This window comes from Bombina bombina, chromosome 8 (genome assembly GCF_027579735.1).
Source record: "Bombina bombina isolate aBomBom1 chromosome 8, aBomBom1.pri, whole genome shotgun sequence".
Classification (NCBI taxonomy): domain Eukaryota; kingdom Metazoa; phylum Chordata; class Amphibia; order Anura; family Bombinatoridae; genus Bombina; species Bombina bombina.
The window spans coordinates 217,287,592-217,431,770 of NC_069506.1; the positions used below are offsets into that span (position 1 = coordinate 217,287,592).

The window sequence follows — 144,179 nt, forward strand, 5'->3', positions numbered from 1 at the left end:
TTACCGCAAAACTCGTAATCTAGGTGTGTATTTTTTAATTTGTAATGGCACAGAGCCATTTGTCAAATAAGTTAGGAGGCAGCCTGTGCACGTCTGTCAGGTCATAGTGTCGGCATCAGGTTAAGAGCTGGAATGAGGCGAGCCGTTCTGAGGAGGCACAGACGTTTATCTAGCTGACAGGAAAATGTACTATCTATGGACTACAACATACCACAGACTGGTAACAAGCCTTCCTACACGTCACCAATATGAAAAAGCCCCAAAGCTTAACCTCTCTCACTACACTAATGCAGAGCTAATTCTTCCAGCCTGTCAGTGGTGTGCAGCAAAGAGGTTACTTTACCTTTCTTTCATCTCTCGGCTCCCACAACACGGCAACAGCTGTCATACTCCACTCACCTCTGGTAGTTCTGTGAGGAAGGTCTGTGGACAGAGCGGCTGCCAATCAAGCTGCAGTTCTCACAAGGGCCCGGTATTTATAAATCTAAGCTCCTGTTTGCACTGCAGAGTCTGAGATTTGGGAAAGGTTAACCAACGCAGATTTAGAGGGGTCAGGAACCTTACCAGCAGAAATAGGTTTAGATTCCCTCTTAAGCTTACCCGCAGTAGGCAGAGCAGATAAAGCTGCAGACACCGCAGAATTTATCAGAGCAGCAAAATCTCCTGGCAAATAAACACTCCCAGGAGGCTGAAAAGAACCACAGGGCACTGTATGTGAAACCACTAAGGCTTGGGACTTTGTGGAGAAAGCTGTGGCATATCCTGAACAGCATTATCCTGAGAGACAATTGGCTCAGAAGGAAGTAATTTATCTTTAACTTTTAGAGTCTTAGCTAAACATGAGGAACAAAATTATAGGCAAAACAATTTGGGAATCTAAACATAACAAACATTTATCCAGAGTCCATAGCTGAAATGGTCCCCAATAATAAGTGAAATAAAAAGGAGCCGTTATGTCACTTTAAGAAAATCTCAAAAACTTGCAAAGTATGTTAAACAAAATATTTAAGCTAATTTAAATCAAGTCCCTCACACCTCTATATCTCATATTAGCGGAGATCTTACCGCGTGCGTTTCTGTCAGACCAGATAAAACTAAAATTTATGCTTACCTGAAAAATTTATTTATTTCCGGATATAGTGAGTCCAAGGGATCATCAATTACTGTTGGGAATATCACTCCTGGTGAGCAGGAGGAGACAAAAAGCCCCACAGCAAAGCTGTTAAGTATCACCTCCCTTCCCACAATCCCCAGTCATTCGACCGAAGGAAAAAGGAGAGAAAGGAAGTAACACAAGGTGTAGAGGTGTCTGAGGTTTAGATAAAAATATCTGTCATAAAATAAGGGGTGGGGCCGTGGACTCACCATATCCGGAAAGAAATACATTTATCAGGTAAGCATAATTTTTGTTTTCTTTCCTAAGATATGGTGAGTCCACAGGATCATTAATTACTGTTGGGAATCAATACCCAAGCCAGAGTATCCAAGCAAAGTTTGCACTCTACAGAAGTCATAGACTCTTGGTCCATATTGCAAGTAAATTTCACACACACAAAACAAAACAAAATTATTTTGATACTGTACTTACTTTAAGATTGATTCCCAAAGAAAACAAAATCCCTTGACAACTATATATAGGACAGACCTTGACAACTATATAAATTACCTCAAGTGCAAATTTTCAAACCCCAAAATTGACTTTTAGGAATTAAACAACAAAACCTCTTATACAGCCTCTACACCTCAGCGATAAGCTGAGGCGCCTACCTGCTCCTCTCTGCGACACTAGTCTGAATGCGAGACAGATGACATAAACGGAGCAGCTCCGGACTCCTAGAGATATCTGTTGAAGCCGCTACACGGGAAGCTACTATAAGCTGCGTCTCTAAGTAAAAGCGTGCGCCTAATAGACCCTGCCGACGAGTGAAGAATCCGCCTCTCCTGTGTCGTCAGAGGCGATCCCGTAGGCCATACTAATTCTCATACAAACGGCTATAGTTTCCCACAAAGAGAAAAATAACTAGCGTATTCTGAGTCCTCATAAAATAACATAACACACTGAGCCACCAATGATTCTTAAATACTTAACACATCATGTAACTTAACTAATCAAATCTCTAATTTTAACGTCACACAGTGCCTGCTTCTTGCCCTTATGCATTCTGTACCTCAGGAATGTAAAAGTCCCTTATAAGGTGCAGTCTAAAAACTGCTGTAGTGCCAGAGTACTTTCAATAAGAAACTAAAAATGGCACTTACCTGCACCCTTGACTGTCCGGCAGGAAGACAGCTCACCTGGCATGAGAGGAAGCCACTCCTCACAGAGACCTGTGGAAAAAAGAAAGGACAGAGTAAACCTACTCTGGCTTTCTATGTGAGGGCAGCAATTTGTTAGGAAATGTTCCTAACTGCTTGTAAGCTACCACAGCCCTACTGAAGAGACTAATGTGGTGACCAGCTAGACCCAGTCTTGTCAGGAAAGATCAGAGCAAACCTGCTCAGGCTTTCAAAATAATAAAATCTTATTAAGAAATAACAGACACCAAAACTTCACCTTCTCTTTACACTGAAGGCAAAGAGAATGACTGGGGATTGTGGGAAGGGAGGTTTGCTGTGGTGCTCTTTGCCTCCTCCTGCTGGCCATGAGTGATATTCCCAACAGTAATAGATGATCCCGTGGACTCACCATATCTTAGGAAAGAAATACTAACAACAGAGCTTAAAACACCTCCTATCGTAGTCCCAGATCTCAGCACTATTAGTTCCGAATCTCAAAAAAAGTCTCAGACTCCATAGCGATATTATGTTAAAGACTCTAATCCTTAAGCCAGTCTCTCTAATAAAAAGGGGAAAAATTAACCCCTTAATGTTTCATTAAATCAGTGTCTGCCAGACTTTAACCCTTAAAGGTCCCATATGATGATCCACTAGAGGAATTAACCTCCAAAGTGCAATCCTTTAGTACCTAGAAGGCAGATGCACTTACCTGTGGCTCCAGCTTCAGGGCAGGAACAGCTTCTCCACTCTCTATAAGGGACCTAAAGAATAACAAAGAGCAGAGTAACCAACCCTGGCTTTCTATGAAGGGGTAGCAATAATGTTAGAAATAAAGCAAAGTGCACCTCGCCTCTTTCTAACTGCTAACAGCCACCATTACTCTTACTAAAGAGATTAACATGGATACAGAATAGCCCCTAATCCTTGCTTGCAGGGAAAAGTACCCATAAAAGGATTAAATATCTTCAGACACCATCTTCGCACAGCCTCCATTGACAAAGGCAAAGAGAATGACTATGGATTATGGGTAAGGGAAGATACACTTAAAAGATTTGCTGGGGTGCTCTTTGCCTCCTCTGCTGGTCAGGAGTTGAATATCCTTACTAAACTGCTCCAAACCTTCGCTCCGCGCCGCCTTCACTGTGGATGAAGATGATGGACCCGCCTGGAAGATTTTCTCCGCCGGACTTCTGAAACCGTGAGTACCAATTTGGGGCTTTAATGTTGTTGTTTTTTTGTTTTTTTTAGGGGGGGTTGTTTTTTTAGTTGAGGTTTTTTTTGGGCAATTTGCAAAAGAGCTGAATGGCCTTTTAAGGGCAGTAAAAAATAGCTGAATGCCCTTTTAAGGGCAATGCCCATACAAATACCCCTTTAGGGACAATGGGTAGTTTAGGTTTATTAGTGTTAGTTATTTTTTATTTTGGGGGTTTGGAGGGTGGGTGGTTTTACTGTTGGGGGGACTTTGTTTATTTGTAATGTAAAAGAGCTGATTTCTTTAGGGCAATTCCCTACAAAAAGCCCTTTCAATGGCTATTGGTAGTTTATTCTTAGATTGGGGGTGTTTCTATTTTGTGGGGGCTTTTTTATTTTGATAGGGATTAGGTTTTTTTTTGGATAGTGTTTATTATTTTTTGTAATGTTAGCCTTTTTATTTTCTGTAATGTTAGATTAATGTAATGTATTTTTTTTATTATTATTGTAATGTATTTTTTTGTATGTAATTAAGGGGTTAATTTAGGGGGTGTTAGGTTAAGAGGCTTAGTCATTAAATTAGGTTTAATGCGTTGTAGGGGGGGTTGGTGGATAAGGGGTTAATAGATGTATTAGGTAGTTTGCGATGTTGTGGTTGGCGGATTTAGGGGTTAATAATTTTATTGTTGTTTTTTTTTCTTAATACTTCGTGCGGACAGTTATTTTTATTACTTATTGCTGACAGTTAGGTGGGGGTTTTTTTATACTTATTGCAGGCGTTTTTTTTTTTTTTTTTAAACATATTGCAGGTTTTTTTTGTAATGCTCCGTTTGCCTTCGCTGCATCCCGGTAGATTCCTGCGGTGGATTCTTTCACCACCCTGACACTTTTGGAATCCACCAGGATCCTTTGAGGATGGGTGCGAAACTGCCAACGGCGACGGACGCGTTACAAAAGCAATTATAGTATAGATGGTGCTATTGAGGAGTGGGGAAGTTACATGGAAACGGAGGAGTCTGATTAACCTTAATACACGTTATGTTTCTTTAATACTATAAGTCATAGCAACACTTAAACCAGGATGACATGGAAACTAAAAACTGGGATATTGTGCAAATTAAACAGTATCCCCAGACCACTTGGTCAACAAGAACTAATAAGAGGCCCTGTTGGCAGAAATGTAATGCTGGAAATGAGAATATGGGAAGTTGTATAGAGAATGACGGCAAATGGCTTATATTATTATATTAACAGCCAGAGGCAGAACTTTTTTTTTTCTTTCTGCTATAATTTTCTTTAGTGAAAATGTTTCTGCAGGTTATTTTTAAATAAAATTAAATTTAAATTAGGTTACACAAAAGCACCAGCTCAATTGCAATGTGTTAATTAATTAGAGAATAAAGCATCAACCAATTAGCTGCTTTCCAGCGCTCCTGACTGCTTTCTTCAAACAGCTCTTCACTCTGGCTGCACTATGTTGAGAAAAACATACACAGTGAAGCCAGAGCAAAGTGCAGCCTGAAGAGAACAGCCTGATGTGGAGCAGTGCTGTAAAGCAAAAGTGCTAACAGTTCCTGCATGTGTCCCATTCTTTCTGCGGACATGCTGCATTTTCTGCGATGACATCTCAAATCCCAGCATGTTCTGCCTTGAGGATTTAACAGTGATCATTTCACCCTAGGATGGGGTAAAGAAAAATAAATGATTGTTTTGAGATATTATGTATGAATAGATACATATGCATTAATGTATGATAAATGAAACTTGTGTGTGCTTGGGCTTTAATAGGGTGTTTGCATGCACTGTGAGGTAAAACATATTGCACAAAAAAGTTATAAGGGCTCAAAGATATGAGGTCTCAGGTGTTAGCAACAAAATGTAGGCATACATACACATGTCTAAATATGGATATGCATGTATAGATAATTATTTATATGTGTGTACATATGTATTTGTATGTGTTTATATGTATTTACAGACATATATACACACAAATACATATGTATATATATATATATATATATATATATATAAGTGCATTGGAGCCTTTTGCAGTTAAGTAGATGAAAACATGAAAAAGCATATTTATGCAATATTCATGTTTAATAAAGTGTTACACTGTATTTACTGTAAATATTTGACATTCCAATGTTCTGCTCATAGCAAGATATGTTCTATGTATTTTAAAATAGATATTCCTATAAATATCTGTATATATATATATATATATATATATATATATATATATATATATATATATATATATATATGCCTATATATAATCATACATATATATATAATCAATCAAGATAAGGATAAGCACTCACTGGATTTAAATTCAATAATTATTTATTGGTAGTGACGTTTCGGGGCATTCACCCCTTCCTCAGGTCTGAGGAAGGGGTGAATCCCCCGAAACGTCACTACCAATAAATAATTATTGAATTTAAATCCAGTGAGTGCTTATCCTTATCTTGATTGAATATCCTGCTAAGCACCCTGGTCTCTGTTTGGGTTGGCGAGTGAGAGTGCACTTACTTGGAGTCTATATATATATATATATATATATATATATATAGGTATAGATATTTATTGTACCAAAATATGTATTTATGACTAAATAGAACGTATTCTGCTATATGAAGAACATTACAATGTGAAATATTCATATTTTCATGTTGGGTTAGCGCACTTGAGAATATGTAATCAGGTTTGCGTGCGAATAGGGCGTTTTTTCAACTTTTTTTCCCTCCATTTACTTCTATGCAGGAATAAGTTAACGTGAATGCAATATTCAAAGTTCAGCTTTTTACACGCATCGGGTTAGTGTGCAAACAGAAACCCTTTTACTTTCAACTTGTGATACATTCGCTACCTGACGCGCGCAAGAAGCTTACGTTTAGCTGAGTTATGGCGCGAGCGGGAGCATTAAATAATGCTCCACTTGTAATTGGGACCTTAATCTGGCTACCGTACCTTTAGTACTGCAATCCAGCTTCTTCTGGGCAGATGTTATCAATGAGATCTTTTTCATCTGTACCCTCTTTGCCATTATAGACTTCTGAGTCTCACTCACTAGGTTACGACCTGGAAATAACACTTGATTGTGCAGCTTTCTAAAAATCTTCTCAGCTACTTCCAGAACAGGAACGTTCATTCTACTTGAAGAAGGCATGTGGGATTCCTTATCACTGTGTAAAAAAATGGTAATAGGATGGATATCTGTGCCCTGGGAACCTGGTGTGGAATTTTGTCTTTCCTCACTCAGCAGTACGTTATTTACATGTTCTCTGTCGCGAAGGAGATTTTGCTCCTTGCAGTTTAAGAATGCTACCTCTTCATTTACATTTACTTCTGTATCTGCCGCACAAAGATGTGTGTGGATATTGTCCCCCTGTACTGTGTTCTCCTTTTCTATCTGAGAAGTATTGTTCTGGCAATCATTTTCTGCAATGTCCTTCTCATTTGCCTTACTCAGAAGTCTTTCAATATCAATCGATTTCACTTCTCTATTAAACATGCCCAAGTGCTGACTCAGGCGGCTCTTGGTGATGATAACAGGATTTGAGTTGTATGTAACCTTAAATGCAGATGAAGGAGGAACCCTCAAACTATGTTGTAAGCCCTGAATTTGAGAAAAAATTCCATTTGAGCCCTTTTTTGCATTTTCAACCTGTAGTTTCTTACACCTAGCCTCGTCACGCTGCTTCTTGGTTTTTCGCTTCTTGAGCTTTGCAGTTTTGCTAATGCTGCACTGGTGAATATTCCTCAGGTCTATTTTGCCACTTATGATTTTAGATTCTGATCCTGCAGAACTAGAAGATGGACAGTGAGGATTTAAGCAAGACATGCTGCTTTTGCTGCTACTCATTGTTCAAGTCAGTAAGGCTGGCTATCAGGTGGGATGCTGACAAAGGTATCCTACAACAACAAAAAATGTAATTAGCAAGCAGAAAGAGAACATTTAGTGATAGCAATTCAAATAAATGCAAAGGAAATTTGAAGTGCAAATTGTGGATGTATCAAATGAGTCAGCACGTACTCCGTCCGCCCCCTCCCTGCACACATTAAGGTTGCTTACATTCAGCTTGTGATTATATGATGATACTTAAAAGGGACATACAAGATATGAAATTATATTTAATGCACTTCATTAATAACTTTTTAAGTGCATGCAACCTTCAGGTGATATAGCAGTAGGGTACTTGCATGTACATGTTCCACCCAAGTGCAAGTGATATCAAGCAACACATCAACGTTGTTAATTTCAAATGTGATATTTATGGCTCTTTGAGGATACCAAATGCAGTCAATTATACATGGCCTTATCTTCTTAATATCCTAAAATGCATTTTCACTTCACTTCCCAGTCCCTACTTGCACACCTATTTATTTAGAAGCTCGAATATACCAAAATGTAACTAAATAAAAATCTTATCAATGCAAAATGATATAAATAAACTACCAGTTCTGCCTATAAGCTTATCAGGCATGTTTTTTAATGTCTAAGTTGCCATTTTTTTTTATTCAGTCTTGGATATCGTCTGGTATTAGGGTACTATAAAATGCCTTATGGTTTCACAAGGCTCTAAATCATCATTTTGTTTCAACAATTGATATCTGATTAGTGTTTATCAGAATCATTAGTCAGTCTGAATATTGTTCACACTAAAGTTAGATACATTTATTATGCATCAAAACAAAAATTGCCTTTCTGAATAATTTTAAATTATTTAAACAAACTGTCAAACATCTGCTACAATGAAATGCAAATGAATAACCTCAATTATGCATTTTTTATTAAAAATATAACACAATAACTAATGCAGGCAGAAAAAAAACTTTAGCCAAAATAGTTGGGCAATGTAGTCATCTTCTATGCCGCAAGAAAGAAATATGTATTTGCAGGGGATGAGCATTCTGGAAATTTTGATAGCTAATGCAAAACAGAATTTATGCTTACCTGATAAATTACTTTCTCCAACGGTGTGTCCGGTCCACGGCGTCATCCTTACTTGTGGGAATATCTCTTCCCCAACAGGAAATGGCAAAGAGTCCCAGCAAAGCTGGCCATATAGTCCCTCCTAATCTCTGCCCACCCCAGTCATTCGACCGACGGACAGGAGGAAAAATATAGGAGAAACCATATGGTACCGTGGTGACTGTAGTTAGAGAAAATAATTCATCAGACCTGATTAAAAAACCAGGGCGGGCCGTGGACCGGACACACCGTTGGAGAAAGTAATTTATCAGGTAAGCATAAATTCTGTTTTCTTCAACATTGGTGTGTCCGGTCCACGGCGTCATCCTTACTTGTGGGAACCAATAACAAAGCTTTAGGACACGGATGAAGGGAGGGAGCAAATCAGGTTACCTAAACGGAAGGCACCACGGCTTGCAAAACCTTTCTCCCAAAAATAGCCTCCGAAGAAGCAAAAGTATCAAATTTGTAAAATTTGGCAAAGGTGTGCAGTGAAGACCAAGTCGCTGCCTTACATATCTGATCAACAGAAGCCTCGTTCTTGAAGGCCCATGTGGAAGCCACAGCCCTAGTGGAGTGAGCTGTGATTCTTTCAGGAGGCTGCCGTCCGGCAGTCTCGTAAGCCAATCGGATGATGCTTTTAAGCCAAAAGGAAAGAGGTAGAAGTCGCTTTTTGACCTCTCCTTTTACCAGAATAAACGACAAACAGAGAAGATGTTTGTCTGAAATCTTTTGTAGCTTCTAAGTGGAACATTAGAGCACGGACTACATCTAAGTAGTGTAGCAAACGTTCCTTCTTTGAAACTGGTTTCGGACACAAAGAAGGTACAACTATCTCCTGGTTAATATTCTTGTTGGAAACAACCTTTGGAAGAAAACCAGGATTAGTACGCAAAACAACCTTATCTGAATGGAACAGCAGATAGGGCGGAGTACACTGCAGAGCAGATAACTCTGAAACTCTTCTAGCAGAAGAAATAGCAACCAAAAGCAAAACTTTCCAAGATAATAACTTAATATCTATGGAATGTAGAGGTTCAAACGGAACCCCTTGAAGAACTGAGAGAACTAGATTTAGACTCCACGGAGGTGTCAAAGGTCTGTAAACAGGCTTGATCCTGACCAGAGCCTGAACAAATGCTTGAACATCTGGCACAGCTGCCAGTCATTTGTGTAGTAAGACAGATAAAGCAGAAATCTGTCCCTTTAGAGAACTCGCAGATAATCCTTTATCCAAACCTTCCTGCAGAAAGGAAAGAATCTTAGGAATTTTTATCTTATTCCATGGGAATCCCTTGGATTCACACCAACAGATATATCTTTTCCATATTTTATGGTAAATCTTTCTAGTTACCGGTTTTCTGGCCTGAACCAGAGTATCTATCACAGAATCTGAAAACACACGCTTTGATAGAATCAAGCGTTCAATCTCCAAGCCGTCAGCTGGAGTGAGACCAGATTTGGATGTTCGAATGGACCCTGAACAAGAAGGTCCTGTCTCAAAGGTAGCTTCCATGGTGGAACCAATGACATATTCACCAGGTCTGCATACCAAGTCCTGCGTGGCCACGCAGGAGCTATCAAGATCACCGAGGCCCTCTCCTGTTTGATCCTGGCTACCAGCCTGGGAATGAGAGGAAACGGTGGGAACACATAAGCTAGGTTGCAAGTCCAAGGTGCTACTAGTGCATCCACTAGAGTCGCCTTGGGATCCCTGGATCTGGACCCGTAACAAGGAACCTTGAAGTTCTTACGAGACGCCATCAGATCCATGTCTGGAATGCCCCATAATTGAGTCAACTGGGCAAAGATCTCCGGGTGGAGTTCCCACTCCCCCGGATGGAAAGTCTGACGACTCAGATAATCCGCTTCCCAGTTTTCCACACCTGGGATGTGGATCGCAGATAGATGGCAGGAGTGATCCTCCGCCCATTGTATTATTTTGGTCACTTCTTTCATCGCCAGGGAACTCCTTGTTCCCCCCTGATGATTGATATACGCAACAGTCGTCATGTTGTCTGATTGGAATCTTATGAATCTGGCCTTTGCAAGCTGAGGCCAAGCCCTGAGAGCATTGAATATCGCTCTTAGTTCCAAAATGTTTATCGGGAGAAGAGACTCTTCCCGAGACCATAGTCCCTGAGCCTTCAGGGATTCCCAGACCGCGCCCCAGCCAACTAGACTGGCGTCGGTCGTGACAATGACCAACTCTGGTCTGCGGAAGCTCATTCCCTGGGATAGATGGTCCAGGGTCAGCCACCAACGGAGTGACTCTCTGGTCTTCTGACTTGAATCACTTGAGACAAGTCTGTATAGTCCCCATTCCACTGTTTGAGCATGCACAGTTGTAATGGTCTTAGATGAATTCGTGCAAAAGGAACTATGTCCATTGCTACAACCATCAACCCTACCACTTCCATGCACTGAGCTATGGAAGGACGTGGAACAGAGTGAAGAACTTGACAAGCGCTTAGAAGTTTTGACTTTCTGACATCTGTCAGAAAAATCCTCATTTCTAAGGAATCTATTATTGTTCCCAAGAAGGGAACTCTTGTTGACGGAGACAGAGAACTCTTTTCTATGTTCACCTTCCATCCGTGAGATCTGAGAAAGGCCAGATGTCTGTATGAGCCTTTGCTTTTGAAAGGGACGACGCTTGTATTAGAATGTCGTCCAAGTACGGTACTACTGCAATGCCCCTTGGTCTTAGAACCGCTAGAAGGGACCCGAGTACCTTTGTGAAAATCCTTGGAGCAGTGGCTAACCCGAATGGGAGGGCCACAAACTGGTAATGTTTGTCCAGAAAGGCGAACCTTAGGAACTGATGATGTTCTTTGTGGATAGGAATATGTGGGTACGCATCCTTTAGATCCACGGTAGTCATAAATTGACCTTCCTGTATAGTGGGTAGAATCGTTCGAATGGTTTCCATTTTGAACGATGGTACCCTGAGAAATTTGTTTAGGATCTTTAAATCCAGAATTGGTCTGAAGGTTCCCTCTTTTTTGGGAACGAACAGATTTGAGTAAAATCCCATTCCTTGTTCCGTCATTGGAACAGGGTGTATCACTCCCATCTTTAACAGGTCTTCTACACAATGTAAGAACGCCTGTCTCTTTATTTAGTTTAAGGATAAGTGAGACGTGTGGAACCTTCCCCTTGGGGGTAGTTCCTTGAATTCCAGAAGATAGCCCTGAGAAACTATTTCTAGTGCCCAGGGATCCTGAACATCTCTTGCCCAAGCCTGAGCAAAGAGAGAGAGTCTGCCCCCTACTAGATCCGGTCCCGGATCGGGGGCTACTCCTTCATGCTGTTTTGTTAGCAGCAGCAGGCTTCTTGGCCTGCTTACCCTTGTTCCAGCCTTGCATAGGTTTCCAGGCTGGTTTGGGCTGTGAGGCATTACCCTCTTGCTTAGAGGATGCAGAATTAGAGGCCGGTCCGTTCCTGAAATTGCGAAAGGAACGAAAATTAGACTTATTCTTGGCCTTGAAAGGCCTATCTTGTGGAAGGGCGTGGCCCTTTCCCCCAGTAATGTCTGAGATAATCTCTTTCAATTCTGGCCCAAAGAGAGTTTTACCTTTGAAAGGGATGTTAAGCAATTTTGTCTTGGATGATACATCCGCTGACCAAGACTTTAGCCAAAGCGCTCTGCGCGCCACAATTGCAAACCCTGAATTTTTCGCCGCTAATCTAGCTAATTGCAAAGCGGCATCTAAAATAAAAGAGTTAGCCAACTTAAGTGTGTGAACTCTGTCCATAACCTCCTCATATGGAGTCTCTCTACTGAGCGACTTTTCTAGTTCCTCGAACCAGAACCACGCTGCTGTAGTGACAGGAACAATGCACGAAATGGGTTGTAGAAGGTAACCCTGCTGTACAAAAATCTTTTTAAGCAAACCTTCCAATTTTTTATCCATAGGATCTTTGAAAGCACAACTATCCTCGATAGGGATAGTAGTGCGCTTGTTTAGAGTAGAAACTGCCCCCTCGACCTTAGGGACTGTCTGCCATAAGTCCTTTCTGGGGTCGACCATAGGAAATAATTTCTTAAATATAGGTGGGGGAACAAAAGGTATGCCGGGCTTCTCCCACTCCTTATTCACTATGTCCGCCACCCGCTTGGGTATAGGAAAAGCGTCGGGGTGCACCGGAACCTCTAGAAACTTGTCCATCTTGCATAATTTCTCTGGAATGACCAAATTGTCACAATCATCCAGAGTAGATAACACCTCCTTAAGCAGTGCGCGGAGATGTTCTAATTTAAATTTAAATGTCACAACATCAGGTTCAGCTTGTTGAGAAATTTTTCCTGAATCTGAAATTTCCCCATCTGACAAAACCTCCCTCATGGCCACTTCAGATTGGTGTGAGGGTATGACAGAACAATTATCATCAGCGCCCTCCTGCTCTTCAGTGTTTAAAACAGAGCAATCGCGCTTTCTCTGATATGCAGGCATTTTGGATAAAATATTTGCTATGGAGCCGTCAATTCTTGCATGGTAATAAGCATTGGCGCGCTAGATGTACTAGGGGCCTCCTGCGTGGGCAAAACTGGTGTAGACACAGTAGGGGATGATGTAGTATCATGTCTACTCCCCTCATCTGAGGAATCATCTTGGGCAATTTCATTATCTGTGGCAGTACTGTCCTTACTTTGTTTGGACGCTATGGCACAATTATCACACAATTTTGAGTGGGGAGACACATTGGCTTTCACACATATAGAACATAGCTTATCCGAAGGCACAGACATGTTAAACAGGCTTAAACTTGTCAATAAAGCACAAAAAAACATTTTAAAACAAAACCGTTACGGTCTCTTTAAATTTTAAACAGAGCACACTTTATTACTGAATATGTGAAAAAATATGAAGGAATTGTTCAAAATTTACCAAAATTTCACCACAGTGTCTTAAAGCCTTAAGAGTATTGCATACCAATTTTTTTTTAACCCTTAAAATAACGGAACCGGAGCCGTTTACAAATTTAACCCCTATACAGTCCCAGCTACAGCCTTTGCTGTGACTTTACCAAGCCCAGAGGGGAATACGATACCAAATGACGCCTTCCAGAAACTTTTCCAACAACTTTCTGGTCCTCACACATGCATCTGCATGTCTTGCTCTCAAAAACAACTGCGCAGTAATGGCGCGAAAATGAGGCTCAGCCTACAACTGGGAAGGCCCTCCCTGACTGGAAAAGGTGTCTAACACAGTGCCTGCCGTTAAAAAACGTTCCCCAAGTTTATAAGTGTGAATTATCAGCATAAACATGAATAAAATGTCCAAATAAAGCAATCGATTTAGCCCATAAAAGTGTCTACCAGTTTTATAGCCCATATTAAGCCTGTTATTCTGTTTGAAACTAAGAAAATGGCTTACCGGTCCCCATGAGGGGAAATTACAGCCTTCCAGCATTACACAGTCTTGTTAGAAATATGGCTAGTCATACCTTAAGCAGAAAAGTCTGCTAACTGTTTCCCCCAACTGAAGTTACTTCATCTCAACAGTCCTATGTGGAAACAGCAATCGATTTTAGTTACTGTCTGCTAAAATCATCTTCCTCTCACAAACAGAAATCTTCATCCTTTTCTGTTTCAGAGTAAATAGTACATACCAGCACTATTTTAAAATAACAAACTCTTGATAGTAGAATAAAAAACTACAACTAAACACCACATACTCTTAACCATCTCCGTGGAGATTTTGCCTGTGCAACGGCAAAGAGAATGACTGGGGTGGGCGGAGCCTAGGAGGGACTATATGGCCAGCTTTGCTGGGACTCTCTGCCATTTCCTGTTGGGGAAGAGATATTCCCACAAGTAAGGATGACGCCGTGGACCGGACACACCAATGTTGGAGAAAAGATCCACTATCTCCTTGCGCTTTATAGAAATTTGGATAAACAGACTGAAATGGGATAACTCCTGGACCAGGAGGTTAATGCCAAGTTGCATACTCTTACTAGTCTCTGACATCTTCAAGTCTTCAGAGGGCACTGTCAGTGGAATGGCCCAGTGTAACACTTTAAAGGTATTAGGGTGTTTTTGACTACCATGCGGAAAAGATGAGACAGGTTCATTTATTTTCTAATACCCTGAAATTCTGTTGGTAGCTGTGTTTCACATTATATACAAAAAGGAAAAGAAGTCTAATATCCTTGGAGCTTCAGATTGCAGTCATGTGACTCACATACAAATTAGTCTGAACTGGAGTCACAAATAGTACATATGGTATTGTGGTAGTTATGCAAAAAGTAACAAATATGCACTTTAAACTCCACAGCTTCTAAATGAAATGATGTTGTAGTACACCGTAAAACAGTGTGATTTAGAATATTCTATCAGCAAAGGGATTCAATTATTGTTAATAAATTGTATTTGTAAAGCACCTCCCATCTCTATAGCACTGCACATATGAGAAGGGTTACATAACAATGATTCATGGTGAAAAAGGAAAAATATATAACCATAAATGGTGACAACAGTAAGGTAAACCCAATATAAGAGTTGACCGCAATCAGCTGAGGCCTTTTCGACTCTTTGTCTGGCCAAAAATGTCACTTTTTGATTCCACGTGATCACAATAGTGACTTTTCGGCTATTTCCCACACCCGTGTTTTCGACTCCTCCCTATTTTTACTATGGGAGATAAGGAGGCCCATTTATCAAGCTCAGTTTGTGGGCCCGTGTTTCTGGCGAGTCTTCAGACTCGCCAGAAACAGCAGTTATGAAGCATAACCCTGTCCGCCTGCTCTGAGCAGGCGAACAGTAATCGCCACAATTCAACCCAATCGAGTACGATCGGGTTGATTGACACCTCCCTGCTGGCGGCCCATTGGCCACGAGTCTGCAGGGGGCGGCGTTGCACCAGCAGCTCTTGTGAGCTGCAGGTACAATGCTGAATACGGATAGCGTATTGCTCTCTGCATTCAGCGAGGTCTGTCGGACTTGATCCGCACTGTCGGATCAGGTCCGACAGACCTTTAATAAATAGGCCTCTAAAAGTTCAAAAAAGTTCAGTCATTTTCAAGAGACTTTTCAACACATTTTTTGAGACCTGTTTTGACTCTTCAAATTTGACCCTGAAACAGCATTTTTTTACATCTTTGTAAGTATTCCAAGACTAGCTGGAATCATTCAATTGTATTAGACATGTGCAAGATACTGTGAAATGGCCATGGGTGAAATGTTATTGGTGTATTAGCATACATGATCTAGAATCATTAAAGGTCTATTCCATGCTATTGTAGTATTTCAGCAGTGGCCAGGGCACACATTTACATATGTATAAATGTGGAGTATAGGATATGCTGTAAAGCCAAGGGGATATACATGAAAAGTGAGACCAAGACCACAACATAGACAAATGGTGTATAGCAGTCACTTTTTACTAAGTTTGTTTCTACACCCCTAATATTTTTGAATGTATATCCGTATACAATATAGATTTGATCACAAAATGTAACGCTTTATGTGTTTCCAATGTTTGTCAAAATTTGAATACTGCAATCATGGGAAAAATTGATTATAAATAGATATATATAATACTGTTAACAATGAATTCAATATAACATAGGAACATAATCAATAATAGAGAGCAGATAATATTACCTGTTATACGATGTCTATTTTCAAATCACAAACTCAATGCAGCAACTCCAAAATTTAAAGCTTACTAATGTCTGTTAAATACTATTTACAATAAGTCACTGATTAAGTTTGTGGTTTGAAACTAGACATCCGAATAACAGCAATAAATAAGGTTTAGAGATAAGAAGTAATAAATCCTTATACTTCTTACATTGTTAACAAGACATAATTCTGTGTGAGTAGGACGATCGATTGAACTTTCAGAACCGCATGCGTTGTTCCAGTAACTTTATATGGGTACTTGTGGTATCAAAGGTACCATCTGCGCATGCCCGAATGTCCGTAACTAAGTGCGCGTGCGCCTGGTGACAAAATGGGCTTATAATGATATGCGCTAAAACAAATTTTGATTGGCACATAATAGGGGATTTGGCTTCAGTTACGTCAGAGTCGCAATATAAAAACATAAATTATGCTTACCTGATAATTTCATTTCCTTCTGTATGAGGAGAGTCCATGACATCATTCCTTACTGTTGGGAAAACTGAACCTTGACACCAGGAGGAGGCAAAGACACACCAGCCAAAGGCTTAAATACTCCCCCTACTTTCCTCATATCCCAGTCATTCTGCCAAGGGAACAAGGAACAGTAGGAGAAATATCAGGGTATAAATGATGCCGGAACAGAAAACAAAATTTTGGTCCGCCCATCGCAGTATACGGGTGAAGGCAGTGGACTCTCCTCATACAGAAGGAAATTAAATTATCAGGTAAGCATAATTTATGTTTGCCTTCTTAATATGAAGAGAGTCCACGGCATCATTCCTTACTGTTGGGAAAACTATACCCAAGCTCTAGAGGACACTGAATGATAACAGGAGGGCACCACAGCCTGCAAAACCTTTCTCCCAAAAGCTGCTTCAGCCGAAGCAAAAACATCAAATTTCTAGAATTTTGAAAAAGTATGTAAGGAGGACCAGGTAGCCGCCTTACAAATCTGATCCATAGATGCCTCGTTTTTAAAGGCCCAAGAGGAAGCCACCTCTCTAGTGGAATGAGCCATAATCCTCTGAGGAGGTCTAAGTCCCGCTGACTCGTAAACTAAGCGTATAACACTCCTCAACCAAAAGCATAAGGAAGTCGAAGAGGCTTTCAGACCCTTACGCTTCCCAGAGTAGATAACAAAACAAGGAAGATGTTTGTCTAAAATCCTTAGTAGCTTGAAGATAAAACTTCAAAGCTCGAACAACATCCAGATTATGAAGTCAACGTTCCTTCGAAGAAGAAGGATTAGGACACAAGGAAGGAACCACAATCTCCTGACTGATGTTACAATCAGACACCACCTTAGGAAGAAAACCCAAGCGGGTACGAAGGACAGCCTTATCAGTGTAGAACACTAGATAGGAAGGCTCACATTGCAAGACAGTCATTTCAGACGCAATAGCCAATGGAAAAAGAACTTTCCAGGACAACAATTTAATGTCAATCGAATGCATAGGCTCACACGAAGCCCGTTGCAAAAACTTAAAGGGGCAGTCTACACCAGAATTTTTATTGTTTTAAAACATAGATAATGCCTTTATTACCCATTCCCCAGTTTTGCATAACCAACACAGTTATATTAATACACTTTTAACCTCTGTGATTATCTTGTATCTAAGCCTCTGCAAACTGCCCCTTTATTTTGTTCTTTTGACAGACTTGCAGTTTATCCAATCAGTGCCTGCTCCCAGATAACTTCACGTGCACGAGCACAGTGTTATCTATATGAAATACATGAACTAACACCCTCTAGTGGTGAAAAACTGTTAAAATGCATTCTGAAAAGAGGTGGCCTTTAAGGTCTAAGAAATTAGCATATGAACATCCTAGGTTAAAGGATTACTTTCTGTTATAATTTTTAAGACAAACAACTAACATATTAAAGTTAATAAACATTAATTAAAACCTACTGACCTATATTTTATCCAAAATGAAGTTTCATAACGTTATAAAAGTTATATATTTTATTCCCCGATGATGTCACGTTATCCTGCCCACTATTTTCAGCACTGTGTGTTCAAAATACTTAAACCAATGAAATTGTGTTTAAAGCGCCATTTTGAAACCTAGGTATTGTAAACGGATTGGTACAGAGCAAAGGATACCCACGGAGTGGATTTGGAAAACAATTAAATTTGCAGACAAGATTTCTGATATACGGTAGAGATATGTTAATGAAATGCTATTGATAAAAAGCGTATTTGGGGTAGTTAGTTAGTAACAGGCATAGAAAATATTTACTTACAGAGGCCCTTTAAGCTTTCAACTAAGAATACCAAGAGAACAAAGCAAAATTGGTGATAAAAGTAAATTGGAAAATTGTTTAAAATGACATGCTCTATCTGAATCATGAAAGTTTATTTTGGCCTAGACTGTCCCTTTAAGTACAAGATTCAAACTCCAAGGTGGAGCGTTAGATCTAAACACAGGTCTGATCCTGATCAGAGCCTTAAGGAAGGATTGCACGTCAGGAAGCTCTGCAAGCCTCTTGGGAAGCAAAACAGAAAGGACCGAAATCTGTCCCCTCAGGGAACTGGCAGAAAGGCCCCTCTCGAGACCCTCCTGGAGAAAGGAAAGAATCCTGGCAGCCTTCACACCAGAACAAGTAAGCTCTCCACAACTTATGGTAGATGCAACGAGTAACAGGCTTACGAGCCTGAATGAGAGTGTCAATAACCTGCTCAGAGAAACCTCTCTTGGCTAAGACTAAGCGTTCAATCCCCACGCAGTTAGCCTCAGAGAATCTAGATTTTGATAAACAAAGGGACCCTGTTCTAGCAGATCCCTGCGACAAGGTAACCTCCATGGAGGAGATGAGGACATCCCCACCAGGTCCACAAACTACATCCTTTGCGGCCACGATGGAGCAATCATCACTGATGCTTGCCCCTGCTTGATGCGGAACACTACACAAGGGAGAAGTGGTAACAGTGGAAAAAATGTAAATTGGATTGAACCTCCAATGCACTGCTAATGCATCTATTAGCTCCGCCTGAGGATCCCTGGACCGCAACCCATATCTGGGTAGCTTGTAATTGAGCCCAGGACGCCATGAGATCTATCATCGGCATCTTCCACCTGTTGCAAATGTCCGCAAACACCTCGGGATGGAGACCATCCCCCCGGATGAAGGGATTGTCTGCTGAGGAAATCCGCTTCCCAGTTGTCCACACCCGGTATGTGGATCGCTGACAGTAAGCAGCTGTGGGCCTCCGCCCATTCCAGAATCTGAAATACTTCCCTCATTACTAGGGAGCTCCTCGTTCCCCCCTGATGGTTGATGTAAGTCACTGCGGTTATATTGTTTGATTGGAATCTGATAAACTGGGACGAACCCAGAAGAGGCCAAGCCTTCAGAGCATTGAAGATCGCTCAAAGTTCCAAAATGTTGATCGGGAGGAGGGATTCCTCGAGTCCACAGGCCCTGTGCCTTTCTGGCACCCCAAACAGCTCCCCATCCTGATAGACTTGCGTCCGTAGTCACAATCTCCCAGGATGGTCTCAAGAAGGATGTCCCTTGGGACAAGTGATCTGGACAGAGCCACCAGGAGAGCGATTCTCTTGACCGGTTGTCCAGAGAAATCTGTTGAAACAGATCCGAATGATCGCAGTTCAACTGTCTCAGCATGCACAGCTGAAGTGGTCTGAGATGGAATCTGGCAAAAGGAATGATGTCCATGCTGGACACCATGAGACCAATCACCTCCATACACCGAGCCATAGAGGGCCTTAAGGTGGTCTGGAGGACAAGACAAGCAGAAGTTAGCTTGTAACGTCTCTGGTCTGTAAGGAATATCCTCATGGATATGGATTCTATTACAGTACCCAGGAATTCCACCCTGGTACTGGGAGTAAGAGAACTCTTTTCTAAGTTTATCTTCCATCCATGAGTTTGAAGAAGAAATAGAAGATCTTTCGAATGGTCCTCTGCCAGACGACAGGATGGAGCTTGAACCATAATATCGTCCAAGTATGGCGCTACTGCTATACCTTTGGTTCTGGCCACTGCAAGCAGTGCCCCTAGAACCTTCGTAAAAAACCTTCGTAGCTAGACCAAACATCAGTGTAATAAACTGGAGGTGCTGGTCCAGCAAAGCAAACCTTAGGAACTTGAAGTGTTACTTGTGTATTGGAATGTAAAGGTAAGCATCCTTCAGATCTATCGTGGTCACAAATTGTCCTTCCTGACCTAATGAAAGGATAGACCTTATTGTCTCCATCTTGAACGAGGAGACAGATAGGAACTTGTTTAAGCACTTTAGGTCCAGAATTGGGCGGAAGGTTCCCTCCTTCTTTGGGACCACAAAAAGGTTTAAATGGTATTCCAGGCCTCTTTCTGCAAGAGGGACCGGTACAATGACTCCCAGGGAGGAGATATTCCTCACGCACCCCAGAAAAGCTTCTCGCTTTTCTGGCCTTAAAGACAGGTTTGACAAGAGGAATCTGTTGGATGAGATTTGAAACCTATCTTGTATCCCTGAGCGATAACCTCCAGGACCCACATGTCTTGCACATCCTCAAACCAAGCGTCCAAAAAGAGTGATAGTCTGCCCCCTACAAGATCCAGATCAGGGGCCACCCCTTCATGTCGACTTTGTCTCGGCAGGCTTCTTGTTTTGCTTGGATTTATTCCAGGACTGGGACGGCTTCCAAGTCCCCTTGGATTGCTCGGGCTTTGTGGAAGACTGCTGATGGGATTTATCCGAACAAAAATTAGCACATTGTCCTTAAGGTTTGTTGTTCTTATCCTGCGATAAAAAGGCACCTTTGCCTCCAGTAACCATGAAGATAATCGAGTCCATGCCTGGGCCAAAAAGACGTCTTGACTTAGAAGTCATGTCCACAGACCAGGACATTAGCCAGAGTGCTCTACGGACTTAAACAGAAAAACCTGAAGCCTTAGCATTCAGGCGAATAATCTGCATATTTGCATCACAAATAAAAGAATAAGCCACAGTTAAAGCCTTAATTCTTTCCTGGATCACGTCGAGGGGACCTTCCACCTCAATCAACTAAGGAGTCGCACCAGTAGGTAGCCGCTCCAGCAACTGCAGCAACAGCCGCTGCCCGTTGAAATAAATATCCCGTATGTTGAAACATCTTTCTTAACAGAGTTTCTATTTTCTTAATCATGGGCTCTTTAAACGACGAACTATCCTCAAGCTGGATAGTAGTGCGCTTAGCAAGCGTGGAGATAGCGCCATCCACCTTGGGGATGGAACCCCACAACTCCAATTGAGAGTCCGAAACCGGAAATACATTTTTAAAGGAAGAAGGGGAAAATGAAGAACCAATTAATTCTTAATAATGTTTGCCATCTTTACGGGAACCTGGAAAGTCTGTGGTACAACCCTGTACTCGTAGACCTTATCTAATTTAGGAATCAAAGGTTCTTCAGGCAATTTAGGCTCTGGAACCTCTAAAAGAAAAAAAAACTTCCTTTAACAGAAAGCGTAAATGTAAAGTCTGGTTCCTCCGCAGCTGGAGGCTTAGAGGCAGCAGACTGATACGTCAGAGGATGCTCTTTCTGGGTCAGAGGCATCTTCATCAACGGATAATCTTGTATCAGATAAATCCAATAAGCTATTAAGATGACCCCTGGGAAGGATAGCAATATTTGACCTTTCGCTTGCGCTTAGCAGGGCGAGGTAAAGCACTAAAGGCCGCAGACACTGCCATTTGTAACTGCTCAGTAAAGTCTGGCGGTAAAAGGGACCCTCCAGATGGAGTATTAGGAGTGCTACAGGAAGCTGCATGTGTATTGGGAGATGACTGTAGGGTGCGCACCTCGCGGGACGGAGACTCTTCAGAGGGCGGCGGCTCATTGGTACTAAACATATTAACTTTCTTTGACATGATTACATTATCAAGGCATGTGGAACATAATTGAGCAGGTGGGTATACCACGGCCTCCTCACAATATAGACAGGTATTAGACTAAGGAAAAGAGGGAGTACCCTCTAAAGCATCAGAATCCTCCATAGCTTGCGCTTATAAAGCAGACTATTCAATAAAAAGATAGAACGGCACCTTTATACCTCCAATGGCTGGGGCACTCACCACCTCCTATGACCCAGGCCAAACAGAGAAACCGCTCCTTCTCCGGTAAACCGCACGGTCAGGAAAGAGGAAATCAGTGTGACCACACCCGGTCACATGGTGCGCAATGCAGGACCGCCCCTGCTATAAGAAAAAGAGCGCCAAGCCTTTCAGGCTGTGCAGCTTACAAAAACAAAGAAAAACCTGTACATTCCAACATATGCCTGAGCCTCATCTCACACATGTCGCAGCATAATCATAATAAAATAAATTATGTGATTAATCCCCCCTGTTCAATAATCCCCCTCCGGAGATATCAACCCTTGATTCCATACAGATAAAATGAGCCACACTGTGACCCTGTCTTCTTGCGTTATCATATGTGTATAAAAATTGAAATTATCTTACCAGAATCTATGCCGTTGAAGAGAAACACAGCCTCTCAAGTTTGACAGTCTTGTAGCATCGCTCCTGACATGGACTTGAGTAATGGAAGCAGGCAGTGAAATTCATCAACACTGATTGCTTAAGAGCTGTTAATACGAGTCTGGATAGATTCACAAAAAGACTCTCCTTGCATCTCCAGACTCTAACATTTGTCAATGCTCTCACTGAGAGGCTGACAAGACTACTTTAAACTCCAGTCCCATTTCGAAGGGCAGATACCCTTCATAAGGAACTACTCCATATCTTCTGACACTTCTCTGCAACCCTCCTGTGACGAAGGGCAAAAAATGACTGGGATATGAGGGAAGTAGGGGTAGTATTTAAAGGGACAGTAAACTTTGAAAAATAAAATGTAATTTCGAATTTATTTAACTAGTTATATTATGTAAGCTATAAAAAAATAAAATTATTAATTATATCATTTTTTTATAATTCCCATTACTATGTATGAGCAGTTAGGCATGCGGCATCAGTCCTCCTCCCTAATCTGCACATTATTAGGGCGATTTCTGAATTGTTGTGCGGCCCTCATGATGACGCAATCATGCCTCCATTACCTCCTACCTAAGCTTGCACACTGTCCGCTTTATTTCTGTACCATAGCGCAACAGATTCCCGGAGCATGCGCAACAGTTCCCTTCCGCAGCTCTGTAAACCTCTGGAGACTGACGTGCCCGCTCATAGCGTCTAGTTATAGCACGATCGATATTGCTATAATTGGATAGACCGTAATTTTAAATTAAAGAGAAAAAAAAGCAGCAAACTCGTGGGTGGTCTGTTGACACTCCCCTGTAGTAAAGTTTAATACAATTTTTATGGATATAATATAAGTTTATACACAATTTAATAAAATTGTTTGTAAGTAATACATAGGGAATGTTTAAAATTGTAACGTTTTTCTCTGGGTTTACAGTCCCTTTAAGCCTTTGGCTGGGGTGTCTGCCTCCTCCAGGTGGCCAGGATCAGTATTCCCAACAGTAAGGAATGATGCCGTGGACTCTCCTCATATTAAGAAGGAAATATAATTGTATTACATTTAGAAAGATTGTTTTGTGTATTAGTAGGTAATTGATGAAATATAACCGTTTTGATGATCTAATTGCGCATAGAAATGAAAAGTTTTGGAATCCTTTAAGTCCAAACATGGTCATGACATGCATTTTACAGCGCTTGCGTCTACATTACCTATAACAGGTACTAGGGAAATGTTTCTGTTGAAAAGGCATTTACAGCTGCAGGCTTTTAACGCACAGATCCATTAGAAAATCTCCCTGACCAAAAGCAAAACAACATTTAAGGAGCAAATCATTGATAGATTGTGATCAACCCGATAACTGTGCAATTTTATTATGTGACAAAAATTCTCAGAAAAAAAGAAAACATAATAGTGAAGTCTCGTTGAATAATGTAAACAATATGCTTCCAGGTAAGAACTTTGTTCTCACAATTTACCTTACTGTTTTAGAGAATATACTGTATTAAACAATTTGGGATTGTAATATAAAATGTTAAACTGTATATATTAAAATAACTTTGCAATGTATTTTTATTATTTACAACCCCCCATTTTCCTGTAGTTAATTGTTTCAATTGTGGGCTTTCCATTTCCTGTAAGAACTGAAGTGCACACTCCATATCTAACACTGCTATGTTCTAAACAGTCATTGGTTGCACACCGTAGTGAACTATTTATAACTGCCTCTGATTGGCCTCAACAGAGAAGGAAACCTAGGTTACAACTTGGCAGACTGCATTGTTTTATGGAGACTAAAACTTAACATTTATTGTTTCAATATTTAAAAAAACATAATTTTAAAAATACATCTGTTTGTTAATTGCAGGCTAATCTTTGCTTTGAATACATCATTTTGCCTACCATTAATTTAGGGCTAGATTACAAGTGAAGCACAAAATATCGCTTTGTAATACCAGCGCACACATTGCACGGAAGCTTAGTGCTCACAAGAGCGCACTTCCATAGGGGCATATTTATCAAGCTCCATATGGAGACTGCTAAAGATCGCTGCTACATAACCTGTCCACCTGCTCTGAGCCGGCGGACAGAAATTGACAGAAATCAACCCGATCAAATACGATCGGGTTGATTGACACCGCCTACTAGTGGCCGATTGGCCGCGAATCTGCCGGGGGCGGTATTGCACCAGCAGTTCGCAAGAACTGCTGGTGCAATGATAAATGCAGAGAGCGTATGCTGTCGGCATTTATCGATGTGCAGCGGACATGATCCGCTATATATCGGATCATGTCCGCTCGCAATATAATAAAAAGACCCCATAGTCTTCAATGGGAGCCTCGTTCTCTTGCCATGAGACAGCATGAGAGCGTAGCGCAGCAAATGGGGTAAGTCGTGCAGCGATGGACAGCAGATATAAATATAACTAACACCTAAAAACTGCTTTGTGTAGTTTGTTTTTATTTATTTTTAAATGCTACTTTTTTTTTTAATAAAAAACTACATTATGCTTTATTTTGGGGGCAAATGAGGGATATTTTAAAAATTAACCAGAGGTTAACTCTTTTACTTGCATGCTTGTAGCACTAAGAGCAGGTGATTATATCAAGGGAATAAACGTAGCTTACATTCTACAAGCGGATGCTATCACAAGTATTAGCCGCAAAGAGGAGCAGTGTAAACAGCTGACACCTGGAAGGTATACTCCCTGTGACGAAACTCACGAGGAAGTCACGTGAGTGAGTACGGTGGGTCGAGGAGAAACGATAACAGTAGCGTAAGTAAAACGGACTCCAAAGAAGAAGCCGATTACATTGGTGAATACTATGGTGATAAACAAGTACCTAGATATAACATTGTTTTGGTAACTATGAGATGTGCAAATAACGCACAAATCTGTGACAACCGAAGAAATAAACAAAGGCTATTTAAATTGCTGTTTGAATAAGGGCTGCTATTACTCCTCTGATTCTATGGTGGTACACTATAAGCATTGAACTTAAGGCAGAGACGTGGCTGCTGATTCGCACAAACACGGAAGTCGTCTGGAGTGCTTTTTAAAAAAATACCATTCTTATAAATTATAATAACGCTCACTGCCACTAAAAACATCCCCACACCATGATGCTACCACCATGCTTCACTATTAGGATGGTATTGTGCAGGTGATGACCAGTGCCTGGTTTCCTTTAGACATGATGCTTGGAATTTAGGCTAAACAGTTCAATCTTAGTTTCATCAGACAGTAGAATATTGTTTCTCACAGTCTGAGAGTCCTTTAGGTGCTTTTTTTTTTATAAATTGTAAGTGGAATTTCCTGTATCTTGCACTTATGAAAGGCTTTTGTCTGGCCACTCTGCCATAAATACGTTGAGTGTTGCAGTGATGGTTTTCTTTCTTCAAGTTTCTCCCATCTCCACACATGATCTCTTGAGCTCAAAAAGAAAGGTTCTTGGTCGCCTGTCTTACCAAAGCCCTTCTCCCCTAATTGTCCAGCTTTAGGTAGAGTCCTGGTTGTTCAAAACATATTCTATTCCAAACTCTATGCTTAGTTTTTGCTCTGATATGCTTTTTTAGCTGTGAGACTTTATATAGACAGTTGGGTGCCTTTCCAAATTATGTCCAATCAATTGGATTTGCCACAGGTGGATTCCATTTAAGGTGTAGAAACATCTCAAAGATGATCCAAAGAAATGGGGTGCACCTGAGCAAAATTTTATGCGTCAGAGCAAAGGGTCTGAATATTTATGTCAATGTGATTTGTAACAAATTTTCAGTTATCAAAAAACAGAAATGTATGCTTACCCGATAAATTATTTTCTTTCCTGGCATAGAGAGTCCATAAATCTATTCTAATTACTAGTAGGAAATCAACTCCTAGCCACCAGGAGGAGGCAAAGAACACCCCAGCAAAGCTGTAAGTATCACTCCCACTTCCGCACTTCCGATAAACCCCTAGTCATTCAGCTGAGGGAATACAGAAAGAGAAGAGACCAAAAGGGTATAGAGCTGCCTGAAGTTTAGAAAAGGACAAAAAGCCGTTTCAAAATTTAAATAAGGGCAGGTCGTGGACTCTCCATGCCAGGAAAGAAAATAATTTATCAGGTAAGCATAAATTTTGTTTTCTTTTTAACGGCATGGAGAGTCCACAAATGCATTCAAATTTACTAGTGGGAACCAATACCCAAGCTAGAGGACACAGAATGGAAGAGAGGAAGAACAAGACAGGCAGACCTAAACAGAAGGCACCACTGCTTGATGAACTATCCTCCTTAAAGAAGCCTGAGCAGAGGCAAAAACATAGAATTTGTAGAATTTCAAAAAAGTATGCAACGAGGACCAAGTGGCCGCCTTGCAGACTTGTTCCACTGAAGTCTAATTTTTAAAGGCCCAGGAAGAAGAGACAGTCCTAGTGGAATGAGCCGTAATCCTCTCAGGAGGCTGTTGTCCATCTGTCTCATAAGCCAACCGAATAACACTTCTCAACCAGAAAGAAAGAGTAGTAGAAGTGGTTTTCTGGCCCTTACATTTACCAGAAAACACAACAAAAAGGGCAGTAGATTGCCGAAAATCCCTAGTAGCCTGCAGATAGAACTTTAAAGCACGCACTCGTCAAGGTTATGTAACAGACGTTCCTTATGAGAAGGATTAGGAAAGAACAAAGGAACAACAATCTCCTGATTGATATTGCGGTCCGAAACCACCTAAGGAAGAAATCCCAATTTGGTACGAAGGACCGATAAGGGGGGTAACACTATAGAGCCGAAAGCTCCGACACTCTACGAGCAGAAGAAATAGCCAGAAGAAACAAAACTTATCAGATCGAAATCAGCCAGTAGTCTTGTTATCCCGGCGTCAAGCCGGAATGATAGGGAATATCCCAGAGCAGAGAAAGTAAGTAAGATGATGAGAGCGGCACTCACCACAGGCAAGACCGTCCCTAATATCAACGGCAGAACAGTCCAAGGCAAATCACTGGAATGGTCAGACAGGCAGGATTCTGCAATAGTAAAGCAGTCCAAGGGCAAACCACTAGAATGGTGAGGCTGGCAGGAAGGGTTTGGCCACGGTAAAGCAGTCGAAGGGCACGCCACTAGAATGATCAGGCAGGCAGTGTTCGGCAACAAAGAGGCAATCCAGAACAACAGGGGTTAATAAGCAGAGTAGTTAGACAAGCAGAGTTCAGCAGCAGTATATCAATCCAGGAATTTAGGGGTTAAACAAGCAGATTAATCAGACAGGCAGGGTTCAGCAGCAATACATCAGTCCAGTAATTTAGGGGTTAAACAGGTAGAGTAGTCAGACAGGCAGAGTTCATCAGCAGCAGCATATCAATCCAGCAATTCAGGGGTATAGCAGCCAGAGTAGTCAGACAGGCAGGGTTCAAAAACATTAAGGCAATAAGTATAAACAATCCATCACACCCAGGGGCACACAAAGTAACACCTATACTTGGGCAGTGATAGATCGTTTGAAATGAGCTTACATAGGCGCAGAACTCGCGCCACAAACGTCCGGACCGGCATCAGGAGAGAGGAGTGTACGGCAAGGACGTCAGCGCCGCAAGCATCTGGACCCGACAACGAGCAGGGAAGGAGATGCTGCGCCCCTAGCGACGCCTAGAGTGGCGCGGCGTAACAATAACTTGATATCAACAGAGTGCATAGGCTCAAACGGAGCCTGCTGCAGAACCCTAAGCACAAGATTAAGGCTTCAAGGAGGAGTAACAGGTTTAAACACAGGCCTGATTCTGACCAAGGCCTGAACAAAAGTTTGAACATCAGTCAAGTCTGCCAGACGTTTATGCAAAAGAATAGACTGCGCAAAGATCTGACCCTTCAGAATACTAACTGACAAGCCCTTCTCCATGCCCTCCTGAAGAAAGAACAGAATGTGGGGTACCCTCACCTGACTCCAAGAAAAACCCCTAGATTCGTACCAGAAAAGGTTTTTACGCGACATATACCATACCCTATGGTAAATCTTGCAAGTTACCGGCTTATGAGCCTGAATCATGGTTTTCAATAACCTTCTCTGAAAAACCTTGTCTAGACAAGACTAGGCGTTCAATCTCCAAGCAGTCAGCTTCAGAGAATCTAGGTTTGGATGCAAGAAAGGACCTTGAAGTAGAAGGTCCTTCATCAGAAGCAATTTCCACGGGGGAAAAGGACGACACCTTCATCAAATCCGCAAACCAAATTCTGCTAGGCCAAGCTGGAGCGATTAGACTCACCGAAGCCTGCTCCTGTTTGATAGGGCTATCACCCAAGGAAGCAGGGCAAACGGAGGAAACTAGACCAAAGTCCCAAGGGACCGCCAGAGCTGCTTGTGGATCTCTTGATCCGTACTTTGGAAGTTTGGCGTTTAGAAGAGACGCCATCAGATACAACTCCGGAACTTCCCACCTGAGAGTTATCATTGAGAATTCTTCCGGATGAAGGACCCACTCCCCTGGATGAAAAGTTAGCCCACTCAGATAATCCGCTTCCCAGTTGTCCACCCCTGGGATGTAGATGGCAGAAATGTGACAATTGTGAGACTTCGCCCACTAAAGAATGCGAGTCACCTCCTTCATAGCTAAGGAACTCTGTGTTCCAACCTGGTGGTTGATATACGCCACCGAGGTAATGTCTGATTGAAATCTGATAAACTGGACCGAACTCAGTTGAGGCCAAGCTATCAATGCATTGAAGATTGACCTCAATTCCAGGAAATTTATTGGGAAGATCGACTCCTCCTGAGTCCAAATTCCCTGAGCTCTTAGGGAACCCCAAACTGCACCCCAGCACGAAGGCTGGCGTTCATAGTCACAATCTCCCAAGAGGGTCTCAGGAACCATGTGCCCTGGGAGAGCCACCAGGACAGGAAATCCCTCGTCCAGGTGTCCAAAACTATTCTCTAAAAGAGGTCAGAGTGGTCTTTGTTCCATTGTCTGAGCATACATAACTGTAGAGGGCTCAGATGGAAACGAGCAAAAGAAATAAATGTCCATGGAAGCCACCATTAGACAAATGACTTCCATACACAGGGCCACTGAGGAACGGACAGTTTGGATTTTCTGGCCTCCGTTAAGAAAATTTTCATGGAGATCAAGTCTTTATTCATCCCCAAAAAAACACACCCTGGTATCCGGTACCAAGGAACTCTTTTCCAGATTCATCATCCACCCGTGAGAGCGGAGAATCAACAACAGAGAATCCATATGAGATCTTGCTAAATGAAAAGATGGCGCCTGAACCAAGATATCGTCCAGGTAAGGTGCCATTGAGGGGCCATAGCTAGGCCGAAAGGAAGGGCTACAAATTGGAAGTGTTTGTCCACAAAGACAAATTGCAGGTATTGGAAATTTTTCTTGTGAATTGGAAAATGAGATACGCGTCCTTCAGGTCGATGGTAGTCATGATCTGACCCTCCTGAACTAAAGGGAGTAGGGCTGCAACTAAGATTATTTTCATAATCGATTAATCGGCCGATTATTTTTTCGATTAATCGACTACTCGGATAAAAAGTATCAATAATTGTTTCCTACATTTTAAATAAAATCCACATACTGAGTGTTACAAATATAAACTTCATACTAAAACTTTACATTAACACATCTGTTTGTCCAATTTTTAAGCAGCAGAGTGTTTTACAATTAAGTTAAACAAAACCGCAAACTGTTTGAAAAGAGTTAGAACTAGAAACAAGTAGACTATCACTGTTTTTAACATTCCGTTATTCATTCTTTCAGAAACTTTGCATTGAAATGCAAAAATCTTGACATTTTCCAGGCTAAGGCTGGTTCTCTGTTTGCAGCTATATTTCCTGCAGCAGTGAAGAGGAACTCAGATGGTGTTGAGGTGCTTGAGATGCATAAGTAGGGTTTTGCCAATTTTGCCAAAATGGGATTTATTTATTTTTTTTTGGTTTTAAATAGGTTTTTATTGAAAAAATTTCAATTTACAAGACAACAATGCAGAAATTTAAAATATACATATACATGTATTACAAGATCTATGTTTCAATTACAGTTTGAGTTGATATATTCTTCCCAGATAAACCTTATTGAAGAAGTAGGCTTCTTACTGATGTAGTATAAAATAGTGGTATTTTTCGAGAGATGTTGCTAATGTTACTGAAGAGACCCAATTGAAGGTATAACTGTATTCTTCCAAAATTTAGGTATTAACTGTCTGGCGCAGTTTAACATTAAGCCAAGCAGCTTGGACCTAAGTCTACATGTCAGTTTAGTAGGCCTACCGAAGAGGCATGTTAATGGGTCATTAGGGATTTCAAAATGTAACACCTTAGTTACTTCTGCTATAATGACTTTCCAATTGTTGCTAATCATAGGGCTCATCCACCATTGTCAGGGATTTATCTCTTTTCCTACTGTGCCTTTAAGAATGTCAACTCACTACCCCTATTTAAGGCTCCTCCCAACAGAACTCATTGCTTGGTAATTTGTTGCTCAGTGTGAAGCTGCTTCAGAAGAGACCTAGCCGTTTATACTACTTTGTATTCTCAACTTATTGCTCTCCTTGAGTATCTGCCTATTTGAATCAACTTGCAGATTCTCTTTTGTGCTTGAAGATTTGTTCCGTTTGTTCACTAAGAGATTTCTCAGTCTCTCTCCTGTAGTGAGGTTGTTCCCCTGCAGCGTGTGACGTCACGCTCCTCATTCTCCCGCCGCGGATCTCTGCCAGGCTCTCTGCGATACTCCTAGGACTTGTTGCTGTGTGGTAACTGTATCGCTATGTGCTAATATCATCTACAATATTTCTAGTCTATATATATTGCATTCTATGAACTGTGTGTATTGCTGCAACCTCATTTCTCTTTCACTTGCTATATATTGTGGAACGCTCATTTGCTGGATTTCCATATTCGCTTCTGATATCAAATATGCACTAAACCTTTTTACTGCTATTTACCAAGTTACAAACAAATAACTGTGACAAAGATTATTACAAAGTACCATTATTCATTATCGGACTGCATAAGCATATTTCAAACTTTACGCAATTAACCTCTATTGTGCTTGAAATGAACTGTTTGCTCTAACTTAAACTATATCTGTTTCCTCAAGTTTACCACAGCTTATATTACTCTGATTGAACAACTCTGCAAAGTATTAATATTCATTATCAAAGTATGGTTTACAAAATGACCAGAGGTTGACTTATTCACTTATCAAAGTACTGTGTTAATTTCAGTGTGTTTGTTAAAGCCTGCTGCATAAACTATTTCCATTGCAACTCTGTTTGAATTAAGGCACCTGCACTAATTAACTCTTTCACTACTGCTGCAGTCAATCCTATAAGACTTACTCTCTTTTCTGCTTTAAGCATTTATTGTTGCGTGAAGGTTCCGGTTTCACTCAGCAACCCTGCTGTAGTGACCCTCAGATCAATGAGCATATCAGGGTTCCCTTAAGTTAAATCTGTGGGAATCCGAGGTAAGGTGTGAGACTGAGTGGTCCTGCATAAAGCAGGGGCTGTAATTGTAGTGTTCTCTAAAAACAACTAAACATATCCTTACAACCATATATGGTATGCTGTACCTATTTGTCCACATCCTCTCCAGCAGATATTTGTGGAATTTGGGAATATGTGTGCTAACCTATGTGGAGTATAGTACCATCTACTTAATATTTTCATGTTAGTTTCCTTAAAACTTATAGAAGAAGCCGAAGAGGACATTTGTGCAATAATTTTCAACCAATCCTTTTCTATAATTTTTATTCCCATTTCTTCCTCCCATTTTTGCGTATATGATGGTATTTTGCGTGAGTGGTAATGTAAGATAAGTTGGTTATTTGGATTTGGATAGGTTACGTCTAATATAATCTTTTTGGTAGCATAAATGTTCAAAGGGTGTTAAGTTTCTATTTATATTACCCTTCTCAGGGTGTGATGTGATGATGTGGCTTAATTGGAGGTACTTGTACCAAGAATCAAAGTGGGATATACCCATTTCTTGCAGTTGTTTTAGGGCGTAGCTTACCTTCAGATAGAACATTGTAATAAGGGAGTAACAAGTGTATTGTACTACATTGATCCTGACTAAAAGTCTGTTGGGGATTAAAGGTTGTGCTGAATAAGATTGGGGTTAATGGGGACGGGGTCGTAGATATAGTTGGCATTTTTTTTTTACCAATTTTTCCCAGATTCTAAGGGTTTCGGTGGTTGTGCTAGGTGCATTTTTTATTTGCTTTTGTGGTTTAATAGTAGACCAGCACAAACTTCCAAGGTTGTATGATTTAGTCCAATGAAGTTATCCTCCTAATGCTTACACCAGTTAATGATCCTAACTAGGTGGGTTGCATATCTGTAATACTCCAGATTAGGTACTCCCAGGCCTCCCCTGTCTTTTGGCATATACATAGTTTTCATTGAGATTCTAGCCATATGTTTGGCCCATATGTAAGTGTTGACTGTTTTCTGTAAGGACTGTAAGTAGCTGTTGGGTACTGGAATAGATAATGCTTGGAGGATATATAATATATTTGGAAGTATTGTTATTTTGACCGAGTTGATGCGCCCCAGCCATGACAATGGTTTTTGTTCCCAACTCTTTATATCTTGTCTGATGTTCTGTAGTAGTGGGGTGTAATTTAGTGAATATAACATCTAAATATTTGATAGATTTGGGTTGGTGTTGATATTTGAATTGCTCTTGTATGTTTTGCCTGACCATGTCAGAGTTATGTAGACTAAGGAATTCAGATTTTGTGGTATTAATTTTAAAGTTTGATACTGCTCTGTATTTAGAGAATTCCAATGATAGGGCGGCTAACGATGTTTTAGGGGAAGTTAGAATGAGCATTATATCATCTGAATATAATGCCATTTTGTATTGGGTCTGTTCTATCATGATTCCTTTTATATCTGGGTTGTTTCTTATGTTTGTAGCTAGTGTTTCCATGGCCAGGACAAATAATAGTGTGGAAAGTGGACATCCCTGTCTTGTTCCTTTGTTGATCCTTATGGAGGCAGAGAGGGAGCTATTTAAATGTAGCCGTGAGGGATTGATATAATGCAAATAATTTTTCAATCAATGATTTCCCGAACCCAAATCTATATAGGGTAGCTCTTAAGAATTGCCAGTTGAGCCTATCAAAGGCCCTCTCTGCGTCAATTGATAGAAAAATTGTGGGGAGTTTTTGCTTGTTAACATAATCTAGGAGGTTGATTATTTTTATGGTGTTATCTCTGGCATCACGACGTAGGGTGAAGCCGGATTGGTTGGTGTGGATTAATGACGTCAGAATTGTATTAATACGGGTCGCTAATATCTTCGCATATAATTTAAATGTCCACATTTAATAGTGAAATGGGCCTAAAATTGGATGGTGTATTTGGGGGTTTCCCTGGCTTAGGGATGACCGTGATATAGGCCTCTACCATGCATTCAGGAATAGGGTCCTTGTCTCCCACTTTATGAAATAAAGTTAACAGGTGTGGTATAAGGATATCTTTAAAGGTTTGATAATACCTAACGGTAAAGCCATCTGGGCCTGGGCTCTTTCCCACATTTAATTCTTTTATCGCTTGGTTTAGTTCAGTGGGCGTGTTGGGGGAGTCTAGAGCCTTTGCTTGTTCTGTACTCAAAGTTGGCAGAGTAGAAGTTTGTAGGTAAGAGTAAATGTTGGATTCTGTTTCTGATTGATCAGTTATTGTGTTTAAATTATAAAGATGTGAGTAGTAGTTTTGGAATTGTTCCAGGACGCCAGGGGTGGTGAGTATTTTTTGTTTTGTGGGGGTGAGGAGTTCATGCACAAAGGATTTAAATTTTCTTTTCTGCAAGGTTCTAACTAATAATTTAACTAGTTTATTTCCTTCGTAAAATAGCTTTTGTTTGAATTTGTGGAATATTGTCTGTTGCTCTTGTGCTAACATTTCTTTTAATTTAAATCTATGGTCTTGTAGCTCTTTAAATATTCCCGGGTCTAATGGATTTTTTTTGTGTTGAAAATCTAGATCGGATATGCTTTTGGTTATATCTATATATTGCTGTTGCGCTATTTATTTATTTTTTATTTCTTGTTTCTTTATTTCTCCAACATAGGTGTGTCCGGTCCACGGCGTCATCCTTACTTGTGGGATATTCTCTTCCCCAACAGGAAATGGCAAAGAGCCCAGCAAAGCTGGTCACATGATCCCTCCTAGGCTCCGCCTACCCCAGTCATTCTCTTTGCCGTTGTACAGGCAACATCTCCACGGAGATGGCTTAGAGTTTTTTAGTGTTTAACTGTAGTTTTTATTATTCAATCAAGAGTTTGTTATTTTAAAATAGTGCTGGTATGTACTATTTACTCAGAAACAGAAAAGAGATGAAGATTTCTGTTTGTATGAGGAAAATGATTTTAGCACCGTAACTAAAATCCATGGCTGTTCCACACAGGACTGTTGAGAGCAATTAACTTCAGTTGGGGGAACAGTGTGCAGTCTCTTACTGCTTGAGGTATGACACATTCTAACAAGACGATGTAATGCTGGAAGCTGTCATTTTCCCTATGGGATCCGGTAAGCCATGTTTATTAAGATAGTAAATAAGGGCTTCACAAGGGCTTATTAAGACTGTAGACTTTTTCTGGGCTAAATCGATTCATTATTAACACATATTTAGCCTTGAGGAATCATTTATTCTGGGTATTTTGATATGATTATATCGGCAGGCACTGTTTTAGACACCTTATTCTTTAGGGGCTTTCCCTAATCATAGTCAGAGCCTCATTTTCGCGCCGGTATGGCGCACTTGTTTTTGAGGACAGCATGGCATGCAGCTGCATGTGTGTGGAGCTCTGATACATAGAAAAGTCTTTCTGAAGGCATCATTTGGTATCGTATTCCCCTTTGGGCTTGGTTGGGTCTCAGCAAAGCAGATTCCAGGGACTGTAAAGGGGTTAAATATAAAAACGGCTCCGGTTCCGTTATTTTAAGGGTTAAAGCTTCCAAATTTGGTGTGCAATACTTTTAAGGCTTTAAGACACTGTGGTGAAATTTTGGTGAATTTTGAACAATTCCTTCATACTTTTTCGCAATTGCAGTAATAAAGTGTGTTTAGTTTATAATTTAAAGTGACAGTAACGGTTTTATTTTAAAACGTTTTTTGTGCTTTGTTATCAAGTTTATGCCTGTTTAACATGTCTGAACTACCAGATAGATTGTGTTCTGACTGTGGGGAAACCAAGGTTCCTTCTCATTTAACTATATGTATTTTATGTCATAAAAAAATTTAGTAAAAATGATGCCCAAGATGATTCCTCAAGTGAGGGGAGTAAGCATGGTACTGCATCATCCCCTCCTTCGTCTACACCAGTCTTGCCCATACAGGAGGCCCCTAGTACATCTAGTGCGCCAATACTCCTTACTATGCAACATTTAACGGCTGTAATGGATAATTCTATCAAAAACATTTTAGCCAATATGCCCACTTATCAGCGAAAGCGCGACTGCTCTGTTTTAGAAAATTCTGTAGAGCATGAGAACGCTGATGATATGGTTTCTGAAGGGCCCCTACACCAGTCTGAGGGGGCCAGGGAGGTTTTGTCTGAGGGAGAAATTTCAGATTCAGGAAACATTTCTCAACAAGCTGAACCTGATGTGATTACTTTTAAATTTAAGTTGGAACATCTCCGCGCTCTGCTTAAGGAGGTGTTATCCAATTTGGATGATTGTGATTATCTGGTCATTCCAGAACCACTATGTAAAATGGAAAAGTTCTTAGAGGCCCCGGGCCCCCCGAAGCTTTTCCTATATCCAAGCGGGTGGCGTACATTGTTAGTAAAGAATGGGACAGGCCCGGTATACCTTTAGTACCTCCCCCCATATTTATAAAATCGTTTTCCTATAGTCGACCCCAGAAAGGACTGATGGCAGACAGTCCCCAAGGTCGAGGGGGCGGTTTCTACTCTACACAAGCGCGCCACTATACCCATAGAAGATAGTTGTGCTTTCCAAGATCCTATGGATAAAAAATTAGAAGGTCTGCTAAAGATGTTTGTTCAGCAAGGTTCCCTTCTACAACCAATTGCATGCATTGTCCCTGTCACTGCAGCCGCGTGTTTCTAGTTTGATGAGCTAGGAAAGGCGATTATTAGTAATTCTTCTTCTTATGAGGAGATTATGGACAGAATTCGTGCTCTTAAATTGGCTAATTCTTTCACCCTAGACGCCACCTTGCAATTGGCTAGGTTAGCGGCGAAAAAATTCTGGGTTTGCTATTGTGGCGCAGAGCGCTTTGGTTAAAATCTTGGGCAGCGGATGCGTCTTCCAAGAACAAATTGCTTGACATTCCTTTCAAGGGGAAAACACTCTTTGGCCCTGACTTGAAAGAGATTATCTCTGATATCACTGGGGGCAAGGGCCACGCCCTTCCTCAGGATAGGTCTTTTCAAGACCAAAAATAAACCTAAGTTTCGTCCCTTTCGCAGAAACGGATCAGCCCCAAGGGCTACGTCCTCTAAGCAGGAAGGTAATACTTCTCAAGCCAATCCAGCCTGGAGACCTATGCAAGGCTGGAACAAAGGAAAGCAGGCCAGGAAACCTGCCACTGCTACCAAGACAGCATGAAATGCGGGCCCCCGATCCGGGACCGGATCTGGTGGGGGGCAGACTCTCTCTCTTCGCTCAGGCTTGGGCAAGAGATGTTCTGGATCCTTGGGCGCTAGAAATAGTCTCCCAAGGTTATTCTCTGGAGTTCAAGGGGCTTCCTCCAAGGGGGAGGTTCCACAGGTCTCAGTTGTCTTCAGACCACATAAGAAGACAGGCATTCTTACATTGGGTAGAAGACCTGCTAAAAATGGGAGTGATTCATCCTGTTCCATTAGGAGAACAAGGGATGGGGTTCTACTCCAATCTGTTCATAGTTCCCAAAAAAGAGGGAACGTTCAGACCAATCTTAGATCTCAAGATCTTGAACAAGTTTCTCAAGGTTCCATCGTTCAAGATGGAAACCATTCGAACACTTCTTCCTTCCATCCAGGAAGGTCAATTCATGACCAAGGTGGATTTCAAGGATGCGTATCTACATATTCCTATCCACAAGGAACATCATCGGTTCCTAAGGTTTGCATTCCTGGACAAGCATTTCCAGTTCGTGGCATTTTCTTTCGGATTAGCCACTGCTCCTAGGATTTTCTCATAGGTACTAGGGTCCCTTCTGGCGGTGCTAAGACCAAGGGGCATTGCTGTAGTACCTTACTTGGACGACATTCTGATTCGAGCGTCGTCCCTTCCTCAAGTAAAGGCTCACACGGACATTGTCCTGGCCTTTCTCAGATCTCACGGATGGAAAGTGTACGTGGAAAAGAGTTCTCTATCTCCATCAACGAGGGTTCCCTTCTTGGGAACTATAATAGACTCCTTAGAAATGAGGATTTTTCTGACAGAAGCCAGAAAAACAAAACTTCTAGACTCTTGTCGGATACTTCATTCCGTTCCTCTTCCTTCCATAGCGCAGTGCATGGAAGTGATAGGTTTGATGGTAGCGGCAATGGACATAGTTCCTTTTGTGCGCATTCATCTAAGACCATTACAACTGTTCATGCTCAGTCAGTGGAATGGGGACTATTCAGACTTGTCTCCGAAGATACAAGTAAATCAGAGGTCCAGAGACTCATTCCGTTGGTGGCTGTCCCTGGACAACCTGTCACAAGGGATGACCTTCCGCAGACCAGAGTGGGTCATTGTCACGACCGACGCCAGTCTGACGGGCTGGGGCGCGGTCTGGGGATCCCTGAAAGCTCAGGGTCTTTGGTCTCGGGTAGAATCTCTTCTACCGATAAATATTCTGGAACTGAGAGCGATATTCAATGCTCTCAAAGCTTGGCCTCAGCTAGCGAGGGCCAAGTTCATACATCAACCATCAGGGGGGAACAAGGAGTTCCCTAGCGATGGAAGAAGTGACCAAAATCATTCTATGGGCGGAGTCTCACTCCTGCCACCTGTCTGCTATCCACATCCCAGGAGTGGAAAATTGGGAAGCGGATTTTCTGAGTCGTCAGACATTGCATCCGGGGGAGTGGGAACTCCATCCGGAAATCTTTGCCCAAGTCACTCAACCGTGGGGCATTCCAGACATGGATCTGATGGCCTCTCGTCAGAACTTCAGAGTTCCTTACTACGGGTACAGATCCAGGGATCCCAAGGCGGCTCTAGTGGATGCACTAGTAGCACCTTGGACCTTCAAACTAGCTTATGTGTTCCCGCCGTTTCCTCTCATCCCCAGGCTGGTAGCCAGGATCAATCAGGAGAGGGCGTCGGTGATTTTGATAGCTCCTGCGTGGCCACGCAGGACTTGGTATGCAGATCTGGTGAATATGTCATCGGCTCCACCATGGAAGCTACCTTTGAGAGACCTTCTTGTTCTAGGTCCGTTCGACCCACTCCAGCTGACTGCTTGGAGATTGAACGCTTGATCTTATCAAAGCGAGGGTTCTCAGATTCTGTTATTAATACTCTTGTTCAGGCCTGAAAGCCTGTAACCAGAAAAATTACCACATAATTTGGTATATCTGTTGGTGTGAATCTGCAGGATTCCCTTGGGACAAGGTTAAGATTCCTAAGAGTCTATCCTTCCTTCGAGAAGGATTGGAAAAAGGATTATCTGCAAGTTCCTTGATGGGACAGATTTCTGCCTTGTCTGTGTTACTTCACAAAAAGCTGGCAGCTGTGCCAGATGTTCTAGCCTTTGTTCAGGCTCTGGTTAGAATCAAGCCTGTTTACAAAATTTTGACTCCTCCTTGGAGTCTCAACCTAGTTCTTTCAGTTCTTCAGGGGGTTCCGTTTGAACCCTTACATTCCGTTGATATTAAGTTATTATCTTGGAAAGTTTTGTTTTTGGTTGCAATTTCTTCTGCTAGAAGAGTTTCAGAATTATCTGCTCTGCAGTGTTCTTCTCCTTATCTGGTGTTCCATGCAGATAAGGTGGTTTTGCGTACTAAACCTGGTTTTCTTCCAAAAGTTGTTTCTACCAAAAACATTAACCAGGAGATAGTTGTGCCTTCTTTGTGTCCTAATCCAGTTTCAAAGAAGGAACGTTTGTTGCACAACTTGGATGTAGTTCGTGCTCTCAAATTTTACTTAGCAGCTACTAAGGATTTCAGACAAACTTTGTCTTTGTTTGTTGTTTATTCTGGTAAACGGAGAGGTCAAAAAGCAACTTCTACCTCTCTCTCCTTCTGGATTAAAAGCATTATCCGATTGGCTTATGAGACTGCCGGACGGCAGCCTCCTGAAAGAATCACAGCTCACTCCACTAGGGCTGTGGCTTCCACATGGGCCTTCAAGAACGAGGCTTCTGTTGATCAGATATGTAAGGCAGCGACTTGGTCTTCACTGCACACTTTTTCTAAATTTTACAAATTTGATACTTTTGCTTCTTCTGAGGCTATTTTTGGGAGAAAGGTTTTGCAAGCCGTGGTGCCTTCCATTTAGGTGACCTGATTTGCTCCCTCCCTTCATCCGTGTCCTAAAGCTTTGGTATTGGTTCCCACAAGTAAGGATGACGCCGTGGACCGGACACACCTATGTTGGAGAAAACAGAATTTATGTTTACCTGATAAATTACTTTCTCCAACGGTGTGTCCGGTCCACGGCCCGCCCTGGTTTTTTTAATCAGGTCTGATAATTTATTTTCTTTAACTACAGTCACCACGGTAACATATGGTTTCTCCTATGCAAATATTCCTCCTTAACGTCGGTCGAATGACTGGGGTAGGCGGAGCCTAGGAGGGATCATGTGACCAGCTTTGCTGGGCTCTTTGCCATTTCCTGTTGGGGAAGAGAATATCCCACAAGTAAGGATGACGCCGTGGACCGGACACACCGTTGGAGAAAGTAATTTATCAGGTAAACATAAATTCTGTTTTTTCCAAAAAAGAAAAGGCATTACAACAAATACAGTGCAAATACATAAAAAGAATAGGGTCACAGCTATTAGGATCACAAAACAAAAGATTCCAACCCAAGTCTGTAAAAAAGTGTTCAAGATATAATAGATCCAGAAGCGTCCGATTCGGGAAGGAAGTGAGTCTCTGTATGACCTATTCCAAGGTAGCATAGGTCTTCAAGCAGTAAGCAACAAGAAAACAATATTTCAAAATTACAAAACTTTCAGGGATTTACAATACGAACATCTCATAAAAAAACATATTATGATATTGTATGGTCAAGATTAACTAGTTAAGTGTCTTAAAACAAAAAAAAGGCAAGCCGGAAGTTCATACTCATATTTATTGGATAAAGTGGTTATGAGTCTCTCCTTTTGTAGAGAAACTGTTCCCATAGGAGCATCATATCTTGGAAGAAATCCATTCGGCCTACTCTAAAATAATAATATCTCTCTAGAATTAGAGTGTTTTTTACTAGTTCTATCCATTGGGTAATAGTAGGTAACAGAGGGCGTTTCCAAAATTTAGGTATGAGCCGCTTGGCTGCGTTTATCAAAATCTGATAGAGTTGTCTCCTAATTTTACACAGAATTTTGGATAATACATTAAATACAATTGTTTCTGGGGAAATTTCAAATTGGACACTTATAATATGACATGCTAGTGAGTGGATTTGGGCCCTAAAGGCCCTCACCCTCTCACACTCCCACCAGATATGGTACATAGTACCCACCTGGCCGCATCCTCTCCAACATCTATCATTGGCACTTTTAAACATGTATTTTAGCCTGCTAGGGGTCAGGTACCATCTAGTAGTGATTTTTAAATTAGTCTCCAAGCCTGCTGCGGAATGAGCCGACTGAGCTGTGGCCTTGAACCATGAAGACCACTGCTTGGCTGAGAAATTGGAATCCATTTCCCTCTCCCATTTAAGGGTATAATTTGGCAGCCCGGGATAATAAGATTTAAGAAGGCACCAATACATTAAATAAATAACTTTTTTTGGGTGTTGTGCTGATGTGCAAAGAGACTCAAACATTGTCAATTGTCTCATCCTATACTTGTTAAACTTGTGCGTGGTCAAGAAGTGTCTCACCTGGTGGTAGTATAACCAAGAGTTAAATGGGTGTAAATCTCTCTCTAACAATGTGTCTCTCGAGACTATTTGCCCCTGCACCAGTAATAGATATATAGGCAAATATTCTGTTAGTAACCGTTCTGAGGTTTCATTAATTAATGCCTTTTTCAGAGTGACAGGGAACTCTCTATTGGGATGTAGAATTGTCAGTGGTGAGTATGTTGTAGTAATTAAACAAAATTTGTTTCTCATTAATAACCAGTCGGACCATGTTTCTTTTAATATTGGGAAAATCTCTAGTGGTTCCCCTGGTGGTTTTTGTGGGGCCCAGCAGATGATACCCAAATGAGGAGTGTCAACCAATTGCGCCTCCAAGTGGACGCAGCTCTTATATGTGTTCCCCCCCTGTCTACACCAGTCTATTACACGGTTTAATGATGAAGCTTGTTTGCATAAAAAAAGATTGGGGACACCCAACCCTCCTCCTTCTCTGTGTGTGTACATTGTGCTTTTCGCTATCCTAGGCGGCCTACGACACCATATGTACGCATCCATGATAGACTGCAATTTACCTATGTATCCTCTGGTGCCAGACAGTGGGAGGGCTTGTATAATGTATAAAGCCTTAGGTAAAAGGGTCATCTTGGCGGCCGCTATTCTGCCTAGCCAGGAGATATTTTTTGGGAGTCATGAGGAGGTCAAACTGGTAAATTCCTCAACTAGTCTTCCATAGTTCAGTTTATGGAGTTCGTCCAAGTTTAAAGCTAGGGATACTCCTAGATATTTTAGAGCATGAGTTTGAATTCTATATGGGTGTGTTTGGTTCAGTCTCAAGATATCATTAGCTGATAAGTTTATTGGGAGTATTTCTGACTTATTATTGTTAATTAAAAAATTGGAGACCTCACCAGAGGCTTTTAATTCTTGTTGTACTACTGGCAAAGATAAGTCTGGTGCCGACAGTGTCATCAAGACATCATCAGCAAACATTGCCATCTTATAGGTCTCTCCTTTAACTGTGATGCCATGTATTTCAGGATTAGTACGATTTTTTTCTGCCAGGGGTTCTAAGGACAGGACAAATAGTAACGGGGACAAAGGACAGCCTTGGCGGGATCCATTTCGGATTTCAAAATGCTCTGAAAGTGTTCCGTTCACTCTAATCTGGGCGGAGGGGTTAGAATATAGGGCTAAAATTTTATTTATAAATTTGTTAGGGAAGTCAAATATTAGGAGGATTGTCTGGAGATAGGTCCAATCTAACCTATCGAATGCTTTTTCAGCGTCCGTAGATAAAAGCACTGATGGAGTTTTTGAATGTTTTCCCTAGCCTCACGCTGTGGGACAAAACCAACTTGGTCATGGTGAATTAAATTTGGGAGGAATCTATTAATTCTAGTAGCTAATATCTTGGCATACATTTTCAGGTCAACATTTAGCAGGGATATAGGCCTAAAATTGTTCGGGGAGGTTGGGGGTTTACCAGGTTTGGGAATGACCGAGATGTGGGCTTGCATCATCGTGTCCGGAAAACAGTTTGAGTCAGAAATGCAGTTAAATAGACCCTGGAGGTGTGGGACAAGCTGTGACTTAAATATTTTAAAATATTTATTTGAGAAGCCGTCTGGGCCAGGGGCCTTGTCCTGCTTCATACCTTTTATAGCATCTAAAATTTCTTCACTGCTAATAGGGGAATTTAAGAAATCTCTTTCACTGGGTGATAGCCTAGGGAGTTTCACATTATGAAGATATTTGTCACATAGTGTTTTATGAGTTTCTGTATGTCTGCTAGGGAACAAGTTATATAACTTATGATAGAATGTTTGAAAAGATTTACCTATAGTTTTTGTGTCTTCTATCGTCTCATCAGAGAATGAATGTATGATTTCAATCTTTGTTTTTTTAAAGCCCTAGCTAATAGTTTACCCGACTTATTGCCCTCTCCATAATATTTCTGTTTTATATATAATTGGTGACGTTGAGACTCTATTTGTAGGTATTGAGACAAGTTCTTACGCTTTGTTTCCAAGTCTGCAAGCAGAGACTGGTCTTTAGAGTTTAGTTTTAAGAGGTAGTCTGCTTCTGAGACTTCTTGCGCTAATTTAGTGTAGGTAATTAAAGATTGTTTATTTCTGAAGGCCTTAATCTTAATAAACTCACCCCTTATAAAGGCTTTATGAGCTTCCCAGATTGTGGTGGGACTAAGTTCTGGGAGGTTATTAAGGGAGAAATACATATCCATTTGTTTGCTTAGTCTGTCTACAATCTGTGGGTCTGATAACAATGAGTCGTCTAATCTCCAAATGAAGGGTTTAATTGGTATTGAGGGCCATAACACGGAACATTCCACTGCAGATGTAAGGATTCCAGTCCTGCTTTTACCTTTTGCCTCAACTCACCTTCCTCACCTGTACTTAAGGCATCACCCCGCCCCAAACAAGTGCTTAGTTGTTGAGTATTGTTTGCTAAAACCAGTGCTCTGTTTCTTATAAGCTACATTCTTATCAAGAGAAGATTTACTTTTACTACTATAACATTTGGATTACAAATACCAGCTGCAGTTTGGTCTCATAAAGGGACTAATAACAACTAGTCTCATTCATCCTGAAGTTTACTATTCCAAGAAGTATTAATTTATTTCAACTCTACATCTCTACAGGAATTGCTACTTAATTTCCAACAGAAGAATTCTACCTACTACCGCTACGGTATTTGTATCAAATCTAATTTACCTTGGAACCCTAAAGTAACGGCTAATTTTCAAATGTCATGTTTTCTCTTGAACTTTTCTAAATTGTCTTTGTCTCTCAGATATTACTACCATTTGCAACGTATGTTTCATGTTAATGATATGAACTTTCTTTGATTCATTCTCATACCGGACAGTAAGGGACTTTACGTGACGTCACACAGCTACACTCATCTCAGCGTGCTATACAGCTCCTTGCAACTCAGCGTGTCTCACAGCTCATATTACACTCACTGGTCTGTGTTCAGATATCCACGCTGCAAGCATTATTCAGTGTGCTGTGTCCCGCAGCAGGACAAGCCCCTGCCAGCACCTGCAGTCTGTGTGTGTCATATCTCTCACGCTTCAGTGCTTATTACAATGAACACTATCTCTCACATTTGGGCTTGAGTTATACCAATGTCAAAAGTTGTTATTAATACTAATAATTATTTTCAGTATCTTATTATTTATATGGTATACCAATAATATATAACCATATAAGGTCTTACTGCCTTTCCTTATAAAAATCACTCTGAGTAAAACAGTCTATGCTGATATAATAGCCTGTACTTCAGTTGTGAAACAAATATAATTTATTTAGACTCTGCAGTTGTGATTCAAATAACCAAGGAACCGGATATAACAACTAAGCCATATATAATGGATCCAGAAGAGCTTCCTCAAATTGTTTATAATTTAACACAAAGAGTTGACCAACTTAGTCAAGCCTTTAGAGAGTTACAATTAGAAAATGAAACTTTAAGAAAAGTAATAAAAGATACTGTCTCTACTAAACAGAGCCTTCCTGACAATCTGTCAGAACCATTTATTGCACCTCCAGAATTTTTCAATGGAGATAGGAATTTATACCGTCAATTTAAAAATGCTTGTCTGCTTAATTTCACCCTTAAACCTAGAACATACCCAAATGATAGGGTTAAAGTCCTTACAATGATAAGCTATTTAAGAGGTGAACCTCGCATTTGGGCAGACACTCTCTTTGAGACAAATAATACAGTTCTCTCATCTTTTTCATCTTTTCTGGATATCATGGATGAATTATACTATGATTCTAACCTACAGTATACTGCTGAGAAAAAGATGAGGAATCTAAAACAAGGTATCAAACCTGTTGAATGTTACATAACAGAATTCAAGCAATATTCTATTGACTCTCAATGGAACGCCATTGCCTTAAAAAACCAGTTCAGGCTTGGACTCTCTGACGCAGTAAAAGATGAATTAGCCCGAACTGAGTTGCCTGAAACATTGGAAGGCCTTATGAAGCTCAGCAGGCAAATTGATAGATTACGTGAAAGATTTGAACGTCAATACCCTGAAATTGTTTACAAGAAGGATAAGGTTCTAAACCATCCCACTTCTAACAGTTCGCATACTGGTTCAACTGGTGCTGAAGCAATGGATATAAGTTTTATTAGAGGACCTCTAACTCCTGAAGAACGCATCAGAAGGAAGACTAGAGGCCTCTGCATGTATTGCGCATCCTCATCTCATACTTTAAAGGATTGCCCCTCTTTGCCACAGAACAAGAAGAGTAAGTACCATACCAATCTTTCTCTCCAGTTAAAGCATAACAACCCTCTTCATTGTTCTCTACTTCTTTCTCTACAGTGGGCAAAAAGCAAGTGACCATTCCAGCCATCTTAGATACAGGAGCACAAGGAAACTATATTGACAGTTCTCTGGTTTCAAAAAATAAAATACCATTGATAAAAAAGTTGTCTCCTATTTTCCTTTGTGTGGTTGATGGCTCTGAGATATCATCAGGGCCCATTACACATCACACCATCCCGCTCTCTGTCACCACATTAAAAACACATCATGAACATCTCACCTTTGATGTAATCACTTCTCCATTATACCCAATAGTACTTGGGCTAGCTTGGTTACAGCTACACAAACCTGATATTAATTGGAAATCCTTAAATGTTCAATTAAATTCTGATTTCTGCCAACAGACTTGTCATAGAACCTTTCTTCACAGTTTATCCTCCACATCAGAAACTCTGATACCAGAAATGTACAAGCAGTTCTCTGAAGTCTTCAGTAAGAAGGAAGCAGACACCCTTCCCCCACACAGAATCTATGACTGCCCTATTGAATTTAAACCTGGAACCACACCACCTATCGGACATTTATACCCACTCTGTCAACCAGAACTGGATCATCTAAAGACTTACCTAGATCAAAATCTAAAGAAAGGGTTTATCCGTCCTTCGGTTTCTCCTGCTGGTGCAGGAATGTTTTTTTGTGCGGAACAAAGACCAATCTCTTCGGCCTATCATTGACTTCAGACAATTGAACAAAATCACCATAAAAAAACAATACCCTCTCCCCCTCATTCCTGAACTCATAGAAAGACTCAGGCATGCTCAGATTTTTACTAAATTAGATTTGAGAGGGGCGTACAATTTAGTGCGTATCCGAGAGGGGGATGAGTGGCTTACCGCTTTTAGAACTAGGTATGGGTTGTTTGAATATCTAGTTATGCCCTTTGGCTTAACCACTTAATGACATTTTCCATGATCTCCTTGACACATGTGTTGTTGCCTACCTAGATGACATTCTAATCTATTCCACAAATCTAGAAGAACATATCAAACATGTTAGTTGGGTTTTAGCAAGACTCCAAGTCCATTGGCTCTACGCCAAATTGGAAAAATGTATTTTTCACACCAACAAAATAGAGTTCCTGGGTTACTCCATCAGCCCAAATGGGATTCAAATGCAAGATAAAGTGGAAGCAGTAAAATCCTGGCCCACACCTTCAACACGGAAAGAACTACAAAAGTTTCTTGGCTTCAGTAACTATTACAGAAAGTTCATTCGCAATTACTCAAAAATTGCGAAACCTCTGACTAAATTAACTAGTGCTAACTGCACTTTCCAGTGGACTAAAGAACAGGATGATGCTTTCAACTTCCTGAAGAAATCCTTTTCATCTGCTCCCATTCTGAAATATCCTGATCCAAACCATCAATATACCCTAGAGGTGGATTCTTCAGATTATGCTCTTGGCGCTGTCCTCTCCCAAAGACAGTCTCCTAAAGAACCACTACACCCAGTTGGGTTCTATTCGAAAATTATGACTTCAGCAGAGATCAACTATTCCATTGGGAACAAGGAACTTCTAGCCATTAAAAGAGCCTTTGAATTCTGGAGACATCTTCTTGAAGGTACCTCACTACCTATAGTGATTTACACTGATCACCGGAATTTGGAATATCTACAAAATAACAAAACTTTATCTGGACGTCAAGTGAGATGGAGTCTCTACTTTAGTCGTTTCAATTTTCAAATCATGTACAGGCCGGGATCAAAAAATGGGAAGGCAGATGCACTCTCTCGACGAGATTCAAGACCTGTACAAGAAGACTCTCCTACTAGCATTCTTCCCCCTACTCGTTTCCTTGCTATCTTATCTCAACAAGATAAGGAATACCAATCTGATCTATCTTCAGAAGACCAAACCCTACTAGATAGCCTAAGCCTCCAGAATGGTTTTTACTTTCATGGTTCTAAACTATATATTCCAGAACGTTTCAGACAGAAAATAATCAAAGAACATCATGACCCCCCACTAATTGGGCATCCAGGTATCAAACGTACTCATGAGCTCATCGCCAGAAGTTACTGGTAGCCATCGATGAAAACCAGTATAAAGGAATATATACAACATTGTACAACCTGTACAGTATCGAAACCAGAAAGGAGACCTCCCTATGGCTATTTGATTTCTCTGGAAGTACCAGATTCTCCTTGGTCTCATTTGGGAATAGATTTTATAGTTGATTTACCACCTAGTTCCGGACAAACTACCATTTTAGTAGTTACAGATCATTTTACTAAAATGGCACATTTTATTCCTTATCACAAGTAACCCACTTCCATTGAAACAGCATACTTATTTCTAAACCACATTGTACAATACCACGGGTTACCCTCCATTTTAACTACTGATAGAGGAACCCAATTCACTTCACGCTTCTGGAAAGCACTCACTAAAGCACTCCAAATCGATCAAAGGTTAAGCACAGCCTTCCACCCTCAGACTAATGGCCAAACTGAGAGACTTAATCAGTGGCTTGAGCAATATCTACGTTGCTATTGCTCATATCATCAAAATAAATGGACTTCTTTTCTCTCTATGGCTGAATTTGCTTATAATAATACCATTAACAGCACTACAAATTACTCTCCCTTTTTCGCCAATTATGGTTTTAACCCAAGATTCACTATCCAAACGACCTCTACACATGATTCACCATCTGTTGATGTGTTGACACAAAACATAGCAGAAAATTTCCTACACTTACGTGATAACATCAAACAAGCTCAGGCTTCTCAGAAGAAATTTTATGATTTACGACGTAGAGCTTCTCCGAAATATTCCATAGGGGACTATGTTTGGTTATCTTCCAAAAACATTAAAATGCACTTACCAAGTAAAAAATTGGCTGGGTTGTTCCTTGGCCCATTCAAAATTCTACACATCATCAATGAAAATGCCGTCCGGCTTGACCTACCCGATTCTTTACCCATCCACCCAACTTTCCATGTATCATTATTGAAACCCTACTTAGGAGATAAGCCTGATGCACCTCTTTTACCCCCTTCTCCTATTCAATTGGGCACTGATGTCTATGAAGTTTATGATCTCTTGGACTCAAGACATTATAATGGAGAATTACAGTATCTGGTCCGATGGAAAGGGTTCGCCCCAGAGGATGACACTTGGGAACCTCATGCACACATTAATGCTCCGAAGCTTATTGCTCGTTTCCATAGACGCTATCCAAGTAGACCTAAATTTCAACCCGTGGTCGGCTTGCTTGAGGGGGGGGGGGGGGATCTGTAAGGATTCCAGTCCTGCTTTTACCTTTTGCCTCAACTCACCTTCCTCACCTGTACTTAAGGCATCACCCCGCCCCAAACAAGTGCTTAGTTGTTGAGTATTGTTTGCTAAAACCAGTCCTCTGATTCTTATAAGCTACATTCTTATCAAAAGAAGATTTACTTTTACTACTATAACATTTGGATTACAAATACCAGCTGCAGTTTGGTCTCATAAAGGGACTAATAACAACTAGTCTCATTCATCCTGAAGTTTACTATTCCAAGAAGTATTAATTTATTTCAACTCTACATCTCTACAGGAATTGCTACTTAATTTCCAACAGAAGAATTCTACCTACTACCGCTACGGTATTTGTATCAAATCTAATTTACCTTGGAACCCTAAAGTAACGGCTTATTTTCAAATGTCATGTTTTCTCTTGAACTTTTCTAAATTGACTTTGTCTCTCAGATATTACTACCATTTGCAACGTATGTTTCATGTTAATGATATGAACTTTCTTTGATTCATTCTCATACCGGACAGTAAGGGACTTTACGTGACGTCACACAGCTACACTCATCTCAGCGTGCTATACAGCTCCTTGCAACTCAGCGTGTCTCACAGCTCATATTACACTCACTGGTCTGTGTTCAGATATCCACGCTGCAAGCATTATTCAGTGTGCTGTGTCCCGCAGCAGGACACGCCCCTGTCAGCACCTGCAGTCTGTGTGTCTCATATCTCTCACGCTTCAGTGCTTATTACAATGAACACTAGCTCTCACATTTGGGCTTGAGTTATACCAATGTCAAAAGTTGTTATTAATACTAATAATTATTTTCAGTATCTTATTATTTATATGGTATACCAATAATATATAACCATATAAGGTCTTACTGCCTTTCCTTATAAAAATCACTCTGAGTAAAACAGTCTATGCTGATATAATAGCCTGTACTTCAGTTGTGAAACAAATATAATTTATTTAGACTCTGCAGTTGTGATTCAAATAACCAAGGAACCTGATAGCAGAATGATCCGACCACGACGTATGTTTTATATAGATATTTTTAACCAAAGATAACGCCAAGTGGTCCACTAATATATAGTCAATGCTAGAATGGCTTCTTTGCGGATTGGAGAAAAAAAGTATAATCTTTAGTGGTCGGATGAAGATACCTCCATTCATCATGGAGTGTCATATATTTCATATCTCTCCACACAAAAGAAAGCATTTTATGATTAGTCTTAGTATTGGGGTTCGAACTGTCTAATTCTGGATCTAGCGTAACATTTAGGTCCCCCGCGACTATAAGAGGGCCCTTATGTATATCCAGGAATTTAACAATGATTTGAGAGATACATTTCTCCTAGATAACATTGGGGGCATAGAGGTTAACTATAGTGACAGGCTTGCCAAACAGCAAACCCATCACTGCCAGGTACCTGCCTTCTTTGTCTTTATCAATTTGTAAGAGTTTAAACTAAATAGATTTGTGGATAAGGAGACTTACTCCATTAGTTTTTTTTTTGTTACATTAGTACTGTGATAGTGTAGGGGTAGTGAGGAAAAGTATTTAGGAATTGAGTGACCTTTAAAAACAGAATTTATGCTTACCTGATAAATTACTTTCTCCAACGGTGTGTCCGGTCCACGGCGTCATCCTTACTTGTGGGAATATCTCTTCCCCAACAGGAAATGGCAAAGAGTCCCAGCAAAGCTGGCCATATAGTCCCTCCTAGGCTCCGCCCACCCCAGTCATTCGACCGACGGACAGGAGGAAAATATATAGGAGAAACCATATGGTACCGTGGTGACTGTAGTTAGAGAAAATAATTCATCAGACCTGATTAAAAAACCAGGGCGGGCCGTGGACCGGACACACCGTTGGAGAAAGTAATTTATCAGGTAAGCATAAATTCTGTTTTCTCCAACATTGGTGTGTCCGGTCCACGGCGTCATCCTTACTTGTGGGAACCAATACCAAAGCTTTAGGACACGGATGAAGGGAGGGAGCAAATCAGGTTACCTAAACGGAAGGCACCACAGCTTGCAAAACCTTTCTCCCAAAAATAGCCTCCGAAGAAGCAAAAGTATCAAATTTGTAAAATTTGGCAAAGGTGTGCAGTGAAGACCAAGTCGCTGCCTTACATATCTGATCAACAGAAGCCTCGTTCTTGAAGGCCCATGTGGAAGCCACAGCCCTAGTGGAGTGAGCTGTGATTCTTTCAGGAGGCTGCCGTCCGGCAGTCTCGTAAGCCAATCGGATGATGCTTTTAAGCCAAAAGGAAAGAGAGGTAGAAGTCGCTTTTTGACCTCTCCTTTTACCAGAATAGACGACAAACAGAGAAGATGTTTGTCTGAAATCTTTTGTAGCTTCTAAGTAGAACTTTAGAGCACGGACTACATCTAAGTTGTGTAGCAAACGTTCCTTCTTTGAAACTGGTTTCGGACACAAAGAAGGTACAACTATCTCCTGGTTAATATTCTTGTTGGAAACAACCTTTGGAAGAAAACCAGGCTTAGTACGCAAAACAACCTTATCTGAATGGAACACCAGATAGGGCGGAGTACACTGCAGAGCAGATAACTCCGAAACTCTTCTAGCAGAAGAAATAGCAACCAAAAACAAAACTTTCCAAGATAATAACTTAATATCTATGGAATGTAGAGGTTCAAACGGAACCCCTTGAAGAACTGAAAGAACTAGATTTAGACTCCAGGGAGGAGTCAAAGGTCTGTAAACAGGCTTGATCCTGACCAGAGCCTGAACAAATGCTTGAACATCTGGCACAGCTGCCAGTCGTTTGTGTAGTAAGACAGATAAAGCAGAAATCTGTCCCTTTAGAGAACTCGCAGATAATCCTTTATCCAAACCTTCCTGCAGAAAGGAAAGAATCTTAGGAATTTTTATCTTATTCCATGGGAATCCCTTGGATTCACACCAACAGATATATCTTTTCCATATCTTATGGTAAATCTTTCTAGTTACCGGTTTTCTGGCCTGAACCAGAGTATCTATCACAGAATCTGAAAACCCACGCTTTGATAGAATCAAGCATTCAATCTCCAAGCCGTCAGCTGGAGGGAGACCAGATTTGGATGTTCGAATGGACCCTGAACAAGAAGGTCCTGTCTCAAAGGTAGCTTCCATGGTGGAACCGATGACATATTCACCAGGTCTGCATACCAAGTCCTGCGTGGCCACGCAGGAGCTATCAAGATCACCAAAGCCCTCTGCTGTTTGATCCTGGCTACCAGCCTGGGAATGAGAGGAAACGGTGGGAACACATAAGCTAGATTGAAAGTCCAAGGTGCTACTAGTGCATCCACTAGAGTCGCCTTGGGATCCCTGGATCTGGACCCGTAACAAGGAACCTTGAAGTTCTGACGAGACGCCATCAGATCCATGTCTGGAATGCCCCATAATTGAGTCAACTGGGCAAAGATCTCCGGGTGGAGTTCCCACTCCCCCGGATGGAAAGTCTGACGACTCAGATAATCCGCTTCCCAGTTTTCCACACCTGGGATGTGGATAGCAGATAGATGGCAGGAGTGATCCTCCGCCCATTGTATTATTTTGGTCACTTCTTTCATCGCTAGGGAACTCCTTGTTCCCCCCTGATGATTGATATACGCAACAGTCGTCATGTTGTCTGATTGGAATCTTATGAATCTGGCCTTTGCAAGCTGAGGCCAAGCCCTGAGAGCATTGAATATCGCTCTTAGTTCCAGAATGTTTATCGGGAGAAGAGACTCTTCCTGAGACCATAGTCCCTGAGCTTTCAGGGATTCCCAGACCGCGCCCCAGCCCACTAGACTGGCGTCGGTCGTGACAATGACCCACTCTGGTCTGCGGAAGCTCATTCCCTTGGATAAGCTATGGAAGGACGTGGAACAGAGTGAAGAACTTGACAAGCGCTTAGAAGCTATGACTTTCTGACATCTGTCAGAAAAATCCTCATTTCTAAGGAATCTATTATTGTTCCCAAGAAGGGAACTCTTGTTGACAGAGACAGAGAACTCTTTTCTATGTTCACCTTCCATCCGTGAGATCTGAGAAAGGCCAGAACGATGTCTGTATGAGCCTTTGCTTTTGAAAGGGACGACGCCTGTATTAGAATGTCGTCCAAGTACGGTACTACTGCAATGCCCCTTGGTCTTAGAACCGCTAGAAGGGACCAGAGTACCTTTGTGAAAATCCTTGGAGCAGTGGCTAACCCGAATGGGAGGGCCACAAACTGGTAATGTTTGTCCAGAAAGGCGAACCTTAGGAACTGATGATGTTCTTTGTGGATAGGAATATGTAGGTACGCATCCTTTAGATCCACGGTAGTGATAAATTGACCTTCCTGGATAGTGGGTAGAATCGTTCGAATGGTTTCCATTTTGAACGATGGTACTCTGAGAAATTTGTTTAGGATCTTTAAATCCAGAATTGGTCTGAAGGTTCCCTCTTTTTTGGGAACTACGAACAGATTTGAGTAAAATCCCATTCCTTGTTCCGTCATTGGAACAGGGTGTATCACTCCCATCTTTAACAGGTCTTCTACACAAAGTAAGAACGCCTGTCTCTTTATTTGGTTTAAGGATAAGAGAGACATGTGGAACCTTCCCCTTGGGGGTAGTTCCTTGAATTCCAGAAGATAACCCTGAGACACTATTTCTAGTGCCCAGTGATCCTGAACATCTCTTGCCCAAGCCTGAGCAAAGAGAGAGAGTCTGCCCCCTACTAGATCCGGTCCCGGATCGGGGGCTACTCCTTCATGCTGTTTTGTTAGCAGCAGCAGGCTTCTTGGCCTGCTTACCCTTGTTCCAGCCTTGCATAGGTTTCCAGGCTGGTTTGGGCTGTGAGGCATTACCCTCTTGCTTAGAGGATGCAGAATTAGAGGCCGGTCCGTTCCTGAAATTGCGAAAGGAACGAAAATTAGACTTATTCTTGGCCTTGAAAGGCCTATCTTGTGGAAGGGCGTGGCCCTTTCCCCCAGTAATGTCTGAGATAATCTCTTTCAATTCTGGCCCAAAGAGAGTTTTACCTTTGAAAGGGATGTTAAGCAATTTTGTCTTGGATGATACATCCGCTGACCAAGACTTTAGCCAAAGCGCTCTGCGCGCCACAATTGCAAACCCTGAATTTTTCGCCGCTAATCTAGCTAATTGCAAAGCGGCATCTAAAATAAAAGAGTTAGCCAACTTAAGTGCGTGAACTCTGTCCATAACCTCCTCATACGGAGTCTCTCTACTGAGCGACTTTTCTAGTTCCTCGAACCAGAACCACGCTGCTGTAGTGACAGGAACAATGCACGAAATGGGTTGTAGAAGGTAACCCTGCTGTACAAAAATCTTTTTAAGCAAACCTTCCAATTTTTTATCCATAGGATCTTTGAAAGCACAACTATCCTCGATAGGGATAGTAGTTCGCTTGTTTAGAGTAGAAACTGCCCCCTCGACCTTAGGGACTGTCTGCCATAAGTCCTTTCTGGGGTCGACCATAGGAAATAATTTCTTAAATATAGGGGGGGGAACAAAAGGTATGCCGGGCTTCTCCCACTCCTTATTCACTATGTCCGCCACCCGCTTGGGTATAGGAAAAGCGTCGGGGTGCACCGGAACCTCTAGAAACTTGTCCATCTTGCACAATTTCTCTGGAATGACCAAGTTGTCACAATCATCCAGAGTAGATAACACCTCCTTAAGCAGTGCGCGGAGATGTTCTAATTTAAATTTAAATGTCACAACATCAGGTTCAGCTTGCTGAGAATTTTTTTCTGAATCTGAAATTTCCCCATCTGACAAAACCTCCCTCATGGCCACTTCAGATTGGTGTGAGGGTATGACAGAACAATTATCATCAGCGCCCTCCTGCTCTTCAGTGTTTAAAACAGAGCAATCACGCTTTCTCTGATATGCAGGCATTTTGGATAAAATATTTGCTATGGAGTTATCCATTACTGACGTCAATTGTTGCATGGTAATAAGCATTGGCGCGTTAGATGTACTAGGGGCCTCCTGCGTGGGCAAAACTGGTGTAGACACAGTAGGGGATGATGTAGTATCATGTCTACTCCCCTCATCTGAGGAATCATCGTGGGCAATTTCATTATCTGTGGCAGTACTGTCCTTACTTTGTTTGGACGCTATGGCACAATTATCACACAATTTTGAGTGGGGAGACACATTGGCTTTCACACATATAGAACATAGCTTATCCGAAGGCACAGACATGTTAAACAGGCTTAAACTTGTCAATAAAGCACAAAAAACGTTTTAAAACAAAACCGTTACTGTCTCTTTAAATTTTAAACAGAGCACACTTTATTACTGAATATGTGAAAAAGTATGAAGGAATTGTTCAAAATTTACCAAAATTTCACCACAGTGTCTTAAAGCCTTAAGAGTATTGCATACCAATTTTCAGAGCCGTTTACAAAAGTAACCCCTATACAGTCCCAGCTACAGCCTTTCCTGTGACTTTACCAAGCCCAGAGGGGAATACGATACCAAATGACGCCTTCTAGAAACTTTTCCAACAACTTTCTGGTCCTCACACATGCATCTGCATGTCTTGCTCTCAAAAACAACTGCGCAGTAATGGCGCGAAAATGAGGCTCAGCCTACAACTGGGAAGGCCCTCCCTGACTGGAAAAGGTGTCTAACACAGTGCCTGCCGTTAAAAAACGTTCCCCAAGATTATAAGCGTGAATTATCAGCATAAACATGAATAAAATGTCCAAATAAAGCAATCGATTTAGCCCATAAAAGTGTCTACCAGTTTTATAGCCCATATTAAGCCTGTTATTCTGTTTGAAACTAAGAAAATGGCTTACCGGTCCCCATGAGGGGAAATGACAGCCTTCCAGCATTACACAGTCTTGTTAGAAATATGTCTAGTCATACCTTAAGCAGAAAAGTCTGCTAACTGTTTCCCCCAACTGAAGTTACTTCATCTCAACAGTCCTATGTGGAAACAGCAATCAATTTTAGTTACTGTCTGCTAAAATCATCTTCCTCTCACAAACAGAAATCTTCATCCTTTTCTGTTTCAGAGTAAATAGTACATACCAGCACTATTTTAAATTAACAAACTCTTGATAGTAGAATAAAAAACTACAACTAAACACCACATACTCTTAACCATCTCCGTGGAGATGTTGCCTGTGCAACGGCAAAGAGAATGACTGGGGTGGGCGAAGCCTAGGAGGGACTATATGGCCAGCTTTGCTGGGACTCTTTGCCATTTCCTGTTGGGGAAGAGATATTCCCACAAGTAAGGATGACGCCGTGGACCGGACACACCAATGTTGGAGAAATGGGTTTTCTGTAACAATAGTATATGGCCCCCTCTCTTGCGTAAATTTCGTAAAGCAATACTCCGTTTATTGGGACAGTTAAGCCCTTTAACATTCTGCGTAAAAATTTGAATTTTTTGTTCTGACAACATTTTCTTAACCATATTTACTTATACTGTGGGTGTGAAAATGACATTAGATCAGCTTCAACTTTGGGTATAAGACAATATTCGCATGTAATCCCTGAACATAACATATTAATATTTAGAAATAGCAATAACACTAAAACATTAGCAAAGTTTAAATATACACAACAGGTGTAACCAATACAAAAGAGGAATAGCATCTCCTCAAGTAGGAGAGACATTCTCCTAATGGGCATTATGAAATATCTTAGAAGCTTAAAATTCCATCTTGTTTATATCAAGTAGAGTGGGTTGCCGCCTCCGCAGGGCCACGCGGGGCTTTCCCATGCGAGTCCCTAGGAGCCGGCAAGGTATATCATGAATTGACATAACAATAATTTACAATTGCGGGTCAAAAGAGGACAGTGTTCCACATGAAGTCTAGAACTCATAATACAACATAACACACATAGAGCAGTATACATCCTGATTAATACAGTCACTGATTTCAGTCTCATTATAGGACAACCAAATACCATATACTTATCTAGTCTTCATACGGTAACCGGGGCTGCTTCCATGTGTACACAGTTTCAAATCCGTGCACATGAGAAGGAAAGAAAAGAGGCTGTATCACACATCAAAGAAAAAACACCTCAGGCTTATCCCGGCATTTCTGAGGCCGAAGGCCCTGGCTTGGATTTACGGAGCTTTTTGGAAGAAACATCACGCCATTCGTCCCTTTGAGGGAGCGGCGGTGGCTGCAAAGATCCTGGAGTGGGCGCTTGAGCCGAGTTTTCCAATAGTGTAGGCAGAGCAATATCCAGCTCTTTGCAGATCTGTTCCACATCGGCCTGTGCATGACACGTCAACTTCTTGCCCTTCCATGTTATTTGAAGGTGAAATGGGTGGCCCCATCTATAGGGGATATTCAATTGTCTCAGTTTGACCGTTAAGGGTCTAAGTTCCCTCCTTTTCAGCAAACGTCCTAGGTGTCAAATCTTCGAATATTTGCAAAGGCTCTGATCTAAATGTAATCGGATGCTTCTGCCTCGCCTTCTTCATTATTTCCTCCTTCATGGGGAAACTAGTGACTTTGACGATTACATCCCTTGGTGGTTGGTCTCCCAAGGGTTTGGCTCTCAGGGCTCTGTGAAAACGATCTAAAGCCACAGTGGCGTCATCACCAGTGTCTAGTAAATATGTGAAAAGTCCTTGTATGTATGACTCGAGGTCTGCTGGGGGTATGGTTTCGGGGATTTCCCTTATCCTGACATTGCTGCGACGGCTCCTGTTCTCAAGGTCGTCGATTTTATTCTCCATTTGGGCCAAGGCGACATCTTGCTGTGCAGTTTTAGCTCTTAGGAAAGTGAGATTAGAACAGGAAAGGTCTGACTGTCCCTCCAGCTTCTCCACCCTGAGCTCAATGTCTGCAATATCTTTTTTTATCTCCGCTATTTCTTCCCGGATGCACTTCTTAACTTGGCAGATTAGTGAAGTAAAATCTTTTTTGGATGGTAAAGAGTCTAGAAGAGCTTTAGGGATAGTGATAGCTGGATTTGAGATGTCAGGTTCTGAGTCTGAAGATGATGATAGAGACCTAGGACTTTTGTCTGCCCCTCTAGATAATACCGGGGTCTGGGTTTCCAGGGCTTTAAAAAAGTTATTTACTGAGGGAGGGGGGCCTTGTTTTTTAGCTGACTTGTCAGGTTTATTCCCTTTTTTAGGCAACATAATGGCTCTGAAAAAATGTTGAGAATCACCTATAGAGCACACCATAGGATGGTAGAAAGGCTGGGAATTATAAGTTGTCTGGAGAGGAGAAGCTATTTATATGTTCTTGGTGTTAGCAATTGTCTCTTTAAAGCTTCCAGCTAGACATGTTTAATAATAAAGACTTAACCCCTTTGTTGCCTGTATTCACCTTGCAAGTGCCACCAGTATTACTTCCAGCTATCTTATATGGTAGTTAACTGCCACCAACCTCCTCTCACGAACTAGGTGGCAGACACACAGTGGGCTCACACAAGAGAATGTTCCGATTACGCTGCCTGTATTACTATGTTTAAGCCAGTCCCCAAGAATGTGCGCTTCACAGCTTTTCTTTTCGCACAGACTACGGCCTCCTGCGCAGGAGATATTCCCCTCAGTGCCCGGTCAGTGTCTAAACACGGTCAGCAGGAACACCTTGATGCCACTCAAGAATAGGGCTTACCCGCACTGCACCAGCAAATCTCTCCACTCCGGGTGACCCCTGCAGATGTTCTCTGTGTCTGACAGCCCCAACAGGTCTCCTGTGCAGCTCCTGGTATTTTGCTGCTTTGCGGTCACTCACGTGGCTTGGCCCGTTACAGATCCTGTCACAACTCACTGAGCCCCGGTCTCAGTCCGTCCCATAGATATCACTGCTGTCTTATTAACCCACAAATGGGGGAGTAGATTGTCAATCCATGTAGTTACAAGGGTACTTTAAAACAGTTTGCCCCTAAGGAAGCACAGAGCTCACAAAAGTGCAGCCATCTCAGTAGAGCGCTGGCTCCGCCCCCTCTGCGCTATTTTTTTTATTCGTACTTTGTGTTTTATAAATTCTCCTCTCATGTAACACTTATGTGCCTCCCATATAGTAAAGTCATTAACCTCTGGGGTAGAGTTTATGTCAAAAAAACTCTGAGTGATTTGGTAAGTGTTTCTTTTAGTTCCTGAGTGTTCAGGAGGGAGTCGTCCAGCTTCAATATACAGGTGTTAGTTCTAGTGTTGGGCCATTTTAGTCTCAGCAACATGGCTGAATGGTCGGACCATGTTGTAGGTTTGATGGAAGAATCAGATATGTATGTAAGACCTGCCTGGTTTATGAAAAAATAATCTAATCGGCTATATGATTTAGTGGGTGGGGAGAAGTGTAGTCCCTTTTATCCCCATGGAAGTATCGCCATGTATCATATAAATTATGGTCTCTTAGTTGTTTCCATAAGAAGTGGGCTGTTTTCTTGGAAGCTCTAGAGTTAGGGTTTGAACAGTCTTTAAGGGGCTGTAACGGGAAGTTAAAATCCCCTCCCAATATAATTATACCTTTAGCAAAATCTAAACATTTCTGAAGTACCTTGCGAAAAAAGGGCACATATTTAATATTTGGGGCATATATATTGAAAAAAGTTACTGGAGTACCATATAATAGAACAAAAATCTGCCTTCCTGATCTTTAGTGGTTTGAATGTGTTGAAATGCGGTACTTTTGTTGACTAATATGCTAACTCCTCTTTTTTTGGATGTGTAGGAGCTGTGAAAGTGATGTATAAATTGGGGCCCAAAATATCTGGGCTCTCTATTCTTACGGAAATGTGTTTCTTGCAAAAGTAGGACGCCGACATGGCGTTTATGCATGTCCAGCATAGCTAGTGAGCATTTCTGAGGTGAATTAAATCCCTTGACATTTTGAGAAATAATTTGTAAGTTATGTGTCATAGTGTGTCTTAGGGAAAAGCACGCAAAATTTTATACATAGTCTAATCATATGTCTATTAACTGTGGTTGCATTGTGCCTTTCTACTCGATCTGGACTTTTGCGATGATAAAACCTAACAAAACAAACAAGTATACTGTAAACATCTGCAGTATAAACATTGAAAACAATTTGAGTACATAAACAAGAATACAATTTTACAATCATAAACATAGGGAGGGGAAACATAGCGGGACCTAATATACGTGGTCTATGACATATTCAGAATAGGTCACTAAAGCTGGAAAACATATTAGGTACATATTAAAATCTTTACTAATTAACAAAAAATAGTTACGTGTCCATGGCTGGTCCTTGTCCTATTTAATGAAGGAAAAGTGCATTAAGAAGATTCAGCATCAGAGTCCTCCTTAGAAAAGGATGAATGTGGGGACCGTGTGGTCCGAGAGTTCTCCGATCCAGGAGTAGGGTTCATAGAGAGCTGTTTTTTCTTTTTAGGTGGTACAGTGTTCCAAGTGTTTTGCTTCTTGTTGGTGGAGGTCGTGGGTTTCGTAGTTTGCGGATCTGAGGTAGCCGGGGGGTCCAGGTCTAGCAGTTTGCAAAATTGGTTTATTTCCGTAGGGTTGTTGCATATCACTTATATTGTCCTTAATAACCAGTAGGTGGAAAGGAAATCCCCACCTATATGGTATTTTCTTATTTCGCAATAGCATAGTTAGGGGAGAAAGTTATTTCCTTCTTTGCAGAGTCCTTATGGCCAAGTCGGCGTAGAATTGCAATACTACCCCCCTGAATTTTACAGGTTGTTTCTTTCGAGATGCTGCCATAAGGCTTTCTTTTTCTAAGAAATTCTTGAATTTGATAATGAAATCCCGTGGGGGAGTGGTGTCGGGCGGCTTCGGTCTCAAGGCCCTGTGGGTTCTGACCCATTGGATATTTGTAGCATTAGGACTGTCCAACAAGTGTGTGAAGAGCGAGGGGAGATAGGCAGGAAAATCTTTAGGCAACACCGATTCCAGCACTCCTCTTATCCTATATTAGCAATTTCTTGTGTGGAGGCAAGAGAGGATAGAATGTGCGTGGGGATCTGAGTCTGATCTTCTTTGGTAGTAGTGTGGGAATCTTGCGAGGCACTAAGTTGTTTTGAAGTCTTACTGGCAGGACTGGTGTGTTCCAGTGTTTTCTGCTCTGAAGGACTAAAGTAAGATGTGACCATCTGACCCTTAGCTGACATGGTGCGGGGTCCTTTAACTGATTTAATATTCTTTTTAGTAGCCATTATGGAGCTGTGGCTTAATATAGTGATATTATAGGCCAAAGTTAGGTATAGAAGTGGGCCCTTTAAGGCAGTTTGTTTCAGAGGGCTAGGTTTTATAAGTGTCTTTGAGTAAGAAAAGTGAATATATTGCTGCTATAGCTGTAAAATCCTGCACCACAATTGGTGATAGAAATATTAAATTGCCTGCACGGTTAGTAATTGTAATCCGCATTTACTTTACCACTGTAAATAGGGCTTTCCTCCATGTGTCTAATTCTGTCCAGCATATGGTGATAGAATTTTATGTGTAACCTCCTGATGATCCATCTACAGCTTAGCGTGTAGGAACTGTTGCAAGGGGGTTATGCTGAGGTGTCTCACATTCTATTAACGTTAGGTCTTAGCTAAAGCCAGTCTTTTGGTTAGTGAGAGACAATTACAAAGCTTACCCAAGCTGTAGTAAAAGCTGTTGTTCGCTTTATTGTGGAGTGATCCGTTTCTATGTATATTGCATGCTGCGTCACACTTTTAGCAGCATGGACACTGCTTCTACTTCCAAGCTCCTAACAATGGCGTTTACATATTCCGGGTTCTTCAAAACGGTGTCGATAGATGCCTGAGGGTATCAGCAGCACATATCAATTGAGCAGGGTACTTGATATAAAGTTTTGTAGACCTAATTTTTATGTTTTAACGGTCCCTGTTGTGGGGCGGCCAAGCTCCGCCCCCCCAATGTGGGATATTTATCTGTGTGAGCTCTTCACTAATGCAAAGTGTTTTCCACATTGGCAAGGGGCCATTCAATAAAGTAAGCCTGGACTTCATTCTAACATAAAAAATATCTTGAATATCTATATGCAATGGTAAATAACCAGCTATAAAGGTTAGAGGAAAATATCTAGTCAGCTCTAAAAATAACAGATATATAATTATAAAGGTTGAATCTGGTACATATCCCAATTTAATAAAAAAAAATTAAAAGTGATAAGGACTAGACATCAATAACAGGACAAAGCCTTACACATTTATTTATAAAGTACATATAATCAGCAATAGCAAGCAATCCGCTAATAAATTGTGCAAACAGATAATAGTGCACATCAATAAAAATAACTCCCACCAATCTAAGTGCTAGGTGTAAATAACAAGCTCGGCACTATATCATGCAAAGCATAGTCCCAAGTCACCTAATTTAATATAAACATTCCAAATGATGGACTATTATATCTGGGTTGCACATAAGCCAGGAGTAGTTGTAAACTTATACTGTCCTGAAAAAGTAAACGTCCTTTAGGCTAAGGGCATAACCATAAAACACAATACCAAGGGCAGGAGCTCATCAGAGTGAAGCAGCTGGTGTTGTGCACAGACCAATTAATTGCAAGCCAACTAATCGATTATGAGATTCGTTGACAACTATTTTCATAATCGATTATGACGATTAGTTGTTGCAGCTCTAAAAGGGAGAATAGAACGGATAGTCTCCATTTTGAAGGACGGTGCCCTGAGAAATTTGAGACACTTGAGGTCCAGAATAGGTCGAAAAGTTCCCTCTTTCTTGGGAACCACAAAGAGGATGGAATAGAATTATTGACCCTGTTCCGCCAGAGGAACTGGTACAATCACTCCTAGAGAAGAGAGATCCTTGACACAGTTTAAGAAAGCCTCTGTCTTTATCTGGTGAGCAGATAATCTTGACAGGAGAAATCTGCCTCTGGGAGGGCAAAATTTGAATCCTATCTTGTATCCCTTGGAGACTACTTCCACTGCCCAAGGATATGGAACATCGCGAATCAAAGTCTGCTGAAAAAAGCAAAGCCTGCCCCCACTTGATCCATGACTGAATCGGGGACGGGCCCTTCATGCTGATTAATTCTCATTAGAAGGCTTATGGGATTGCTTCTGATTCCAAGGCTGGTTAGAACTCCATGAGGTCTTGGTTTGCTCTGGTTTGGAAAAAGAAGAGTATTTATATCCCTTGAAGTTGTGAAAGGAATGAAAATTAGAACATTGGCGACCCTTGGGTCTACCCTTCTTGTCCTGTGGCAGAAAGAGTGCTTTCCACCAGTAACCGTGAAAATGATCTCAGCCAGACCAGGACCAAATAAAGTCTTGCCCTTAAAGGGCAGAGACAGAAGTTTAGACTTAGATGTCACGTCAGCAGACCAAGACTTTAGCCACAGGGCTCTGGGAGATATAATGGCAAAGCCAGAGTAACCAACCCTGTTTTTCTATATAGGGGTAGCATAGATGTTGGAAGTGAAGCAAGGACTACCTCGCCGTCTTTCAACTGCTAAAAGCCACCATGACTCTTACTAAAGAGGATTACATGGACATAGCATAGCCCCAATCGTTGCTTGCATGGAAAATACCCATTAAAGGATTAAATAGCTTCAGATACCATCTTTGCACATCCTCCTGATGTACAAGGCAAAGAATGACTATAGGAAGTGGGAGTGATACTTACAGCTTTGCTGGGGTGCTCTTTGCCTCCTTCTGGTGGCAAGGAGTTTAATTCCCACTAGTAATTAGAATGGATTTGTGGACTCTCCATGCCATTGGAAAGAAAATATGTTTTCTGCTTTGTCATTATGGGGTATGGAGTGTTGATTGATGTGGGGGGAAAAAATAATTGAAACCATTTTAGCATGAAGCTGTAACATAAGATGTGAAAAATGAAGGTATCTGAATACTTTCTGCATGTACTGTACGTACTGTAGTTGGAAACCACATTGAAGAACATAAATTACATTCATAATATTACAAGAAATACATTCATTCATACTGAATGTTCTATTACAAATGAATAGGCTGAAAACTATTCATGGTTTTTCATTAGGAATAAGATTAGTCTTCGTCAATTTATTATTATTATCCCAAGAGCAGGTTAATGTTATCAGATAGTGTTCTATATCTCTTGGTATGAGAACAATAAACATTAGAAATAAAACCGTTCCATTCTACATTATCAAAAAACATTATTTGTTCCACTATGAAATCTGCTTAAAAAAATGTAATTTATATTTGCTCTTGAAAACCCCATTTGGAGGTCACACCGCTGACCAACCTGGATGAATTTTTTTCCCCTTAAAACACTTAGCGATCCGTTAAACCAATTGTGTGCACATTAATAACGCCAGACTTAATTATCACAATCCTACAGTTCAGCCAGTCATCACTGTAGAGTTCCCACGCACGCGCACTGCTGCCTGGCAACCTGGCACATTAGCGTAAACAGTGGACAGCGATGCGAGTAGATAGCAATCATCCACAAGCAGATGTGGGGTGAGGAGCTCCTTTCATGAGCTGTGCCACACAGCAAGCTATTAGAAAAGCAAATAAACTAATAAAAATGACAGGCATAAATGTTTATTGTACATTTTATTAAAAAACATTAATTAAAAAATATTTATTTACATATCTATAACCACAATGGATAACAATGGTATAACATAGTACTTATAGATAGCCCCTGTATTTAGTGTTTACTGACACTTTCATTTTTTTTTTAAAGTCCCTTTACAGGTAACAAGGACCTATATCACATCTGAAGTTGCAATCGGAGACAAACGATAAGGCTACTGGTTCTCTCAGAGAGGAGACACCTTGTGCACTATAGTGTCCCAAACAGTCCCTATGTAATTTGCAAAAAGTAGTAGTCAAACCTTTAAACATCTCAGAAAAAAAAATCTAATGCTCATTTAAAATTCAGAGTAAGTGGCACTGCAATTTTTTTTTAAGAATGCACTTGTTGATTATGCTATCCTACTGCATTTAATGGTCCTTCATTAGAAGGTAGATAGTTTCAGCACTTAGTAAAGTCTAATGAGGGATTTACAGGTATCTCAAAAGCTGTCCAATAGTAAAGTTAAAGGGCCATAATACCCAAATGTTTAAACACTTGAAAGTGATGCAGCATAGCTGTAAAAAGCTGATTAGAAAATATCACCTGAACATCTCTATGTAAAAAAGAAAGATATTTTACCTCAAAAGTTCCTCAGTAGCCACCTCCCATTGTAAAGGATTTCTAAGCAGCATTTTAGTGTGTTTGTCCTGGGACATCTGAAGGGACTAGCATCGTGCACTCTCATATTATTTCACCAAACAGGTAAAGGAAGTTTACTATGAAATCTCATGAGAGTTAAGTGAAATCTCATGAGATCACAGTAAGAGTTCATGACCTCAGCACTGCTGATGCTGATTGGCTGCTGTTCATTTCTTCATTTTTTTTAATTTGTTTACCTGCAGCTGGGAGCAGCTGAGTATAACTTTTTACACAGAACTTACTCTGCTGAGCTGAGGAAATTGTGAGGTAAAATATCTTCCTTTTTTACATAGAGATGCTCAGGTGATATTTTCCTGTCAGCTTTTTACAGTTATGCTGCATCAGTTTCAAGTGATTTAGCATATGAGTATTATGTCCCTTTAAGCCAGAAAGGGTTCAAGACTGCCACCTCTGGTAAAGAGTGGATAGAAAAATGCTTATGACCACTACTTCTCTAAAGTGATTGTAAACTTAAAAGGGACAGTCAACACCCAGGAAAACTTTATCCCATACTTTAGAACCACAAAAAAAGATGCACCTGCACCGCGCATCCCATCTTCAATACCACTAACATAAGTCTAATCATCGAAAGCCCATACAGTTTTCAGCGGTAGATATGGCCGCCAAACTGCTCCCCCTCCTCCGTCCCCTTCTTTTTTAAATTCAATCCTCGTTCACAGGGATGCTGTTCTATTTCTAATGCGCATTATAATTTTAGTCCGCTCGCTATTAGAAATAGAAAGTGTCTCCGTAAACGCGGGTAAAGAATCTAGCTTAGGATTTGATTCTGATTGGTTGAAGACTAAGAAAAAGCCTCCTACGTAACAGTGGGGGGAGTTTGGCGGCCATATCTACCTCTGAAAACTATATGTTCATTTGAAGATTAGACACATAACGTTAGTGGTATTGAAGATGGGATGCGGTGCAGGCTCATTTTTTTTTTGTAGATCTAAGGTATGGGATAACGTTTTCCTGGGTGTTGACTATCCCTTTGAGCTCTAAGCTCAACAATATTAGTACAAAAAAAAGTAAATGAAGGGCACTTCCATTGATTAAAACAGGGACACTAAAATATATAAATAATCACTGTTACATTTTCTTATTTTCGTCATTCCTCCGCCCGCAAAGCATAGTCTATTTAAGTTTAAAATGAAAATCATGCTGTAGCCAATCACAACGCCCCGCCTTTGGCATCCAACAAAGGGGGCGCTTTACGGTTGGCTACAGCGCGATTCGTCATTGTACACTGAAATAGACTATGCATTGCAATGAGAAGGAGCAGCGGAATGTATAACAAAATGAAACTGTGATTATTTATATATTGGAACGGTGATTATTTATATATTTTAGCATTAAACTTTCATGATTCAGATAGAAGCAACAATTTTAAGCAACTTTCTAATTTACTCCTATCATAAAATTTTCTTCGTTCTCTTGGTATCTTTATTTTAAAAAGCTAAAGTGTAAGCTTAGAAGCAGGCCCATTTTTGGTTTAGCACCTGGGTAGCGCCTGCTGATTGGTGTCTAAATGTAGCCATCCAATCAGCAAGTGCTATCCAGGTTCTGAACCAAAAATGGGCCGGCTCCTAAGCTTACTTTCTAGCTTTTATAGAGATAGCAAGAGAACAAAGAAAATTTGATAATGGGAGGAAATTAGAAACATGCTTAAAATTGCATGCTCTATCTGAATCATGCAAGTTAATTGTTGACTAGACTATCCCTTTAATCAATGAAAGTGCCCTTCATTTACTTTTTTTTTTTAATAATATATTTGAGCGTAGAGCTGAGCAAGCCTACATTGCTATGGATCCAAGCCTCTGCAGCTTAATCAATATAGCACATAATGTACTACTTAAAGGGACAAACACAATTTTTTTCTGTAATGATTCAGATAGAGCATGCAATTTTAAGAAACTAATTTACTCCTATTATCAATTTTTCTTCATTCTCTTGCTATCTTTATTTAAAAAGCAGGAATGTAAAGCTTAAAGGGACACTGAACCCAAATTTTGTCTTTCACAATTCAGATAGAGCATGCAATTTTAATCAACTTTCTAATTTACTTCAATTATCAATTTTTCTCTGAGTCTGTTGCTATCTTTATTTAAAAATCAGGAATGTAACGCTTAGGATAAGAAAGCACTATCCAGGGTGCTGAACCTAAAATGGGCTGGCTCCTAAGCTTAAAATTCCTGTTTTTTTAAATATAGATAGCAAGAGAATGAAGAAAAAAATGATAGTAGGAGTAAATTAGAAAGTTGTTAAAAATTGCATGCCCTTTCTGAATCATTAAAGGGACACTGAACTCAAAAAAATGTTTTTGTGATTCAGATAGAGCATGCAATTTTAAGCAACTTTCTAATTTACTCCTATTATAAAAATGTTCTTTATTCTCTTGATATCTTTATTTGAAAAGCAAGAATGTAAGTTTAGATGCCGGCCCATTTTTTGTGAACAACCTGGGTTGTTCTTGCTGATTGGTGGATTAATTTAACTGACCAATAAAGAAAAGCTGTCCAGGGTTCTGAACCAAAAATAGCTTAGATGGCTTTTTCAAATAAAGAGAGAACGAAGAAAAATTGATAATAGGAGTAAATTAGAAAGTTGCTTTAAATTGCATGCTCTTTCTGAATCACAAAAGAAAACATTTGGGTTTAGTATCCCTTTAATTTTAAGTTTTTAAGGCATTTTTTAATGTTTATGTACTGTACTGTATCTGCATGAGGGAGCATGTTAGTGCCCTCCTAATAAGGTCAATAGGTATCTATGACTCATAAATTGATTAATTTAAATGTTTGTATACACATACCCTTATTTGACTCCTAAACAAATATGTGGTTATCTCTATTATCAAGCTGGCTACAATACGTCAGATAAATTTACAAGGCCCTGTTACAGATTTAATTATTCTGAACCCAAGAACAGAAATGTCATACTGGGCCTTGCATCAAAGGGTCTTTGGGCAGAAGCTTGTAGTGTCAGACTCATCAATGGGCATGGCCATCTGATCTGTAGACAAGGGTGTGTTTCTTGGGTTTAGACTGCCCTGCTCTGCTCTTGGTTAAAGGGGAACAGGGGAAGGGGAAGAACAGAGAGCAGATCAGAGTCATGGGGATCATTGCACAAAATCATGGTTGGTTTCTCTGCTAAGGCTACTGCTACCAGTGCAAATAACACATATATAACCAGATCACAACCACACCTCAATTATATGCAAATAAATAATAAAAATATAAACCAGACTTGGCAACTTGAAAGTTTGGAAACGACATTAGCCACCATAAATCCATAATACACATATATCTACATAATAATATACACCTATATATAGTTATTATGTCAAACTAAATGTGCTTAATAGTTCTAGTAATTATAAAACACATAATATATGTACCCATCCAACTTCTCTAACCGTCTTCTGTTTGAATTGGCGGCAACGCATATCTTCCACGTGACTCTCAACACTATGACGATTTTACAATACGTCCTATACGTTTGTATAAAATAATTGTATACAATCCCAGTGTTCCCCGATTTTCACATTGGTTTGTTCTGTGTACGTGATGTGTTAGGAGCTAGACCAGTTCATTATCATTAACGTAGGGGAGCATGAGCCCCCTCTATCAGAAAAAAATGGTTGGATCCGTCTGGAAATCCTTTCTAGCGCCAACCAAATTAGAAAGCAGGAGAAAGAATCGTATCCGGGCTTACAGTCCTGGCGTCCAGACGGGTCTATTGAATATAAAGTGGAGGGGGTGACAACGTCTGAGTTTGCTTAGAGGAGGTAGCTAGATGCTCGAATTTCCCCCTTTTGTTAGTCATGAATGGTATAGGCAGTAAGGGAGGATTCCAGCATTGGAGACACAGGTAAAGAAGGAAAGGTTAGTACTGTGCACGGTATATTAAATACATAATATTGGGTTCTCTAGGGGGTTACCCGTTCGATTGACTATGTATTTAATGTTATAGTTTTTTGTAAAATGCGTTGAATTTAATATTTGTGCGTTCGGTTTTTGTATAACGTTATACATTTAACAGGGCACTATTTTAGTGTGATAAAAAAAAAGCAACTTTGTGATGTGTAATGTATTTTACGGTAAATTTATAATTTTAGCTTTCTCAGTTCTAAATTTAAAGGGCCATTAAACTATAAATAAAAAGTCTACCATGTATATCTTAGAGCATTATTTAAATATGTTACAAATATTTTTATTCACGTGACATAAAGCTGATTATATTGATTTTGAAAGTTATGATTGTGAACAGCTTATGCCAAGATATAGGTCATTCATTGGCTGTTAAAGGCAAATCCCATAGTTTATTTTGTGGTAAGTGGCATGTCTCAAGCGTATAAAAGGGCCACAAAAAACTCCTTGCCACAAGACTTTTTAAAAAATGTTTATTAAACCTTTTCAAATTAAATTCCATTCCTTATTTGCTGTGTGTATAATCATTGTGATGGGTTATTAAAGGGACATTACACTCTAAATGTAATTCCCATAAAATGTTCTGTTATGCATAGCCTTATTGTTTTATTAAAGGGGTAGTTTAGCGTCCCAAATTCAAAAGGTACCTCAGCCTGCAGTGGGGGGGCGCGACCATGGATAGGTTCCCAGCGGCGGTTGCGGTGCCCAGGAACGAGATTGGAACAGAGTGATCAACTCCACATTTACCTAAACATGTTATATTTTTACAGTGGGAATTACTTCAGAAACCTACACATTACCGTGGGAATTACTTCAGTAAGGTTCCCAGTGGCGGGTGCGGCACCCGGGACAGGTATTGGAACAGATCGTTCTTTTCCAATATCGTTCCTGGCCGCCACAACGCTCTGTACCAATATCGTTCCCAGGCACCCTAACCGCCGCTGGGAACCTATCCATGGTCCCCCCCCACGGCGGGATGTGGTACCTTTCAAATTTGGGACAGGACGCTAAACTACACCTTTACCCACTTTAATTATTCATTTCATTATTGCTATAATGTAACTTACCCTTGAAATAATAGTTTTCCCTCCTTCCCTAAAGAAGCTGGAGTGTATTTTGTGGAATACAGCACCCGGCCTTCTTATATGCTGCACAGTGATTGGTTGATGTGTGCAGGAGCTCATTTATATCTATGATTAATTATCTACAGAAGCTAAAATAAACAACATTCAATAAGCTTTTCAAGGCATATGTCCTGGGACTTAAAACCAGTGCTCACTTCTGTAATAAAATAATTGCTTTGAAAGCTTGTAAAACACACGTTTTGTATATAGATCTTTTACAATGCAGAGAAAAAGTTCTGATGCATAAGTAAAAAAAAGTTATCATCCTGTTAAGCACATAGTTAAAAATATGTTCTGGTGCACTACAACGTATTCATGATTCACATATACGCAAGTAAGCAAGAAGTTAACTATAGTGGTTCTTGCTAATATAATATGAAGTTTTCTATTTAGCAGTGATATCAAAAAGAGAAATATAATCTTGTGCTGAAATTGACATAGGTGAAATGCGTTGACAAATAATGCTATCAAAAGTGATTTAATTTCAAAAGGGAGTAAATTTCCATTATCAAAGTATGCAAAGTTTCTAAAGCACCAGCAACTACTGAGCAATGGGAAAGAGTTCATTGTACACGTATATGAGTCTGTGATTGGCTGATGGCTGTAACCTGGTACAGTGGGCTGGCAAAATGTAGTAAAATTTTAAATTTGTCAGAAATAATCCACTGCGCATTTAAAATGCAGAGTAAGTGCTATTGCATTGTATTTTTATTATGCACTTGTTGGTTATGCATTTCTACTCTATATAATGGTAGACATACGCTTTTTAATTTTGGGGGTTATATCAATGTGGCATAAAAATCATATCCATGCATGGTCCCAAATTGATTTAACCAGTTAACAATTGTCATTGTATCTCTACATTCCATATAAAGTAATCCATAGAAGGGAAGGCAGCAATAAAAAAACAAACAAAAAAACACTTTATTATGAAATATTAAAAACAGAGTATAGAATCCATAGTGTAAAATTCAACAAACAGGGGCACAGGTGCCACCTTTTTATGCTGATTTGGGGTTTGTATCAATCTGGCATTAAAATTGCTATCCGTTCCTGGTCACAAATTAACTGGATAGTTACTGAGCGTGTGGGAAAATGATTGACATTATGCCAGTGTGAACACCCTATCCTCATGTGGGAACATGTTTTGAGTTAGTTTTAAAAAAAAAAAAAATCATGGAAAAATTGGTATAAAAAGTATTCTGTACTGGATTGGGGAACGTTTGTTGAAGTTTCTCATTGCACTGTATAAAGTCTTTTATTTTGCAAAGACCCTTGAAAACAGTTAGGATTTCCTTTTGAATTTGAAAATTATTTGTCACTCCTCATAAAACCATTCAAAGAGATCTAACTGATTTGAATAAACCACACAATGGTAACACATGTTGTGTCAAATAGTAACTTCCTGCAGTTGTCATGTAATTTCTCTAGTAGTTGGGTGGCCACTTGGCAACAACATCCAACATTTAACACTTTGAGATGACGATATAAAATGATAAACCATATATGTATAAAAAAAAGTCTGCAATATACTTTCATTATTTATTTTGCCCCCTTTCCTGTAATTCCATTCTGAAATTCTGAGCATTTTAGTTCCTATTAGAAATTGAAGTGTAGAACACTTTTGAATTCCACACAGCCATTGGCTGCACACTCTAGTGACATATTTATAACTGTCCCTAATTGGCCACAGCAGAGCAGGTAACCTAAGTTACAACATAGCAGCTCCCATTGTTTTATAGACACTAAAACTTTACACTTATTTTGTCAATATTTAAACAGCTAATGAAACTTTAAAAAAATACATTTAGCATTTGTTTAGTGTTTAATATCCCTTTTAATATTTAGCGGTTTTGTCTTATTTAGTGTTCGTAAATATTGACATATCACATCATTCAGTTAATAATACTGTTAGGTGACAATTAAAGGACCAATAAATACAACAAAATTTCATAATGCATAATAAGTAGACAATGCAAAAGAACTTAGGGACCGAACGGCCCCTGATTCCGCGCAAATCTTCAGGCCTGCCGGAAACAAAAGTTAAAGGGCCACTGTAAGTAAATATTTTCTATGCCTGTTACTAACTAACTACCCCAAATACGCTTTTTATCAATAGCATTTCATTAACATATCTGTACCGTATATCAGAAATCTTGTCTGCAAATTTAATTGTTTTCCAAGCCCACTCCGTGGGTATCCTTTGCTCTGTACCAATCCGTTTACAATACCTAGGTTTCAAAATGGCGCTTGAAACACAAAGTTATTGGTTTAAGTATTTTGAACATGCAGTGCTGAAAATAGTGGGCAGGATAACGTGACATCATCGGCGAATAAAAGATATAACTTTTAGAACGTTATGAAACTTCGTTTTGGAGAAAATAAAGGTCAGTAGGTTTTAATTAATGTTTATTAACTTTAATATGTTAGTTGTTTAGCTTAAAAATTATAACAGAAAGTAATCCTTTAAGAAGCAGCGGTCTTATGACCGCTTCTCCTTAACTGGTCCACCTGCTCTGAGCAGTGGACAGCAATCAACCCGATCAAATACGATTGGGTTGATTAACACCCCCTGATAGCGGCTGATTGGCCGCAAATCTTCAGGGGGTGGCATTGCACAAGCAGTTCACAAGAACTGCTTGTGCAATGATAAATGCAGACAGTGTATGCTGTCTGCATTCATCAATGTCTGTCGGTCGGACAGACAGATGATAAATTGGCCCCTTACTCTGAGGTGGGTAGTTATAAAGCCGTCTACTTTTCTGCCTTCGCCGGCCCAATACGCCCGCCTAAGCTCGCCTACCTTCGCCGCCACGGGGCGATGAGCAGCGGACTGTGAGAGTTATTCCTCATCTTATCTCGCTGCTCTTCGGTTTTTTTACAGCTTTATTGCTAGCCTGTCACTAAGCACTCACACTAAACTACACTGTTCTACCCCCTATACCGGCGCCCCCGGAGCCTCCAGCAACTCAATAAAGTTACTAACCCCTAAACCGCCGCTCCTAGACCCTGCCGCAACTCTTATAAATGTATTAACCCCTAAACCGCCGCTCCTAGACCCTGCCGCAACTCTGATAAATGTATTAACCCCTAAACCGCCGCTCCCGGACACCGCTGCCACCTACAGTATACCTAGTAACCCCTATCCTGCCCCCCCTATACCGTCGCCCTCTATAATAAAATTATTAACCCCTATCCTGCTAATCCCGCACCTCGCCGCAACTAAATTAATAGTTTAACCCCTAAACCGCTGCTCCCTGAACCCGCCGCAACCTATATTAAACCTATTAACCCCTATCCTGCCGCCCCTACACCATCGTCACCTATAATAAATTTATTAACCCCTATCCTGCCCCCCACTACGCCGCCGCCACTGTAATAAAATTATTAACCCCTAAACCTAAGTCTAACCCTAACGCCCCCCTAACTTAAATATGAATTAAATAAATCTAAATAATATTTCTATTATTAACTAAATTAATCCTATTTAAAACTAAATACTTACCTTTAAAATAAACCCTAGTATAGCTACAATATAAATAATAATTATATTGTAGCTATCTTAGGATTTATTTTTATTTTACAGGCAACTTTCAATTTATTTTAACTAGGTACAATAGCTATTAAATAGTTATTAACTATTTTTAATAGCTTACCTAGCTAAAATAAACTGAAATTTACCTGTAAAATAAATCCTAACCTAAGTTATAATTACACCTAACACTACACTATACTTTAATAAATTATTCCTATTTATAACTAAATACTTACCTGTAAAATAAACCCTAATATAGCTACAATATAAATAATAATTATATTGTAGCTATCTTAGGATTTATATTTATTTTACAGGTAACTTTGTATTTATTTTAGCTAGTTAGAATAGTTATTAAATAGTTATTAACTATTTAATAACTACCTAGCTAAAAGAAATACAAAATTACCTGTAAAATAAATCCTAACCTAAGTTACAATTAAACCTAATACTACACTATCATTAAATTAATTAAATTACCTACAAATAACTACAATTAAATACAATTACATAAACTAACTAAAGTACAAAAAATAAAAAAAGCTAAGTTACAAAAAATAAAAAAATAAGTTACAATCATTTTAAAAATATTACAACAATTTTAAGCTACTTACACCTAATCTAAGCCCCCTAATAAAATAACAAACCCCCCCAAAATAAAAAAATGCCCTACCCTATTCTAAATTAAATAAAGTTCAAAGCTCTTTTACCTTACCAGCCCTTAAAAGGGCCATTTGTGGGGGCATGCCCCAAAAAGTTCAGCTCTTTTGCCTGTAAAAGAAAAATACAACCCCCCCCCCCAACATTAAAACCCACCACCCACATACCCCTAATTTAACCCAAACCCCCCTTACAAAAACCTAACACTAATCCCCTGAAGATCATCCTACCTTGAGTCGTCTTCACTCAGCCGAGCAGCGATGGAACCGAAGTGGACATCTGGAGCGGAAGAAGTTAATCCTCCAAGCGGCGCTGAAGAAATCTTCCATCCGATGAAGTCATCATCCAGGCGGCGCTGAAGAAGTCTTCTATCCGGGCGATGTCATCTTCCAAGCCGGGTCTTGAATCTTCCTCCCGCCGACACGGAACATCCTTCTTCACCGACGGACTACGACGAATGAAGGCTCCTTTAAGGGACGTCATCCAAGATGGCGTCCCCTCAATTCCGATTGGCTGATAGGATTCTATCAGCCAATCGGAATTAAGGTAGGAAAAATCTGATTGGCTGATAGAATCAGCCAATCAGATTGAGCTTGCATTCTATTGGCTGTTCCGATCAGCCAATAGAATGCGAGCTCAATCTGATTGGCTGATTCCATCAGCCAATCAGATTTTTCCTACCTTAATTCCGATTGGCTGATAGAATCCTATCAGCCAATCGGAATTGAGGGGATGCCATCTTGGATGACGTCCCTTAAAGGAGCCTTCATTCGTCGTAGTCCGTCGGTGAAGAAGGATGTTCCGCGTCGGCGGGAGGAAGATTCAAGACCCGGCTTGGAAGATGACATCGCCCGGATAGAAGACCTCTTCAGCGCCTCTTGGAAGATGACATCGCCCGGATCGAAGACTTCTTCAGCGCCGCCTGGATGATGACTTCATCGGATGGAAGATTTCTTCAGCGCCGCTTGGAGGATTAACTTCTTCCGCTCCGGATGTCCACTTCGGTTCCATCGCTGCTCGGCTGAGTGAAGACGACTCAAGGTAGGATGATCTTCAGGGGATTAGTGTTAGGTTTTTGTAAGAGGGGTTTGGGTTAGATTAGGGGTATGTGGGTGGTGGGTTTTAATGTTGGGGGGGGTTGTATTTTTCTTTTACAGGCAAAAGAGCTGAACTTTTTGGGGCATGCCCCCACAAATGGCCCTTTTAAGGGCTGGTAAGGTAAAAGAGCTTTGAACTTTATTTAATTTAGAATAGGGTAGGGCATTTTTTTATTTTGGGGGGGTTTGTTATTTTATTAGGGGGCTTAGATTAGGTGTAAGTAGCTTAAAAATGTTGTAATATTTTTAAAATGATTGTAACTTATTTTTTTATTTTTTTAACTTAGCTTTTTTTATTTTTTGTACTTTAGATAGTTTATGTAATTGTATTTAATTGTAGTTATTTGTAGGTAGTTTATTTAATTAATTTAATGATAGTGTAGTATTAGGTTTAATTGTAACTTAGGTTAGGATTTATTTTACAGGTAATTTTGTATTTCTTTTAGCTAGGTAGTTATTAAATAGTTAATAACTATTTAATAACTATTCTAACTAGCTAAAATAAATACAAAGTTACCTGTAAAATAAATATAAATCCTAAGATAGCTACAATATAATTATTATTTATATTGTAGCTATATTAGGGTTTATTTTAAAGGTAAGTATTTAGTTTTAAATAGGATTAATTTAGTTAATAATAGAAATATTATTTAGATTTATTTAATTAATATTTAAGTTAGGGGGGCGTTAGGGTTAGTGTTAGACTTAGGTTTAGGGGTTAATAATTTTATTACAGTGGCGGCGGCGTAGTGGGGGGCAGGATAGGGGTTAATAAATTTATTATAGGTGGCGACGGTGTAGGGGGGGGGCAGATTAGGGCTTAATAAGTTTAATATAGGTTGCAGCGGTTTAGGGGTTAATACATTTATTATAGTTGCAGTGGGCTCCGGGAGCGGAGGTTTAGGGGTTAATATGTATAGAGTAGCTTGCGGTGGGCTCCGGGAGCGGCGGTTTAGGGGGTAATAACTTTATTTAGTTGCGGCGGTGTAGGGGGGCAGATTAGTGGTGTTTAGACTCGGGGTACATGTTAGGGTGTTAGGTGCAGACAGCTCCCATAGAAATCAATGGGATGTCTGTCAGCAGCGAACTTGTACTTTCGCTATGGTCAGACTCCCATTGATTCCTATGGGATCCGCCGCCTCCAGGGGTGGCGGTTTGAAAACCAGGTACGCTGGGCCGGAAAAGTGCCGAGCGTACCTGCTAGTCATTTGATAACTAGCAAAAGTAGTGATATTGTGCTGCACTTGTGTGCGGAACATCTGGAGTGACGTAAGAATCTATCTGTGTCGGACTGAGTCCGGCGGATCAAACTTTACGTCACAAAATTCTACTTTTGCCGGTCTCGAGCCTTTGATAACTAAGGCGAATCAGCCTCACCACAAATACGCTGCGGAATTCCAGCGTATTTGAGGTTGACGGCTTGATGACTACCCCGCTGAATCTCAAATGAGTAGTACATAAAAAAAATAATTTGACAAATTTAAAAGTAAGTTCCATTATCCTTCCCCTTGCATCATGTGACAGCCATCACCCAATCACAAAATTCATAAACATATTGTGCACACAATGGAAGTGAATTTGAAAATTAAAGTTGTGTGCTCTACCTGAATTATGAAATATTAATTTTGACTTTAGTGTTCCTTTTAAACATTTGTGATTCAGAATGTAAAACTGAAAAACTAAAATTGTATTTAACTTCTATTATCAAATTTATATTTTCTCTTGATATCCTTTGTTAAACCTAAGCTCTTTTGACTAGAGCTAATTCTTTTCTAATTCGGTTAAAGGGACAGTCTCTACTCCAAAATTGTTATTCTTTAAAAATATAGATAAGCCCTTTTATTACCCATTCCCCAGTTTTGCATAACCAACACAGTTATAATAATACACATTTTACCTCTGTAATTACCTTGTATCTATGCCTCTGCAAACTGCCCCCTTATTTCAGTTCTCTTGACAGACTTGCATTTTAGCTTATCGGTGCTCACTCTTAGGAGCTTCACGTGCGTGAGCTCAATGTTATCTATATGAAACACATGAACTAACACCCTCTAGTGGTGAAAACTGTCAAAATGTTTTCAGATTAGAGGCGGCCTTCAAGGTCTAAGAAATTAGCATATGAACCTCCTAGGTTTAGCTTTCAACTAAGAATACCAAGAGAACAAAGCAAAATTGGTGATAAGTCAATTGGAAAGTTGTTTAAAAATACATGCCCTATTTAAATCATGAAAGTTTTCTTGGACTTGACTTTCCCTTTAATATACTTTTTTTTTTTTTTTTTTTTTTAACCTCTGATTACCTTGTATCTAAGCCTCTGCACACTGCTCCCTTGTTTCAGTGCTATTTACAGGCTTGTATTGTCACCAATTAGTGCTGATTCAGGAATAACTTCACAGGAGTGAGCAAAATGTTATCTACAAGGCACACATGAACTAGCATTGCCTAGCTGTGAAAGGCTATATAAATGCACTCAGCTAAGAGACGACCTTTATTGGCTTAGAAACAGGCAGAAATTTAGAGGTTTAAAGGTTACACAGTATGTTAATATAATAATGTTGGTTGTGCAAAGCCGGGGAATGGGTAGTAAAGGCGTTATCTATCTTTTAAACAATAACAATTTTGGTGTTCATCATTTTGGAGTAGACTGTCCCTTTTTAAGGAGTGTGCACATGACTCGTGCTGTCGGTATAGAACATTGCTGTGAACACGTCTGACATATAGAGTGTAGCTGTCAGAGCATGCAGCTTTGCTGTTTTCTTCTAGTATTACTGAAATGTTACTTTCATTTTCTTCAGTTGATTGACAAACACAATATTTTCTTTGTTTTGTGCTTTGTAGGCTTCTGGCTAATATGACTTTTCCTGCTGGAAAATAAGCAGGGGAGATTGTGATGAACCGGCAAAGAGGTTATCTTACTATAGGAAAAAAAACATTTTTGGTATTCTCTGATTGCTACAGGCAAAACAAAAAAAAGTGAAAATGTATGTTTGTTAAAGGAACATCAAAGTCAAAATTGAATTTTCATGATTCAGATAGAGGCCACCGTTTATTAATGTCCCTGCCGAACATGTCCTCATACCATTGTGTATCCCACTTCACTGCCATCTTTAGTGTGATCAATAAAGCGAGAGAAACTATAATCAACCTAGAACCTTCCCAAAAGTCAATGTTGATGTCTTTACTGTGAATATACTGCTCGTGACTAGCCCACTTAATCACGTGCATAGACTCGCGTGTTCTACAGACACATCCCTCCATAGGGAATTGTAAGGCTTGTGCAGTCCGCTCCATGGGAGAAATTAATCGTCCTCAGCTGTTTTCAAACAATCACAACCTGCTGCCGGGTAGCCAACTGACAGCGTTTCTAGACCTGTAAGTAGCAACCGCTCTGTCTGCGTGTCCGCACAGGGTAGTGTGTGTAAAAGTAGCAAGCACAGACTGGTTAAAGGACCAGTAAATACAGAAGATTTACTTGAATTTAAACCATATGGGATTCTAAATCTCAATCTGAATGTCCAGAACATTTTTTTGTTTAGCCAACGATTGGTCTTCACCCCTTTTAGGCAACAAAACCTCTATGGCACACCATTTAAAGGGACACTAAACCCAAATGTTTTCTTTCATGATTCAGATAGTGCATGTAATTTTAAGCAACTTTCTAATTTACTCCTATTATCATGTTTTCTTTGTTCTCTTGCTATCTTTATTTAAAAAGCCAGAATGTGATGCATAGGAGCCAGCCCATTTTTGTTTGAGAACCTGGGTTATGCTTGCTTATTGGTGGGTAAATGTAAACCTCCAATAAGCAAGTGCTATCCACGGTGCTGAACCTAAAATGGGCTGGCTGCTAAGATTTACATTCCTGCTTTTAAAATAAAGATAGCAAGAGAACGAAGACAAATTGATAATAGGAGTAAATTATAAAGTTGCTTAAAATTTGATGCTCTATATGAATCCTGAAAGAAAAAAAATTGGGTTCAGTGTCCCTTTAAACGTATCCAAGTTGCCATTATGTTGCCTAACAAAATGCTGTACCAAAGGGGTGGCATACTTGCTAGTGTTAATTGTAGAGAAATGTTCCCTTATGTTTGGCCGTCGTTTAAACCTATATTGAACTTGAAACTCCTCATTAGTGACTGTTGATCTGAAAGAACTGGTCATTTGGACATGGTTACAAGGCTTACATCTGCTTTTCCTCCTTGATCTGTCCGCAGCTTTTGACACTGTTGACCACGCTCTATTGCTCCAAACCCTCCAATCCTTCGGCATATGTGACATAGCCCTCTCCCTACCTGTCAAACCGTACCTTTAGTGTAGCCTTCTCTGGGGCCTCCTCTGCCCCGTCACCACTTTCTGTCGGAGTACCGCAAGGCTCTGTCCTCGGTCCCCTTCTCTTCTCAATCTACACATCCTCACTAGGTTCCCTAATAAAGTCCCACGGTTTACAATATCATTTGTATGCCGATGATACCCAAATCTACTTCTCTGCACCAGACCTTTCTCCTTCCTTGCTAACCCGTGTCACTAACTGTCATTCTCACATCTCCAACTGGATGTCCTCTCACTACCTCAAGCTAAATCTCTCCAAAACTGAGCTCCTTATTTTCCCCCCTTCTTCTAAACTCTCCACCCCCAATCTCTCTCTAACTGTCAACAACTCCATCATTACCCCTACCCCGCATGCCAGATGTCTCAGGGTCACATTTGACTCAGATCTTTCTTTCACTCCTCACATTCAGTCATTGGCTAAAGCCTGCCGCTTCCACCTTAAAAACATCTCTAAAATTAGACACTTCCTTACACAAGACACAACTAAGATTTTAATCCATTCTCTCCCCCCTCGATTACTGCAACTCTGTCCTCTCTGGTCTCCCCACCTACTGCCTAGCTCCTTTACAATCCATAATGAATGCCTCTGCCAGACTCATCTTCCTTACACGTCGCTCTTCATCTGCTGCACCTCTCTGCCAATCTCGTCACTGGCTTCCTCTTGCCTCTAGGATCAAACACAAAATTCTCATTCTGACATACAAAGCCCTCAACTGCACTGCTCCCCCCTATATCTCAGACCTTGTCTCCAGATACGCTCCCTCCCGTCCCCTTCGCTCTGCTCACGACCTCCTACTCTCCTCCTCTCTTGTTACTTCATCACACTCCCGTTTACAGGACTTCTCCAGACTGGCTCCCATCTTGTGGAACTCTCTGCCTCGCTCCACAAGACTCTCTTCTAGTTTTAAAAGCTTCAAGTGCTCCCTAAAGACTCTACTGTTCAGGGATGCATACAACCTAGCTAACCTTTCTTTATACCAGTTCCTCTCCTCCATTGCTATCCCCTGAACCCCCTTAGCATGTAAGCCTAAGAGTCCAGCTGTTTGTTGATCACCTTCTCAAGAGCTGACTACAACAGTGCAACTCTTGGCAGGGCCCTCTACCCATTTGATCCCTATAATTGTTTTGTTGTACTCCACCTTTTTTAATAGCGCTGCGGAATCTGTTTGCGCTCTACAAATAACCAATAATAATAATATTGTTATGCCCACATCTGAACATTCCCATTAGTATCAACCATGCACCTATAGGTCTTTCATTTTGCTTTAGTTGTGAATGCCCCCTATGATTTGACTTTTTTTTTTTTTTTTTTTTACTCTTGACAAGTATCCTGCCTCAAATCTTGCCCTTTTTATGCCACTTTGAGAACAGCCTCAATCTTTAAAGGGATATGTGAAACCCAAATTTTTTATTTCACGATTCAGATAGAGCATGCAACTTTCTAATTTACTTATATTGATTTTTTCTTAGTTCTCTTGGTATCTTTATTTGAAAAAAAGCAGGAATGTAAGCATAGGAGCTGGACCATTTTTGGTTCAGAACCCAGGGTTGCACTTGGTGATTGGTTGCTACATTTAACCACCAATCAGCAAGCACTAGCCAGGTGCTGAACCAACAATTTGGGTTTCATATCCCTTCAAGTTTGGCTTCCAACAGGTCAGCCTAAAATCTTTCAATTGTGTTCAGTTCCGTCTGAGGCGTAAAAAATGGTCCCTTAATCACAGCATAAGGGACATGCCTGTGGTGACAGCTTGCAAGAGTGAATTGCCTGATATTGTCTTAGGGTACACCTTAGAAGTTATCTTTCCATTATTTTCTTCCCTAAGTGTTAGATTTGAAAAATGTATCTTGAATTTTTTACTGCACGCGTTGGGTGGGTGATCATGAGCCCTCAGGATTAAGTAGGTCGGTGATTTTCACACACTCTGGAACGTTCATTTTTTCTCGTGCTTCGACTTTTCAGGTTAATGCACGCCTGGTCAGCGTACGCATGCTCTCTGGTACGCACACTGGTTTGGTGCTCTAATCTCTCTTATAACAGTTGAGTTTTCATGCGCGTCTTCCTATTTAGCTGAGCGTTATCCAGGCTTCGGATCTGGAGATTACTTGTACCCTTCGTTATTTTTCAGTTCGGCTTAGCACACTTCAAGCTTGTAAGTTTTTTGTTTTTTTTGTTTGTTTTTCATATACGTATATAATTTCTTTAGGAGGTTTTTTTCCATTCCTCAAAAGTTTAAGGGGTTATATTTTATGCTATTGTAGTTTAATGCTATAATAGAGCTTTCTGATTCTGTTCCTAAATCTACCTTAGAAGCTGAGTCCCCTGAACACCTTTCTTCCAGTATTAAAGGGAGATGCCACCCACATTTTTTCTTTTATGATTTTGAAAGAGAATGCAATGTTAAACATCTTTCTAATTTACTTATATTATCTAATTTGTTTTATTCTCTTGATATTCTTTGCTGAAAAGCATATCTAGATATGCTCACTAGCTGCTGATTGGTTGCTGCACATAGAAGCATCATGTGATTGGCTCACCATGTACATTGCTTTTTCTTCAAATAAGGATATTTAAAAAATGAAGCAAAATAAATTATGGAAGTAAATTATAATGTTGTTTAAATTTCTATTCTCTATCTGAATCATGAAAGAACGATTTTGGGTTTAGTGGCCCTTTAAGTGTGTTTATTCTATAAAGGCTGATGTTTCTCCTCTAGCCTATTTATGTGGCTCATGTTTAATTATGTGAGTGCATTCAGATCATCCTAATGATGCTTCTATGGGAATTACTGCTCCTTCTGGTTGTTCTTTACAGGGGATCCTAACAGATTTTGATCTAGTTGAGCAAAATCTCATCAAATCTGCAGTTTCTGAAGTGTTGGCAGCTCTCCCGCCTTCAGTGTAAAAGGAGGGCAGTTCAGAATTTACTTTCTACTACTGCTATGTCTCCTGAGGCCAAGAATGGAGAGGGGAAAGTTTCCTCTAATGACGTGGAAACCTCCTATAATGTTGAACCTGATGTTTTGTTTTTAAAGTTGAACATATCAGTTTTGAGGATAAGCTTTCTAATCGTTTAGATTTAGTTTTTGAAACTGTTACTTAAACCCCTTAGGTTTCTCCTATTCCAGATGCTGCCCCTGAAATATTTTTTAGGGAATGGTCTAAGCCAGGTAATTATTTTAATCCTTCTACAAGGTTAAGAAGTTATATACTTTACCTGCCTATAATGTTGAACTGTGGGAAACTGTTCCTAAGGTACATGGAGCCATTTCCACTCTGGCTAAGCATACTGCTATCCCTTTTGAAAGACAGCACTTGTATCAAGGGCCCTTTGGATAGAAAGTTAGAATGTCTCAGCAGAAATGGCCTTTCTGCAAGCAGGGTATTTGTTTATGCCTGCTATCTCTATTGCTGACTTAGCTGCTGCTTTTACTTACTGTTTGACTAGTCTTTCAGTACAGTGTTCTAATGATTCTGCCAGTATAGATCTTTTGGGTTTAATCAAGAGTGCTTATTATTTTATTTGTGATACTATATTTGATATTATTAATGTCAAAAGCATGTCCTTGGTAGTCCTTTCTAGAAGAGCATTATGACTTAAAGGGACAGTCTACTCCAGAATTTTTATTGTATAAGAATATATATAGTCCCTTTTATTACCCATTCAACAGTTTTGCATAACCAACACAGTTATATTAGTATTACCTTGTATCTAAGGCTTTGCAGACTGCCCCATTATTTTGACAGACTTGATTTTAGCCAAGCACTGCTGACTCCATGGGAGTGAGTACAATGGTATCTATATGGCACACATTAAAGGGACAGTCTACACTAAAATTGGTATTGCTTAAAAAAAGATAGCTAATGCCTTTACTACCCATGCCCCAGCTTTGCACAACCTACATTGTTAGATTAATATACTGTACTTTATAACATTTGGAGGGACATGAAACCCAAATTTATTTCATGATTTAGAAAGAGCATGCAATTTTAAACTGCTTTCTTATTTACTTCTATCTTTTTTTTTTTTTTTTTTTTTTCATTACATAAAGAAAAAAAATGACAAACATTTCTCCATACAGGAGAAAACAATACTAACATAAGCACAAAACATACAAACAGGTCAAAAGAAAAGTTGTCTTATATAGAATAGAATAACATTTCCCGGACAAACTAGGTCATAATAATAAAAAAAAACATCCTATCTCTTTCCCCCCTCCCTCCAACCTCCAAATCAATTGATGAAACACGACTAGACCCCCCAGTCTAGACAGCTTATTTCCTTCTAAGGAGGAGATGAGGGGATAAGAAAAGAAAAGGATGGAGGAAAAGGGGGAGAGGGAAGAAAAAAAAAAGGGAGGTATGTTTCTCTCCCTCACCTCTCCCACACCCTACTTCCCCCGTTTCCATCTCTAATTTAGTTTGATATTAATAATTTGTTCTATATAATATACAAAATCATTACCCTGGGAACACACAAAGGCCTTCCAAATCCTACAAATTTTTTCCCCTGAGGACCCCCCTAGTTTTAATTCGTAAGCAGCTTTAATTGTTGCATCTAGTAGCAATTTCCTTGCTTCTGAAATGGAAGGTATTCTATAAGAGATCCAGTGTTTAAAAAAAAAGTGTTCTAATAATTATTATTACTGCTAATATAAAGTTGACATCTCTGTCCCAGGAGACATGGGACCTCAAAAAAAGGACAGATTCTCTTGTTAACTGAATTTTCTTTTTTACTATATTGGAAAGAAAGTGTTCCATCTTCATCCAAAACTGGTTTAGTTTTGGGCATCCCCATAGTAGATGATTCAGGTCTGGATTCTGAGAGGGATAGCAGGAAGGCCTCCGGCAGGGCAGAGCGATCCCTCCCATACCGACAAATTACCTGTAGAATTTTCCTTACATCCAACTCTGTCACTCTACCAGTAATGAACCCTGCCTGGTCCTGATGCACAATCGCTGGTAACAGAGGTTTCAGCCTTTCAGCCAAAAGCTTCATCAGTATTTTATAATCAAGGCCAAGCAGCGAAATAGGTCTATATGAAGTCATATCTGCTGGATTTTTGTTAGCCTTTGGAATTAAGATTATATTAGCCCTTTTGAAGCTTTCAGAGATCTTGTTTTTTGTTCCAAAATATGTATTATAAAGGTCAGTCAATACTGGGCCTATCTCTGTATGCAAGATTTGGTAAAATTCAACCGGCAGACAGTCTGGGCCAGGAGCTTTCCCTCTAGCTATTGAATTAATAATTCTTTGAATTTCATTCTCTGTTATTGGTTGATTCAAAGCTTCGCAATCTTCTACTGAGATTTTAGGAAAATGAATCCCATCCAAAAACGTTTTAATATTTTCTGGATCCGGACACTGGTATGTGTATAAATCAGTGTAAAACATTTGGAATAATTGCGAAATTTGATCTTGTTCTGTATACACTTGGTCCTTCACTTTTATCGCTGCTACTGATTTCCTCCTGGATTGTCTTTTAAACAATGAGGCCATATATTTACCAACTTTATTGCCAAATTTAGCAAATCTGGCACTGTTTTTGTGTAAAAGTACCTGTGCTTCTCCCAAGAGAAATGTCTCTCTTTCTTTCTTGGCCTGAAAGTAGCTATCTGTGTTTAGCTTACAAGGTCTTTCTAAGAACAAAGTGTATGCCTCCCTCACTTTATCTGAGAGAGCTTTGTCTTTCCAATTTTGCCATATAACTAGAAATTTCCGCTTTCAGGTAGACTTTAGCAGTTTCCCAAAATAGCTGAACATTATCTCTACAATGACTATTAAAAGATCTATAATCTTCCCATGCTTTAATTAGAAAGGCCTTGAATCTAGTAGAATCCCGCAGATATGTCGGAAAGACAAAAGAGTTAAATAGAAATTTCTTTTTCGCCGCTATGGTTAGAGTGACCGGAGCATGGTCCGACAAACTAAAGTCTCCAATAAAACAATTCTCAACCTTGGGAACCAATAAATCCGAAATCAGAAAAAGATCTAACCTTGAGAGCGTATTATGAGTCTTAGAGCAACATGTATACTCTAGGCTATTGGGATTTAACAATCTCCATATATCAACTAACTTTAATGAATTATAAAGTAGATTAAATATTCTTTTTTCAAAGTTCAACTGGGCAGGTTTGAATTTAGCTTTAATATTCCTAGTTCCCACTCTCCTTCTATCCAGATATGAGTTTGGTGTAACATTAAAATCCCCCACCAATATAATTTTGGCTTTAGGAAATTTAAACATTTTCTTCACTAATAAATTCCAAAATCTTTCATTAGAGACATTTGGGCCATACATGTTAACTGATATTCTTCCTCTTGAACAGAGAATCTAATAATTAAATATCTTCCCTCTTTATCTATAGATGTATTCAAGATTTTGTATTCCAACCTTGTATGGAAAAGAACCATCACCCCTCTGGACGATTTTATATAGGATGAAAAAAAGGATTCTCCCAACCACCGAGCTCTAATCTTTCTGTGTTCCTTATCTGATAAATGGGTTTCTTGTAAACACGCTATGTCGAAGTCTCTTTTTACTAGGAAATTCATGACTGCTTTTCTTTATTGGGGAATGAATCCCCCCTATATTCCAGGTTGATATTTTAACCATCTATCCTAGGGAGAACAATAAAGCAGCTGGAGTGAAAAAAAGAGCCACTAAGGGAGAGGAGAGAAGAGGGGGGAGAGAGAGAGAGACAAAAAAAAGGAGAAAACATATACACACGTGTATATAGCACGCTTTAAACCCCTTATTTTGTAATTGTTCTTTCCAAAAAATTTCCCATATATCCATGTGATACCAAATAAAAATTTAAACCACCTGTATTTAACAACTCTAACTCTTTTAACAATACCTGTAGTTCCCAATTTTCTAATGAGTGTTTTATTTCTATCTAAAAAAAAAAAAAAACATTTATAAATGACAAACTTTAGAGCCCTTATTTTATATTCATACAATTTTGTAACAAATTTCTATAACTACATTTTCCTAATAAATTAAACCCTCTATTCTTCAATAGTGCAATACCCATCTGTGTTATACCTTCTTTCATAGGTTCATTCAGAAACATTACAAACATCCAAATAGTGCATACTAAAATCCTTAAACCCACTATGTTCACAGTTGTACCCTTTTTACAAGTACCTATAACTTCTTTCTATCTATACAATCATTACTTGTGCCCATACTTTCTTATCCCCTAGTTGTATTTCACTTAATAATAGCTTATTCATATAAAAAACTGCCCTAAATTGTGCAAAATAACTTTATACCCTTTTTAAAACCGCTATAATTCACAGCTTTATCTTTTTTTAACAATTCCTATAAATTCCAATTTTCTAATGAGTGTTTTACTTCTATGTGTCGAAGAAAAAAAATAAAAATCTGTGACAGATCTGTTTGAGAGGAAAAAATAAAATAAGCTGTGACAGGTCTCTTTGAGAGAACAAGAAAAAAAAATATTTTACTTTTCAATCCGGGAAAAGAGAAGAAAAATCAAACACCATACTAGACATACACATAAATTCACAAAAATAGAATACAAAATGAAAGGAAGACTCTCATTAAACCTTTCCCTTCTTTGATTCATTTTCCAAAAAGGATAGGGCTGCTTCTGGAGAATCAAAGAAAAAAAAGTCCATGCCAGATTTTATCCTAAGTCTAGCTGGGTATAACAGGGAAAAAAACCTATTTTCAGCCACTAAGCGAGAACATATAGGCGAAAATTGTTTTCTTTTCAATGAAACTTCAGTAGAAAAGTCCTGGAAGAGCAAGATCTTTACTCCTTGGTATTGTAGAGTCTGTTGTTTCCTGTAAGCTCTCAAAATCTCGCTTTTCCCTTGGAAGTTTAAAAACTTCGCTATGACTGGCCTTGGTCTCCTATCATTTGATGTTGAATGATCTATTTCTCTTCCCATTCTGTGTATTCTTTCAATTGTAAAGATAATCTCCCCTGGATTTAATCCAAGTAACTCAGGGATAGAATGTTGCACAAATTTTTTTAAATCCTGAAATCTCAGGGATACCAATTAGGCGCAGATTGCTCCGCCTTGACCTGTTTTCCATATCGTCAATTTTGTTGGTCAAAGTTATGTTTTGTTTTACAAGAGATTCCACCTGTAGTTGTACCTTAATCTGAGTATCCTCGCAATTTGAAATCCTCTGTTCTATTTCTTTTATTCTTTCTGCCTGATTTTTCAGCTCCTCCAGGATTGTATTTAGTCTTGTATGTATTTCTTCCAGTTTAGGGCCTATTAGGGCAGAAACCAGGGTTGCAATCTCCCCCGCATATGAGGTGTCAGGGATCCTGTTTTCCCTTAAAGATTTATTCGGGGAGCTGGCTGAGTTAGCAGATTTATTACCTTTTTTATCTACTTGTTTCATTTTTGGTGACATTTTTGTTTGAGTGAGATATTTATCCATCTATCTTATGAAGTGATTCAATTTCAAAACTGGTAACTCAAACTTATTATGTACACAAATCAGAATTTCACATTTCACAGGCCTCTTTCACAAAGTTTACATTCCAGGCCCTAAACAACTCCCCTTTCCTTTCTTTTCCCCCTCTTTCTTTTCCTTTCTTTAGGGATTTTGAGTTAAGAAATATTTAAGGAGAAATAAAGAAGATGGCGTATACTAAGTCAATGAGGGACCCTAGTCGCTGTCAGATTTTAACAGAGGCTTTGAGATTTCAGGAAGGTAGGAGAGAGAAAAAAAAAAAGGCTAAGCGTCTATAATTTTCCAGCTCAGCAGCCCTCAGTGGCATAAGAAGGAAAAAAGTAGCATTTCTCCAGTTTTAAGATCAGATAAATAGGTAGTTCCTACCTTCCATTCTTTCCTTTCTCCCTTCCTTTGGCTTGTCGTTTCCTAGGATCTTTCTGGATCTCTCTCCTTTACTCCTTATCTTTTTGGGGGTTAAAGGCCTCCCATATGGAGGCAGCTCTGCGACTTCCAGGTGTTCCACTCACTCCTTCTCCTGCACCAAAAAAGCCCCAGCGTTGGACACTTTGCTACTCAAATGGCGACCAGGGAGAAACTGGCTTTACTATTTGGAGGCTCCTTCGCTAATCCATTAGATTGTTCATGTGTCAGATTGCTGCTACTAAACTGTTTTCAATAATATTCAAGAGGAATTTGGATTGGTTATGTCTGCATGTTTTTTCTCATGTTATAATCCCTAAAAATGTCAAAAGTTCAGTATAAACTTTATAAAACTGAGTTTCATCATGTGAGATCCACAAGTGGTCACCTTAGTTTAGAATACCCTTCTTCTCTTTATATATTTTCTTTCGTTTCCAGGAGGTCCAAGAGTGGCCTTTTAGCTTCATTTAGAAGGTTTCTAAGTCATTGGCATCTTACATATACAATGTTCACATGGTATGCAACTTGTTAGCTTTGTGCTTTTTATTTCTGAGTTCTGCTATTTACTTTACTTGTTAAATTGACAATTTATTTCATGTGAATTTACTTTATGATATTGTATGCCTTTAAATGAACCTTGAATAAAAATTTATAAAAAAAAAAAAAAGCCCCAGCGTTGGTCGGCAGCCAAGAAAGAACAGGCCACTAGACCCTTCCTGTAACTCTGTATATAGCAGCCTACGTGGACCTCCGCGCCACAGCTTCTCCCTTGCAGCACCTTGCGCCAGAGGTACCAGCCCTGATGTAACCCACAAATGAGCCACAACACCTCCTGACACTCCGAGCAGAGGCCTTCCCAAGGGACCACAAAGCCTCAGAATCGGTAACAGACGCGGCTTCCTCTCCACCGCTATCGTGTCCGTGCCTCAGTCTGTGTTCACGCTGTGTTGTGCTGCGTGGTGGCGTAGCAGCGTACAACCCCCACTTGTGGCTTACTTCTATTATCTAATTTGCTTCATTCTCTTGATATCCTTTGCTGAAAAGCATATCTAGATACGCAAAGGAGCTGCTGATTGATGGCTGCACATAAATGCCTTGTGTGATTGACTCACCCATGATATTGATATTTCTTTAACAAAGGATATTTATAGAATGAAGCAAATTAGATAATAGACGTAAATGAGAATGTTGTTTAAAATGGTATTCTCTCTGAATCATGAAAGAGAAAAAATTTGGGTTTAATGTCCCTTTAAACCTCTAAATTTCTGCCTGTTTCAAATGCTCTATTGACAGCCTCTTAATCACGTGCTTTTTTATTTGCTTTTCACAACAGGAGACTGCTAGTTCATGTGGGTCATATAGATAACAATGTGTTCACGTCCGAGGAGTTATTTAAGATTTAGCACAACACAGTACTAAATGCAAGTCAATAGATAATAAATAAAACGTTGTGATCAGGGGGCTGTCAGAAGATGCTTAGATACAAGGTAATCACAGAGGTAAAAAGTATATTAAGATAGCTGTGTCGGTTATGCAAAATTGGGGAATGGGTAATAAAGGGATTATCTATCTTTTAAAACAATAAAAATGCTATTGTAGACTGTCCCTTAAACTAGCGCTGTCTAACTGTGAAAAACTATCAAAATGCCCTGAGATAAGATGCAGCCTGCAAGGGCTTAGACATTAGTACATGAGCCTACCTAGGTTTATATTGTTTAAAATTGCATGCCATAACTGAATCATGAAAGTATTAGACTGTCCCTTTAAGTCCTGGTCTACTTATATGGTGTCGAAATCCATACTTTTGTTTTGTCTCTCTCTTTTCAGGGAAATAAATTGTTTGGTTCGGATTTGGATTCTAGCATTCCTACTGTTACTGCAGGTCATGGGGCTTTTCTTTCCCAAGACTTTCTCCAAAAAACGAAAGTTGATTCCCCTCAGAAAAAAGCACCTCTAACCCAAATCCACTCCTACTTTAAAGTCTGCATGAAGGTACGGCCCCCGATCCAGCAGCTCTGGTAGTGGGCAGGTTATGCCTTTTTCAGGAGGCTTGGTTTCAGTCTGTTGCAGATCCCTGGGTTCTGAATATAGTTTCCCAGGGTTATCATCAAATAGGATTTAGAACAAGGCCTCCCAAAGAAAAAAAAATTTCTGTCCAATGTTCCAAGGAATCCATTAAATGCCCAATCATTCTTTCAGTCTGTTTCAGATCTGGAAACTATGGGAGTGATTGTTCCAGTTCCTTTACAGGAACGGGGGGTTGGGATTTTATTCAGATCCCTAATAAGGAAGGTACTTTAAGACCAGTACTGGATTTAAAAGCTCTGAACATGTTCAGATTTCCCACTTTCAAAATGGAAACTTAGACTTGGTTCAAGCTCCATCTTTTCATTCAGCAGAATTTCACACCAACAGATTTATTTGGTGCCTCAGACCAGGGTTCCTTTACTGGGGTTTCAAATCTATTCAGTGTCCATGGGTCTTTCACTTAACAGATCAGAGAGGCAAAAATTGGTGTCAGCCTGTCTGAACCTTCAGTCCTCCCCTCTTCCATCTGTTGTTCTTTGTATGGAAGTACTGGGTCTCAAGGTTGCAGCTTCAGACGCAATTCCATTTGCTCAATTTCACATGAGACTTCCTAAGCTTTGTATGCTTCGTCAGTGGTGCAGGGATCATACTACACTATCTCAAAAGAGTTGTATGGATCACAGTACAAGTCAGTCTCTGACTTGGTGGCTGCATTTTCAGTTCATTATTCAGGGGGCTTCTTTTTCTCGTTCTCCCTGGACTGTGATCACTACAGATGCAAGTCTTTCAGATTTGGGAGCTGTTTAGGGGTCTCTGAGAGCACAAGAGGTTTGGGCCCCTCAGGAGGTGAGGTTGCCAATAAATGTTGTAGAACTCCTTTCTATTTTCGGGGCTCTTCACACTTGGCTTCTGTTGAAAAGGGAATCTCATCTCCACTTTCAATTAGACAATGCCACAGCAGTGGCTTATGTCAATCATCATGGGGGAACTCACAGTTCCGTAGCCATGAAGGAAGTGTCTCAAATTATTTCATGGGCAGAAGTCAATTCCTGTCTAATCTCTGCAGTTCGTATTTTAGTAGGGATCAACTGGGAAGCAGATTTTCTCAGTCATCCATCTCTGCATCCAGCTGAATGGTCTATTAACCAGGATGTGTTCAATCACATTGTGGATCTTTGGGGTCTCCCAGAGATAGATCTGATGATGGTTTCTGATTTGAACAACAAACTTCCCGGATACTTTGCGAGGTCCAGGGACTCTCGGGCAGAGTTTTGTGGATGCTCTAGTAGTTTGTTTTTTTTCCCAGCTTGCTTATCTTATTAGAGAAATTGTTGGTAATACTGATTGCTCCAGCTTTCAAATGTAGCCACCAATAAGCAAGCGCTAGCCAGGGTGCTGAACCTAAAATGGGCCCCATCCTAAGCGTTACATTCCTGATTTTTAAATAAAGATAGCAAGAGACCTAAGAAAAATTGATAATAGGAGTAAATTAGAAAGTTGCTTAATATTGCATGCTCTATCTGAATCGTGAAAGGAAAAATTTGGGTTTAGTATCCCTTTTAAGCATAGGGGTTTCAGATTCTGTGATAGAAACTTAATCCAGACTCGTAACCCTGTGACTAGAAGTATTTATCATAAGGTATGGAAGGCTTTTATTGCTTCGTGTACAGATCATGTTTTTTCCTGGAATTTGTTTAGAATTCCTAGAATTTTGAGGTTCTAACAGGATGGTTTGGATAAGGTCTACGATTAAGCGCCACTAGGGGGCGTGAAACGCATAAGACAGTCCTTGCTGTGTATGCCCTTTGCCTGGGAACACTACATTTTTTATTGGAACTAATAAAATTTATATTTTTTTAATCTTACACTAACTGAGCAGAGCCTGCTATTTTTGCACTTATACAGTGGTTTGGATAAGGGCCTATCTGCCAGCAATTTGAAAGGGCAGATTTCATAGATTGCTAATCCTTCCTGACATTCATGGTTTTGTTCAGGCCTTTGCACAAATTAAGCTGGTGCTGAAGCCAATTGCTCCTTCCTGGAGTCTTAACTTGATTTTAAAGGTTTTGCAGGTACCTCCCTTTGGGCCTATGAATTAAGTGGATATTAAGCTTCTTTCTTGGAATGTTTTGTTCCTTTTTACTATTTATTCTGCTAGAAGAATTTCCAAATTCTCTTCTCTTTCTTGTCACCTCTTTCTTGTCACCCTCTTTATCTTTCATCGGTATAAGTCTTAAGGACTAGGTTTTATTTTTTGCTTTAAGTTGTGTTTTCAGATAATATCAGTTGGGAAATAGTAGTCCCTTCTTTGTGGCCTAATCCCAAGAATGCTTCAGAGATATTTTTGCATAATTTGGATGTTGTTAATAGCATCAATGTAGTACTTAAATGCTCTAAGTATTTCAGACAAACTTCTACTTTTATTTGTTAACTTTTCTGATTCTAGGAAAGGACAGAAGATTCAGCAGATTTTTGGTTGAAACTCGTTTGATTCATAAGGCTTACTTGGAGGCAGGACAGTGTGCACTGAAATAGATTACTGTTCATTCTACAAGGTAATTTGCCACTTCTTGGGCGTTTAAAAATGAGACTTCAAGTTGACCAAATTTGCAAGGAAAGGTATGAAAGTACTTTAAAGATAACCTATAGGGTGTACTGTAAGCCAATATCGGGCAATTCACTCTTGCATGCAGCAAGCTGTCTACCTAGGCATATGTCCCTTATGTTGTGGATAAGGGACAATTTATACGCCTCAGACAGAATTGCACACAATTGGAAGATTTCCATTTTTAGGCTGACCTGTTGAAAGCCAGACATAAAGATAGAGGCTATTCCCAAAGGAACGTAAAAAGGGCAATATTTGAGGCAGAAATATTGTCATGAGATCAATTTCTGAGTGAAATAAAACAATCAAGATTAAAGGGACACTCAGATCAAATTAAAGTGCCATAAAACATTTTGTGTTACATGTATATTATAAAAGGGTCAACTGAGGTAAAACAGTGTATAATAAATATAAATATATATATATATATATATATATATATATATATATATATATATATATATATATATATATATAATAATTTCCAAAAATAGAGGTTGCAGACAGGTACCAGCGACATAAAACACCATTTTATGAATTAGTTGGAGCATACAATTTTAGACAACTTTCTACATACTTCTAGTATCAATTTTTTTTTTTTTTTTTTTTTTTTTTTGATGAATGCAGGGATGATAGCTGAGGCGCGTGCAGATGTCTGGAGCACTATATGGCGGCAGTTTTGCCAGATTGTTATCCATTTGCAAGAGCATTTGATATCAGGAATACATCCTGCCATGTGTAGTGCTCCAGACCCCTACCCTAGGTATCTTTTCAACAAAGAATAGCATGGGAACAAAGCAAATTTGATAATAGAAGTAAATTGAAAATGTTTTTTTATATTGTATGCTGAGGATGCAAAAAAAGATTTTTTTTTTTTTTTTTCCCGTTCACATTTCAAAATGTACTTTAATTTGCTGATTCCCTGTATTATGTGAAGAAATTGAGAATATACCTAGGCGCCAGACAACGGAGGCTAAGGTGAATTAAAATAGATAATACAAATTTATTACAATATGGTTAAAACATTATACAATAATATACACTGCGGTGGATCCACGCATATAAACAATAGCATAAATGATTACAATAACAGATACTAAAAACAAATGCTAAAAACAAATTCCAAAGATATTCCAATTGGTAATATGATAGATATAACGATGATGTCTGACAAGTGCAAATAATGAAACAATCGCAGAATATGAAAAAATCAAAAAATGCAAAAATACAAAGATAATAGTCCAAGATCACAAATTCCCAATAGATTGGCGGCAAGTGTCCACAAGTGATGTGTGCCAATAAGTAGTTTTGATCCTGTGAGGTAGTGTAAAAAAAAACAAATGCAAAACAAAATAAGTGATATCCAAAACAAATGTGAAAAAATTAATTAAAAAGTGTCCAATACTGGTGCTACTAGTGACTGTCCCTAGATGTGGCGATATCAATAGGGTGCTGGACAAAAATATAAATCCTGTGAGAGAAAACCTGTGAAAAAAAGATATGACAATGTGTAGAACTATCAAACAAAAATCCTCCAATTGAAATGAGGCTTACCAGTGCAGGTCTATGCGTTTCGGCCCTCTCTAGGCCTTTATCAAGACTCAGACTGACTCAGAGCAGATGCAGTGTTTAACCCCTTAATGACCACAGCACTTTTCCATTTTCTGTCCGTTTGGGACCAAGGCTATTTTTACATTTCTGCAGTGTTTGTGTTTAGCTGTAATTTTCCCCTTACTCATTTACTGTACCCACACATATTATATACCGTTTTTCTCGCCATTAAATGGACTTTCAAAATATACCATTATTTTCCTCATATCTTATAATTTACTATAAAAAAATTTATAAAATATGAGGAAAAAATAGAAAAAAACACACTTTTTCTAACTTTGACCCCCAAAATCTGTTATACATCTACAACCACCAAACAAAAACCATGCTAAATAGTTTCTAAATTTTGTCCTGAGTTTAGAGATACCCAATGTTTACATGTTCTTTGCTTTTTTTGCAAGTTATAGGGCCATAAATACAAGTAGCACTTTGCTATTTCCAAACCACTTTTTTTCAAAATTAGCGCTAGTTACATTAGAACACTGATATCTTTCAGGAATCCCTGAATATCCCCTGAAATGTATATATTTTTTTTTAGAAGACATCCCAAAGTATTGATCTAGGCCCATTTTAGTATATTTCATGCCACCATTTCACCGCCAAATGCGATCAAATAAAAAAAAAAATGTTCACTTTTTCACAATTTTTTTCACAAACTTTAGGTTTCTCACTGAAATTATTTACAAAAAACTTATGCAATTATAGCATACATGGTTGTAAATGCTTCTCTGGGATCCCCTTGGTTCATAAATAGCAGACATATATGGCTTTGGTTTTGCTTTTTACTAATTAGAAGGCTGCTAAATGCGACTGCGCACCACACGTGTATTATGCCCAGCAGTGAAGGGGTTAATTAGGGAGCATGTAGGGAGCTTCTAGGGTTAATTTTAGCTTCAGTGTAGTGTAGTAGACAACCCCAAGTATTGATCTAGGCCCATTTTGGTATATTTCATGCCACCATTTTACCGCCAAATGCAATCAAATTAAAAAAAAAACGCTAAATTTTTCACAATTTTAGGTTTCTCACTGAAATTATTTACAAACAGCATGTGCAATTATGGCACAAATAGTTGTAAATGCTTCTCTGGGATCCCCTTTGTTCAGAAATAGCAGACATATATGACTTTGGCGTTGCTTTTTGGTAATTAGAAGGCCGCAAAGTGCTGCTGCGCATCACACATGTATTATGGCTAGCAGTCAAGGGGTTAATTAGGTAGTTTGTAGGGAGCTTGCGGGCTTAATTTTAGCTTTAGTGTAGAGATCAGCCTCCCACCTGACACATCAGACCCCCTGATATCTCCCAAACAGCTCCCTTCCCTCCCCCACCCCACAATTGTCCCCGCCATCTTAAGTACTGGCAGAAAGTCTGCCAGTACTAAAATAAAAGTTTAAAAAAAAAAAAATACATCTTTAGCATATTTACATATGCTACTTTGTAGGATCCCCCCTTAGCCCCCAACCTCCCTGATCCCCCCCAAAAACAGCTCTCTAACCCCCCCTGCCTTATTGGGGTCCGTCTTGGGTACTGGCAGCTGTCTGCCAGTACCCAGTTAACAATATTTTTTTCTCTTTTTTTATTTATTTTTTTTAAATTTTTCTGTAGTGTAGCTTCCCCACGACCAACCCCTACCCCCACCCCCTCCCAGATCCCGTAGATTACTTTTTGGGGGCATTTATTCCCCCTCTTCCTCCCACTTACTACATGATAATTTCTGTAGTGTAAGCGGTTCCCACCCGCTCCCTCCCGTGCACGCGCCCGCCGATCCCCCATGCATGCGCGCGTGTCTGTGCGCGCCCCTGACTCTCCCGCCCCCCTCTGTGTATCAGAAACCATCGATGGCCGCCCACCCGCCTCCCACTGCAGCTCCCACCCACCAACGATTGCGGCCATCGATGTCCGGTGTAGAGAGGGCCACAGAGGGGTACAAATTGTTATTGCAGGATGCCTCGATATTGAGGCATCCTGCAATAACCGGAAAGCAGCTGGAAGCGATGAGGATCGCTTCCAGCTGCTTTCCAAACCGAGGACGTACGCCACACGTCCTCAGGCGTTAACTGCCTTTTTTCTGAGGACGTATGGCGTACGTCCTTGGTCATTAAGGGGTTAAAATGCTGGTGCACTGAGACTATCTAGCTATGCTTCACAGGAACGTGCAGAGAAAAATGTTAACACTAAAATAGTGATAACTTTTATTAGAAGCATTTTTGCCAATACATCTATATTGCAAATATGTTCTATTCAAAGATGTAATTCATCCATGTGCATTTACATTTTGATCGGAATGTCCGTTTAAACGGGTAAGCTTTTTAAACTATAGTATATTGTGTTCTTACTTAATTCTGTTTAAAGTCCGGGGAAAGGAAATGTTCTTTTTAAAGAATCTCCCAAATTGATTGGATTCAAGTTACAATTTTTCTTTAAAGGGACACTAAACACAATTTTTTTTCTTTCATGATTCAGATAGAGCATGCAATTTTAAGCAACTTTCTAATTTACTCCTATTATCAATTTTTCTTTGTTTTCGTGCTATCTTTATTTAAAAAGCAGGAATGTGATGCATAGGAACCGGCCCATTTTTGGTTGAAAATCTGGGTTATGCTTGCTTATTGGTGGGTAAATGTCAGACTCCAATAAGCCAGTGCTATCCATGGTGATGGACATAAAATGGGCTGGCTGCTAAGATTTACATTCATGATTTTCAAATAAAGATAGCAAGAGAATGAAGAAAAATTGATAATAGGAGTAAATTAGGAAGTTGCTTAACATAGCATGCTCTATCTGAATCATGAAAGAAAACATTTGGGTTCAGTGTCCCTTTAATATAATAGAACTGCACTTCTAGAACACATTTACCCAGGAATAATCATGTTATCCAATATAAAAATAGAAGGAACTGTTTCATATTTTCCAGAAAGATTAATTTAAATCTTGGTTGGAGTGATATTTTCACTTCTATAATGCACATAATGTATTCATAGTTTCTAGTTCCCCTTTGTTTTATAGGTTCATAAATTGTGTATGAACATATGTAATTTACAGATGTGCACATCCATAAGCTTTGGTCCGGGGGGGGGGCGGGGGTTATGAGATGGCAACCTTTTCAGTAAAGGTTCCCAGTGTGTGCGTGTGTCTTTCTCTTTTTCTCTCTCTCTTTGTCTCTGTCTAATAAAGCTTATATTTACTTCTGCAGCCCATCATGAGTGACAGTGACATGAACCCAGCTGCTACCCCAACTCCAATGCCTGATACGCAAGGTGATGGGCGATGGATGTCTCTGGTGAGCTACTTACGCATATTACATGTGTTTAAAGCACAAATATACTATATCAGAACTTAAATGTTTACAAATGAGAACTACTAACAATTAGATTATGTGCATTAGCTCACCTTTATGTCACATTTGCTTATTGTGGATTCCCGTGTTGTGGCAGTGTAGGACACACGTTATCTTTTTACTTTTGGGGCACAAGCTCAATCATGTTGTGAACTGATGCAACTCAAAAGAGATCTAAATGCTGGTGCACCAAAAAATAAATCTACCATTCAAGAAGTTGCACTTCGATTGTTTTTAATGAGAAGCACTAAATACTTTTTAAGCCAACATCAAAATCTGATTTCTGTTTTGCAATCTGACACTTTATGCCCACCCATACCTCTGAAAGGTAGGTATGAGCTACCCACACAAAGCATACCATCATATTTTTTTTTACTTTTTTTATTTTAGTTTGCCAAAATAACAAAATATGAAACTCCACCATATGAAATTAAAAAAAAAATGTTTTATGCCATTTTCTATAACAAATAGCTTCATGGGAGTCGTCATTTCATAAAAATTTCACAAATTTATGTTCCCACATGTATCATCAAATCACCTTTCCAAAACTCCAATATTTAGAATGTTATACCTATATTCAATTATTAAAAAAAAAAAAAGTTATAAAATATTTAACCATAAAAATATTCGATAGTTTTTAAAATTGCACAAAAACCTTGATTTCCTATGAATATTTTAACCTATTTTCCCAATTATGCATGTTCCTAGCTTTGTCCAAACACACACACAAGGTAGCAAAAAATATATTAAAGGGATAGTAAAGATAAAATTAAACCTTCATGATTCAGATACAGCACGCAATTTTAAAAAACTTTCTAATTTATTTCTGTTATGAAATTTGCTTTGTTCTCTTGGTATATTTTATTGAAGAATAAAACTAGGTAGGCTCAGGAGTGCACGTGTCTTTAGTACTCTATGGCAGCAGTGTTTTGCAGCATTATTGTAGCTTTGTTATATAATGTTGCAAAACACTGATTCCATAGAGTACTAAAGACACGTGTACATTTCTGAGCTCTTATGAGCCTACCTAGTTTTACTGTTCAATAAAAGATATCAAGAGAACAAAGCAAATTTGATAACAGAAGTAAAATGAAAAGTTGTTTAAAATTGCGTGCTCTATCTGAACCATGAAATAAAACGTTTGACTTTACTGTCCCTTTTAAAAGAAAAAAAAAATGAACACACACAATAGTGGCATCAAAACTCATCCTATATGGGTTATTTGTATTAGTTCAGAGAAACCTTTATCTTATTAGCCTTGATATCAACAACACCGCAACATGAGGTTAGCTGTCACATGATCATTATTAATATGATTATCACTTGATAATTATAAGCACAAGAAACCCCTTATTTATATTGAGATATTTGTATAGTAAGTAGATGTGTGAACTTCAGCCACTAAAAATGCTGAAAAAGGAGGCCCCAAGCTGCATTCAGCTCTTTTCAGAGCCGTATTTATTCTTGTGAAAGTGCAGCACACTGAGATCTGTGCAAATCCAGATCAGATTTTGTTTCGCTTTAACAAGATGCTCGTGTCTAATTGTAAGCGAGCAATAAAGGCCTCTTAAAAATAACTGCCAGAAAAAACAAATTAGGACCTATTCTGTGAAGTGTTTATCATTCTAACCCAGCCGCCGGGCAAATACTGGACCACTAATTTGGAAGGAAAAAAAGGCCTTGTTGATTTCAATTAAGGGGTCTCAAGTCTCTTGATGTATTTTGGTGGGCGGTGGGGGATAGCCCACCCTATTGACATTGTTCTATTGTCAGGTGATTGTTTTTGCAATGGCTAACTTGGACTTCTCATTTAAAAGTGTTAGGTGCCCTATTATCGTACTTTGGGTTGTTGGGGAACTCCCCCTTTTCTAAACTGGGGTCTCGTATTCCTCTGTCATATGGGCAGAGGATATGGGCTCCCCCTAATCAAACATTGCAAAGGTGTGTGACGGGCCAGGTGATTACCGTTACTACAGTGATTATTTGACATTTCAAGGTTCCCCCTCACTTAAAAAAAGGGGAATTCCCTCTTTCACGTAAAGGGTTTCAAACACAATCAATTAAATCAGATTGTATCATAATTTAGATAAAAGGATGCAAATAACTTTTTATTTTTGTGTATTGGAAGTGGCAGCTCCTGGATTCTGAGCTTAAGGTATTTGAGTGTTGTCTTCCATGATTGATTTTGTAACCGCTTTCACCTACACCACTAGAATTCACTTTGTTTCTAGGGGGGATCTGATCTTCCTTTTTTCTTTTCCTTTTTTAAAAACAAAACAATAAAAACACATTGATCAGCTGCATCCTATGTGTAGACAAGTGACCCAGAGGGGAGACTGTACTTTTAAATTAGGGGTAATTTGTCCCTTAAGCACAAGCTGGGGGAATTACATTATGATCTCGCTCCAGCTCAGGGAAAACATCAGAATACCTGCAGGTAAATGCCATATTTAAGAGCAAGAGGCCCTCCTCTTTCAAATGAGGGGTATCATGTCCCTGGGAAGGGTCTTAGGACTGATATGGGCTTTCTTCCCTCCCCACCTGCGGCTTCAAAACAGAAAGAACTCCCTACTGGAAGCACTTTCTTGTTTCCTGTGACATCATCACATAAGTGGTGATGTCATGCGCACCCAGTACAACTGCAGATAAGGGTAAGCTGAAATACTTTATACTGATCCAGATACAAGCAGGGGATGCATATTTGTGTATACATTATCCCTAGGGACTCACTGACTAAGGACAAATGCCATAGCTTTGTTGGTGGATCAGGAGAAGAACATAGATTTATATATATATATATATATATATATATATATATATATATATATATATATATATATATATATATAACTTTATATGATGTCCTATTTCAAATGCAGCAGTGAAAACAAAAAATAACATTATTTTTAACTTCAGCAGCAAAACTCAAAACCTGGGCATCATTATTATCCCAGCATATTGGGCATTATATTGTCCCCCAGACCATTGTTTCTCAACCGCAGTCCTCAAGTACCTCCAACAGGCCAGGTTTTCATTATAGCTCAACTAGTGCACAGGTGAAATAATCAGCTTATGTGTGAGAGCAAGTTAGTAACCATGATGTTATTGCTCAGCTGATTACTTCACTTGTGCACTGGTTCAGCTATAATGTTGGGGGTACTTGAGGACCACGGTTGAAAAACACTGCCCCAGACCACCCTCCTCTTTAAACCTTCTGCAAATAAAAAGTAATGCAACTCACCATCTCAAAAAACCTTACCCATCCGACTACCCAGTGTACACTAACTGTAACAGCCCCTTCCACTAGTTTAAGCCACTATACATTATTACCATAGTTACCTAGTTAATTAGTCCACACCAGTGATTGCTTCCAGCCATAAACCATCATAACTACAATTCATCACATTAAGCCTTTCTCTCTTTGCACTCCTTGCATTATGATGGGAGTTTTGTTGTATTCACAGGGGATGTCGGATACTGCACTAGTACAGAATTTAAAAAAAGTTATCTTTAAATCAAATTTGTTTCTGTGATCTTGTCCGCTAAACATTCGCTGAACTGGACTCCCATTAAATTACAGTGTGTATAGGGGTATTGTTTGTGTTCTTTACACAACTTCTCTGTAACCTGTTAAGAACCAATTATGGCATTTATATTCTTATTTTAATAATGCATTTTAGCCACAGTTACAAGCACTGCTAATCACAGCTCTACAAGCCATATTCACCTTGTTCATCAATTTAAGTAGAGGTTTTATTTATTTCTCCAACATTGGTGTGTCCGGTCCACGGCGTCATCCTTACTTGTGGGATATTCTCTTCCCCAACAGGAAATGGCAAACAGTCCCAGCAAAGCTGGTCACATGATCCCTCCTAGGCTCCGCCCACCCCAGTCATTCTCTTTGCCGTTGCACAGGCAACATCTCCACGGAGATGGTTAAGAGTTTTTTGGTGTTTAAATGTAGTTTTATTCTTCTATCAAGTGTTTGTTATTTTAAAATAGTGCTGGTATGTACTATTTACTCTGAAACAGAAAAGGATGAAGATTTCTGTTTGTAAGAGGAAGATGATTTTAGCACAGTAACTAAAATCGATTGCTGTTTCCACACAGGACTGTTGAGATGAAGTAACTTCAGTTGGGGGAAACAGTTAGCAGTCTTTTCTGCTTAAGGTATGACTAGCCATATTTCTAACAAGACCATGTAATGCTGGAAGGCTGTCATTTCCCCTCATGGGGACCGGTAAGCCATTTTCTTAGTTAAACATAAAAGAATAAAGGGCTTTAAAAAGGGCTTAAAAACTGGTAGACATTTTTCTGGGCTAAAACAATTGCTTTACTAGGCATATTATGCAGATTCTAACTAATTATTGGTATTATAAACTTGGGGAATGTTTAGAAAAACGGCAGGCACTGTGTTGGACACCTTTTTCAGATGGGGGCCTTTCTAGTTATAGACAGAGCCTCATTCTGGGACTGTATAGGGGTTAAATGTAAAAACGGCTCCGGTTCCGTTAATTTAAGGGTTAAAGCTCTGAAATTTGGTGTGCAATACTTTTAATGCTTTAAGACACTGTGGTGAAATTTTGGTGAATTTTGAACAATTCCTTCATACTTTTTCACATATTAAGTAATAAAGTGTTTTCAGTTTGAAATTTAAAGTGACAGTAACGGTTTTATTTTAAAACGTTTTTTGTGCTTTGTTGACAAGTTTAAGCCTGTTTAACATGTCTGTACCATCAGATAAGCTATGTTCTATATGTATGAAAGCCAATGTGTCTCCCCATTTAAATTTATGTGATAATTGTGCCATAGTGTCCAAACAAAGTAAGGACAGTAATGCCACAGATAATGATATTGCCCAAGATGATTCCTCAAATGAGGGGAGTAAACATGATACTACATCATCCCCTACTGTGTCTACACCAGTTATGCCCACACAGGAGGCCCCTAGTACATCTAGTGCGCCAATACTTATTACCATGCAACAATTAACGGCTGTAATGGATAACTCCATAGCAAATCTTTTATCCAAAATGCCTACTTATCAGAGAAAGCGCGATTGCTCTGTTTTAAACACTGAAGAGCAAGAGGACGCTGATGATAACTGTTCTGACATACCCTCACACCAATCTCAAGGGGCCATGAGGGAGGTTTTGTCTGATGGAGAAATTTCAGATTCAGGAAAAATTTCTCATCAAGCTGAACCTGATGTTGTGACATTTAAATTTAAATTAGAACATCTCCGCGCACTGCTTAAGGAGGTGTTATCTACTCTGGATGATTGTGACAATTTGGTCATTCCAGAGAAATTATGTAAGATGGACAAGTTCCTAGAGTTTCCGGTGCCCCCCGACGCTTTTCCTATACCCAAGCGGGTGGCGGACATAGTAAATAAAGAGTGGGAAAGGCCCGGCATACCTTTTGTTCCCCCCCCCTATATTTAAGAAATTATTTCCTATAGTCGACCCCAGAAAGGACTTATGGCAGACAGTCCCCAAGGTCGAGGGGGCGGTTTCTACTCTAAACAAACGCACTACTATTCCTATCGAAGATAGTTGTGCTTTCAAAGATCCTATGGATAAGAAATTAGAGGGTTTGCTTAAAAAGATTTTTGTACAGCAAGGTTACCTTCTACAACCAATTTCATGCATTGTTCCTGTCACTACGGCAGCGTGTTTCTGGTTCGAGGAACTAGAAAAATCGCTCATTAAAGAATCTTCGTATGAGGAGGTTATGGACAGAGTTCAAGCACTTAAATTGGCTAACTCTTTTGTTTTAGATGCCGCTTTGCAATTAGCTAGATTAGCGGCGAAAAATTCAGGGTTTGCTGTCGTGGCGCGCAGAGTGCTTTGGCTAAAGTCTTGGTCAGCGGATGTGTCTTCCAAGACAAAATTGCTTAACATTCCTTTCAAAGGTAAAACATTATTTGGACCTGATTTGAAAGAGATTATTTCAGACATCACTGGGGGAAAGGGCCACGCCCTCCCACAGGATAGGTCTTTTAAGGCTAATAATAAGCCTAATTTTCATCCCTTTCGCAGAAACGGACCAGTCTCTAATTCTGTATCCTCTAAGCAAGAGGGTAATACTTCACAACCCAAACCAGCCTGGAAACCAATGCAAGGCTGGAACAAGGGTAAGCAGGCCAAGAAGCCTACCACTGCTACCAAAACAGCATGAAGGGATAGCCCCCGATCCGGGACCGGATCTAGTGGGGGGCAGACTTTCTCTCTTTGCTCAGGCTTGGGCAAGAGATGTTCAGGATCCTTGGGCGCTAGAAATAGTTTCTCAAGGTTATCTCCTGGAATTCAAGGAACTACCCCCAAGGGCAAGGTTCCACAGGTCTCAATTATCTTCAAACCAAATAAAGAGACAGGCATTCTTACATTGTGTAGAAGACCTGTTAAAGATGGGAGTGATACATCCAGTTCCAATAAGAGAACAAGGAATGGGATTTTATTCCAATCTGTTCATAGTTCCCAAAAAAGAGGGAACATACAGGCCAATTTTGGATCTAAAGATCCTAAACAAATTTCTCAGGGTACCATCGTTCAAAATGGAAACTATTCGAACGATCCTACCTACTATCCAGGAAAATCAATTTATGACTACCGTGGATTTAAAGGATGCGTACCTACATATTCCTATCCACAAGGAACATCATCAGTTCCTAAGGTTCGCTTTTCTGGACAAGCATTACCAGTTTGTGGCACTTCCATTTGGATTAGCCACTGCTCCAAGGATTTTCACAAAGGTACTAGGGTCCCTTCTAGCGGTTCTAAGACCAAGGGGCATTGCAGTAGTACCTTACTTGGATGACATCCTGATTCAAGCGTCGTCCCTGTCAAAAGCAAAGGCTCATACGGACATCGTCCTAGCCTTTCTCAGATCTCACGGATGGAAGGTGAACAAAGAAAAAAGTTCTCTGTCCCCGTCAACAAGAGTTCCCTTCTTGGGAACAATAATAGATTCCTTAGAAATGAGGATTTTTCTGACAGAGGTCAGAAAATCAAAACTTCTAAGCTCTTGTCAAGTACTTCATTCTGTTCCTCGTCCTTCCATAGCGCAGTGCATGGAAGTAATAGGATTGATGGTTGCAACAATGGACATAGTTCCTTTTGCACGAATTCATCTAAGACCATTACAACTGTGCATGCTCAGACAGTGGAATGGGGATTATACAGACTTGTCTCCGACGATTCAAGTAGATCAAAAGACCAGAGATTCACTCCGTTGGTGGCTGACCCTGGACAATCTGTCACAGGGAATGAGCTTCCGCAGACCAGAGTGGGTCATTGTCACGACCGACGCCAGCCTAGTGGGCTGGGGCGCGGTCTGGGAATCCCTGAAAGCTCAGGGTCTATGGTCTCGGGAAGAGTCTCTTCTCCCGATAAACATTCTGGAACTGAGAGCGATATTCAATGCTCTCAGAGCTTGGCCTCAACTAGCAAAGGCCAAATTCATAAGGTTTCAGTCAGACAACATGACGACCGTTGCATATATCAATCATCAGGGGGGAACAAGGACTTCCCTGGCGATGAAAGAAGTGACCAAGATAATTCAATGGGCGGAGGATCACTCCTGCCACTTGTCTGCGATCCACATCCCAGGAGTGGAAAATTGGGAAGCGGATTTTCTGAGTCGTCAGACATTCCATCCGGGGGAGTGGGAACTCCATCCGGAAATCTTTGCCCAAATAACTCAATTATGGGGCATTCCAGACATGGATCTGATGGCGTCTCGTCAAAACTTCAAGGTTCCTTGCTACGGGTCCAGATCCAGGGATCCCAAGGCGACCCTAGTAGATGCACTAGTAGCACCTTGGACCTTCAACCTAGCTTATGTATTCCCACCGTTTCCTCTCATCCCCAGGCTGGTAGCCAGGATCAATCAGGAGAGGGCCTCAGTGATCTTGATAGCTCCTGCGTGGCCACGCAGGACTTGGTATGCAGACCTGGTGAATATGTCATCGGCTCCACCATGGAAGCTACCTTTGAGACAGGACCTTCTTGTTCAGGGTCCATTCGAACATCCGAATCTGGTTTCCCTCCAACTGACGGCTTGGAGATTGAACGCTTGATTTTATCAAAGCGTGGGTTTTCAGATTCTGTAATAGATACTCTGATTCAGGCTAGAAAGCCTGTAACTAGAAAAATTTACCATAAAATATGGAAAAAATATATCTGTTGGTGTGAATCTAAAGGATTCCCATGGAACAAGATAAAAATTCCTAAGATTCTATCCTTTCTACAAGAAGGTTTGGAGAAAGGATTATCTGCAAGTTCTCTGAAGGGACAGATCTCTGCTTTATCTGTTTTACTTCACAAAAGACTGGCAGCTGTGCCAGATGTTCAAGCATTTGTTCAGGCTCTGGTTAGGATCAAGCCTGTTTACAGACCTTTGACTCCTCCCTGGAGTCTAAATCTAGTTCTTTCAGTTCTTCAAGGGGTTCCGTTTGAACCCTTACATTCCGTAGATATTAAGTTATTATCTTGGAAAGTTTTGTTTTTGGTTGCAATTTCTTCTGCTAGAAGAGTTTCAGAGTTATCTGCTCTGCAGTGTTCTCCGCCCTATCTGGTGTTCCATGCAGATAAGGTGGTTTTGCGTACTAAGCCTGGTTTTCTTCCGAAAGTTGTTTCCAACAAAAATATTAACCAGGAGATAGTTGTACCTTCTTTGTGTCCGAATCCAGTTTCAAAGAAGGAACGTTTGTTACACAATTTGGACGTAGTCCGTGCTCTAAAATTCTATTTAGAGGCTACTAAAGATTTCAGACAAACATCTTCCTTGTTTGTTGTTTATTCTGGTAAAAGGAGAGGTCAAAAAGCGACTTCTACCTCTCTTTCCTTTTGGCTTAAAAGCATTATCCGATTGGCTTATGAGACTGCCGGACGGCAGCCTCCTGAAAGAATCACAGCTCACTCCACTAGGGCTGTGGCTTCCACATGGGCCTTCAAGAACGAGGCTTCTGTTGACCAGATATGTAAGGCAGCGACTTGGTCTTCACTGCACACTTTTGCCAAATTTTACAAATTTGATACTTTTGCTTCTTCGGAGGCTATTTTTGGGAGAAAGGTTTTGCAAGCCGTGGTGCCTTCCATTTAGGTGACCTGATTTGCTCCCTCCCTTCATCCGTGTCCTAAAGCTTTGGTATTGGTTCCCACAAGTAAGGATGACGCCGTGGACCGGACACACCAATGTTGGAGAAAACAGAATTTATGCTTACCTGATAAATTACTTTCTCCAACGGTGTGTCCGGTCCACGGCCCGCCCTGGTTTTTTAATCAGGTCTGATGAATTATTTTCTCTAACTACAGTCACCACGGTATCATATGGTTTCTCCTATATATATTTCCTCCTGTCCGTCGGTCGAATGACTGGGGTGGGCGGAGCCTAGGAGGGATCATGTGACCAGCTTTGCTGGGACTCTTTGCCATTTCCTGTTGGGGAAGAGAATATCCCACAAGTAAGGATGACGCCGTGGACCGGACACACCGTTGGAGAAAGTAATTTATCAGGTAAGCATAAATTCTGTTTTTGTTTAATATATGCTGCTTGTTATTCAGCTCCCAGTGTGTATATAAAGTCACAACTACACTATAAATATCTTGTATATTTTTGTTTTTTCAGCACGAGCATTTTGTGGCTGACTGCAAAGACAAAGAACCAGAAGTGTTGTTCGTAGGAGACTCCAATGTACAACTCCTCCATCAGCTTGAAGTGAGTGTATCCTCAAGATCTAAGTGATGTATTGCACTACAATCCTTTGTTTAAGTGCTACAAAGTGTTAATGTCACAGAAAATAAATTAACAAAACTGTTGTGCTGTGTTTTCATAATGTTGCGTATCTACATCTTTGATTGTGTGATGCAACTTCACTCTTTTTTGGTCTGTTTGCCTGTCCTTTGGATACTAGTTTTACACTCACCAGCCACTTTATTAGGTACACCTGTTCAATTGCTTGGTAACACAAATTGCTAATCGGCCAAACACATGGCAGCAACTCAATGCATTTAGGCATCTAGAGATGGTGATAGACGACTTGCTGAAGTTCAAACCGAGCATCAGAATGGGGCAGAAAGGGGATTTAAGTGACTTTCAAAATGGCATAGTTGTTGGTGCCAGGCGGGCTGGTCTAAGTATTTCAAAAACTGCTGATCTACTAGGATTTTCACGCACAACCATCTCTAGGGTTTACAGAGAATGGCCTGAAATAGAGAAAATATCCAGTGAGCGGCAGTTGTGTGGACAAAAATGCCTTGTTGATGTCAGAGGAGAATGACAGAATGATAGAAAAGCAACAGTAACTCAAATAACCACTTGTTAAAACCAAGGTATGCAGAATACCATATGTAGCAGAAGACCACGCCGGGTGCCACTCCTGTCGGCTAAGAACAGGAAACTGAGGCTACAATTTGCACAGGTTTACCAAATTTGGACAATAGAAGATTGGAAAAACGTTGCCTGGTCTGAGTCTCGATTTCAGCTGCGACATTCAGGTGGTAGGGGCAGAATTTGGCGTAAACAACATGAATGCATGGATCCATTCTGCCTTGTATCAACGGTTCAGGCTGCTGGTGGTGTAATGGTGTGGGGGATATTGTCTTGGCACACTTTGGCACCCTTAGTACCAATTGAGCATTGTTTAAACGTCACGGCCTACCTGAGTATTGTTGCTGACCATGTCCATCCCTTTATGACAACAGTGTACCCATCTTCTGACGGCTACTACCAGCAGGATGATGCACCATGTTACAAAGCTCAAATCATCTCTAACTGGTTTCTTGAACCTGACAATGAGTTCACTGTACTCCAATGGCCTCCACAGTCACCAGATCTCAATTCAATAGAGCACCTTTGGGATGAGGTGAAACGGGAGAATCTCATCATGGTTCTGCAGCAACTGCTTGATGCTATCATGTCAATATGGACCAAAATCTCTGAGGAATGTTTCCAACACCTTGAATCTATGCCACTAAGAATTAAGGCAGTTCTGAAGGCAAACGGGGATCGAACCCGGTACTAGCAAGGTGTAACTAAGAAAGTGGCCAGTGAGTAGTGTGTGTGTGTGTGTATATATAATATATATGTGTGTGTGTGTGTGTATGTATGTATGTTTGTATGTGTATATGTGTGTGTGTATGTATATGTGTGTGTATATATATATATATATATATATATATATATATATATATATATATATATATATATATATATATATATATATATATATATATACATACAGGTAGCCCTCAGTTTACGCCGGGGTTAGGTTCCAGAAGGAATGGTTGTAAATTGAAACCCAGTTTATAATGTAAGTCAATGGGAAGTGAGGGAGATAGGTTCCAGGCCCCTCTCAAAATTGTCATAAGTAACACCAAATACATTATTTTTAAAGCTTTGAAATGAAGACTTTAAATGCTAAACAGCATTATAAACCTAATAAAATAATCATACAACACAGATTTCACTTGCATTTTTCTGCAGTTATTTCTATGCATTCCAATCTGGACTGATTTATAGACAGGAAGATCTTGTTCCTTTGAAATCTGCTTGATAGCTCAGGTCTGGTTAAACTGATTAATTTCAGCTTGCTTGGCTTTGCTGCAACACAAGCGGACAGCTCCACCTACTGGCTATTTTAATAAATGCACTGCTTCTCAATGCTTTTCAATAGCAGTCACATGACTGGAAAAAAAGGTTGTTATTCTGAAACGGTGTAAATTGAACCGTTGTAAAACGAGGGCCACCTGTGTGTGTGTGTGTATATATATATATATATATATATATATATATATATATATATATATATATATATTCCAAAGAAATATCTTGCACCCAGTTTCTTCAATAGCGATGTTACCACTTTATTCACATATTGTGGCACACTTCACATCCAAATACATCCAACGTTTTGGTCCTCCACCTGGGACCTTTATCAAAAAGAAAGCAAAGATATGGCACCCTATAGTATACAGGAGCATTGCTTGTAAATGCACATTCATGTGAAATAGAGGAAAACAATTCTACTGCCCCCTCCCCAATTAAACAACAACCCATTTGTGTATTAAAAGACACCAAATCCATTTGCTGTCATTTTATTTTTTTAGCTCCCAAATAGACAAAACCCAAAACCAATAAAAAAACAATGAAAACCCAAACGAACCCTGGGATATTGCATGATTTCAAAATTAGGTTTAGTACCTAATGCTTTTTTTCGCTTCAACAACTATATGAATTGACATCCAGAATTAATAATTTCATTTCATCTTGGTTTTATAATTATGTTGTAACCTGCAAACAATAAATAAACATTTAAATGATCATATTTTATTTCTGTACAAGTTTCATAGTTTACAATTCTGATTTAATCTTTGATTTTAATTTTTAATCAGAAACATCTGGTTTATTTAATGTGTGTACTAAATATGTGCAAAATATCAACCTTTTAAGGCCATTATGGTGTTCTATTCTGTCTAAACCGTGCTGGGCTTTAGCGCAGTTAGGACGGAATAGAACGTTCTAGCCGTTTTGCTGTCCTGAAGCCAACCGAACTTTCTGTATTTTGGTCCTCCACCTGGGACCTTTATCAAAAGTCCCAGGTGCAGGACAGAAACGTTGGATGTGAAGTGTGCCACAATATGTGAATAAAGTGGTAACATCGCTATTATAGAAACCGGGTGCAAGTTATTTATTTGGAGTGTGTTTGGAGAATCTGCACCGGCCATTGTTACCTTACAGGGAGTGCTAAGGTTATATATACACACACACACACACATTATTAACATTGTTTCATAACAAAAAATGTGTAACTTAAAGGGACAGTCTACTTGAACATTTTTATTGTTTTATAAAGATAGATAATCCCTTTATTACTCATTCCCTAGTTTTGCATAACCAGCACTGTGATATTATTACCTCTGTAAATATCTTGTATTTAAGCCTCTGCCGACTGCCTCCTTATCTCAGTGATTTTGACAGACATGCATTTTAGCCAATCAGTGCCGACACCTAAATAACTCCACAGGAGTTAGTACAATGTTATCTATATGGCACACATGAACTAGCGCTGTCTAACTGAACAACTGTCAAAATGCACTGAGATAAGAGGCGGTTTTCAACGGTTTAGAAATCTGTTTGAGCCTACCTAGATTAAGCTTTCAAAAAAGAATACCAAGAGAGCAAAGCAAAGTTGATGATAAAAGAAAATTGGAAAGTTGTTTAAAATTGCATGCGCTATCTGAATCATGAAAGTTTAATTTTGACTAGACTGTTCCTTTAACCACAAAAGCACATAGAGCCCTTGTCAGTTTTACAGTAATGGCTGAGCAAATCAAACTGAAATAATCTGTGGTGAATCAGGGTTTGCACATCAGTGTGCATCGTAATACAATTCCAAGCGTTATTGCAATAAAGAGTTCTTTGCAAAAAAATGCTTGCTGGTGCCAATCTGGCTGAAGGCCACTTGCCATTTCTTCAAATGCTTATGCCAACCATGTTCTATAGAGCTTATGTGTGAGATAAATGTACTGGTATGTGGCTTATGGCTGGGTCAACACCAGATTGCATACTTACCTCTCTGAGCACTTCTAACAGGAACAAATACATGTACAATATACATACAAGTTTATATTTTTCCCCCAACAGATCTGGAGAGAGCTCTTTTCCCCGCTCCATGCTTTGAATTTTGGAGGTTGTGGTGATGGTACTCAGCATGTTCTATGGAGGCTGGAAAATGGAGAACTGGAACACTTGAAACCCAAGGTAAATCTTTCTGCCTTAGGATACTCACTCTAAATGTTTGTGACGTTTTAGCATAAAGAAACTGCAAACCTTTATCCTTTTAATGCCGTTATGGCATTCTATTCCGTCCTAACCGCGCTGGGCTTTAGTGCCGTTAGGACGGAATAGAACATTCTAGCCGTTTGGCTGTCCTGAAGCCAACCGAGCTTCCTGGATGCGATCACGGTCTGGAGGGCGTGCCTAGCGTCATAGGGACGCCCCCGACCCAGTCCCATAACTGAAATCTCGTGATCGCATGCACGATCGCGGGATTTCAATTTGTCTACATCGGAAAGGTTTGTTTCTAATCATCTATTTTACCTGCTGGAGTATATTAAATTGTTTACAAATAGCTCCTTTTAGCTTATTTCGGCAACAATAAACCTAAATAAAAAAACAATTCCACCCATTTTATACTCTCCAGCTGGTATAAACAGTTATTTGAAACGGGTACAGTGTGCTGTAAAATTGTTTAATGACCCCACCATTGTTATCTTGTGATGTTTTACATAGGTGTGTTAAATAGATGATGTAAAAAAAAGAAAGCAAAGATATGGCACCCTATAGTATACAGGAGCATTGCTTGTAAATGCACATTCATGTGAAATAGAGGAAAACAATTCTACTGCCCCCTCCCCAATTAAACAACAACCCATTTGTGTATTAAAAGACACCAAATCCATTTGCTGTCATTTTATTTTTTTAGCTCCCAAATAGACAAAACCCAAAACCAATAAAAAAAACAATGAAAACCCAAACGAACCCTGGGATATTGCATGATTTCAAAATTAGGTTTAGTACCTAATGCTTTTTTTCGCTTCAACAACTATATGAATTGACATCCAGAATTAATAATTTCATTTCATCTTGGTTTTATAATTATGTTGTAACCTGCAAACAATAAATAAACATTTAAATGATCATATTTTATTTCTGTACAAGTTTCATAGTTTACAATTCTGATTTAATCTTTGATTTTAATTTTTAATCAGAAACATCTGGTTTATTTAATGTGTGTACTAAATATGTGCAAAATATCAACCTTTTAAGGCCATTATGGTGTTCTATTCTGTCTAAACCGTGCTGGGCTTTAGCGCAGTTAGGACGGAATAGAACGTTCTAGCCGTTTTGCTGTCCTGAAGCCAACCGAACTTTCTGTATGCGATCGCGGTCTGGAGGGCATGCTTAGCATCATAGGGACACCCCCCTGACCTGATACCATCATTGAAATAGTGTGCACGAGCACAGGATTTCAATTTGTTTACATCGGAACGTTGTTCCGATGTAGACAAATTAACCTGGTCGTCAAAAGGGTTAACATTAAAAATGTTTTATGTAAACTGGCTTGAAAAATGGAAATAGTGATAACCCATTTTATGAACACCGGACAGACGGATATTTGCGTTGTTGTAGTATGTTGTTTCCTGTAGCCTAAGTTAGCTGTACCATTTATTTTTGAGGACTATTTTATAGACCAGATGAACAGGACATTTGTACAATAGGTGAGCAGTGCATGTACAGGGTCACAGTGTCTTTTACATGGAAACATTACATGCAAATAGAACATGTTTTCTTTCTAAGGAATGCTCAGAAATCTTTGTTTTCCTCAGATCATTGTCCTATGGGTTGGTACATATAACCAGGGACACAGTGCGGAGCAGATTGCAGGTGGGATCCAGGCTATTGCACGGTGCATACAACGAAGGCAACCGCAAGCAAAAATTGTTATTGTGGTAAGGAGTCATTTTTGGATCCACACTTTTCACCTTGTTTCTTTATCCATCACACATCTTTTCTGCTTGTTGCAGCTATATAACCCGTATATATGAATTTCTCTGTTGTATCCCTATAGAGTTTGCTTCCAAGAGGTAAGAATCCCAATCCACTGAGAGACCGAAACAGGCAGGTGAATGAGCTTCTGAAGGAGCTGCTTCTTGCAGTGCCCAATTCAATGCTCCTAGACATCGACCCAGGCTTTGTGCACACGGATGGCACCATCAGTCACAATGACATGTTTGATTATCTGCACTTGAGCCGTTTTGGATACTCACGTGTGTGCCAGATACTGCACCGCACACTGCTGCAGCTCCTGGAGGGCAAGGAGACACCCACTGAGCAATAACCACCAGGACAGAAGGGGGCATTAAAGTATCTGGAGATCTACCCTTGTGAGAAGTCTGGGAATATTTGCCAAGTAATTACCATAGGGAATTGGCAGTAAATACTGTTGTGCAGACACAAGCTGAAAAATCTGTCTCAATGTGAAGGAGTAAATGGCATGCACAAAATTATACGTAACCAGGTGACTAATACATTACGTGCAACACAAGGTGTGTATTGTGGGACCACCATTCCCCAACCCCCAGATACCTCCAGCTTCTGGGGAGAGATGGACTTATTCAATTACCAATTATGTAAGATATTGTTCTTCCTTTTTTGTTTTTATTTTCCTTGTACAGTGCTTGTTAAATGTTTTTTTTCACTCTTGTGTATTTCAGTGGAGATAGACTGTTATTGTTCATTAGTGTTAGAAATGACTAGTTATGTGTAGACAAATCTATTACCCATGTATGTGACGTTCCACATGTCCTATGCAGTGACTCATTTAGAACCATAACTAAATAAACCTGTTGTGGATTCACAGAACATATCCTGCTTCATTATAAGTTTATAGTGATGGTTTTTTAACTACTTTATACCAATTGGGAAAAATAATAGTATATAGAATTCATGAAAATAAGCTGATGCTCTTAAAATATCTATAAAATAAATAAAAATTAAACCAATAAATGTAACCTATATCAGAGAAAAAAAACAGTGATTACAATTGATGTATTGGTTTCAAGATGTATTAAAAATCTAATAATTGTAAATCTAATACTATTAAAGTGAAGGTCAACTTCACGCAACTGCCCCACGGCATTGGATAGACTTTGTAAAATTAGGGTGGGTTTAATTCATCAAATATGTTATATTTCATTATTTTTAAACATTTTTACCTTTTTTGAGCGCTCCGATTCCCGCCCGGCATTTTGTCAAATTGATTGACAGATGACAATTCTTCAAAGAACGAATTCTTGTTTATTATTCGTTCTTTTAAGAATCTTCATCTGCGCTTATCGTCGGAGCGCTCAAAAGGTAAAAAATTTTAAAAATACTGAAATATAACAAATTTTATGAATTAAACCCACCCTCATTTTGCAAAGTCTATCCAATGCCGTGGGGCAGTTGCATGAAGTTGACCTTCACTTGAAAATTCATAGGAAATACATCTTTCAATATTTGCCCATCATCAACTTAAAGAAGCAGTGAAATATTTTTGCTGCACTTGCTGTTGTGTTCTATCATAATATAGATCAACTCTAAAACTCAGTCTTGGAGGAAAATATCCCACCAATCCTCACATAGGTAGTAAATAATCTTAAATGGGTTGCAAAACTAACGATCAATGAAAATTGATAAAGCTCTCAGGAATGGGTAAGTTTGCAGGGGAAAATGAACGTAATAGGGACTCACAGCAACTGATAATTATTTTTATTTTTTTAAGCAAATACAAATAATTTTGTGCTTACTGAAAAGAACATTAAATACTGAATACATTTTATAAGTATAGTATTGAGGTTTTTCCAGGCCTCCCTCTAGTCATGGGTGCCAACATGTTGAAATCTACATTCCAATGCTGACCTGTTTGCATATCTATCGCCATCACCTACCTGGAGATGGTAACCTAATGTCAGCACCCATGATTAGATACAGATGCATAGTATTAATTAAGTGTTCTGAAAATTGTTCCTTTAAGTAACCTAAAACCCCAATTATTTTTTCTTTCATGATTCAGATAGAGCACTGTTTGATTTTTAAACCTGTCCGCACGCCTCCCTAACATAGGTGAAATAATCAGCTAATTGGTAAACATAGTTTCGCCTACTCTCACCTAAGGTAATCCTGAAAATGTGGCCTCTTAGGGAGGCCTGAAGACAGGTTTTGAAAACCAGTGAAAGAGAGCATACAATTCTAAAAACTTTCCAATTTACTAATATGATCTAATTTGCTTTGTTCTCTTGGTATCTTTTGTTGAAAATCTAGGTAGAGTCAAGAGCAGCAATGCACTACTAGGAGCTATCTGGTGGCTGTACATGTGTCTCTTGTCCTTGGCTCAAAATGTTTTCTAACTCCCAGTAGTGCACTGCTGTTATTTCAACAAAGGATACCATAAGATTAAAGCAAATTTGATAATATAATTAAATTGAAAAGCTGGTGAAAATTGTATGCCCATATCTGAATCACACAAAAAAATAAAGTTTCTCTTGTTAAGTGCCCCAAGGCAGAACATACAGTGATCTGAGATGTCATCGCAGAAAATGCATCATGTCTGCAGAAAGAACAGGACACATGCAGGAACTGTTACTGCTCTAACTATGCAGCACTGCTTCACATCAGGCTGTTCTCTTCAAACAGAGCTGTGTTCTGGCTGCACTGTGTAAGTTTTCATTAACACAGTGAATCCACAGCAAAGTGCTGTTTGAAGTGAACAGTGAAATATGCAGGAGAGCTGCAAAGCAGCAGCGCATTGATTATTGACTGTTTTTCAGATTTTTTTCAAACCCGCCCCCTAGCCTTTCCCAGTCTGCAAAGCATTTTTTTCTGAATGCAAGACATTTTTATGAGCAATGCATCATTTTTTTTATTACTACGTTTCTATGTTGGACTAAGAGAAAAGGAAACAAATTTATTCAAGAGACATTTTACAATTTATTTGTTTTGTCTGCAGCTCATTTGCAATGCAATATTCAACTGCTGCAATATATTATAAAACTTTTAAAATTGCTTTATTCTCCAGTTAACCAACACACTGCAATTGAACTGGTGCTATAGGGCAACTGCCTAATTTAAAATTGAATTATATTTAAAAACCTGCAGAAAAAAATTTCACTAAAAAAATCTCATCGCAGAAAGTGAAAAAAAGTTCTGCATCTGGGGTTAAGTGTAGTCAGTCCAAGGGTCATCCATTACTTATGGAATATATCTCTTCCTAACAGGAAGCTGCAAGAGGATCACCCAAGCAGAGCTGCTATATAGCTCCTCCCCTCACATGTCATATTCAGTCATTCTCTTGCAGCCTAACTAAAGATAGGTCGCTGTGAGAGGTCTGTGGTGTTTTTTAACTTAGTTTATTTCTTCAATCAAAAGTTTGTTATTTTAAATGGCACCGGAGTGTGCTGTTTATTCTCAGGCAGCATTAGAAGAAGAATCTACCTGCGTTTTCTATGATCTTAGCAGACGTAACTAAGATCCACTGGCTGTTCTCATCTGAGGAGTGAGGTAACTTCAGAGAAGGGGAATAGCATGCAGGGCCCCCCTGCAAATGAGGTATGTGCAGTAATTATTTTTCTGAGCAATGGAATTGACTGAGAAAATACTGCTGATACCAATGTAAAGTAAGTTCAGCCTTAAATGCAGTGATAGCGACTGGTATTGGGCTGATGAGTTGTGTGTACACTGAATGTATTTTTCTAAGGAATGGAATTGACTCTGAAAATACTGTTAATACTGAAATAATGTATGAGCCTTAACTGCAGTAAAAGCGACTGGTAGCAGGCTTATTAATAACAATTCATAACTTTTCAAATGTATGTTTAAAACGTTTACTGGCATGTTAATCGTTTTTTGTGAGGTACTTGGTGATAAAACTTATTGGGGCATGATTTTTACCACATGGCCATCTTTGTTTTCTGCATAGAAACAGTTTTCTGAGCTTCCCCACTGTTGTAATATGAGTGGGAGGGGCCTATTTTAGCGCTTTTTTGCGCAGTAAAAATTCAGTCACAATCTGTCTACTTCATCCTCCATGATCCAGATAGTCAGCTCAGGGGTCTTCAAAATTCATTTTGAGGGAGGTAATCAGTCACAGCAGTGACAGTGTGTTTTGACTGTGAGAAAAACGTTAATTATTAAATTGTTATCCGTTTTTGGGTATTAAGGGGTTAATCATCCATTTGCTGGTGGGTGCAATCCTTTGCTAACTTAATACATTTACTGTGAAAAATTGGTTGCTATAGCTATTTTGGTTCATTGTTATTTCAACTGTGACAGCTTTTTGTGCTTCTTAAAGGCACAGTAGCGTTTTTTATATTGCTTGTAAATTTATTTAGAAAAGTATTTCCAAGCTTGCTAGTCTCATTGCTAGTCTGTTTAAACATGTCTGACACAGATGAATCTCCTTGTTCACTATGTTTAAAGGCCAATGTGGAGCCCAATAGAAATTTGTGTACTAATTGCATTGATGCTACTTTAAATAAAAGTCAATCTTTACATGTAAAGAAATTATCACCAGACGACGAGGGGGAAGTTATGCCGACTAACTCTCCTCACGTGTCAGTACCTTCGCCTCCCGCTCAGGAGGTGCGTGATTTTGTGGCGCCAAGTACATCAGGGAGGCCCTTACAAATCACTTTGCAAGATATGGCTACTGTTATGACAGAAGTATTATCTAAATTGCCAGAATTAAGAGGCAAGCGCGATAGCTCTGGGTTAAGGACAGAGCGCGCGGATGAGGTGAGAGCCATGTCAGATACTGCGTCACAGTTTGCAGAACGTGAAGACGGAGAGCTTCATTCTGTGGGTGACGGATCTGATCCAGGGAGACTGGATTCAGATTTTTCTAATTTTAAATTTAAGCTTGAGAACCTCCGCATATTGCTAGGGGAGGTATTAGCGGCTCTGAATGATTGTAACACGGTTGCAATTCCAGAAAAATTATGTAGGTTGGATAGATACTATGCGGTACCGGTGTGTACTGACGTGTTTCCTATACCTAAAAGGCTTACAGAGATTATTAGCAAGGAGTGGGATAGACCTGGTGTGCCTTTTTCCCCTCCTCCCATATTTAGGAAAATGTTTCCTATAGACGCCACCACACAAGACTTATGGCAGACGGTCCCTAAGGTGGAGGGAGCAGTTTCTACTTTAGCTAAGCGTACCACTATCCCGGTGGAGGATAGTTGTGCCTTTTCAGATCCAATGGATAAGAAATTAGAGGGTTACCTTAAGAAAATGTTTGTTCAACAAGGTTTTATCTTACAGCCCCTTGCATGCATTGCGCCTGTCACTGCTGCGGCGGCATTCTGGTTTGAGTCTCTGGAAGAGGCCATTCGCACAGCTCCAATGGATGAAATTATGAACAAGCTTAAAGCACTTAAGCTAGCTAACGCATTTGTTTCTGATGCCGTCGTACATTTAACCAAACTTACGGCTAAGAACTCCGGATTCGCCATCCAAGCGCGCAGAGCGCTATGGCTTAAATCCTGGTCAGCTGACGTGACTTCTAAATCTAAATTGCTTAATATTCCTTTCAAAGGGCAGACCTTATTCGGGCCCGGCTTGAAAGAAATTATAGCTGACATTACGGGAGGTAAGGGCCATGCTCTACCTCAGGACAGGGCCAAATCAAAGGCCAAACAGTCTAATTTTCGTGCCTTTCGTAACTTCAAGGCAGGAGCAGCATCAACTTCCTCCGCTCCAAAACAGGAAGGAGCTGTTGCTCGTTACAGGCAGGGCTGGAAAGTTAACCAGTCCTGGAACAAGGGCAAGCAGGCCAAGAAACCTGCTGCTGCCCCCAAGACAGCATGAAGAGAGGGCCCCCTATCCGGAAACGGATCTAGTGGGGGGCAGACTTTCTCTCTTCGCCCAGGCTTGGGCAAGAGATGTCCAGGATCCCTGGGCGTTGGAGATCATATCTCAGGGATATCTCCTGGACTTCAAAACTTCTCCTCCACGAGGGAGATTTCATCTTTCAAGGTTATCAGCAAACCAAATAAAGAAAGAGGCGTTTCTACGCTGTGTACAAGACCTCTTACTAATGGGGGTGATCCACCCAGTTCCGCGGACGGAACACGGGCAGGGATTCTATTCAAATCTATTTGTGGTTCCCAAGAAAGAGGGAACCTTCAGACCAATCTTGGACTTAAAAATCCTAAACAAATTTCTAAGAGTTCCATCATTCAAAATGGAAACTATTCGAACCATCCTTCCCATGATCCAAGAGGGTCAGTACATGACCACAGTGGACTTAAAGGATGCCTACCTTCACATACCGATTCACAAGGATCATTATCGGTACCTAAGATTTGCTTTCCTAGACAGGCATTACCAGTTTGTAGCTCTTCCCTTCAGATTAGCTACGGCTCCAAGAATCTTTACAAAAGTTCTGGGCTCACTTCTGGCGGTACTAAGACCGCGAGGCATAGCGGTGACTCCGTACCTAGACGACATTCTGATACAAGCGTCAAGTTTTCAAACTGCCAAGTCTCATACAGAGATAGTTCTGGCATTTCTGAGGTCGCATGGGTGGAAGGTGAACGTGGAAAAGAGTTCTCTATTACCACTTACAAGAGTTCCCTTTCTAGGGACTCTTATAGATTCTGTAGAGATGAAAATTTACCTGACGGAGGCCAGGTTATTAAAACTTCTAAATGCTTGCCGTGTCCTTCATTCCATTCCACACCCGTCAGTAGCTCAGTGCATGGAAGTAATCGGCTTAATGGTAGCGGCAATGGACATAGTACCATTTGCGCGCCTGTATCTCAGACCGCTGCAATTGTGCATGCTAAGTCAGTGGAACGGGGATTACTCAGATTTGTCCCCCCTACTAAATCTGGATCAGGAGACCAGAGATTCTCTTCTATGGTGGCTTTTTCGGCCACATCTGTCCAAGGGGATGACCTTTCGCAGGCCAGATTGGACGATTGTAACAACAGACGCCAGCCTTCTAGGCTGGGGCGCAGTCTGGAACTCCCTGAAAGCTCAGGGATTATGGACTCAGGAGGAGAAACTCCTCCCAATAAATATTCTGGAATTAAGAGCAATATTCAATGCTCTCCTAGCTTGGCCTCAGTTAGCAACTCTGAGGTTCATCAGATTTCAGTCGGACAACATCACGACTGTGGCTTACATCAACCATCAAGGGGGAACCAGAAGTTCCCTAGCGATGTTGGAAGTCTCAAAGATAATTCGCTGGGCAGAGTCTCACTCTTGCCACCTGTCAGCGATTTACATCCCAGGCGTGGAGAACTGGGAGGCGGATTTTCTAAGTCGCCAGACTTTTCATCCGGGGGAGTGGGAACTTCATCCGGAGGTCTTTGCTCAACTGATTCATCGTTGGGGCAAACCAGATCTGGATCTCATGGCGTCTCGTCAGAACGCCAAGCTTCCTTGTTACGGATCCAGGTCCGGGGACACGGGAGCGGTGCTGATAGATGCTCTGACAGCCCCTTGGGTCTTCAACATGGCTTATGTGTTTCCACCATTCCCGATGCTTCCTCGTTTGATTGCCAAGATCAAACAGGAGAGAGCTTCGGTGATTCTGATAGCGCCTGCGTGGCCACGGAGGACCTGGTATGCAGACCTAGTGGACATGTCGTCCTGTCCACCGTGGTCTCTGCCTCTGAGACAGGACCTTCTAATTCAGGGTCCTTTCAACCATCCAAATCTAATTTCTCTGAGGCTGACTGCATGGAGATTGAACGCTTGATTCTATCAAAGCGTGGCTTCTCGGAGTCGGTTATTGATACCTTAATACAGGCTAGGAAGCCTGTTACCAGAAAAATTTACCATAGGATATGGCGTAAATATTTATATTGGTGCGAATCCAAGAGTTACTCATGGAGTAAGGTTCGGATTCCTAGGATATTGTCCTTTCTACAAGAGGGTTTAGAAAAGGGCTTATCTGCTAGTTCGTTAAAGGGACAGATTTCTGCTCTGTCTATTCTTCTACACAAACGTCTGGCTGAAGTTCCAGACGTTCAGGCATTTTGTCAGGCTTTAACTAGGATTAAGCCTGTGTTTAAGACTGTTGCTCCGCCGTGGAGCTTAAACTTAGTTCTTAATGTTCTTCAAGGCGTTCCATTTGAACCCCTTCATTCCATTGATATCAAGCTGTTATCCTGGAAGGTTTTGTTTTTGATGGCTATTTCCTCGGCTCGAAGAGTCTCTGAGTTATCTGCCTTACATTGTGATTCTCCTTATCTGATTTTTCATTCAGACAAGGTAGTTCTGCGTACTAAACCTGGGTTCTTACCCAAGGTAGTTACTAACAGGAATATCAATCAAGAGATTGTTGTTCCATCACTGTGTCCTAACCCTTCTTCAAAGAAGGAACGACTTTTGCATAATCTGGACGTAGTCCGTGCCCTGAAGTTCTATTTGCAGGCAACTAAAGATTTTCGTCAAACTTCTTCCCTGTTTGTCGTTTAGTCTGGACAGAGAAGAGGTCAAAAGGCTTCGGCTACCTCTCTCTCTTTTTGGCTTCGTAGCATAATACGTTTAGCCTATGAGACTGCTGGACAGCAGCCTCCTGAAAGGATTACAGCTCATTCTACTAGAGCTGTGGCTTCCACCTGGGCCTTTAAAAATGAGGCCTCTGTTGAACAGATTTGCAAGGCCGCGACTTGGTCTTCGCTTCACACCTTTTCAAAATTTTACAAATTTGACACTTTTGCTTCTTCGGAGGCTATTTTTGGGAGAAAGGTACTTCAGGCAGTGGTTCCTTCTGTTTAATGTTCCTGCCTTGTCCCTCCCTTCATCCGTGTACTTTAGCTTTGGTATTGGTATTCCATAAGTAATGGATGACCCGTGGACTGACTACACTTAACAAGAGAAAACATAATTTATGCTTACCTGATAAATTTATTTCTCTTGTAGTGTAGTCAGTCCACGGCCCGCCCTGTCTTTAAGGCAGATCTAAATTTTAATTAAACTCCAGTCACCACTGCACCCTATGGTTTCTCCTTTCTCGTCTGCTTTGGTCGAATGACTGAATATGACATGTGAGGGGAGGAGCTATATAGCAGCTCTGCTTGGGTGATCCTCTTGCAGCTTCCTGTTAGGAAGAGATATATTCCATAAGTAATGGATGACCCGTGGACTGACTACACTACAAGAGAAATAAATTTATCAGGTAAGCATAAATTATGTTTTTATGTCCCTTTTTAAGGTTTATTCTTGATTTAGAAATTGCTGTCTTTGTTGAAACCACCACCCTTAATGAAAAATGTAGCATTGTAGTACAGAGAGATAAGCATAATTGCTCTGATACTCAGACCATTTAAATGAGCATGTCTGAGCAGTGATGTCAATAAGGAAAACCAGCTATTTCAAATATGAAAATAAACATAAGGAGCTAATAATAAAGAGGTAAAAATAATTACCCATACATTTAAAAAGATGGTCAATTATACACATTTTAAACATGTCATTAGTTGTGTTTTTGTTTTTCTTTCCAATGGCATGGAGAGTCCACTAATCCATTCAATTACTGTTGGGTTATTAGGGCAAGTCGTGGACTCTCCATGTCAGGAAAGAAAATAATTTATCTGGTAAGCATAAATTCAGTATTCTTTCATGTAATTGGCCAAGAGTCCATGAGCTAGTGACGTATGGGATATACAATCCTACCAGAAGGGCCAACGTTTCCCAAACCTCAAAATGCTTATAAATACACCCCCTCACCACACCCACAATTTAGTTTTACAAACTTTGCCTCCCTATGGAGGTGGTGAAGTAATTTTGTGCTTGATTTTCTTCTTTGATATGCGCTTCTCAGCATTTTGAAGCCTGATTCCTCTGAGTACAGTGAATGTCAGAGGGATGTGAAGAGAGTATCGCCTATTGATTTTTATGGCTTTCCTCACGGGAAATCTTGTCAAAAGTTCTCTTATCGGTCATAGAGATTTTTCTCCTACCTCCCTTTTCAGATAGACGATATACTCTCATATTCCATTACCTCTATTGTTACTGCTTCAGTACTGGTTTGGCTATCTGCTATATGTGGATGGGTGTCTTTCGGTAAGTATGTTTTCATTACTTAAGACACTCTCCGCTATGGTTTGGCACTTTATGTATTAACTAGTCCTAAAGCCCGTTCACACGGCCCATTTTTTGCAGTACAGTGGTCCCACCCCTTGCGTTCTCTCCCTCCCACCCTCTTTTGCTTTCTCTCTCACCCCACTCTCTTTTGCTTTCTCTCTCACCCCCCTCTCTTTTGCGCTCTCTCTCCCCCCTCTCTTTTGCTCTCTCTCTCCCCCCTCTATTTTGTGCTCTCTTTCCCCCCTCTCTTTTGCACTCTCTCTCTCCCCCCTCTATTTTGTGCTCTCTCTCTCCCCCTCTTTTGTGCTCTCTCTCTCTCCCATCTCTCTCTCCTCTATATCTCCCATCTCTCTCTATCTCTCCCATCTCTCTCTATCTCTCCCCTCTCTCTCTCTCTTTCCCCCCTCAGTCTCAGTCATTCCCTTCAGTAGCTATGTGCTTGGAACTTTAAGGTCTCATGACTGCAGCATCGAACGCAATCCCCTTTGCTCGTTATTATGAGACCTCTCCAGCTTTGTATGCTGAATCAGTGGTGCAGGGATTATACAAAGATATCACAATTAGTATCCTTAAATCCCAATGTTCGGCTCTCTCTGACTTGGTGGTTAGATCACCATCGTATAGTTCAAGGGGCCTCTCTTGTTCGTCCAACCTGGACTGGGGATCTCTGACAGCACAAGGGGTTTGGATATTCAAGAGGCGAGGTTACCAATCAATATTTTAGAACTCCATGCTATTTTCAGGGCTCTTCAGGTTTGGCCTCAGTTGAAGAGAGAACCGTTCATTTGTTTTCAGACAGACAATATCACAACTGTGGCATATGTCAATCATCAGGGTGGGACTCGCAGTCCCCTAGCTATGAAAGAAGTATCTCGGATACTTTCTTGGGCGGAATTCAGCTCTTGTCTAATTTCTGCGGTACATATCCCAGGTGTAGACAATTGGGAAGCGGATTATCTCAGCCGTCTGACTTTACATCCGGGGGAGTGGTTGCTTCATCCAGATGTGTTTTTTTTTTTTCAGTTTGTTCGGATGTGGGGTCTTCCAGAAATAGATCTGATGGCTTCACATCTAAGCAAGAAACTTTCCAGGTACCTGTCCAGGTCCAGGGATCTTCAGGCAGAGTTTGTGGATGCATTAGCAGTTCCTTGGTTTTATCAACCTTCTTATATCTTCCCGCATCTAGTTCTTCTTCCAAGAGTGATCTCCAAGATCATCATGGAACGATCGTTTGTGTTTCTAGTAGCACCAGCATGGCCTCACAGGTTCTGGTATGCGGATCTTGTCCGGATGTCCAGTTGCCAACCTTGGCCACTTCTTTTAAGACCAGACCTTCTGTCTCAGGGCCGTTTTTTCTGTCAGGATCTCAAATCACTAAATTTGGAGGTATGGAAATTGAACGCTTAGTGCTTAGTCATAGAGGTTTCTCTGACTCAGTGATTGATACTATGTTACAGGCTCGTAAATCTGTCTCTAGGGAGATTTATTATCGAGTCTGGAAGACTTATATTTCATGGTGTTCTTCTCATAAATTCTCCTGGCATTCTTTTAGAATTCCTAGAATTTTACAGTTTCTTCAGGATGGTTTGGATAAAGGTTTATCTGCAAGTTCCTTGAAGGGACAAATATTTGCTCTTTCTGTTTTGTTTCAAAGAAAGATTGCCAAGCTTCCTGCTATTCATTGTTTTGTACAGGCTTTGGTCTGTATCGAGCCTGTCATTAAATCAATTTCTTCTCCTTGGAGTCTTAATTTGGTTTTGAAAGCTTTACAGGCTCCTTCTTTTGAGCCTATGCATTCCTTGGATTTTAAGCTACTTTCTTGGAAAGTGTTGTTCCTTTTGACAATCTCTTCTGCTAAGAGTTTCCAAATTATCTGCTCTTTCTTGAGTCTCATTTTCTGATTTTCCATCAGGATAAGGCAGTTTTGCTGACTTAATTTAAATTTCTACCTAAGGTTGTGAATTCTAACATCCAGTTTTTGGTAGAAAATTTCTACAGGCAGCTGTTTCAGTTTGATTCCTCTGCTTATGTTTTTTTCTTTGCATTTATGAGAAAAACTTTTTCTTTTGGGTGTGGATTTAATTTTTTCAGCGGAAAATGGCTGTTTTTATTTTTATCCCTCCCTCTTTAGTGACTCATCTGTGGAGTTCCACATCTTGGGTATTGCTATCCCATACATCACTAGCTCATGGACTCTTGCCAATTACATGAAAGAAAACATAATTTATGTAAGAACTTACCTGATAAATTCATTTTTCATATTGGCAAGAGTCCATGAGACCCACCCTTTTTATGGTGGTTATGATTTTTTGTATAAAGCACAATTATTTCCAGGTTTTTTTTTTTTTTTTTTAATGCTTTTTACTCCTTACTTGGCTATTCGTTAAACTGAATTGTGGGTGTGGTGAGGGGTGTATTTATAGGCATTTTGCGGTTTGGGAAACTTTGCCCCTCCTGGTAGGATTGTATATCCCATACGTCACTAGCTCATGGACTCTTGCCAATATGAAAGAAATGAATTTATCAGGTAAGTTCTTACCTAAATTAGGCTTTTTTTGTTTGTTTTTTAAATCAACAAAACGCAAAATTCTATTGTTATACTTACTGTCTACTAGTGACATAGAGAGCGGCCCTTCTCGCTCTCTACGTCAGCAGCAATCTGCACTCCCGATAATAATATTTCTATAGTATTTGATGTCAGAGGATCGCAAGGAGACATGATGGAATGCACATTTCTAAATTCTTTTTTTTAAGTTCTGTGTGGCTATACAGTGGATTGATTAAAAGAAAAAAATATCACATTATGGAAAAAAAAATATTTTACAGTTTGGCGGCCTCTGTAGGCTTGGCAATAGCAATGTGCTACTGGGAAATAGCTGCTATTTGGGGTGTCCAGCTAGCTCCAAGTAATGCATTGCTGATCTGCAGCTGAATTAACTATCGGTTAGATCACAAGTTCTGCGTTAGCCTTAAAAAGCAGCGTTGAGAGGCCCCAACACTGCTTTTTAACGCCCGCTGGTATTACGAGTCCTGCAGGTACAGGTGTTCCGCTCACTTTTCTTCCGCGACTCGGGGCTACCGCAAATCCCCTTACGTCAATTGCGTACCCTATCTTTTTAATGGGATTTGCCTAACGCCGGTATTACGAGTCTTGGAAGAAGTGAGCGGTAGACCCTTTCCTGTCAAGACTCCTACCGCATTTGAAAGTCAGTAGTTAAGAGTTTTATGGGCTAACGCTGGAACATAAAGCTCTTAACTAAAGTGCTAAAAAGTACACTAACACCCATAAACTACCTATTAACTCCTAAACCGAGGCCCCCCCACATCGCAAACACTAAAATACATTTTTTTTAACCCCTAATCTGCCGACCGGACCTCGCCACCACTTTAATAAATGTATTAACCCCTAAACCGCCGCCCTCGCAAACACTAGTTAAATTTTATTAACCCCTAATCTGCCATCCCTAACATCGCTGACACCTACCTACATTTATTAACCCCTAATCTGCCGCACCCAACGTCGTCGCTACTATATTAAATGTATTAACCCCTAAACCTAAGTCTAACCCTAACCCCCCTAACTTAAATATAATTTAAATAATTATAAATAAAATTACTATCATTAACTACATTATTCCTATTTAAAACTAAATACTTATAAAATAAACCCTAATATAGCTACAATATAACTAATAGTTACATTGTAGCTATTTTAGGATTTATTTTTATTTTACAGGCAACTTTGTATTTATTTTAACTAGGTACAATAGTTATTAACTATTTAATAACTACCTAGCTAAAATAAATACAAATTGACCTGTAAAATAAACCCTAACCTAAGTTACAATTAAACCTAACACTACTCTATAATTAATTACCTAATCTACCCTACAATTAATTACAATTAAATAAACTAAATTACGGGGGGGGGGGGGGGGGGATTACAAATTTTAAAACTATTTACACCTAATCTAATCCCCCTAATAAAATAATAAAGCCCCCCAAAATAAAAATAATTCCCTACCCTATACTAAATTACAAATAGCCCTTAAAAGGGCCTTTTGAGGGGCATTGCCCCAAAGTAATCAGCTCTTTTACCTGTAAGAAAAAATACAATACCCCCCCAAAATTGCAACCCACACACCCCTACTCTAAAACCCACCCAATCCCCCTTAAAAAAAACTAACACTAACCCCCTGAAGATCACCCTACCTTGAGCCATCTTCACCCAGCCGGGCAAAAGTGGTCCTCCATACGTCAGAAGTCTTCATCCGATCGGGACAGAAGAGGTCCTCCAGACGGCATCTTCTATCTTCATTTTTCCCGGAGCGGGTTCATCTTCAATCTAGCCGACGTGGAGCATCCTCTTCAAATGAAGTCCTAACGAAGAATGAAGGTTCCTTTAAATGACGTCATCCAAGATGGCGTCCCTTGAATTCCGATTGGCTGATAGAATCTATCTGCCAATCGGATTGAATTGATTACATCAGCCAAGAGGATTTTTCCTACCTTAATTCCGATTGTCTGATAGGATTCTATCAGCCAATCGGAATTCAAGGGACGCCATCTTAGATGATGTTATTTAAAGGAACCTTCATTCTTTGTTAGGACTTCGTTTGAAAAGGATGCTCCGCGTCGGCTGGAATGAAGATGGACCTGCCCCGGAAGGATGAAGACTTCTACCGTATGGAGGACCACTTGTGCCCGGCTGGGTGAAGACGGCTCAAGGTAGGGTTATCTTCAGGGGGTTAGTGTTAGTTTTTTTTTAAGGGGGGATTGGATGGGTTTTAGAGTAGGGGTGTGTGGGTGGTAATTTTGGGGGGGGGGGGGTATTGTATTTTTTTTTACATGCAAAAGAGCTGATTACTTTGGGGTAATGCCCCGCAAAAGGCTCTTTTAAGGACTATTTAGTATAGGGTAGGGAATTTTTTTTTACTTTGGGGGGCTTTTTTATTTTATTAGGGGGATTAGATTAGGTGTAATTAGTTTTAAAATTTGTAAAAAAAAAAATATGTAATTTATTGGGTTTTTTTTGTACTTTAGTTTATTTAATTGTAATTAATTGTAGGTAGTTTAGGTAATTTAATTATAGAGTAGTGTTAGATGTAATTGTAACTTAGGTTAGGGTTTATTTTACAGGTCAATGTTTATGTATTTTAGCTAGGTAGTTATTAAATAGTTAATAACTATTGTACCTAGTTAAAATAAATACAAAGTTGCCTGTAAAATAAAAATAAATCCTAAAATAGCTATAATGTAACTATTAGTTATATTGTAGCTATATTGGGGTTTATTTTATAGGTAAGTATTTAGTTTTAAATATGAATAATTTAGTTAATAATAGTAATTTTCTTTAGATTTATTTAAATTAGATTTAAGTTAGGGAGGTTAGGGTTAGACTTAGGTTTAGGGGTTAATAAATTTAGTATAGTGGCGTCGTTGGGGGCAGCAGATTAGGGGTTAATAATTGTAGGTAAGTGGCGGCGCCGTTGGGGGCGGCAGATTAGGGGTTAATAAATATAATGTAGGTGTTGGCGATGTTAGGAGCAGCAGATTAGGGGTTCATAGGTATAATATAGGTGGCGGCGGTGTCCGGAGCGGCAGATTAGGGGTTAATAGTATAATGCAGGTGGCGACGATGTCGGGGGCGGCAGATTAGGGGTTAATAAGTTTAAGATTAGGGGTGTTTAGACTCTGGGTTTATGTTGGGGTGTTAGGTGTAGACATATTTTTTATTTTCCCATAGGAAACAATGGGGCTGCGTTAGAAGCTGGACGCTGCTTTTTTGCAGGTGTTAGGTTTTTTTCAGCCGGCTCAGCCCCATTGTTTCCTATGGGGAAATCGTGCACTAGCACGTTTAGCCAGCTTACCGCTGACTTAAAGGGACACTGAACCCAATTGTTTTCTTTTGTAATTCAGAAAGAGCATGCAATTTTAAGCAACTTTCTAATTTACTCCTATTATCAATTTTTCTTCGTTCTCTTGCTATCATTATTTGAAAAAGGCATCTAAGCTTTTTTTGGTTTCAGTACTCTGGACAGCACTTTTTTATTGGTGGATGACTTTATCCACCAATCAGCAAGGACAACCCAGGTTGTTCACCAAAAATGGGCCGGCATCTAAACTTACATTCTTGCATTTCAAATAAAGATACCAAGAGAATGAAGAAAATTTGATAATAGGAGTAAATTAGAAAGTTGCTTAAAATTTCATGCTCAATCTGTACCCAAAATCTTTCTTTCGTGATTCAGTGTCCCTTTAAGCAACGCTGGTATCGAGGTGAGATGTGGAGCTAAATTTTGCTCAACACTCACTTTTCTGCGACAAACCCAGCCATTCAGAAAACTCGTAATACCAGCGTTGTTTTAAGTGAGCAGTGAAAAAAAGGCTTGTTAGCACCGCACAGCTCTACCGACAAAACTCGTGCTCTAGTCGTATGTGTGTTAAACTTTTTGCAGATCTTAAACACCTATACAAGCAATAGAGCAACAATAAAACACTGTTAATACATTGCAGCATTTTCTTTGACTCTGGCTGACCAAGTCATTCTGCACAGAAACCTGCATCATTTATTGAATTTTACAAAAACGGTGTATTCCGAACACCTTGATTTATAGCCTCTTGTTTGTACAGTTAAAAGTAAACTGACGTAAAAGCCAACGTAGCTTTAAAGTTAACAATTCTGCTCCCCTATGTTAATTAGGCACTAAAGAAGCTAAGAAAAACATTTTTTTTGGTTTTTGTACTGATGTATTTTTCTATACGCGACTCTAGCATTATTAAAGCCATTGAAGATACCCTTTTATATTTTAGGTATTTTCTTCTATGTAGTGTAAATATGATGCAGGCATACAGTTACACGCCTTGTAAAACATGGTTTTCTAATATCACTGGCCATTTCTTCTTTATTTACAGCAAACTTCAAGAAGATTAAAGGGACATTATACACTAGATCCATTTATAAAGCCCATACAGTTTTTTTGGGGGGGGGTTTAGTTTTTTTTTGTTTTTTTTTTAAATGTATCGTTTTGCTTATTTTTCAATAACATTGCTTGGATTTTAAGACTCCTACCCATGCCCCAAAGTTTTAGGAGAATACTGATGTATATCTACTCCAGCTTGCTCCTGTTTGTGTAAAAATTCTTTTCATATGCAGGAGGGGGGAGTGTCTGCTATTTCCTGCTTGCAGTGGATGTTCCAGCTACCTTTTTAACAGAGCTAAACTGGGAGCTTCTAAGTTGTTTTTTAAATGGTTTTATACTGGATTTTTATATCGGTATCTGTGCATATTATTCTTTATAGTAGTGTCTATTACATGCATTTATGCAAATGTGTGTGTATACTGTCCCTTTTAATGCCAAGGACATTGCAGCAACTTTATATGGGAGCACATCTTTATTGAGGAGTTATGGTGTCTTTGCAGGATATATTAGTGTAAAATTGCAACACTCAGAATCTGTATTTGTAAGTTGCACTTTTACACTAATAAACCTGATGGTGAAAATAGCAGAATGATGTTGCCTGCGGCCATATTCAGCATTTGTTTCTAATGAAGGCTGAATTTTTGCCCATGCCTATTAAAGATCACAGATGTGGCAGGATGTTCTGTATTGAAACTGCCATTTTATTTCAAGCAAAATGTGTGCCAGACATTGGTGAACCTGGTAATTCTACCAGAGGGGGAAAATGATGCACATTATTTAGCTGGTCCAGCGATTCATATTTTTACACAGTCCTACAGCCTACTTGGAGAGAACCCAATGGATAGCAACTCAAGAGAATACATTTTTGTAAAGGCCATTGGTCAGTGGAAAAACTTACCAAAAAGTGTTTTGAAATATTTTTAGAATCGCAGAATGTAGGCAAAAAGCACATATTTTAAGCTTTATAGCAGTTGAGTGTGAACATGTAGTTGTCAGGCAGACTATCTCAGCCAACAAAAGTCTCCCAGGTAAAAAGACCTTCAGCAGAACAATGTTTCATAATCTAGCTCAATGTTGTAGAACACCAAAGATAGATCTGATGGTTTTGAATATTAATTAAAAAGTTCACTGGTTTGTCATTTACTTTTCTTTCTCAAGTGTATGGGTTAGACTTGCTGTAAAATGTGATTTTTCTGTTAACTTTATGGTTCCTCGATTCTCTTTTATCCTTTGTATCAACCAGACAAAGTTGAGAGCAATTCACCTTTTATTGGCTAAGATGTTATTTGTGTCGTCTTCTGACAGTGTTAGCTGTCCAGAAGTAATAAATATTTCAATGGAGAGAACAACTTGAAGAAAATGCCTTTCACTTGTGCACCAACTCGACACTGCGTTAGACCTTCAGCGCTAACCCGAAGTGAGTAATAAATATTTTACATGCCTTTGTTCTTTACATAGGATAAAATATATATCTATAACTATATGAATATACACAGGGGTGTGTGTGTGTGTATATATATATATATATATATATATATATATATATATGTATGTATGTGTATATATATGTATGTATGTGTATATATATATGTATATGTGTGTGTGTATGTATATGTATATATATGTGTATATATATATATATATATGTATATGTATATATATATATATATATATTTAAAGAACATTTCTTTTGCAAGATGTACCGAGTCCACGGATTCATCCTAACTTGTGGGATATTGTCCTTCCTGACAGGAAGTAGCAAAGAGAGCACCACAGTAGAGCTGTCTATATAGCTCCCCCCCTTAACTCCACCCCCCAGTCATTCTCTTTGCTGGCTCTAAGCAGGAAGGGTAAAGAGAAGAGGTGTTAAATTTTCTGGAATTAAGAGCGATATTCAATACTCTTCAGGCGTGGCCTCAGCTGGCTTCGGCCGGATTCATCGGGTTTCAGTCGGACAACATCACGACTGTAGCTTATATCAATCATCAGGGGGGAACAAGGAGTTCCTTGGCGATGATAGAAGTTTCCAGGATAATCCGATGGGCAGAGTCTCACTCTTGCCATCTATCAGCGATCTATATCCCAGGGGTGGAGAACTGGGAGGCAGATTTTCTAAGTCGTCAGACTTTTCATTCGGGGGAGTGGGAGCTCCATCCGGAGGTGTTTGCTCAACTGGTTCAGCTATGGGGCACACCAGAATTGGATCTGATGGCGTCTCGTCAGAACGCCAAACTTCCTCGTTACGGATCCAGGTCAAGGGATCCTCAGGCAGTACTGATAGATGCTCTAGCAGTACCCTGGTCGTTCAACCTGGCTTATGTGTTTCCACCATTCCCTCTCCTTCCGTGTCTGATTGCCAGAATCAAACAGGAGAGAGCTTCAGTGATTTTGATAGCGCCTGCGTGGCCACGCAGGACTTGGTATGCAGACCTGGTGGACATGTCATCTCTGCCACCATGGACTCTGCCACTGAGACGGGACCTTTTGATTCAAGGTCCATTCAAGCATCCAAATCTAATTTCTCTGCAACTGACTGCTTGGAGATTGAATGCTTGATTTTATCAAAGCGGGGTTTCTCTGAGTCGGTCATAGAAACCTTGATTCAGGCTCGAAAGCCTGTCACCAGGAAGATCTATCATAAGATATGGCGTAAATATCTTTTTTGGTGTGAATCCAAAGGCTACTCATGGAGTAAGATCAGGATTCCTAGGATTTTGTCTTTTTTATAAGAAGGATTGGAGAAAGGATTGTCCGCTAGTTCCTTAAAGGGACAGATATCTGCTTTGTCTATTCTGTTGCACAAGCGTCTGGCAGATGTCCCAGACGTTCGGGCTTTTTGTCAGGCTTTCGTTAGAATTAAGTGTTTAAACCTGTTGCTCCGCCAAGGAGTCTCAATTTAGTTCTTAAAGTTCTTCAGGGGGTTCCGTTTGAACCCATGCATTCCATAGATATTAAGCTTCTATCTTGGAAAGTTCTGTTTCTAGTTGCTATCTCTTCAGCTCGAAGAGTTTCTGAACTATCTGCATTACAATGTGACTCGCCTTATCTTGTTTTCCATGCTGATAAGGTGGTTTTGCGTACCAAACCTGGGTTCCTCCCTAAGGTTGTTTCTAACAGGAATATCAATCAGGAAATTGTTGTTCCTTCTCTGTGTCCTAATCCTTCTTCTAAGAAGGACCGTCTGTTGCACAACTTGGACGTGGTTCGTGCCTTGAAGTTTTATTTGCAGGCAACCAAAGATTTTCACCAATCATCTTCTTTGTTTGTTGTCTATGCTGGAAAGCATAGAGGTCAAAAGGCTACGGCTACCTCTTTCCTTTTGGCTGAAAAGCATCATCCGTTTGGCTTATGAGACTGCTGGACAGCAGCCTCCTGAAAGAATTACAGCTCACTCCACTAGAGCGGTGGCTTCCACATGGGCTTTTAAAAATGATGCTTCTGTTGAACAGATTTATAAGGCTGCGACTTGGTCTTCGCTTCATACCTTTTTCAAATTTGATACTTTTGCTTCTTCGGAGGCTATTTTTGGGAGAAAGGTTTTGCAAGCAGTGGTGCCTTCCGTTTAGGTTCCTGTCTTGTCCCTCCCTTCATCCGTGTCCTAAAGCTTTGGTATTGGTATCCCACAAGTTAGGATGAATCCGTGGACTTGGTACATCTTGCAAAAGAAAACAGAATTTATGCTTACCTGATAAATTTCTTTCTTTTGCGATGTACTGAGTCCACGGCCCGCCCTGTCTATTCAAGACAGATAGTATTTTTTATGTACACTTCAGTCACCTCTGCACCTTATAGTTTCTCCTTTTCTTCCTTGGCCTTCGGTAGAATGACTGGGGGGTGGAGTTAAGGGGGAGCTATATAGACAGCTCTGCTGTGGTGCTCTCTTTGCTACTTCCTGTCAGGAAGGACAATATCCCACAAGTTAGGATTAATCCGTGGACTCGGTACATCGCAAAAGAAAGAAATTTATCAGGTAAGCATAAATTCTGTTTTTCTTCTAACTGAAGAATATTGGAATGTAAAATATGTACCGTTAAAACCATAATATTCAATAAAAAAATATTTTTTCTTATTTTCAAGTACTTGAGTGTAAAGGGCTCCAAAGTATATGTATGTCTTTGTATACATGGTTTTTATATGTGTATATCCATATATACACATGTATATACATATGTATTTGTGTGTGTGGGTATAGTGTGTGTGTATATGTGTGTATATATATATATATATATATATATATGTGTGTGTAGCCCTCAGTTTACGCCGGGGTTAGGTTCCAGAAGGAATGGTTGTAAATTGAAACCCAGTTAATAATGTAAGTCAATGGGAAGTGAGGGAGTTAGGTTCCAGGCCCCTCTCAAAATTGGCATAAGTAACACCTAATACATTATTTTTAAAGCTTTGAAATTAAGACTTTCAATGCTAAACAGCATTATAAACCTAATAAAATAATCACACAACACAGAATATATAATTAAACTAAGTTAAAGGAACAAAAACATTTGTTAAACAGCATTATAAACCTAATAAAATAATCACACAACACAGACTTGCATTTTTCTGCAAACAGTTCTATGCATTCCAATCTGGACTGATTTATAGACAGGAAGATCTTGTTCCTTTGCAAGCTGCTCGATAGCTCAGGTCTGGTTAAACTGATTAATTTCAGCTTGCTTGGCTTGCATATCTTTGCTGCAACACAAGTGGACAGCTCCACCTACTGGCTATTTTAATCAATGCACTGCTTCTCAATGCTTTTCAATAGCAGTCACATGACTGAAAAAAAGGTTGTTATTCTGAAACGGTGCAAATTGAACCGTTGTAAACCGAGGGCCACCTGTGTGTGTGTGTATGTATGTATATATATATATATATATATATATATATATATATATAGAGAGAGAGAGAGAGAGAGAGAGAGAGAGATGTCTCCGCACTAATATTAAAGATAATATACACAGATAATGCCACACTAAAAATATACCATCAAGTACTGTGATATATTTAATAAAGGTGCAATAATGAAAGCAAAATAATCCTAACTCTGATACATAATCAGAATAAAAATACATTGATAATCAACATACAAACATAGAACATACTGGGCATCCCCAGTTAATAAGGAGCAAAAGGTGTCAGTCCAGACAAGGAGTAACTGGCCAGTCCCATCAGCTTATGAGAATCATGTAGTATGTAAGCTTGTAAGCAAAGCCATGGGTATAATAAAGTTGGATGCAACAACTAGAGCAATATGTAGCAGATCATGCAAGATATAGCAGCATGGTTTGTCACTAAGTATGATAATTGTGAGGTGATGCAGCAGTTCATGCAAAGCAATTCATGCAAGGCAGTTCATGCACATATAACAGTGTAATATGTAAAGAAGATGTAAACTGCATAATAAATATGAGAGTTCATATATTCGGTTTTGCTTTAAATATGATGATATATGTGAAAGGCTCTCCTCTGTGTAATCAAGCGTATGCATGGGATTTTGACAACACCGGCACTCCAGGACCAGGGTCCGCCAGCAATTGATACCAATATGATATAGTTGTGCTCTATGAGCAATCTCACCCAATCCGTCCAGGATAATCAAGAGCTTTGTACACTTCTTAGAGGAAAGACATCCAAGTATGACAGCATTGTAGCGTTACCGCATTCTCATGGCAGTTATGGCAATTCCGAAAGTAATTCAAACCAGCATGCTTGCGGATTGGGTGAGATAGCGATATGGCGGACCCTGGTCCTGGAGTGCCGGTGTTGTCAAAATCCCATGCATACGCTTGATTACACAGAGGAGAGCCTTTCACATATATCATCATATTTAAAGCAAAACCGAATATATGAACTCTCATATTTATTATGCAGTTTACACCTTCTTTACATATTACACTGTTATATTTGCATGAACTGCCTTGCATGAATTGCTTTGCATGAACTGCTGCATCACCTCACAATTATCATACTTAGTGACAAACCATGCTGCTATATCTTGCATGATCTGCTACATATTGCTCTAGTTGCTTGCATCCAACTTTATTATTACCCATGGCTTTGCTTACAAGCTTAAATACTACATGATTCTCATAAGCTGATGGGACTGGCCAGTTACTCCTTGTCTGGACTGACACCTTTTGCTCCTTATTAACTGGGGATGCCCAGTATGTTCTATGTTTGTATGTTGATTATCGATGTATTTTTATTCTGATTATGTATCAGAGTTAGGATTATTTTGCTTTTATTATTGCACCTTTATTAAATATATTACAGTACTTGACACTATATTTTTAGTGTTGCATTATCTTTCTGTGTATATTATCTTTAATATTAGTGCAGAGACATTGATATATATCTATAATATTTTTTGGGGGTAATTTGGTATGAGTTTACCCTAGTCTCGAGCATTGATTACATTCATGTGATTGGATTCTTTATTATTAGTGCTTATCCTACTATATATAATATGTCATGTTAACTCAATGAGTGCAAATTTAGTTTATCTTGTAAGGTGCATCCAGTCCACGGATTCATCCATTACTTGTGGGATATTCTCCTTCCCAACAGGAAGCTGCAAGAGGACACCCACAGCAGAGCTGTCTATATAGCTCCTCCCCTAACTGCCACTCCCAGTCATTCTCTTGCAGCTCTCGACAAGAAAGGAAGTATCAAGAGACATGTGGTGAATTAGTGTAGTTTATCTTCAATCAAAAGTTTGTTATTTTTAAACGGTACCGGCGTTGTACTGTTTTTACCTCAGGCAGAAATTAGAAGAAGAGTTCTGCCTGAGGTTTTTGATGATCTTAGCAGGTTGTAACTAAGGTCCACTGCTGTTCTCACACATAAGTGAAGAGTATGGGAAAACTTCAGCTGGGGGAATTACCTGCTCTGAGGTATGTTCAGTATATTTTTTTCTAGAGAGATGATAAGGTCTAGAAAATGCTGACAGTGCCTGATATATTTAAGGTAAGCCTGATTACAGTGATTTAACAAACTACTGGGATCATGCTTGCAGTAAAGGGTAATATTCATGTTTATTGCTCTTATTACTTAGTATGTAAAACGTTTGCATGAGATATAAAAAAAGGTTTTTTAGTGAAGGTGATAAATCTTTATTTGGGGCCTAGTTTTCCACATGGCTGATTAGATTTCTCCTAGGAGTAGTTATGTATGACCCTTTCACTTTGAGTGCATGGTGGGAGGGGCCTATTTTCGCGCTCTAATTGCGCAGTAGTTTTTGCAGTCTGAGACATCCAGCTTCCCTGAAGGAGTCCCCTGACATATAGGACCTCTGTAAAGGGTTTTTGTTGCTACAAAAGTCGTTTTAAGGGCAAGTAGGAGCCACAGTAGAGCTGTGGCAGTTTGCTTGTGACTGTTTAACGGTTTTATCGTTTTTCTGATTCGTTTTTGAGCCTGAGGGGTTAATCATCCATTTGCAAGTGGGTGCAATGCTATTTTAGTCTATTATACACACTGTAAACATTTTGTAGAGTTTACTGCTTTTTTTCACTGTTTTGCAGTTTATGTGATTGTTTTTTTCCCTTAAAGGCACAGTACCATTTTTTATATTCTGCTTTTTCACATTTATTAAAGTGTTTTTCAAGCTTGCTGGTCTCATTACTAGTCTGTTAAACATGTCTGACATAGAGGAAACTCCTTGTTCATTATGTTTAGAAGCCATTGTGGAACCCCCTCTTAGAATGTGTACCAAATGCACTGATCTTACTATAAAGACCATATTCTGGCTTTAAAAGATTTATCACCAGAGGAAATTGACAAAGGGGAAGTTATGCCGGCTAACTCTCCCCACGTGTCAGAACCTATAACTCCCGCTCAAGGGACGCCAAGTACATCTAGCGCGCCCATTGTGTATACCTTACAAGACATGGTGGCAGTTATGAATCATACCCTTACAGAGGTATTGTCCAAACTGCCAGGGTTACAAGGAAAGCGAGACAGCTCTGGGGCTAGAACAAATACAGAGCTCTCTGACGCTTTAGTAGCTACGTCTGATATACCCTCACAATGTGCAGAAGCCGAAGCAGGAGAGCTTCTATCTGTGGGTGATTTTTCTGATTCAGGGAAGACACTTCAACCTGATTCTGATATGTCTACATTTAAATTTAAACTTGAACACCTCCGCGTGTTGCTCAGGGAGGTTTTAGCAACTCTGGATGACTGTGACGCCATTGTAGTCCCAGAGAAATTGTGTAAATTGTTAAATACTATGCAGTGCCTGTTTACACTGATGTTTTTCCAATCCCTTAGAGGTTTTCAGAAATGATTACTAATGAATGGGATAGACCAGGTGTACCGTTCTCTCCCCCTCCTGTTTTTAAAAAGATGTTTCCTATAGATGCCGCTACACGGGACTTGTGGCAAACGGTCTCTAAAGTGGAGGGAGCAGTCTCCACCCTAGCGAAGCGTACAACTATCCCTGTCAAGGACAGTTGTGCTTTTCTAGATCCAATGGACAAAAAATTAGAGGGTTACCTTAAGAAAATTTTTATTCAACAAGGTTTTATTCTCCAGCCCCTTGCATGCATTGCCCCTGTCACTGCTGCTGCGGCCTTCTGGTTTGAGTCTCTAGAAGAGGCTCTACAGGTAGAAACCCAGTTGGATGATATCCTTGACAAGCTTAAAGCTCTTAAACTAGCCAATTCATTTGTTTCTGACGCCGTTGCTCATTTAACCAAGCTAACGGCTAAAAATTCAGGTTTTGCTATTCAGGCGCGTAGGGCGCTATGGCTTAAATCCTGGTCAGCTGACATTACTTCAAAGTCTAAGCTTCTCAACATTCCCTTCAAGGGGCAGACCCTATTCGGGCCTGGACTGAAGGAGATCATTTCTGATATTACTGGAGGAAAAGGTCACGCCCTTCCTCAGGATAGGTCCAACAAATTAAGGACCAAACAGACTAATTTTCGTTCCTTTCGAAACTTCAAGAGTGGCGCAGCTTCAACTTCCTCTAATACAAAACAAGAGGGAAATTTTGCCCAGTCCAAGCCGGTCTGGAGACCTAACCAGGCTTGGAACAAGGGAAAGCAGGCCAAAAAAACCTGCTGCTGCCTCTAAGACAGCATGAAGGATCAGCCCCCGATCCGGAAACGAATCTAGTAGGGGGCAGACTTTCTCTCTTCGCCCAGGCTTGGGCAAGAGATGTCCAGGATCCCTGGGCATTGGAAATTGTGTCCCAGGGATATCTTCTGGATTTCAAAGCTTCTTCCCCAAAAGGGAGATTTCATCTCTCACAATGATCTGCAAACCAGATAAAGAGAGAGGCATTCTTACATTGTGTTCAAGACCTCCTAGTTATGGGAGTGATCCACCCAGTTCCAAAGGAGGAACAGGGGCAAGGCTTCTATTCAAATCTGTTTGTAGTTCCCAAGAAAGAGGGAACATTCAGACCAATCTTAGATCTCAAGATCTTAAACAAAATTCTCAGGGTCCCATCCTTCAAGATGGAGACTATTCGAACCATCCTACCTATGATCCAGGAGGGTCAATATATGACTACCGTGGACTTAAAGGATGCTTATCTTCACATTCCGATACAGAGATCATCATCGGTTTCTCAGGTTCACCTTCCTAGACAGGCATTACCAGTTTGTGGCTCTTCCCTTTGGGTTAGCCACGGCACCAAGAATCTTTACGAAGGTTCTAGGGTCACTCCTAGCGGTCCTAAGGCTGTGGGGTATAGCAGTAGCCCCTTACCTAGACGACATTCTGATACAGGCGTTGAATTTTCAAATCGCCAGGTCCCATACGGACATTGTTCTGGCATTCCTGAGGTCTCATGAGTGGAAGGTGAACGAAGAAAAGAGTTCTCTATCCCCTCTCACAAGAGTTTCCTTCCTAGGAACTCTGATAGATTCTGTAGAAATGAAGATTTACCTGACAGAGACCAGGTTGTCAAAACTTCTAAATTCCTGCAGTGTGCTTTATTCCACTTCTCGCCCTTCCGTGGCTCAGTGTATGGAAGTAATCGGCTTAATTGTAGCGGCAATGGACATAGTGCCCGCCTACATCTCAGACCGCTGCAACTGTGCATGCTCAGTCAGTGGAATGGGGATTACACAGATTTGTCCCCTCTCTTAAATCTGAATCAAGAGACCAGGGATTCTCTTCTCTGGTGGCTATCTCGGGTCCATCTGTCCAAGGGTATGACCTTCCGCAGGCCAGATTGGACAATAGTAACGACAGATGCCAGCCTTCTGGGCTGGGGTGCAGTCTGGAACTCCCTGAAGGCTCAGGGCTCGTGGACTCAGGAGCAGGCACTCCTTCCGATAAACATTCTGGAACTAAGAGCGATATTCAATGCTCTTCAGGCTTGGCCTCAGCTTGCTGCAGTCAGGTTCATCAGATTTCAGTCGGACAATATCACGACTGTAGCCTACATCAACCATCAAGGGGGAACAAGGAGTTCCCTAGCAATGTTGGAGGTTTCAAAAATAATTCTATGGGCAGAGGTTCACTCTTGCCATCTATCAGCTAGCCATATCCCAGGAGTAGAGAACTGGGAGGCGGATTTTCTAAGTCGGCAGACTTTTCATCCGGGGGAGTGGGAACTCCATCCGGAGGTATTTGCATAGTTGATTCAACTTTGGGGCAAACCAGAACTGGATCTCATGGCGTCTCGTCAGAACGCCAAGCTTCCTTGTTACGGATCCAGGTCCAGGGATCCCAAGGCAGCGCTGATAGATGCTCTAGCAGCGCCTTGGTCCTTCAACCTGGCTTATGTGTTTCCACCGTTTCCTCTGCTCCCTCGTCTGATTGCCAAGATCAAGCAGGAGAGAGCTTCAGTGATTTTGATAGCACCTGCGTGGCCACGCAGGACTTGGTATGCAGATTTGGTGGACATGTCATCCCTTCCACCATGGACTCTGCCGCTGAGGCAGGACCTTCTACTTCAGGGTCCTTTCAACCGTCCAAATCTAATTTCTCTGCGTCTGACTGCTTGGAGATTGAACGCTTGATTTTATCAAAGTGTGGTTTCTCTGAGTCGGTCATTGACACCTTAATTCAGGCTCGCAAACCGGTCACTAGGAAATTCTATCATAAGATATGGTGTAGATATCTTCATTGGTGTGAATCCAAAGGTTACTCATGGAGTAAGGTCAGGATTCCTAGGATATTATTTTTTCTCCAAGAAGGATTGGAGAAGGGATTGTCAGCTAGTTCCTTAAAGGGACAGATTTCTGCTCTGTCTATTCTTTTGCATAAGCGTCTGGCTGATACTCCAGATGTTCAGGCGTTTTGTCAGGCTTTAGTTAGAATCAAGCCTGTGTTTAAACCTGTTGCTCCACCATGGAGTTTAAATTTAGTTCTTAAGGTTCTGCAAGGGGTTCCGATCGAACCTTTGCATTCCATAGATATTAAACTTTTATCTTGGAAAGTTCTGTTTTCAGTAGCTATCTCCTCGGCTCGAAGAGTTTCAGAGTTATCTGCTTTACAATGTGATTCCCCTTATCTCATTTTCCATGCAGATAAGGTAGTGTTACGTACCAAACCTGGTTTTCTTCCTAAGGTGGTATCTAATAAAAATATCAATCAAGAGATTGTTGTTCCTTCACTATGTCCTAATACTTCTTCAAAGAAGGAACGTCTATTACACAATCTTGATGTGGTTCGTGCTTTAAAATTTTATTTACAAGCTACGAAGGATTTTCGTCAAACATCTGCTTTGTTTGTGGTCTACTCTGGACAGAGGAGAGGCCACAAGGCTTCGGCAACTTCTCTTTCTTTTTGGCTAAGAAGTATAATCCACTTAGCTTATGAGACTGCTGGCCAGTAGCCTCCTGAAAGAATTACAGCTCATTCCACTAGAGCGGTAGCTTCCCCTTGGGCTTTTAAGAATGAGGCTTCTGTTGAACAGATTTGTAAGGCGACGACTTGGTCTTCGCTTCATACTTTTTCTAAATTCTACAAATTTGATACTTTTGCTTCTTCGGGGGCTATTTTTGGGAGAAAGGTCTTACAGGCAGTGGTGCCTTCTGTTTAAGCGCCTGCCTTGTCCCTCCCTTCATCCGTGTCCTATAGCTTTGGTATTGGTATCCCACAAGTAATGGATGAATCCGTGGACTGGATACACCTTACAAGAGAAAACAAAATTTATGCTTACCTGATAAATGTATTTCTCTTGTGGTGTATCCAGTCCACGGCCCGCCCTGTCGTTTTAAGGCAGGTGTTTTTTATTTTTAAACTAGTCACCACTGCACCCTATAGTTTCTACTTTCTCTTGCTTGTCTTTGGTCGAATGACTGGGAGTGGCAGTTAGGGGAGGAGCTATATAGACCGCTCTGCTGTGGGTGTCCTCTTGCAGCTTCCTGTTGGGAAGGAGAATATCCCACAAGTAATGGATGAATCCGTGGACTGGATACACCACAAGAGAAATAAATTTATCAGGTAAGCATAAATTTTGTTTTTCAGCTGTGCAGTCGCATTTACTTTCAACTTGTAATATGAGTGTAAGTTGAGGGCCCGATATTTCAACATTGTGCCCATTCTAACGACAGTGCTTTACTAGCCCTTAATGTTGGTTTTATACTCATCCGTCATTATTTGTTCAAAGCTCCACTAAATGAGTTTTGTTTCCCCCCCCCCCCCCCCCACTTCAGATCTTAAGTTAGGGGGAAGAATAGACATCTTAATATTTGTAACAGTATACATTTACACAACAAAACATACATTTATGAAAATACTATTCTAAGTGCTACAATCAAAATTCATAGCATTTCATTATAATAAAGGAGACATTAAATTGTGGAGAGGTTTTATTCATAGAAACCTGTTTTTTTAATAAAATGGAACTCAATAATATGATACATGGGGGCCCATTTATCAAGCTCCGAATGGAGCTTGTGGGCCCGTGTTTCTGGCCAGAAACAGCAGTTATGAAGCAGCGGTCTAAAGACCGCTGCTCCATAACCCTGTCCGTCTGCTCTGATGAAGCGGACAGGAATCGCCGGAAATCAACCCGATCGAGTACGATCGGGTTGATTGACAACCCCCCTGCTGGCGGCCTATTCGCCGCGAGTCTGCAGGGGGTGGCGTTGCACCAGCAGCTCTTGTGAGCTGCTGGTGCAATGCTGAATACGGAGAGCGTATTGCTCTCCGCATTCAGCGATGTCTTGCGGACCTGATCTGCACAAAGAAATTTGATAAATAGGCCCCAGTATGTGCTTTACTTTTTCTTCTAACTCTAACTATAACAGCTGCTGGGAATTA

General features: G+C 40.0%; 2 protein-coding genes across 4 annotated transcripts; one reads left to right on the plus strand and one right to left on the minus strand.

Annotated features, from left to right (window-relative positions):
• Positions 1–4,668: 4,668 nt before the first annotated feature.
• Positions 4,669–68,769, minus strand: LOC128638126 (uncharacterized). Its single transcript, XM_053689988.1, has 3 exons — positions 68,666–68,769; positions 6,445–7,389; positions 4,669–5,145 (listed from the first exon to the last, which is right to left on the minus strand). The coding sequence occupies exons 2-3, from the start codon at positions 7,337–7,339 to the stop codon at positions 5,141–5,143; spliced, it is 900 nt and encodes a 299-aa protein (XP_053545963.1). The 5' UTR covers positions 7,340–7,389; positions 68,666–68,769; the 3' UTR covers positions 4,669–5,140.
• A 189-nt stretch (positions 68,770–68,958) lies between these two features.
• PAFAH1B3 (platelet activating factor acetylhydrolase 1b catalytic subunit 3) lies at positions 68,959–114,816 on the plus strand. Of its 3 annotated transcripts, none has more exons than XM_053689989.1 (6): positions 68,959–69,152; positions 98,245–98,331; positions 108,019–108,108; positions 112,036–112,152; positions 113,781–113,903; positions 114,023–114,816. In XM_053689989.1, the coding sequence occupies exons 2-6, from the start codon at positions 98,251–98,253 to the stop codon at positions 114,290–114,292; spliced, it is 681 nt and encodes a 226-aa protein (XP_053545964.1). In that variant the 5' UTR covers positions 68,959–69,152; positions 98,245–98,250; the 3' UTR covers positions 114,293–114,816. The 3 variants fall into 3 exon arrangements, with proteins under 3 accessions (XP_053545964.1, XP_053545965.1, XP_053545966.1); XM_053689990.1 differs by having other exon boundaries at positions 68,959–69,138; XM_053689991.1 differs by lacking the exon at positions 68,959–69,152 and adding an exon at positions 93,341–93,392.
• The last annotated feature ends 29,363 nt before the right edge of the window (positions 114,817–144,179 follow it).

Bases quoted from the DNA above. Each gene is read 5' to 3' on its own strand.
- LOC128638126 (XM_053689988.1), bottom strand. From the start codon at position 7,339: ATGAGTAGCAGCAAAAGCAGCATGTCTTGCTTAAATCCTCACTGTCCA.
- PAFAH1B3 (XM_053689989.1), top strand. From the start codon at position 98,251: ATGAGTGACAGTGACATGAACCCAGCTGCTACCCCAACTCCAATGCCT. The intron at 108,109-112,035 runs GTGAGTGTATCC...TTCCCCCAACAG, and splicing joins AACTCCTCCATCAGCTTGAA to ATCTGGAGAGAGCTCTTTTC. The intron at 113,904-114,022 runs GTAAGGAGTCAT...GTATCCCTATAG, and splicing joins AAGCAAAAATTGTTATTGTG to AGTTTGCTTCCAAGAGGTAA.